We start from the raw sequence: 112201 nt of genomic DNA on the forward strand, positions 1-112201 counted from the left end.
GCTCCGTGCCGGGGCTTGTCTCCGCGCCGGGCGCCGCTCCGCGGGCCGCGGGGAGTCCCGGCCCCGGCGGCGTGTGAGGTGTTGCGGCTCCGCGGGACACCTGTGTTTGCAGCGCCGCAGGTGCGCGGCGCCGGGGCTTCCGCGGGCGGGGACGGGGCGGTTCGCTCTCCGGGAGCGCCCGGCGCGCCCGGGGCAGCGGGGCAGGGCCGGGCAGGGGAGGGGGAGGCCCGCCCAGCCCTCGCCGCCCCGCGCCCGCTGTCAGTGCGAGGCGGGCCGGGCGCCCCGGACACTCCCTCGGCCGCCGCCTCCTCCCGCCCGGCGGCGGCAGCGGCAGCAGCGCCATCCATGGGGTCCGGCGGCCGCCGCGGCGCGACGGGAGCGCTGCCGCTGCTGCTCCTGCTGCTGCCCGCGCCGGGCGGCCCCGCCGCGCTGCCCCTGCCCGGTGAGTGCCCTCAGTCCCCACTCCCTGCCCGGTGGGTGCCCTCCGTCCCTGCCCCTGCCCGGTGAGTGCCCTCAGTCCCCACTCCCTGCCCGGTGAGTGTCCCCCGCCCTTCCCCTGCCCGGTGGGTGCCCTCAGTCCCTTCCCCTGCCCGGTGAGTGCCCTCCGTCCCTGCCCCTGCCCGGTGAGTGCCCCCGCTCCCTGCCCCTGCCCGGTGAGTGCCCCCTGCCCGGTGAGTGCCCTCCGTCCCTGCCCCTGCCCGGTGAGTGCCCCCTGCCCCTGCCCGGTGAGTGTCCCCGCTCCCTTCCCCTGCCCGGTGAGTGCCCTCGGCCCCTGCCCCTGCCCGGTGAGTGCCCTCGGTCCCTGCCCCTGCCCGGTGAGTGCCCCCGCTCCCTTCCCCTGCCCGGTGAGTGTCCCCCGCCCTTCCCCTGCCCGGTGGGTGCCCTCAGTCCCTTCCCCTGCCCGGTGAGTGCCCTCAGTCCCTTCCCCTGCCCGGTGAGTGCCCCCGCTCCCTTCCCCTGCCCGGTGAGTGCCCTCCGTCCCTGCCCCTGCCCGGTGAGTGCCCCCGCTCCCTGCCCCTGCCCGGTGAGTGCCCTCCGTCCCTGCCCCTGCCCGGTGAGTGCCCCCGCTCCCTGCCCCTGCCCGGTGAGTGCCCCCGCTCCCTGCCCCTGCCCGGTGAGTGCCCCCGCTCCCTGCCCCTGCCCGGTGAGTGCCCTCAGTCCCTGCCCCTGCCCGGTGAGTGCCCTCAGTCCCTGCCTCTGCCCGGTGGGTGCCCTCGGTCCCTGCCCGGTGGGTGCTCCCCGCTCTCCCCAGCCCCGGACAGCGGCTCCCCCCTCCAGCGGGGCACCGGGCGGTCCCGGCTGTCCCCTGCAGGCCGGCGGCGAAGGGAAGGGGCGCGGGGAAAGCGGTTCCCGCTGCCCTGGGAGCGGGGAGAGCCCCGGGCAGGGGCACCTGGGCAGCGCGGTGTGAAGGGCGTGTGCTGAGGGTGAAGCTGCCTTCGCTCCCCGCGGGACGAGCCCAGGGGTTCTCCCGCCGCCCCCTCCTGCCAAGTTGAAGGCTGCGATGTTTGCTCACAGTCTCCTTCCTCCAGGGTCTCTCTTCTGCTCAGGATAGTGTCACTGCAAGGGGAAATCTCGCTCTCTGTGCCTACGGATTTTTCCTATCCCTCTTTTCCTCGCCTTCGCATGCATTAGTGATGCGGCTTCTTGTTGCGGTTCTTTACCGCACGCTGCACATCCCAGAGGGGCGGTGTAAAAATCACGCAGCTGAGCTGCCTTCCTGCCGCTGGCACGACATCTGGCTGATGTCTCTGTGTCTCGGCTTAGAGGAAAGCCCTCTCCCTGCTGCGTGTTTCCTGGGAGCCCTCTTGCCGGGGGGTGTGTGCCCCTGGCTCGGGCAGGGCAGGGGAGAGCTGGCGGTGCCGAGGGCACACAGCCAGCACGTGTGGCTGATGATCCTTTCCGCCCCCTGTCTGTTCTTCCCTACCCATCCCTTCTTTTCCCCCACCCACCTGAGTCCCAGTAGCTGGAGGCCCCTCAGCTATTGCCTGCCCCCTTCCTCAAATGACTTGTTCCTTCCATTCACTGCCTCCCCTATTTTTAAATGGTTTGCCTTCTCAGCTTTGAGAGGAAGGAGATTCTGCTGCTCTTCCCAGCTGTTTGCACCTTCTCCTTTCTTTCTGGCGGCAGTGTCTGGGGACCCCATCGCTGCTGCTGGAGCTGTGTGCACCTGAGAGCCAGGAAGGCACTGCTGCTCCAACACTGGCTCTTTGCCTTGTTTCCCGCTGCCAAACCCCATTAGGAGTTAAAACCAAGTGAACACTTTCTGCAGTTGGCAGCTGCTGCAGTACCTACAGGCATATTTTGTGATTGGGGGAAAAAAAAAAAGAGCAGGATGAATGGTATAATTGTAAACGGGAGAAGTGCTGGCTGAAATTTCCATTTGGAAAGTGATCCCCACCATAAAAAGGGACTGACTATTGAAGTAGTCACTTTCTGCTGATACTCATGCACTGCTTCTTGTTTTAGGAGGCACTTTTTGTACCTGCTTTTGCTTGGGGTGTTGCTTCTACAATTCTTCCTTTTAGCCAGTTGCTAGAAATCTTCTTGTTTGCATGCTTCAGTTTTCTTCTGCTGTGTGAAAAACTTGTGCTGATATCTTCTGCTATCTGTAACTTTTCTTCCTCTTGTGTCTACACTTCTTCATCTCCAGGACTTCTTCCTGTTGGTGTTTCCCTTTCTCTTCATTTCCTCTTCTCTGAAGTTTCCACCTGGATATTTTGCTTCAGTTTGCTGTGCTTTGAGATGGCTGGCCAGGTGATTTGGCAATGCTGCTCCCCAGATACTATTCTTGTATTTAAAAAAACTATTTTAAGATTATACATCTGTTTAATGGTAAGTCAGTCTTTTAACTTGTTGGTGGTGACTTTGAAAGTACATTTCAATCAACTCCCCTCGTTATTTTAGAAGTCATTTGGCTTCCTGCAGTTGATGCATGGATGTGATCAAGAACTCTTTTGATGACTGTTTTTTGTTAATCAGAAGGATTAACAATCTCTGAGGAATCTCTGTGAAACGATCAGCTGAATTTCACAGAAGGTCTAACCCTTAGGAGATTGTTTTGGATGCATTTATAAATGTGCACAAAAGCTTACCATGGGCTTATCGGAATTGCCTACAAATATATCTATGTGAAGGTAGAATATGACACAAATTGAAGTGCAGATGCTGTGTCTGCGTGTTCCTGACACACAAAACCACACAATATTCTTGTGGGCACCACAGAGAGGTGCTCAGCCCTGTCATCTCCCCAGGGACCTGTTCAGGAGACATGCCCTGTTCTCTCCCTGCTGACATCCCTCCTGAGCCTGCTGTCTTTTCACAGATGTGGACGAGTGTGCCCTGGGGCTGGACGACTGCCACCCAGATGCTATTTGTCAAAACACCCCCAAGCTGTACAAGTGCATGTGCAAAGTGGGTTACACTGGAGAAGGGAAGAAATGTGAAGGTAAAGGGACCAGAGCACTGTGTTCTGTCTGTGTCAGCATGGAGCATTTCTAAGAAAATAGACCTACTGAAAATAACGAAGGATGATTTTTAAATCAAAATCAGTGATGGTTTTGTCACCTGATTTACTTCTTGTTTATGAAATCAAAGGCAAACCTTGCATGGATTTTCACCTGTTCATTTCACTCAGCCTGATACTGAGTTTGTTGTTTAACCAGCAGCCTTAAAAAATATAAAGTAAAGCTGCAAGGGGGTTTCAGGGTGTTTTCTCAGTCATCAGAAACATTCAGCAAGAAATGCATTAAATACAGTGTATTTGCAAGACAATGACTATTTTGGACAGCAGTTGCTGCTCACATTTAGGCAGTCACATCCCTGTCTGTAACACTCAGGCAAGCATCCATCATACTGACTTTTGCTTTATTCCTTAGACATTGATGAATGTGACAACGACTTCAATGGGGGCTGTGTCCACGAGTGTTTCAACATTCCAGGAAATTACCGCTGCACTTGCTACGATGGCTTCATGCTGGCTCACGATGGCCACAACTGCCTGGGTGAGGAGTGTGCCCGTGGGCACTGGGACTGGGGATGGGGACACAGGGCAGTCAGGCAGTTCAGAGAGAGAATGCTGCTTGTGAGACTAAGGATTTTCAGGTACTGAGGTACCTACCATTCCAGTGTGGCTCTTTCCCCCCTCTGCAAATGAGGATAACTGGGCTGTATTTCTGTGGAGTGCTTTGGGTTTAAGTGTTCCAAATGTCGTCTGTTATCACGCTAAATGAGTTTATATGAAGGAATATGTGCTATCGTTGTCCTCTCTGTTCCAGAGTTAGCTCAGGATCAGCTGTCAGGTGTGTTTCCAGGCTTAGGGATCTTCTCTCTCAAATATATCTGCAGTGTGGGAGCTTCTCGCTCTGAGTATTCCTAAAAGGAGAGGATAATTTGGAGTGTGCAGTAGCTGTGTATGATGGAGGACACTGAAGAACAGAGGGACTAACCCTCGAGCTGGTGAAGCTGCCCTGCCTCCTGGACCCCAGCTGGGCACCCTGCGTGCCTCAGCCCTGTGTTACCTGTGCCATTTGCTTTTTCGGAGGTGGCTCTGTTTTTCTCCACTGCTGCACTCCATGGGGATGTGCCCGGACACACCTCCTCAAACAGAGGAGTCAGTCAGAGGGAACCTTGCTCTCACCACATGACTCAAGTTAGTTTGGATGGGTATTTCCCACTGGTGTGTGGGTCAGACCATCCCTAGGCTGTGCCTTCTGCTGGGACAAATCAGAAAACTCTGGAGTGTTCAGTGGGATTGTGTTGGGTTTTACCTGCTGGGAACCTGTTGTGTGCCCAGCTTTCTACAGTGTAAGTGGAGGAGAGGGTGAACTCACCGGGTTCCAAATATTTAAATAAAGTAGGGAGGGAAACAAAATATCTGCAGATACTTTTAAAACAACCGAACATCCATCTTATTCTTGCGTTTGTGTAAACACAGAGTGGAGTTCAGTTGAGGTAACCATGAGAGGCTGGATGTGAAGGAGCACACTGCCTCTGACAGTGGCACCGAAGGCGTGTGTGTATTCTCTTTGTACCTGGGGCATACTTCAGCTGAGTCGTTTGTGACCAGTGACATGACTTAGACCAAAACCTACCACCTGCTGTATCACTGGGAAGCTGCTCAGTATTGCATGGCAGACCTATAAAATAAAATAAAACAAAATGTCATTGACATACAATGAGGTTTTTACCACTGATGTGCCAATTCTGAGTTGTGATGTAAACCTTAAATAAATATTTTGGCATGCAGCAAATTGGATCACATCTTCTCTTAATCTGTTTATTTACTTTGTTCACGCCAGGGTTGCCCTCCTCTCACCCTTATTTTTGAAGATCTCGGCTGTGTGCCTGGGTTTAAGCCAAATAGACAATTACTTGTTGGAAAGAGATGATTTTTTTGAAAGCTTTCCAAGGTCTGTAAGACAGAAACATCTGCTGGAGTTCAAATCTGTAGCACTAAAGACTCGTGGTGGCTGTTTATTCATGATTGTTTGCACATTCACATCGCTGTAGAACTCTAAAATACTCAGCTTCTTTGTGATGGAGATATGTCAGCCGCTCTTTTTCTGCAGCAGGTCACATTCTTTTGCATCCAATTGGATTACTCACTGCCTTCAGTGGACATTAAATCTGTTGTAATACTATATTATGCTTCTTACTAAAAGCCCCTCTTTCTCTTTTTTTTTAAAAAAAGACAGCTGTTTTCTGCCAGAAATGCTACAATGTTAAATTAAAAACATTGTCGTATTAGCCAGGAACAATGAACAGAACAGGGAGCAAACATGATGTTACAGATGAATTTGCAAATGAGACCAGTCCTTTGCCTCAGCAAGGTTTTGTCCTTGTTTTTAAGGGACTTAAAGGACTCATCTTTGTTTTGTCCTCTTGTTTTTAAGGGACTGAGTGTTTTTTAGTTACCGTCAGAATTTCTGAAAATTAGGCTAGAAGAAGTGTTTGACAGTCATGGTTACAAAAGACCTGTGCTTATTAAGGGGTAAAACCCCAAAGAACTGGAGATTGGGATGGGCACCCTGTTGTTCAGAGGCTTAGCTAAAGTTTTTCTACTCTTTGGTTCTCTTGGTTATCTTGCAAGCAGAGTTCTTCTGCATTCTCTAGTGTTGTTGAGATTCTGAATGTTGCAAAATCAAGCTTAAAACTGCTTCCAGAACTTCTGCTCTTGTGCTTGACCGCAGTCAGTCAACACAGCAGCAGCCCTGATGATGAGTGATGGTGTCCTAGACTTGAGGGAGGAGGATGATAAATCAAACCAAGCACCAGAACAGATGGGGTGTGTGAATTCTAGCTAGGGTGAAAGTAAGGAGCAGGGGATAGACTTTTGAGCTGAATTTATTTTTAGGTTTGAATTTTTCTTGTTCCACCTTTGCTTCAGGATATGGATCTTTCTGGGAAAACACCTTTTATAGCTTGGGTGGGCTTGGAACCAAAGGGTTGTGGTCCCATTGAGCTGGACGTGCCAGAGCTGTGGAGTGGAGGTGCCGAGGCTGCTCTGCCTTAGCTGTAACCATCAGCTCTGCTGGGCTGGGTTAACTCTGCTGGCCTGGGTTGGCCAGCACTTCCCGGGAGCCCTGTGGCTGCTCAGGCAGACTGCAGACATGGGGAGAGCAGCAACACAAACGCAGTTTCCCGAGGGTGACAGCACAACAGCAACCGCAGAGACACAGCCCGGGGTGTCTCAGCTGCCTGGGTGGCTCCAGCCCGAGCTGATGTCTGTCTGTACCGCGCATCTGAGCACAGAGCTGATCTGTCTCTTCCCCCTCTCTCCCTCAGACACAGACGAGTGCATGTTCAACAACGGGGGCTGCCAGCACCTCTGTGTCAACACGGTGGGGAGCTACGAGTGCCGCTGCAAGGAGGGATTCTTCCTCAGTGACAACCAGCACACCTGCATCCACCGCTCCGAAGGTACCGCCCCGCGGCGTCTGACCGGGGAAACAGCTCTGAACCACCCTCGGAAGTGTTTTCAGGTTGATGTTTTCAAAGCTGTGAAGGGTCTCGAGGTCCTCACCGCTTTCAAAAGGAGCGGTGTGTCAGGATCTTCTAAGTGGCTTTGAAGACGCTGCATCCCTTCCTCCTCTTTGATCCCAAGTGCGTGTCTGCAGCGTCGTGCTCGTTAAAGGCTGTGCTGCCAGCGTCCTTGGTGCTCTGTTTGTGCACCTAAACTGTGTCCTAATCCAAGGAATGGCAACTAATGGAAGTTCTGGGCATTTTCACTGGCTTTAGTTGCAGGGCAATACCTGCACTACCTTCAGATACCTTTTAGATTCCCCATACAGTGTTTAGGTTTCAGCCAGGAAGATTTATTGTTTGTCAGCCCCAAAGGTATTCAAATCTCGTGCTTTGTTTTGAGTGAAACCTTTGTGAAGCGACCTTTGAGAGATCAGAGTCTTGGATATCTAATTAGACATCAGATGGAACAAAATTATTTTGGATGCCCTTAGGGGATGCTTTAAAGTGGTTGCTCAGATCAGGGAGTTGTCCATTGAACTGTACAGTGAAAATCTTAGTATGAAGTACTCAAAGCTGCAAGGCTTTCTTTAATCTATGGCTTATTGTTGGCATAACTATAAGAGGAATCCGAGCATGAATAAACAAATCTCACTTTAAAAATCCCCAAAGTGAAGAGATCAACATTTCTAGACATATATGGCCATCCGCAGATGAGGGTGCTGAGGTGGCTGTCATCTGACGGGGCTGAATTGATCTTTTGTTTGGATTGAGAATTTGTGTTCTCAGCTCCTCTGGCCCTGGGCTCGGTCCCTCGGGTGGTTCCTCAGCCCATGGCTCAGGTTGCTGCAGCAGGGGCTGGGCCAGGGGTGGGGACAGGCAGGAGGGCAGCAGTGGTGGGACAAGGCTTAGCAGGGATGTGCATCCATGGAGGAAGTCTCTAAGGACAGAAATTTGTTGCTTGAACTCCTTGTCCCGTCTGATGTCAAGAGAGGAAAACTTCCCAACTCTTTTTTCATACTGGGCTACCTTCTACTCTCTTGAACTGACAGCAGCAGCATTCCCTGTCATTAATATTTGCTTCCTTATTTCTACCTTTGGAATTCTCTCTCTTTTCTTAAAGATGCATTTAGTTTTCTCTTAACTTTTTTCCCCAAAAGGCCCTTTTTAAAATAATACCGAACATCCACCAAACATAGGTATTTTTCTTTGAAAATGAAAACAAACAGGACAAAAAAGATGGATTTTTTCCCATAAAAACTATCTACTAAAATAAGTCTTTATCAAAACCAGTCTTAAGAAAAAAACTCAGCACACTGTTTTGCCTGATATGTTTTTTTTTTCTTCTTAGTAAAACACTGAAGTGTTTGTTTTGCCTTCTTTAAAAGCCATTTTTTCAGGTTTTCATGCTGTGACTGTTTCCCTTCGACCCCCCCTTCATTACTGTAAAGTGCTGCTTGGGATTCCCCACCTTTTTTTTAACCTTCTTTTTTTTTTTTCTTTGGGTGGGCATGTCTGTTGTAAGCCAAATCTTGCTTCTTTATCTTTCCCCTCACTTTGTTCTCTGCTTTTCTGCTTGTTTCTGGGGCTTCTGTTCTTTACCTTGTGGATGCATTGCTCAGTGTTTGTACTTTATTGGTTCTGGGACCTCACAGCATTGATCAAAGCAGATTTGGGCTCCTACTGCCTAGACCATCTATTCAGTTTTGCTTCTTGTCTGTAAAATGAGGGAATATTTCCCTCCCTGTCTCCCAGCCCTGTTAAGATTCTTCATGTATTAATGCCTGAGAGACCTTCCCTGTGGTCTGCAATATTGGCCTTTAAATACACAGAAGCAGAGTGAACTGGAGTTTAAACCACAGGAACTGAAAGTGTCCTGGGAAGTTGTGTACAATCCTATCTTTTTTTCCTTGTTAGCCTGCTGGAATGAGCTGCACTTCTTCCGTGTGGGAGAACTAATTACCTTGGGAGGGTGTTAAAGTGGCTGGCAGGGCAGCCACGCATGTGCTCCTTGATTCTGGGTTCAACTTGCTCCGTGTTAGGGAAAACAAAAACTTGAAGGAAAGCAGAGTTTTTTTGTGATTAAATATGTAGTGCGTCTTTGTGGCTGCCACTGCTCTGGATGGCAAATCTTGCTGCTCTCCCTTGTGGTATTTCACAGTCATAGCTCTCTGCTTGTTGGGCTGCCTTGGTGGGAATGAAGGGGATCTGCGGGATGAAAGGGTCGACATCTGTAGGATGTGGGATCTGTGTGATGAAAGGATCTACATCTGTAGGATGTGGGATCTGCACTTTGGATCACTGTGTGTACTCTTGCACAGCGCACCATCTCAGCTGGCACTCTGGGACCTTGACTGCAGAGAACAGGGATAGCCAGAGAGCTCTTGGGGAAAGGTGTCTTTACACAAGATTGTAGAAAGCCTGATGAAAGACTAAAGCATTCCTGGAATGTCCTGTCCTGGCTGTGCTGATGCTCCTCACCGTTTTTCCATCCTCTCAGAATGTCTGGTAGCTCTTTGTACCATTGCATCCTCTCTCTCTGTACTACAGAGTGACTGCTGAACATGCCCTGAATGAATGCTCTTAGCAGACTGGGGACCTTGTCCTGACACCTTCTGTGGAAAAAAAAAGCAAAACAAAAAAACCAAAAAAAGAAAACAAAACAAAACAAGCGAGATTTAAAGCCAGATCATACATGTAAAAGATTAAATTAGCGTGACCTCATAGGGAAATACCTGCTGGCTTTTTCTGGCCGGTGACAGGAGTGCTCACATCTCAGGTTTGCTGGGTGACTTCAGGAAGGTCCAGTCATCAGAAAGGTCTCACCTGGCTCAGGATCTGTTCAGCCAAGTAGGCACTGGATTCACCTCTCTTGGCTGGGTGGGACAATCCAATGGGATCCATCCATCCATCCCAAGATATTTGTGATCCAGTAGGGCAGGGTCTCCTACAAGAGAAATTGTGTGTCTGGGAAGTGTGTGGGGAGATTTGGCCAAAATTTTCTTGGGGTTTTCTGGTTTCTGGACCAGAGTGTGCCATTGCAACAGCCCTGGAACAACGAGACCTGGGAGACTTTGTGCCCACCAAGGAGTTTGCAGCCACACAGCGTTTATGGCTGCACAGACATGTTTTTGATACAACCTTGTAAAATAGGGCTGAGAGAGATCTACCAGCTTTGGAAACAAGCAGCAGTCCCAAAGTAAATGCTGGAATGTGTGGATGTGGGCATCTCCTGTGAAACTGCCTTTTGGATCGGCTGGATTTTGGTGGGTTTGGTGGAGCACCTTGTTACACAATGGATACTTTGTTGTTAAAATGCATCCTGGTGTGGACAGCGCAGTTTTAGCTTTCTGTGAGACCTGATTGAATTCTGCTCGCTCAGAATGGAGCAATCCCAAACGGAGCATATAAACCATTTGTTTGGTGTCAGTGAACTTTACCAAAGAACCTGCTTTAACAGTTTCCCCTTTGGTAGCTAAATAGAGACAAAAGAATAACTTTGTTAAAAGAAACTAAGCTGCTAATTCTCTTAATGCTCTCTAACCCCTCTGAGCTATCAGACCAAACCATCCTGCGTGCTTAAGAACAGCACTTTCACAAAAACACCAGTGCTAATGAGGCTAATTTGTGGCCTCGTAGGTTGTCTCCTTCCTTGGCTGACACAATAATGGGTGACAGCTTTCCTGTGGGCTCCTTGGGCTGTGTCTGTGTGCTGCAGGATTTGAAGTCTCATTGTCTTGTTGGACTTGTGGAGAGTCCTCACTGTGGGAAAGGAATCAAAAAGCCAGTAGAGCAGAATAATCTGGGCTCTGCAACGTCCATTCTTTTGTTGCTTAAAGCTGTCTTAATAGAGAAAGGGTCCTGTGGCTGCTGCTCCAGGGGGCGAGAATAGCAGTGTGGAACAAGGACCTAATTGAAGTGGAGTGGAATAATGGTGAGGAGGCAACCTCTGCCTCACAATGCAAGTGGGTTTGTTTCACTTAGTAATAAGACTGAAAAAAAAAAGGCTTTGTAAGTTTAAAAAAATATGTAGGGTGTGGGATTGATCACACAATCCCCTTTCTGCAGCATGGGTCACCCTTTCTCTTCTGCTCCTGATTGTGCCCCTGCTCAGCTCCAGGGAAGTTCAGAGGAGTGGTGTGGGATGAGCCCCTGCAGCCAAAGCACGTTCCACTTGGTCTTCATAAACTGAGTGCTCTCACTGGGAAGAAAGAGCATTTTGGTGTGACTTGTCCTTTTCAAGCCAAGTGTGCCAAGGCAGAGAATCTCATGACAAAGGTGTGCCCTCTGTACACCCAAGGAGCACATTCAGATGTCTTCTCTCTCCTGGTTTTGTAGCACTGTACAGGACTCAACCAAAAATCTGTGGTGCTCTGCTAAAAGAAAACCTATTTCTTTAATTTGGTCTTATGATCCCATTGGGTAACTCATCCAGCTGCTGGGTGTTTTTGTGTTGTGTGTCTACAGACTGTATCCCCCTCGTGCCAATGGCAAAGACACTGATTGCACTGAACCATGGAGCAAGGGGAAGGAAGCTTTTCCAATAATTTTAGGAGCTATTTCTCCCTGTTTAATTGACTTTGTATTTTTGTAAAGGCCAGGAAAGACATTCTGGCACTTGAGTGCTTGCATGGACTGGCAGAGATAAAAATGACAGAATGTTTTAGGAGGTGTAGCAAAAGAAATCCAGTCATTAGTGTCACACTGGGTCTTCATTCGGTTAAAGCAGGCACTGGCACTAAATTCTGTCTATCTGGAAAGGTGTATAGAAATACAGAACACTGTGGTAATACCCAGTGAGATTATCTTGGGTGGTATGTGCTGATATCAGAAAAAAAAATTGAAAACAAAATGGTTAACAACGAAGAGAATTGAAGTACAGCATGTGTGCAGTCTGCACACTGGCATGATCTCTGCTTGGTCACTGCTGAGATATTTGTGACTCTGGGAATCTGCTTTGTAAGCCAGGAGTTGAAATTTGGATGATCCTTGTGACTGCTGTTCTAAACACTCCTGTGTCTGCTGGCTGCTCTTTTAAGCAGAGAAGTAAGAACTTAACTTTAGACTTGGACCTTGCCAGGACATTGCCACTTATAAAAGAAATGAGGAGGCTTTATGAACACCTAGAAGTATAAAGTGAGAGTGTTGGGTGAGAATGCAGGTGCTGTACAAATCTTGTGGATGTTGCTCTTTGACATTGCAGTCAAAGAACTTGGGCACAGAAAAGATCATGGAAGGAGGAACCTTGGGGCCACAGACTTTACAGGGCTGGACTTGCTGCCTTTCCTCTCTGAAGCTGAAAATTCTTGTCCCAGCCCTGCAGAGTCTTCCCAGAGCTGGAGGCTTAGTCTGTGTGTGTATTGAACTGACTTTGTTGCCTGCACACAGAGCTGCTGAGGATGCTGATGCTCTTGTTCTTTTCCTGTTTTACAGAAGGCATGAGCTGCATGAACAAAGATCATGGCTGTGCCCACATCTGCAGAGAAACACCCAAAGGAGGAGTTGCCTGTGAATGCCGACCAGGATTTGAGCTGTCCAAGAACCAGAGGAGCTGCATTTGTAGGCGACATTCTGAATATGCTTATGGTTTCCCAAAGTGAACAAACAGAGTTCTGTTCGCAGTGAAATGGGACTTGGCATGCTTTAGCTAACGTGGGATGACACGCCTGGACTGTGTGCATTTAAATTAAACCAGAATTGATGTCTTTTCTGGACCCTGTCACACAGGTCTCTTAATTGCTGTAGTGTCTGTATTTTGGGAGTTGTGCCATCATTCATAACGATGGGAGGTTCAGCTCCATGAGAGACCTGTGCAGTGTTTCACTGTCACAGAGCCCTTCAGGACGGGCACGTCAGGAAGGTGCACTGGATGCTCAGGTGGCAGTGGAATTGCACACTGTCCTTCAGTGGTGGATTCACCGTCTCTGGATGTGTTTAAGAAAAGACTAGATGTGGAACCTGGTGGTTTAGTTGAGGTTAGGATTGGGTTGGACTTGGTGATCTCAGAGGTCTCTTCCAACCTAATGATTCTGGTTCTGAAAGGTGCTGGAAGTCCTGGTGAGGGTGACCTGTGTTTCCTTCCTAGTGACATGTAACCACGGGAATGGGGGCTGCCAGCACACGTGTGATGATGCTGACAATGGGCCTGTCTGTGGATGCCACCCCAAGTACACCATGCACGTGGATGGGAAAACCTGCCTGGGTCAGTATGCAGTGGAGGGGAACAGTTTTCTGTGGGTGCTGTGGTGGTGCTCTGTGTGCATGAGTAATGCCCCTCATAACAGTATGGCTAGACAATGTCACAGAGTTCAAAATTTAAAGAACCTGATAGTACATGGGTGAGTTGGTTGGGTCCAGGCAAGTTATGCTTCCCTATGTAAGGAGCTAACTAACACTACTGCAACCTGTAATTATCACTGGTGCCCCTGAAACACGAGGCCTGTCACTAACCAAAGAAGGCTTCCTTCCCTCTAGGATATTTTAGGTTCAGTTTCTTCAGTAGTGTGAGCCAGAGAGCGTAAGCAAGGAGTATGGCTGTAAAAACTGGGACTCTGAAATCAATTAATGCATGATTTTGGCAAGGCAGTTATCCAGTAAAGAAAGCACTTCAGCTTTATAAACTCTTCAGATTTATAAACTCTTCTAGCCAGAAGAGTTTGTTGTGTGTTGATTGAAATCAAATGCTCAGGCATAACTGGCTGGTCGTTGTAATCAGCCCACAATAGATGATGACAGGGCACTCCTAACAGAAGAGTTCAGTTAGTTCTTTCATCTTGCTGCTGTTTACTACATCTGTAGCACATCTTTTGTTTTGTTAAGGATACTGAAGCAAACAAGACTTGTAAGGAGGACACAAAAGCAAGATGTTGTCATGGTTTTGACTGAAGGGTCCTCATGGTTTTTAGTGTTACTCGCTCTTTAAAAATAATTTATTTCTGCCTGGTCAGTTCTGACTATCTCTGATTCAGTGTGTGATGCAGCTGTTTGTGTGTGTGGGATGTCAGATGTGGGTTCTGGTCAGGCCACCTTTACTCACTTGCTTTTTTCATGTTCCTTACAGAGAGGGAAGAAGCTGCTGTTGAAGTTTCTGAGGGAAACACCACAGCAGCAGCTGATGTGGACAAGAGAGTGAAGCGACGGCTGCTTATGGGTAAAAGTGCTCATCCAAAATAATTCTGCTGCTTGTTGAAACCCTTTAGATTGATGAATTAGTGTGGGGCTTTCTTGATTTTTTTTTTATGGTAACTTTCAGCTCTGGGCTGAATTCTGCCCGAGATGATCCACTCTCTCTTAAGGAAATAATGTTATTCCCTGATGTTGAGACATCTAAATGAATAGCTCTGTTTTCAAAAAGAATGACAGAGAAAGAAAGAAGATTCACCCTGTCTTCCCTTGGAGGTTGGACACAGCCTGCCAATAGTGCATGTGAGATGAGAGACTGGGAGGGAATAAACCAGTAAATTCTCAAAACTTGACAATAACTAGCACATGCTTGATGCTGCAGAAAACAAGGATACAGAGAGCTAGAAAGTAAATTTCAAAAGGCAGACATTAAAAAAATGTTCTTTGCAGCTCTCTCAATCAATACATGCAATGTAAAATTGTGTTTGTCCAGCCAGTGAAAAAAGGTTGTTAAACTGACTGAGGTGGTTAGACTGATGGCAAGAGGATGAATGCCAAAGAGTGAGTTATTTCTGGTTGGTTGGATGTGAAGAACAGTTTTTTAGGAGCGTTCATTAGAAAGGTTTGGTGAAATTTAGACATGGTTTTCATAGGGGGTAATTAGAGGAACAAGCTTTGGTTGAGATGGCACCTGGGAGCACAGGCAATATGGGAAGATGAGTCAGGAGGGGTTTAAGGAAACTCATTTATCAGTGCTGAGTGTAACCATGTGTCTCATTGGTGTGAAGTGTCAGAGGATCTGCCAGGACTCAGTGTGGGCTTAAGGAAACTGACTGATAGTAACAGATTCATCATCAAGGAGTGGGGATTTGTGTTTAAGACACAAATGGAATACCCAGAATACAGCATTTTGGTTTGTAGATTTTCCACAAAATCCCGGAAATAGCCGCGGTGAGGATTTTGCCAACACATGTATTTAGCAGTTGCTGGTGTGTTCTGGGCTAAATGTTTGAATATCAGTGTGCTTGGGGCTGTGCCTTGTATCCCGTGATGTTTCCTGGCGCTGTTATGATTCCCCTGAGGAAATCCCTGGGCTCTGTCTCGTTGGCCAGAAACGTGCGCGGTGAACAACGGCGGCTGCGACCGCACCTGCAAGGACACGTCCACCGGAGTGCACTGCAGCTGCCCCGTTGGATTCACGCTCCAGTTCGATGGCAAGACGTGCAAAGGTGGGATTTGTACTCCTGGACACTCGTGCCAACAGCTGCTAGGTGTTACCAGGTCCTGTGAGATGATAATCTCCCAAGGGAGACAGCCCAGTGTGCAGAGGAGAGCCGGTGTGTGCAATCTGACCAAAGAGGGTAGAGGCTGTGCTTTCCTTCACCATGCGCAGAGAATCTCTTCTTCTCTCCCCTCCTGCTCTCCACTTCCACCTCCCGTGCCTCATTTTTCAGAGGGGTCAGGTTTGGGAGAGCTGGAAGAGCTCTGTGCTCAGGCAGAGGCCAGCACTGGCAGAGGCCAGCGGGTGCTCACAGGTGTCCACTCCAGCAGCCTGCTGTACTGCCCACGGCCAGCTGGGCATTCGGGCAGTGGGTGAGTAAACATCAGTGTGTCAACAGGGGTGTGCTTTATAAATACACACTGCTCTGAGCAGCTCTAATGAGGGCTCTGGCCAGGAGCAAAGGCACAGTTAGGTTGTACATTATATTGCTTTTCCTCTAAGTACATGTTAAGACTGTTCCACTAAGCAAAAATGATGAAATCCCCAGGCTTGATTCAATTAATATTAGATAAAGGCCTCATTCTAATGTCCCCATGAAAAGGAGGGGTTAGTCAGGAAGTCTCTTTCTGAGATTTCTGCAGGGCTTACAAAAAGGAAATGGAGAAAATGTTTAAAATACTAAAACCTGTTGGAGAGCCTTGGAGTCAAAGTGCTTCCAAACAGAACTTAGGGAATGGTGTTTTGTGAATGCATTACCCAAATGCATCTGACAGTAATACATTAAATGAGAGCAAATAACTCAGTCCTGGGGCTGAATGGGCTGGATCATTCTTAAGAGTTGGATCTGATGTTCCTTATGATTTGTGGTAATCTCACTAGATTTTGTTTCTGGGCTCTTCCAGCTGACTGGACATGACTGTTCTCTGAATCTGGCAGTGGGAGTAGGTTGAGTGCTGAAGCTCTGTGTTTATTTGCTGAATCCTTCTTTTTTTTGTTTTGTTACAGATATTGATGAATGCCAGTCCAATAATGGAGGCTGTGATCATTTCTGTAAAAACACTGTTGGCAGTTTTGATTGCAGCTGCAGAAAAGGATTCAAATTATTAACAGATGAGAAGTCCTGTCAAGGTATGTGCACTGGAGAGACAATGGTACAACACAAGTAGGACAAATCAGCGTGGCTTGGACATCTACTACAATGATGAAGTGATAATGGACTCCAGAATAATTTCCATTCCTCAGTTTGGATTTTTTTCTTCTGAAACAGCTGTTGAGTTAATACAGTTGGCTTGATGCTATTGTAGGAGATAAGTTTAATGGCACAGTGAGCTATTATCTGGAAGGGACAGAGACAGCATCATATTAAAAAGCTCTCCAAGAGGTTAATGCTTCCCCTTGCCTTAATGATCTTAAAGTAATTTACAGGGCAAATTAGGCAATGTCTCTCTCTCCATCTTAATGACTGATCCGCTGTTGCAGTGAAACTATTTTTTCTTAATGGGATATTTAGTTTCATGAGCTCATTTTATTAAAGGAAAAAGATATAATGTGATCTATGAAATTATAGGTCTGTAGACAGACTGGAATCTCTGTTTCCTAAAACATCATGGAGCATTTGCACTTGAGGATGATTTTTTTCACATGGATTTCTCCTGTGAGACCTACAAAGCACATTTACTTTGCTGTATAATGGTTAGTATGTATAGATTTAGCAATCCTATTTAAGATGCTTAAATGCACCAAAAATGTGATGATCAGAATCATCTGTGGTTGGGGAAAAGCAACAGGATGAAACAATGTCAATTCAGTCAGCCAAATGGTGAATTATGGGATTTCCTGGGCAACCAGCTGACATTAAAGGCTAATTTCAGAAAACCGAACTGACCAAGAGAAAATAATTTTCACCTAGGTTTTTTTTGTGTATTCTTATCCTTTATAAACAAGCAAAGAAGGACAATTAGTTATATGGAAAAAACCTTACTGTATAAACATCTGATTTTTAAGGTAGTTTGGGGCTTTATTTTAAGGAAATCTGTTGATGAATGTATCTTAAAGACTTTTTCCCCATCATTTCTGTTGCCTTCCCTAGACTGTTTCAAAAGTGATATCATGCTGCATGCCAAAGCCCAAGGAAAAAGGCTGATGAAAAGTGCTAGTGAACTTGATGTGAGCATTTTTTGTCTTGCCTGGCATGTAAAATGTACTAGCAGAGAAATTTTAGGTACTTTTGATGGTATAATGAATGTTCATTCTCAGAGAACACTGTGATTTTCGGCAGGCTTGAATCAGGCACTGTACATTCATAGAGATTCGTTTAGGGAGGAAAAAACAAAAGCAATACTTTCCTTTGTAGACTTCATTTCTGTGTAGAGCAATCCTAGAGAAATAAGAGTTTTGCCAGCAGTTTTCTTCTCCCATAGAAGAGAATAATTTGATTTAAATATAATTGTAAAAATGTAACAGCAGTTTTCGCTCTTGCCAAGGGAAAGCTTGTCTGGCAAACTAAGCGCTCTTTAAAAAACTGTCGTTTCATTATGTTACATGATGTGCTTCGAAAGAATCTGCTTAGCTCACATAAATCTGCACATTGCTGAGCTCTGCTGGCTCCTCAGGGCTCCCTGAGAGGTTCTGACGGCTGCCTTTAAACCTTGCAGACATCGACGAGTGCTCCTTCGAGCGGGCGTGCGACCACACGTGCGTCAACCACCCCGGCACCTTCGAGTGCACCTGCCACAGGGGCTACGCCCTCTATGGCTTCACACACTGTGCAGGTGAGTGGCAGACACACCACAGCCCCTGCGACACGCAGGGGCTCCCACAGACCTGCTCTGAGACACAGGAGAAGCAGGAGCTGGTCCTGTCTTTGCTCAGGCAATTTTGCCTTTATGCCATGCGTGCAAAAGGGACCTGTGACTGTCAGGACAAACTGTTTTGTGCTTGGATGTGAAGTCCGTAATTCAATGCAATTTTCACATGCAGAAGTCGTTGACTTCAGTGAAAAGTCCTGAAGGACAGGAAGCTCTGAATGACTCTGAAAATTACAGCTCTGCAGGTTGCTGTTGTGCACATGTCAGGTCCTACTGTGATGTAGGCTGGAATTTAGCTGATGTCGTACCACTTCACGCTGGCCAAGATTAATACTCTTAAATTTTTATGTCTTTCCTACAAAAGCAGTTCAGGGAAAGAGAAAGTTGTTCATAGTACCTCAACGTGTGACAAATTCCCAGAATTAACATGAAGAAACATCAATAACTGAGGCACTAAATCAAACTTGTTTTATATAAGCTTTAGGCAAGACCTTACTGACTCCAAAGCTTACTTTATTCTGATTAAGACCTGTTTATTTCTGAGGCAGAATGAGCACAGTTGGAGATAACAGTTCAGAAATCTCTGTGTGCCTGTCTATTATACCCTCTGCCTCTAGAAATTCTGCAAATAAGATTACAGGGCTACAATATCACTGTGTTTTATCCTGATGAACATGGGAACTTATCTGCATAAGGAATAACACTGTCATAGGCTCTACTTAGTAAAAGATGACTTCTGATTAGTTCCTCTGCATTAATTCAATTTCTTCTGGCAACCAGTGAGGAAAAGGAACTGTAATTTGGCTGTTGGCTGCTAATTGGCCTTTTCTTGTCATACCTCTGTGCAGAAGATGTTAATCCTCATGCCACAGTAAGTCCTTCATTGACTGGCAGTCACAGGCTGGTCAGGGCTGATGGAATTACTGGGAATACACCTTATGACCTCTGTGGAACAAGTCAGTAAGTGTTGGACATAAGAGGCTGGCATCCTAGGAAAATGTCAATGGCAGCCAAAGATTTGGGCTGATCTTGTGGTATTTTAGACAGCAGCACCAGCTTAAGGTGTTGCCTTCTTTCTCCATTATTCCTCTGCTGCTCATTCCTATCCCCACTGTCTTGGTTCTGTTTAAAGTGTATTTCCCCCCAAATGAGACTGGCTTTGTAATGTGTTTCACAGTGTTTTCTAACAAATTTTTACTGAGAGGGTATCTAGTCTGGGGACAGGCAGCGACAAGAACTTACTAGCATAGAGATAAGCGTGTGCGGAAGTAGGTACTCTCAGAGGCACAAACTTCATGGGGCTTTCAACAGGTTTCTTGATGGCAATTTTCTGGGTTTATGCCATAAATCTATGGGAGAGAAGTGAAGCCCTCCTCAGGGTGGATCTGAGCAGCCAAGACAGAGACCTTTGCATTCCTCTTTGTTGAAATTCATGAGATTCCTATTGACCCATTTCTCCAGGCAGTCAAGGTCCCTCTGAATAGTGCCACAACCATCTGGTGCATCAGCCACTCCTCCCAGTTTTGTCTCATCTGTGACCTTGCTGTGGGTGAACTCTTGTCCCACCATCCAGGTTTAATGAAGAGGATAAATGGTATTGGCCCCGGTGCTGACCCCTGGGACACAGCACTGCTGAATGCTGCATCCTGCATCACCAAGCAAACCAGAGGCAGCATGTGCTGTGTTGTCAGTAGTTTCTCCTCCTATTGGCATTTATTGGGTGGGACCAGGCTCCAAAATTGGATAATTGGCCAAAAGAGACCAGGGGGACACAGTGGTGATGTTTGCCTACAGAGCCAAGGTGTTCCACAGTAGCTTTGGGGGATTGGTCAGTATGAATCCTGCCCATGTTCTCTGTCTTTATTTAGAATTATTAATTAACCAGACATAGTGCAATGCAGATTTGACTTGATCTGCTTTTCTTAGAGTTAATTTGTTATCATATTGCTGAGGCTGGATATTGTTTAAGTATGAGTATTTGGTCTGCTTTGACATTTATCAAAGGATTTCCATGAAGACAAACTATTTCAAGGTGAGTGTCCAGTTGCATTCCTGAAATCTTTTCAAAACCCTGCTGAGCAGTATTTGTGTCCACATTTACCTAGTGGAGTTAGAGTGTATAGATTTGGGAAGAGCAACTTTTTAAAAGTATCTTTACCTTTCCTCTGTAGATATTAATGAATGTAGCATCAACAATGGTGGTTGCCAGCAGCTGTGTGTGAACACACTGGGAGATTATGAATGCCTGTGTCACTCCAACTACAAGCTACACTGGAATAAAAAGGACTGTGTTGGTAAGGTGTCTAATAAACACATTTCTACTCCTGATGTGTCTGACAGGCCATATGGTTACAGTCAAATTGGTCTGTCCAGTTAAGTGGTGTGAGTCATTGTTCCTGGTATTCTGCTTTAGTTTTTAGCAAGGCATGATGGTAGGGATGTTGAAACTCATAAAAACAAACAGAAAACCAACCCCAAAAACAGGAGATACTTTGAGGGATTTTGATGCTTTCTTTCCTGTGCTTTTATCTAGCTGGTTCTCCTATTTCCTTTTGTTCCTCTGCATGAGAAGGTTTGCTTATGATAAAGGAAATTACTTTTGTGGTATGATCTTCCAGTGATTTTATTTGGCTTTAATTTTCTGTCTACACAGCATATTAATTGCATGGCTGCCCTCAGGTACTGGCTACAAAAGCAGCTGCACGCTGATTTATCGGCAGGGTGAAGGTAGATGTTTTAATTCTGTGAGTGTCCGTTTTATCCTATTTAGAGACAAAAGGTGCCTTGTCTGACAGTGTGTCACCCAAGGTATTGCTGCACTGCCTTAAGAGTGGTGGGAGTGATAGATGCCTCCTGAGCTGCTCTCCAGATGTCCAGGTGTTCTCTGGTAAGTCTAACAAAGCTGAGCACGTGGTTCTGTACAGAGTGGAAGGGTGGCCAACCTCCTAACTCTCAAGAAAGCCTCAAGGAGCAGTCAATAAACAGGGATCTTTTCCTCTCTCACTGCAGATAATGAGGGGCTATATCCCTGACAGTGTCCAGGAAAGCCCCTCTTTCCTTGTCTTTTATCACCACTCTACCCTCAGATTCCCTTCTCACAGCCAGTCTCTTTTTGAAGCTGGGCAGGACAGGGAAGAATTCTCTGTGCTCCCTGGGCCATTCCTTAATTGGCCCTGAGAGGCTCTGGTGAATGGGGCAAAGGCATTCCAGCCCTGCGTGGGGTCTGAGATTTTGCCCACACAGCCCCTCCATCCCACAGGACACGGCTGCAGACTCATGGGGCTGATGCTCTTTCTCCTCCTGAATCCTTTGAATGGCTTAGGAAGAGACAAGCTCTAATGTGCAGTGTTTTATGAACAGCACTGTGTGTGGATGCCAGTCAGGAAATTTAAAATGTGTTTTACGCTGTGGGAGTCCTCAGTGTGTGCACTGTGCCTGTGTCCTTACTGTCTGTCTGTCTGTTAGGAACACAGGATGCCTACACCCTCACCTGTGGCAGGTCCTCTCAGCTTAAGAAAAAGCAGCAAAATGCAAATGCTTCCAGCTGGCTAGGTAATTTACTTTACATAGTTTGACTGATTTATTTTCATTGATAACTATGAAGCAAAGGTATTTCTGTTGGCTTTTTTTCCCCCCCTTTTATAATCTTTTTTTTTTCTTCCTCTTCCTTGTCTTTGTAGTTCGTGACTGCTGCAGAAAATTCCCCTTATGCTGCTTCATCAGCATCATTCAAACTGAGACTTAAATAAAAAGGTCAATAGTGAAATAAACACTTAGACCAGGACTTGTGTCTCCTTTTAGTCATCCAAACCTGGACAGTGCTGGCAACATACAATGTGTTTAGGTTGAGCTGTTGGACAGTAAAGTTTAGGAAGCATTTACAGCCATAGACATAAACTACTTTCTGAAATAATTTTGAGTATCTCGTTTGATTTCAGCTCACCCTTATTTGATTCACCCAAGAGTGGCTCTGGTCTTGGTCTCCTCTCTCTCTCTCTCTCTCTCTCTCTTTTTTTTTTTTTTTTTCCTAATAAAATGACACGTCATTCTAATTCTAGTTGTGAACCAGCTTCACAGCAGGAGGGTTCTGGCATCTCATTGGGTTTTCTGAGGTCATCACTTCATATCAGCATGTGTTTTGTTGTCATCATTACGGTGTGACATTAGGGTTATCTCAATTTTCACCTCCTTTATTTTAAAATAATGTGTTTCATTGTTTCTTCCTGAAGATGCTTCTGCCATCAAGATAAGCGTAACCTTTAAATTAAATGAAGGAAAATGTAGTTTGAAAAAGACTGAGATGTTTCAAGAAGGCCTGGAGCAGATGATACCAGGTATGAACATAAAAATGCAGGTGAACAGGTCAGAGCCATAGCTTTAGGTGCTTTCCAGATATGAAGTCCACCACAAGCAAAGCATAGAGGACTGAAGGCTTTCTGTCCTTCCCTGACTCCTGACCTTCGCTTCCTCCTGCTTGCCCATGACTTTTGCAACTGTTACTTCAGATCCCAGGATTTCCTTGTGGCATCCTCACAGCCTTGCTAGGAAAGCCCTTATCTTTCTTGTTGTTTGTAATACTGCTAATAGATTCTCAGTAAAATCAACCATTCTTTTAGTTAATTTGATTCCTTCCTTTTCTTTCTCTTTTTATCTTCCTCTTCTTTCCTTTCTCACCTGCTCCTTACTGTCTGATGCCTCGTTGAAGAATCTCCTGACCTTTTATGCTGACTCTATTGTCCAAGGGTTATTCCTCTTTTCTCTTGTCTTCCTTTCATACTTCAGCAGCCCCAGATGGACACAGTGAGGTCAGCTCTTCCATCTGTTCCAAAGCAGAAAGAATAGCCTGGGAATTTACAAAGTCAGCAGAAAATGAGGAGGAGTACTTTAGAAAAAAAAAAAAGAAGAAAAAAAATGGGGAAAGGATCATTAAACAATATGATGAATCAGGGTGTCTGATTGTTTGTCCTTAGCAGAGTAACAGCGAGAAACTGCACTGAATGCTCAGTGCCAAGTTACGTACTCCAGAACCAGAGCTTATTCTGGGTGTTTCCTTTATCTGACCCTTATTTCCTCATTGAAGCCATGAGAGTGGTCATGGCTCTGTGTGAGGGTGCACCAGGTGAGAGACTGGCCAAAATGTTTTCTTGCTGGCCCATGGAGGGGATGGTTTGCTCCTCTTTAACTCTTCGTGATGACACGAGCACTGGTGAATGTTCGATAACCGAGCTGGCCAAGCTTTTGCTTCCTTTGATTTCGTTCATACAGAGAGACAAAATTCAGTAATGGAGAGCTTCCACTATGTAAACCTAACCTGCAGCTCTGGCAAGAAGGTTCATGGAGCCCTCAGTAGACTGACAGCGACTAGAGAGATTTTTATCACTGCGGACTTTGAGCTTGAAACGAGCCGGAAGGAGGTGACAGGTTGGTTGGAAAATGATTCCAGGTGCGGTTTGAAGCTTCTTGCCGTTTGCTCCTTAATTCCTGTATTTTTCACTTCTGTCTGTATGCAAAATGATGACAAAAAGTATCTCCTGTTTTGAAAATTAATTTTACTGCTTCAGAAAGAATAAGAGATGGCGATAGCCCCAAAGACCAAAGAGCTGCCCGGTGTATTTGCCCTTGAGGGTTTCTTGTTCCCCAGGAGTTTGCCTTCTCAGTGATTGGAGCTGGTTGGTGTTTGGAATAGGGTGGGAATTTGTGCACTTGGAGCAGCTCTCACCCCTGGTGCCTTTCAGACACGTGTGACGTGCGCTGTGCCCGGAAGAAGACGGAGAAGCGGTTCCGTAAAACCATCCGGACCTTGCGGAAGACGGTCAGCAGGGACCAGTTCCGCCTCCGCCTCTCTGGCACGGAGCACGAGGTGGCCAGAAAGGCTCCCAAGCCTTCGGAGCCACAGCAGTCCTGTGGTGGGGGACAGCCACACCCAGGGGGCAGATGTGGTGAGTTGGGAGGAAGTTGGGAGGGAAGCTCCTGGTCTGTGCTTGGCTCAGGCCTGGGGAGCTCAGAGGGATCGTGGTGTGCTCCTTCAGCAGAGAGGAGGGCTGCAGAAATGCAGGGTGCTGTTAGTGCTGCTGAAATTCCCTCTGTGAATTTAGTGTTGGCAATTGGTGTGTCACAGAGTAGAACAAGGGCCCACTGCACCGCAGCCTGCAAAACACCCAAAGGCGGAAATCCTGGGAATAACATCAGGCACCAATGGCCTTAACATCACCAATGTTGCTTTTAAAACTACACTAATATTGAGTGTGATGCTGTGTTCCTGAGCTTTTGCACATCTCACCTCTCCCTGGTCCCGAGGAAAAGGCTGCTCAGAATTTCATGCAGTCACATTCACTCTGCTGCCTAAGCTCAGAGTCCCAGAGAATCTTCATGATGGCGTTATAAATTCATGGAGAGTTTATAGGCCATCACTGAGAAAAATCTTAATTATCATGGCACTGGAGGGCACCGCCACAATGCAGGGCATGGTAAATGCTTCCAAAGCACAAAAGTTAAGGAGAGGGGTCAGATGTTACATCTTAAGAGAGCCCTAACAACCATGACGGCTAATTCAGGCTGCATGGGGTAGGCAGCGTGTAGGTGGATTGTGAATCAGCAAGCCTTTAAAATTACTGTCACATTGAATTAGTATGTCTTCCAGCAGCAGCATTTGGCCTAAGAATAGATTTTCCAATCCAGTTTTGCTAACTCTAGAAAAACTTGGATTCGTAGAGCAGAAAAATTGTTTAAAATATCTGTGCTAACAAGCAGGGAATTACTCAGGAAATCTCGGAAAAAGCTGTAAGAGTTATTTTTTTTCCCCTTGGAACATTGCAATAAATCTGAAAAATTTTGGAAAGTTCACCAAGATATACAGGGATATTTTCAAGCTATTTTGTTGGATGCCAGAGGAAGGCTTTGAAAAAATCTGTCTCGGTCCAATTGTACAGAGCACAGTATGACTCTGAAGATATTTGTGACTTCATCTGGAAAAAACAGCTGATGAGTAAGCTAAAAATGTTGCAGGTGGAGAAGGCTGTATGATTACAATTAGAAATTGAAAAAGCAAAGAAACACGATTTTTTTAGGTATACGCAGAACCAGTTAATTGTCACATACAAGAAGCAAACCTTGCATTTCTGTGCTAGTTCAGAGAGGAAGGGGGCTTTTGGGGAATGCCTGCCTGGGAAGTTCTTTGGTGTGGTGAGCACAAGCAGCCTGCTCATGGTTAGAACAGAGTCACTGAGCATATGAAGACAAAGGTTTTGAAGAACAATTTGTAGAAGTCAGGCGTCTTCTGTTGCTGAATTGGTGCCACAGTTTGTTCTGGACACCCCAACAGGTGCAGCTGTGGGCAGTGGAATGACCCTGTGTGTCTCATGCCTTTTTTGCTCCTGTCTAACGAGGTGCCATCACTAAATGAACCTTCCTTTCTTCAGCTGAGTTATTCAGACCATCTCCTTGTGTAGATTTGCTGTGACCAAACGGGAGGTGGAACAGTTTTTCTCTTACATGGATGTCAAGTCCCACTCCTTGCACTTGTTTCCCTGCTTATTTTCTTTAAATGTATAGAAAATTATTACCTTTGAAACCTCTCTGCATCAGTTGTCAGGCTGCTGGGAGCTGGGCAGACAGCTCACTATTGCTGAGAGGACATGAAAGTACACATAGAGGCAGCGTTGTTAGGAACGCCTCATTTCCTCAGAAAAAGCTGATTGTCCCGGGCTGAATGGTGAAGGTAAGGCTGGGGGCTGCTGCTTGGACTGCCAGTCAGAAGGAGCTAAGGAACAGGCTGGGGAGAGGAGGACAGACCGGGAATGGTGTGGAGAAAGGCGAGAAGCTAGTTCAGGGATCTGTGTGGGAGAGGGTGTTTTGGTTTTTGTTCCTTTGTTTTGATCTGATTGTTTTGCAGAGCTGCTTGGGAACTTCTGGACAGGATTGAGGGGCTGCTTACCTAGACATGCTCTGGGGAGAAAGTAGCTGCACAGCAAGGGATACTGGTCAGGAGATGGATGCAGTGCAGGGGCTGGATGTGGGCTCTGGGCACCAAAGGACTTTGGCAATGGAATTTTGCTCAGTCTATCCAGAGGAGCAGGAAGCAGTGAGGAAACGAAGCAAGTCAAAGGGACTTGCAAGTCTTCTTTGATGCAGTTACTGAATGAAATTCAGCTTTTAGTTCATTGCTTTCAAATACTTGGAGTATGGCTAGGTTAGATACAGTTTTGTTTATTCAGAGTCTTGTGCTGGTGCTCTTCCTGTGATAGAATTCTCCTGACACAGCACTGCCTGAAACATTATTTATATCTGAGCAGAGGGAAAGTCAGAGGGAAAGCCCAGCTCCTGCTGACAACTTTTGCGCTGGGTAACTGACCTGCAATTGCAGCAGCAAGATAAATTTCCTTTGGTTTCACACTTCTGGCGAGGTAGTTCTGGCTCTGATTTTTCTGTCTTAACTCCTACGGTCTTGAGTGGGGCACAGTGCAGAAGAAAACTTTAGAAAGTCACCAGGAACAAATTAAATGTGCTTTTCAGGGTATTCTATAATTTTTAATATGCTGGATGCTTGCACTTGTCTGCCTGCTGCTCTTTAAACAGCTGTTGGTGGTAAAAGGGAATTCACTGCTGATTCCAAGGGATAGTGTGGTTTATTTCAATTTTGCTGTTTATTGTACAGTTCTGTTTGGGATTTTCTGATGCTTTAGAGGCTTAAATGTTGCATTTTTCTACCTTGTTACGTGTGAGTTCTGTATCTATGATGAGCCCATTCTGCACTGGCTCATGTTGGTTAATCCCATGAAGTCCTGAGTGTGGCTTCCAAGGAGCAGCCAGTGGTATGTCCGTAATCATGGATATCAGAAAACCAGATTTTCGTAGCAGAAGTGTGATTTTTCTGCATGGAAGTAGATCTTAAGGCAGCAAACATCCATTTTGGAGTGTCAGTGTGTCAAGACTGGGTGTGAACCATCTGAGAGGAGATTTCTCTTGGGGAGAATGCAGTTTCACTCATTAGCCTGGTTACAAGTGTTCCTTCTCCAGTATGAGCTCGACTTCAGAGAGATTCAACAGCCAAAGACCAACTGTTTAAATACTACCAATCCCTTTTCAGAAAGCAATTTACCAGAAACCTCAGTATTGAATGAAAATAAGTACAAAGAACAAGCAATTTAGCTGCTCTTCCACTGCTTAAAACTCTGTCATACCTTGATCACATCCCATGACCTCCAAAGTACACTTTGCCTGTTCCATTTGGTGGTGGGTTTGTTTTGGGAGTGTTTTTGGGGCTTTTTTTTTGGGTTTTTTTTTGGTTTGTTGTTTTTTGGGTTTTTTTTTGTGTTGGACACACCAATACTTTCAGAGGTGGAAGGAGGCCCTGAGAATTACCATTTCCTGAAATGGATGCAAAAAAAAAAAAAAGGACATGACAGCACGTCCTTGCTCCACAGTAGTTTCAGGTGGAATCCCCCAAAGAGCTGTCACTCCAGGGAACAGCAGGCATGAGCAGCACAGGCACTGCTCTGATGCAAGTGATGAGCAGCTTCATCTTGTGTGGGAGGTGTCAGTGCATTTTGTTGCTCAGCATTCAGCAGCCTTGTCCCCTCAGCTGAGAGGGTGCAAATAAGATAATAACATTTCATCCAAAGTGATGAGCCACATCTCGAAGGTTTGTATGTGGTATGACACTGGCATTATAAAGGTATGGGGGAGGATCTAAAAGGAAAAGCAAAGTGCTGCCTTCCTTTGCAGTTGTTATAATTAATAATTGTGTTGTGCAACTGTTGTTTTATTTTATTTTTAAAAATAATTTTTTGAAAACCCAAGAAGAAGAAATGAATTATCAAATGGGGGAAAAGGGTGCTGTTTCTCTTGCTAACCTGCTTGCCCTGAAAATCATAGATTCCAGACATAAATCCTTAGAATGGAACCATCTCATGTGACCTAAATGTGTGACCCGCTAAAACACAATAACTTGAAGGATGCCGCTTCAGAATCAATTTGCATCACTTGTTGGTGATTTTCCTTATAAAGTCAAGGCATCATTCTTAAGAAAATGGTGAATTGGTGGATCATGACCTCCTTTATGAGGTTCACCTTCTCAGCCCCTGAGATACTGCAGCGTTTGTCTATAGGAGCAAATGCTCAAAGGCTAATGTGTTGAAAAGAGGGGAAGAGCCTTTAAATGTCTTTGTAACTGTTAATCCTGGTTCCCTGTGGGCCCCTCTCTTCCCCCCCCCCTTTTCTTCTTGTTTTTGCATTAGAAAAGCTTTCACTTTTTTTTTTTTTTTTCCCCTTTAAAACAGCTGCATGAGACTCAAGAGCAGGTTTTTAATGGGTATTGAAGATAAACAAAGACAATAGCTGCAGAAATGAAGTCTACTAGAGGCAATTGGTTCTTTTGTTCATTTGGAGAAAAACAATCAAGTTTCTGAAAAAAAGAGCAAAGCCAGCCAGTGGAATTGTGATTTCACGTCATTATTTGCAAATCTTCAGATCTGGTTTTGACTGAGTATTTCCCACATGTCAGGTGGGAACGTGCAGTCTCTAGTTCTGAAAAATGAAGCTCATAAATTTCTGTACTGTTTTCTTTAGCAAATATCTGGGAAAGTTTAACATCGTAGAGGTGTTTCTTGTGGATTTTTGGTTTTTTATTAAATTTATTGTGTGTTTTTTTTTTTTTTTTTTTTTTTTTAAGAGAAAGTTCATCCTAGTTTTATGCACAGTCCTATGGAGTTCCGTGGGATGATTTCTGTGTTGAAATAGCGCCCCTGTTATTAATGTTACTGTAATTAAATCTAACACTTAGTCTATTTGTTATGCTAAATTGGACCCCTGTGAATGCTGTGAGTTTCCAAACAGCCTTTCCTCACTACCCCACCTCTGTGCTCCAGTGGGGCTGGATGAGTGGCCTGTTTGGAACTTTCCTAGGTGGAAGATGAGGAGGAACTGGGAGCAGTTTATAGGGAATGTGTTTCTGGATCGAACTGTCTGGACACTTGTACCACTGTGAAAAGCTTGATTTGATGTAGTCATGTGAAGAAACAGACACATTCATGAGTTTGAGGCGTTAAAACTTGGACATGGCGTGGAACAATTCTAATATTTGCATTCAAGATTGAGTACTTGTTAGACTGCAAATAGCAAAATCTGTATGTGGGTGTACTGACCTCTTTTCTCAAATGCACATAGAGTCAATCAAAGCCTGAAGCATTTGGTGTGTCTCAGGAGTCAGAGCTTTTTTCAGCTGGTTTTGAACCTCCTGTTAAGTGGTGCATGGTGGTAGCTAGATGGCCTTTTTATTCTTTCTGTTGTTCCCACCTCTTAGGAAAACGAGAAGGAAATACTTGACTCAAATGGTTTGCATTTAATGGAAAAGTTTTCCTTTGGCCGACGTTGAGCATGTCAGTGATGTCTGAGGAGGTTTTTTTAAGTTTACTTCCTCAATGCCAATTTTCAAATATTAGGCACTTTGCTAAATAACCCAGGAAGATTTGGATTAACTCAGCTGTATTCCACAGGGAGCCCCACAGTTTTCACATGTGGTTTCAAGGCAAGTAAGATGCAGATGGTGAAGTTGTCAAGAGAGATCTGGTGGGATAAGTTCTCAAATGCAACATTTCTACGTAAATTGTGGGTTTGATTCCAGCCCGGGGCAGGTTTCCTTTGAGCTCTGATAGATGTCTTGCTGTTCTGCTGGACTCTGAGCAAGTTTAGGAAACCTGAAGTACAGTTTTAAGACTGGAATTTTATGGTCAGTGTTTCTGTTCAAAACACAGAACAGAGACTCACCTTCTCCCAAATGCACAAAAAACCACCTCAAATTTGGCATGTGATTAAAATGAATGGAAAAAGACAAACTAAGGGGAGAGAGCAGAGAGCAGGCATTTTCTAGCAAGGCCACTCAGAGCATTGATTTCCCACAGAGCCACGGAGTTGTATGAGGGAAGGAGATTTGCTCAGGTCTTTCCATTTCTTCTAGGTTTGTGAAGTCTGTAGGCGCTTCTCAGAATCACCTTTCCTAACCCTGAATTGTCTTTCCTCGTCGTGGAATTGTAAATAGTGCTCTTTCCTTACCTTATTAGGAGTGCTGCAATGAAAGCCTGAATTCATTCATGTTTGTGGAAGTGCACAAATTGTACAGAGATGAGTGTTCTGTAGGAATGTTTATAAAATGGAGAAAGGCTTGAAAAGTGTGGGAGCAAATGAATGTGTGTCCTTATGAGGGCAGAAGTGATGTGTGGTGGAAAAAGTTTGGAGCAGGAGCTGAGACTTCCTCACAAGCTTTCATTGATAAGCTACAGAGCATTGCTTAACCTGCTGCATTTTATTTTTAAGCTAAGGAGGAACACTCAACTATTCCTCTCAGTGTATCAGCCATAAACAAAACTCTTCATCATTGATCATGACCGGTAGTTAATGCCCTGCTTGTTGTTAGTCATATATCCTGAAATGAAGCCAAGGCCAATTTAACTTCCTAACAAAACAGCTATTCACTGAGTGATTTATTGGAGCTATAAACTAAAACTAACAGTTTATTATCGTAACAGGTCTTAAAAGGACAGAATTTTTCAGCACAGCTGAACAACTGCAACAGTGTTTTGTGCCTTTCCAGAGCAGGATAATTATCAAATAGCAGCACTGAAGCCAGTTCTTTTGTGAAAAGTTTGAAAACCAGAATTTTTCAAAGATACTCATAAACATTGCTGGGTTTGCTAGATAGCACTGAGAGGTGTGTGGTTAAGTAAAATCAGTTACATTGGGTTAGTGCTGTCTGTGCACCAGACAGAATTCAGCAGTCCAGTGCACAGATAATCATTACCCAAGATCCAGTATCAGAGGAATGGCAAGAATATTTCTGCTTTGAAAGTCTTTGAGACACCATGTTTAGTTTACTGAATTTGCACAATTACTTGTTGCACTTGAGGTTTTCACACAATCCAGTAACGCTAATGGTCGTGAAATATGAATATTCAATAATCTTAAGATTAAAGTACTTACAGAAATCTGGAAGTACATTTTTGGCATCTTAGGTTCAATACTGGATTGTTTCATTTGGGAGGAGTTCAAGAGCTCTCTAGCTGGAATGAGGAGATAATCACTACAGTAATGTGTGCACTGTACAGCTGAGCAGAGAGCACTGGACAGGCTGAGTGTCCAGTGTGACCTTGCAACAAAGTGTGAAATCCGTTCCAGCTCCCAGAAGAGCTCTGAAGGCCATCAGTGTCTGCTTTACAGTGCACATTGGAGGTGTTGAGCTGTAGCTGTTGCCAGCATTAATTTCTGGAATCCTGGTTCCAGCTGTCCCAGTGAAGGAGAGCAGTTTGGCTGTGGGGCTGCGGTCTCACTAACACACCCTCATCTATAGTTTGTGTTCTTCCTCTCCTAGATCAGTGCTCCCCTGGTGAATATTCTTCTGATGGCTTCAAGCCCTGTCTGCCGTGTCCCCTTGGGACATACCAGCCTGAAGCTGGGAGAGTGTCCTGCTTTCCCTGCGGAGGAGGTCTAACAACAAGGCACAGTGGGGCATCCCTGTTTCAGGACTGTGAGACCAAAGGTGAGGCCAAGATTTGTCAGATGAACTGCGTTGATCCGAGGCAAAAGGAAGTGCTGCTGCTCGAGTGGGGCATTCAGAGAAGATTGTTTCTCCTTCTGAGGCTCAATCCTTCCAGGAATCTCATAGCTGGTTGGCCTGGCCTGGCTGCGAGGAAATTCAGTAAAGCCTCAATTCTTTCTAGAACTAAATACCAAAAGCATGGGTATCAGAAAATCACTTATATAAATCACTAGAGGACAAAGTCTTTAACAGAAAAACTACTGCTGCAAGGCAGAAATAAGAGATAGAAATGAGGTCCTGATGCAAACATTTGGTAGTGGTTTGGATTAAGAGATCTCTCTCGTTTCAGTTAAGATATGTTTATTGAGAATTACAACATATTATAACAATTTAGCAGAATCACTGAAGAATTAATATTACTGGTAGTAGTGTGATATCTAATAGTTTCCTTCAGTGTAGAATCACTGAACCTACAAATACTGTTTTGTCATACTTAGTTTTGTGAAATTGAAGTACTAAAAAACGATGTTAAAGCTCTGGATCAAGATAAGAGGAGCTGATTTCAATTTGATTTAACATAAACAAAAACAAGTCTATAAATGAGGTTCAGTTTTCAAATTGGAGTGGGGATTAAAGGAATTCTTTCTATTAACTGGAATGAAGAGCTCAGGAATTTGCATGTGGAAGAGGCCACAGGAGACGTGGAATCACAGATGCAAGAACTATTTGGAGCTTATCTGAAGCATTTGGATTGGGGTAGCATGTAGGGAAGGACTCCTGGCTGAGGTAGCTTCCAAAACTCAACAAGAATTATTTGAGAGTAAGCAGAGCTTAAAAGGAATAGAAAAAAAGGGACTGTGCAGCACAGAAAACTACATTTGATAGTAGATCTTTTCAACTTACACAAAACAGCCTGATAGACTGAAATCGTTTTGTTACCCTCATAATTTATTAATATGGTTTTATTGGTGCTTTCGCACAGAACCACTCTACAGTGTTGCATTTGGTAATTTTGAACTTGCACAAAATGACCAGATGAACTAAAATTTGCATAATTACCTCTTTTTTGTTACCCCCAGAGATTACTGATGTGATATATGGCATTTCAGATTCTGAAATGACACTATGTCTTAGACAGATGTATGAAAGCATATTCTAGTATGCTACTGCCACTTTTAAAACCATGATTATTCCATTACTGTCCAGTCCAGTGTTCTCCTGGCCATTTTTACAACACCACAACTCACCGATGTATTCGCTGCGGAACTGGGACGTACCAGCCTGAGTTTGGACAAAATTACTGCATTTCCTGCCCTGGAAACACCACTACTGATTTTGATGGGTCAACAAACGTAACACAGTGCAAAAGTAAGTACAGCAAGATGGTTTTGATGCTCGCTTACTAATAAAAAGTGTTCAGAGTGGCCCTAAGGGCAAAACGTAGCTTTGCTCCAGGGAGCTGGAGAGAAGGCAGAGGTGTTGCTCCTCCTTTGCTGCCTGCCTGCATCTCACCCCACATGGCTCACTGAGGTCTGTGAGGGACCATTTCTGCACACTGGTTCCATCATCCTTGTCAAGGTAAGTGATGACTGTGTTTTTCCCAGTTGATGCTGGGTTGCTCAGGGTCTTGCTGTTAAATCTTTTCTCTCTTGATATAAGCAGAGTTTGTGTCCTCAGCAGCCTGGTTTGTTCCCTCCTATTAAGAGGAATGGAAGCTGGCTCACAAAACCCAACAGCTCTAGTAACCATTCCTTCTTAATAACAACCTTGGAAAGAGTCAATTACAAAAGGAGCCACTGTTCTGGATTTATGGCAGCTGTGGTGTGGGAAGCTGAGGGTAAATTAAAGAGGGAGAATGGAGGGCAGAGAGGTAACTACCTCTGGAGTCCCTGTGTACACACAGACACGTGTAAACACACCTACACAGGAATGTGAGAGGCTGGCAAAGAGAACTGTGCCTGCAGCAGATGCAGAAAGGAAAGTGTGTGCGTCTGTCACCCCTGAGGATGAAGGTGACTGCAGGAGAGCTGTAGGGTGACCTCTCTTTGCCTTGTCCTGCATGCCGTGTTCCTTTTCCAGACAGGCAGTGTGGAGGGGAGCTGGGAGATTACACTGGGTATATTGAATCACCCAACTATCCTGGGGACTACCCTGCAAACACCGAGTGCACCTGGAATATCAACCCACCGCCGAAGCGCCGCATCCTGATCGTGGTCCCGGAAATATTCCTGCCCATAGAGGACGAGTGTGGAGACTACCTGGTGATGAGAAAAAGCTGTGAGTCTGAAACACCCACTGAGGCATATCCCAGTGGGCAGCACAGGGCTCTCACAGGCATTGCTATCCGCAGAAACTGAATGTAGCCTGTCTCTGCTTAAGAGCAGAAATTTCTTTAAATGGCAGCAGGAGAAGTTCTGTTTGGCAACGCTGCCCCATAGTTTTCAGTGAAACAAGGGTACAAGGCCGTGGTGTGTCAGTGAACTGAGAGAAATATTGTTAAGAAGGGGTGTAGGTGGTTCAAGCTCACCAGTCATGCACTATGCTGAGCAGTTCTAGCCTGGGTTAGGAAAGAGGAAATGCTTGCTAATCCTTACAGGTGCCTGATGTGTGGATAAACAACCTCAGTTTCTAGTATAGACACGTCCTTCAAACACTACACTGTTATTTTAGGAAAAAGGAAAATATTCCCTCACCAAGAAGTCCCTCATTGATTGCCTGCCATACACTGATGGCCTGGCCCATTTTGAGGAGTTTTCTTAACACCAGCAAGCATTTTTCTCATGGCGGTTCAACCTGTGTTCTAAGAGCTCTTTAGCACGAAGCATTGTCACACAGCTGCCTGTTGTGTGTTTGCTTTGAAAGCTTCTTCCAACTCGGTGACCACGTACGAGACCTGCCAGACCTACGAGCGCCCCATAGCTTTCACTTCCAGGTCTAAGAAACTGTGGATCCAGTTCAAGTCGAACGAAGGGAACAGCGCCAAAGGATTCCAAGTTCCTTATGTAACCTATGATGGTGAGTGGGTGTGAGCAGCTGGGCTGGTGTGGGTTCCTGCAGCTGCAGCAGTGCAGAGCTCCTCGCCCTGAGCAGCAGGGCAGCCCAGTGCTCCGAGCAGTGTCACTAGGGCTCACTTCATGTAAACCAGTAGCTGTTCCTTTTAAACCTGATTTGAGGAATTCTGCAGTCTTTTAAGTGCCACTGTGCCTTCTGAACAAAAAGCTTTGGGTTCTGGGCTCTGGCCTGCAAATTACAGGGCTCAGAGATAGAATCTGAGTTTTTTATGCACTTCTGTGCCTTTCCAATTTCTTCAGGTGGCCCCAGACAGGAATTAGGTAGAGCACAAGTGCCTGTGTTTTATCATGTTCCTGCTACCACTTGTGACCTAGAATCAGATAGCAAAATACCTATATTGGAAAGAATCTTGAGGGGAAGGATTTTCACCTCACTCTTGTTAGAATCACGAGGTGTGAAACTGGGGCTGAGCATTAGCACTTCAGCCTAAATGAACTGATATTTTATGTTCTGTTCACACTGGATTAATTGTGAGGGAGTCATCCCTGCTGTGGTCTGCAGAGTTTTATCAGCAGTGGATAAATAATTTTTCAGGGAGACTTCACTTTTTGAAGAATTTCAGGTTATGATGGACCAGGGGGATAACTTTTAAAAACCCATCCTCTTACATAATTTTTTTATTGCTTCTTCCTGTAGAAAGAAGTCAATAACAGGTTGTGGGTGGGTACAGATGGGTTCCTGCAGTTCAGCTGGTTTCAAGCAGGTTACTTGGTTACAGTATGCACTCCAGTCTTGGGTGCTTTATGATTTCCTTTGCTTTTGACAGATTGATGCTGAGTAGCTCAGCAGAGTTCACTGTTCTCATAATAAAAAGGGAAGTGTTTGGAATATTTTCTGGCTGTGCTAAAATGAGGGCCGAGTACGAGTGGCTCTTTTGAGGGCAGGGCTTCCATGTGTAACCACGGGAGGTATTGAGTATGGAAGTGAAGTGACCCTGCAAATTACTCTCTTGTGCATTCTCCACAGAGGATTACCAAGAACTGATAGAAGACATTGTTCGTGATGGCAGACTTTATGCATCTGAAAACCATCAAGAAATACTTAAGGTACATTCCTTCAACTAAACATGTTGGTTTTGATTGGAAATGATATTATTTGGTGGGAGTGAGTTGGCTGCCTGTTCTGCACCAGGTCTGTTCCCTGGTGTACCAGGCATGTGCTGCTTCAGGGAAATGGGGTGTATCAGCAGATCCTAACTGTGGAGAGCAGTGGATAGGCGACCCTTTGCTCAGGGGGACTGAAAGTGGCTCAGAACTACTAGGGAAACAAATTTATTGGGAAAGCACTTGGACCCTTTGCTCCTTGTGGCCTTTAGATTAGCAAAGACTTTTCCTCCCCGGGTGAAAGAAAGCTCTTTGTGGATTTCTCTGATCTTGTCTAGGGGACTTCCATAGGCAAGTTGGTTGCATGCCTTTATTTTGTTGGATATCAGCTCAAGCGTGTGTTTGTTTTGTGGTTTGTTTGCTGTTCTTGGATGTATGAGGAGGGAAGACATTCTGGAACTGCTAATGTGGAACACTGGTGACTTCCCAGGAGCCTGAAGTCAGCCTTGCTCTGCTGCATTTCCAAGCCCCTGAAACACTTGAAGAGTAAAATACCCATAACCTTTTTTGAGTTAGACAGGCATTAAACTTTGGTAATAATGCCCATAACTCCTCTGTTGGAAGTACTACAAAATCTGCTTCCCTTTTCCCAGGACAAGAAGCTGATAAAAGCATTGTTTGACGTGCTGGCACATCCACAGAACTACTTCAAGTACACAGCCCAAGAGTCAAGAGAGATGTTCCCAAGATCCTTCATTCGGCTGCTGCGCTCCAAAGTTTCCAGATTTTTGAGGCCTTACAAATAGTTGGCACTGTACTTAAAAGCTAAACCAGCCCTGGACATGCACAGAGGGGCTGTGGTAGGTGGGGCTGCTTTCTGTGTTTTACACACTGGCACAGACACTCCAGGGAAGCTCGCCAGCTCCGTTCTTGGCAGAGTTTGGCTTTCTCAGCTAATATAAATATTTTGGTGAACAGAGTTTTGATTCCTTTCCAGATAATACCTTTTGGGTACCAAAGGATACTTCATGGGGCCCTGAATTGGAGACTGCTCATGATTTCTCTAACTGAATGGTGCCAAGCAGAAATTCGTAGAGCTCTGCCCCGTTGCTTCATCAGCACCTCTAAAAGCTAATGAGGACAGGCAGGCTAAGTGGTGTGGTTTGGGATGAACCCTGAGCTGCCATTAATACGTGTTACCTCAACAAAGCTGGGTTCATGTTTGGTCTTGCTGAAAGGATTGCTATCTCTCTTAACATTTGCTACACAGGAAATTCAGAGCTAAGGCTGGCATAGTTTTAATTCAAAGCAGTGAGTCCAAGAACTGCACAAGGAGCAGTTTTTCTCTGACCTACATGTGGCATGAAGCAAAGGGTTGAATGTCAGCTTGAATGTTCAGGGTCTGGCTCAAGTTGTACCCATGCTAGTGACCTATTGGCTTGCATGGAGTGATACCAGAATAAACTGTGGGCACCACAGCAATGGAAAACAGGCCCTGACCCACTGGACATTCCCATTCTGGGCTGTCTGCAGCTGTTAGAACAGATTCTTTCCTAAATCCCAGTGCTGTCCCTGTGCACAGGCCTAGGACAGCAAAAGGCATCTTCCAAGTTGTGTAAAATCCTGTCCTCTGAGCACCTGCAGGTGAACACAGAAGCCTCATTTTAAATGCAGCCTTTGCATACATGATACTCTTGGTACAACACTGTTAAAGCTGAATAAGGTTCTTGTATGAGCCTCATTGTTACACTCTCTACCTTTTCTGAGCAATGACCTTGTTGAGCAGAGAAGAGATGCTTTTCCTGTCTGGCTGGACAGAAGGAGAGGTACAATGATTCAACCAGACTGGGGCCATGAAAATTGTCTATGGCAAATTGTTCCTCAGGATTCCCAGGCTCTGTGTCCTTCTCCTCAGGCTGTGTTTCCTCTTGGAGACAAGGTTATATGAAGAGGACCTGTATGGCCCTGTGTTGATCAAAATGTTCTCAATGCTGTTCTGTCCACACCTACACCTCCTCTGGCCATACGATCCATTCTGTCAGAGTAATGTACCTTGAGGACCTTCTGCCTTGAAGGGAGAGATCTACAGTCCCATCCGTTTGGAAATGGACTTGTGTCTTTTGGCCATGCCAAGGGGTGCAGTAGGCAGCAGCTCCCTCCCTGTGCCATCTTAGAACAGTGCCCACATTTCACAGGGTGGCCAGGACAAATGCTCCCTTTCCCAGGGTGTGGAGTCAGACCTGCTGGGTGTCATTGCATTGGCATGTGGCATTTAACTGCTGTGTGTGAATAATACCACACCAGCAGCGTGACAGGAAACCCTCTCCAAGAGCTGGGCTCTGAGTCTCCTCCCTGCACTGTAGGGAGTGAATGGGTGCCCCTGACTCAGCCTTGCTGTGCCACGGTGCCTGCGGGGCAAGGACACACCTCGGCCGTGGTGTGATGGGGACGGACAATGGCTTTGGCCACAGCTGGGGAGCAGATCCTCTCAGGATGGGGCTGTGGGGTGCTGTGCCCTTCTTGGTGCTGGGGAGGACTTTGCCATGGGCTGGCCAGAGGTAGGGAATGGTTTGTGCTGCTGCCAGGAGAGAGAGCTGTGGGCTCCAGCAGTGCTGGGGGATGGCTGTGGCAGGGCAGTGAGCGCCACCCTGGGAACAGGGCTGCCAGGACTGCTGCAAGAGGAGTGAGGCACAGCGAGGACTGGCAGAGCAGAGGGGAAGGAGCACGGTCCTTGTGTGTTCCGGTGGTTCATCCTGAGCAGGACCCTGCTCCCTCTGTGGGGAGAGGGGACAGGGTTATCTGGCAGCGGTGTGGCTGGGGAGGGGAAGGGCTGAGGAATGCCAAAACAGGAGGAAGGGAGGTGAGAGGCTTTTCTGCATCCGCGGTGAAGTGTGCAGTTGTGGACAGAGCCCAGGAAGGTATTTCCAGACAGTTTCCCTCTGGCTGCACTGCCCCTAGTCCCACGCTACTGGAGGCTTCCCATGCTGGATGCAGTGTGCCAGGAGCCCCAGTGAGGCACCAGCCGCCTCTGTGTGGCAGTGGAGCTCTCTGGAGTGGCCCAGGTGCTGCAGTCCTGCTCTGCTGGTGGAGCACTGTGGGGAGAGGGCCATGGTGTGCCAGCCTCTGGGCCAAGCCCAGTGCAGGGGCTTTGCTGTGGGCTGTGTGCTCGGTGCCAAGGGAGAACAGGTCAGCTCTTGCTGTGCTCCCTGCCAGGGAGACTGCAGATCTGAACAGCTCTGTGTCCCGGTGCTGAGGGACACACATGTCACTGCTTGGTTTCAACCAGGCTTCAAGGAAGCCAAAGCTGAGAAGCATCCACATGTCTCTAGTGGGTGAGGTTGGGCTGTGTTGCTCTGTGCACGAGTTGCTGATGTGCACTCCGGGTTTGTCACACTGCAGCTCCTCTCCAGTCCTGCTGTGGCAGCTCTGCACAGCTGCCTGGACCGACAGCGAGCCCAGCTTTGCTCCCCTGGCCCCATGAGCACGGGCCATTGTCATTGCTGGGAGGAGTGTGCACGGTGTGAGGCTGAGAAGAAAACCTGCCCTTTCTCAGGGAAGAATCCTCACTGTTCCACAGCCCTGTTCGTTTCCTACCTAAATAGCAAATGACTCAGAAGCACTTCTGTTACCCTTGATCTAACATTATGGATCAAAATTTCCCCTTTACTGCAGTTCCTGTGCGTGCAGTAAAAAGTGAGGAGGGAATTTTTGCCACCTTGAATGCTGGGAGAAGTGATAACTTGCAGAATGTTGTAAACACTTGGCACTGTATCTTCATAGCAATGGTAGTGGCTCTGTAGAAATTTCAGTTTCTACTCTCTGTGTGGTTGTAGGCTGATGATGTGTTTTGGCAACAAATGATTCAAAAAGTGTTTAACCTTATAAAACAAGATTTAAGTTTTGGAATAATAATTAGCGCTAACTGGATGACTCAGTGTCACCTACATGAGGTAAGCATAAGGATATTTTTGATGATTGTAAATTAATGTAAAATGTTTCAGACTTGCTCTTGGTAAGAGAAATAAACCAGTGAACTTTTAGCTGCATGAAGTTCTTGGGTAATATTTTTAGTTATCTTTCTGTGCTAAATAATAGTTTTGACAAATTTAATGGTTGTTTGACAAGGTATTGCATGTCAGATACACTTTATCCTGGGCACACCTGCTTCCCACAGCGTTGTTTCATGTAATATATTACTAGCCTGCATCTAAATGCATAAAGATACAATTCTTCACATATTTAGTGGTGGACATGATCCTGACAAGTAAAAGAGCAGAATTATCCTGGTATTAATTCTAAAAATGTCTCCTATATAATGAGCTGGAGTCAATTGGTCTGTTGTAACAAGCTGCATGAAGACAGGATAAACAACTTGAAGTAACTCCAAAGTGTTTTATGACTTTGTAGATTCATCTGATTATTTTTCCTGAAAAACAAACCAAAGCAACCCACACAAACAAAAAACCCCACCAACCCCAAACCACATTGTTTAAAATAAAAAATAATTTAAAAAAACCCCAAACCAAGGAAAACAAGGTGAAAGCCTGTGTTAAGACACAAATTCCCAGAATACTTTTAAGATTATACCACTGTGTCATTAAATTCACTGCTTAATTTCTTAGGATTAAAAAGTAGAACTAGGTCCTAGAAAATTAAAAATAAGTCAATAATTTTTAATACTGTTTTTCTGGGGATTTTTTTTTTGGTATTATGTTGAGACTGTTAGTTTTAGTCAGTCTATTACACTTTTATAAAAGTAATCCCAATGTCTTCTTAATTTATTCAATTGCCTGTTTGACCTTTAGCTTCCTTTCATCACGGTGACAAGAACTGATCTGTATTTCACTGAATGTGTCCACCAGGGTCATTTGGTGTGGTTTTGGAAGACACAACTGTGTCGTTCAGCTGTTTGCTGTGGGAAGGTGAGGCTGGTTCATGTGGCAAAGAGTAAATGACGTACAGGAATATAAAGATCCTGGAAGAGTATGGTGGCTACAGGCTGATCACAGCAGAAAAAACTGTGTTATCCAAATACTCCCCCTGATTCTGTGAGTGCTGCCAGTGCTGGATTGCAGTGATGGGCAGAGTGCTCAGATACCCCCTGGGACAGGGAATGTCGATATGAACTATCCTGGGAACTCCCAGAGCAGTGGGAGCTGAAATTCTGACTGGGAGCTTTGAGTGTTTACATAACAGCAATAATTAATAGGGGAATATGGAGAGCAAGACTTAAAGCTTATTTCAATCCAAGGAATCAGAGGAGATCTGGTGTGGGTAAGCAGGAAAGAATGACATGATAATCCTTTAGAGCAGAACGCAAGGAGTGTGGTCCACGAATATTTCTGAATTAAACAAGCTTAAATGAAAATGCTTTTTCTCTCATGCATTTAGATGACATCCTGTAAATGCAATAGATGTGGACTGAAAAACCTGTCACAACAAAAATGTAAACACTCTTCCACTCTTCATGTGGATGCTGCTCCTCTCAGTCTGTGCTTGGGGAGGCTGCTGCTGGAGGAGACAAACAAGCACCTCTTAAAGAACTTGAGCCAAACTCGGGTTTGTTTCTGGGGATCCCTGGAACAAACCCATCCCACAACACCTCTTGCTGCTGCCCATTTAATTTGAACAAATCTTTTGCTCATAGGCAGATTTTCACTCTCACTTGTGGAAGTCTGCTTTCCACAACACGTGTTCTGCTGGAAATGTAGAGAACACCTGGGAGCAGTGATGCAAACAGAGCACCTGTGGGGAAAACAGGAGCCAGAGAACTCAAGGGATGCATTGCTAAGTCACATCCCACTCAGCAGGTAAGTTCATCTAGTTCTTCTCCAAGTCAGAGCAAATTATGTATAACATTCTCATTCTGCTCTTTAAACTACTTTAAAAAATCACTTTAGGTGTTAAAAAAGAAAAGTACCCTTCTCTGTTTAAATATATGTGTGTTAGTACAGCTTTTTCTGTGATTCAGCACATTTTGAAGAGTAAGTTTTTTGAACTCCATGAAGCAAAGCCTGTTGAGTACATACTGAGAAAAAACAGGTCAGAAAAGGAGACCTTCAAGTATTTTTTCATTATTGGAGTTGTCTATAAATGCAAATTCATAAAGGAAATTCCCTCACATTGTCTAGCTGCTAAACACGATCTGATGCAACTGAAGCCCTCTTTTTTTCCACTGGGAGGTTTATTCAATAGGCAATATAGAATTCGAAATCATATGCCATGAAATCTCCTTTTTGTGACAATTCTGGGGATCAGGAAATCAAGGGATCGTAGTTTTAAGCAGAGAAAAAGCTACTTTAGAATCTGAAATATCCAGAAGTATTCACTCGAGATGCAATTTGTTGTGGAGTAGTTCTTAGTTCACATGTTGGCTGTTATGCATACTGCAAACAGCCACAAAACTCTTCTGTCCTGGACAAGTTTATGCCTGACTAGAGGAAGCCTCTGTGCCTCAGTTAAATGGAAGAGTGGCAGCTGTCACCTGTTCCAAAATGCCAGCTCACCTGGCTTCTGGAGGTGCTGCCCAGAGCAAAACCCAGCCACAGAAAGCAGCTAAGGGCAAGGGAGGTGATCATGATTTTTGTGAGGTTTAAAGTGGAAACTGAGGAAGCGTTCCAGAGGAGTGGGAGTGCAGGGTCTCTGTGTCCAGTGGATAATTCTGTATGTGACACAACCCTGCTCATGGATTTTGGGTGGCCCCAGTTTGCTGTTGCTGGTGTAAGGGGCTGTGTGGAAAAGCTGAGACCAGTTATTAAAAACAGGACGACAGAAAAGTGCTCAGGGGGCCTGTCTGGCTTACATAGCACAACTATTGTGCCCTGGCTCCCGTAGGTGCTAATTCTCTCGGCAAACTTAGGAAAATAAAACCCTGAAAAGGCTCATCCATGCTGAGAACAGCCACTTCATTCAGTGGGAGAAGGAAGCTTAGCTCTAGGAACTGAATGCTCAACACTGCAGGCATTGCTGCCTTCCCTGGGCTGTGCAGAGCACCCTGCAGCCAGTGCCTGTGGTGTGAGAGGGATGCTGGAACAAACACAGCACAAGTGCCTGGCCCAGCTCTGTGCAGGACACAAGCCCAACGTGGTCACTTGCTCTTGGAGCGGATAAAAAAGGCCACTCTACCCCAGCAGGATCTGTTTCCTCGTGCAGGACTGCTAAAGTCAAATCCAATGAAAAAGACAGTCTGGCTTAAGGATGCTCTGGAATAAATTCATGTGAGGTGCTAGAGCCTCATCCCTCCCTCAGCCACCTCTCAGGGTCTGTTCTTGCCGGGAATATCGGGAAGGGGCTCAAACAGGGGGATATTTTAGGGTTTGGGGGGCTGAGGCAGTGAGGCTGTGATGGTCTGAGGAAGATGCTGTCCCCGCTCGGGGCCGTGCCCAGGCAGCAGGGAACCATCCGCAGGGCTTCCCACGAGAGGGCAGCATGTGCCCCAGCACAGACAGAATAAACCTCAAAGGAAGCCGGAGGAAATGGGCCATGAATGTGTAAGGTCAGTTGCTGTTATTTACTCGGAGAAGAGCGAGAGGTTCTGGCACTCTGCCTGGCCCCATCACTGGTGACTCAGTTCTTTCTTACACGTGTCAATAATGGACTTCGAACATTTGTCTTTGAAGATGAAATTGTGTGTGCAGTAGTCAGCTGCTGATTTCCTACATCGTTTGGTTGCTCAGCTTGATCCCAGCTTGACTCCTGCCAGTGGCTGGGCGGATGATCCTGCAGTAAATTGTACCCAAGGTAAGGCAGAAACACCCCAGAGTGCTGTGTGCCTCATCATTCCTCTCTCCCGGGGCAGCTGCCTTCCTTTTGGGGCCCAGTGTGAGCTCCAGTGTCCTTCAGTTGCCCAGACTTGGAGGCATGTAACCAAATCACAACATGGCAAACACAACCTCTGTGTTAGGAGAGCCACATTGAAGCCCTGTTGATGATTCTGTACGTGAGCAAATATTAGCCCTGAGTATTCAGTAACATTTCTGACTAAATCTTACCCGGCAGGAGCTGCTGCAGCTCTGCATGGGCTGTGGCAGGAGGGGACAACGGGAGCTCACTTATGCTGGAGGCACTTGAGAGTCTTGACTTCATAGAATAAACACAAGGGCTCCACGGAGGTGAGAGATCCTGTGTTTGAATAACACTGTGGTGACCCTCTCTCTAATGCTGATGTAAATAATATTTTTATCTTAAATGGGTACTGTAAATATCTTGGGTTCAGATCTGGATTTATCTCCAAGTTCCAAAATAAAGGTATTTTGATGTATTCCATGAACTAAGGATTTGAGTGTTTTAAATGCCAAAAATTATATATCTTTAACTTATAGCATTCAGACCCTGAGTTCATTAAATATTAAGTCTGTTGTGAAACCAGATCAATTTCAGACTCGATGTACAAGACAAGCTACCCCCTTCTCTTCTCCTCTGAAGGAAAGGTGCAAAGCTGTCCTAGATCCAAGCTCCATAAGAAGGTGGAAATATTTGTCAAATGAAATCCTTCTATGAATACTCCTTTAACTGGTAGTGGCAGAAAGGGTTCACAGTCAGTCTTTTAAAGAGCATAGTAAGAATGTTGTTCCTAAGTGAATCCCACATTGGCATGAGTTGAAATAAGCACCTGTTCTTGGGGCTTTTGCAAAAGAGCTGGGAAATTCCAGTTTTGTTCAGCTCACTTGCTTACTGCATCACTGGAGTTTGTTATTTTTTGCCACAATCACCTGGTAAACTGGGTAAGCCACAGAGGAACCCTTCAAAAGGCAGTTCTGTTTCTGAGCTGACCTGAATTCATCCTGTTCCAGAGACAGAGCGATCTTACTTTTTTTTTTTTTTTTTTTTTTTTTTTTTTTTTTTTTTTTTTTTTGGCAAGGTTTTAAACTATGTTCTGAGATTTGTCTTCTCCAATGAGGTAAATTCCACAGAGTTTTTGAGGAGTTCCCCCTCCCTCTCCCCAAGTACTGCTATTTAGGAATCACACCACTCCAAAGCATCTGGAATGAGAAATGCCTCTGCAGCAGATTTCTACTTGGCCAGAGAGTTCTTTGGCTAGAAAGCCAGAAAAAACAGAAGGCTTTTTAAAGAGTTTGCACAACTCCTTTCAGAACTAAGAGTTCCCCCCTGTGGCAGGGAGCTTTCAGACACCTGTGCCAGCCCTAAACTTGTCACCCAACGTCAGGAAATGTAGAAGACCCTTTCTGCTGCATAAGCTGCCTGACTTTCCTGATCCTGCTCGGGCTGCCTTGGTTTGTTCTCATTCCCAACTCAAGTTTCAGCAATTGCTTCACTCCTGTCGATGTGTGCAGAGGGCAGAGCACTGAGTCTGTGGCCTCACACACTCCACAGCTTCCATCTTTTATCCTGCAGCCAGTGTGCATTTCACACTGATGAAGACATGGGGTTATGGAAAAGAAAAACTTGGATACTATCACCTTGGCTAACAGGACCCCAGTGGAAAATGATTGTGATGTATCCTTCTCCTGGTCCACCGTGGGCATCTGCTCATGGCACCGGTTGTTTCTGCGAATGATTGATTGGTTTGAGAAGAAAGTAAAAGGGAGAAAATGGCAACCAGTGTTCCATGCTTACAACAATCAAGGGGTAATTATTAAAAACTTCTTGCTGCCAAGTTTAGGTTAGGGAACTACTTTCGTGAATGCAGCTAGGCACAGATGTCATTGCGAGCACCAAGTATCCTCACTGTATCTCCACTAAATGTGGCCAGCTGCCTAATGATTAATTAGCCACACAGATGTAAAAGCAAACACAGATGTCCCAAGTATCCAAGGGAAATGTATGCCTATTGCACATGACTTTGTGTGCATACTGATATTTCATGTACTAATGAGCTACTTTTCAGCATGCTGGGAAGGAGAAATTTTGTAATTCACATTCACAAAAGCATTTAAGGAGGTTCTTAAGTGAGTTGGTGAATAGAAGTGGATTGTTGTATTGGAGTATTTAGACCAAGACTGGACTTCTTTGTATCCAGATATCACTGGCTGCTAGCATGGCTGGGCTTTGTCCCCGAGTGCTGAGCACAGCCTTTGTCCCTTAGGCAGAAGAAAGGCCAAAAATTACTAGTGGGACAAGAAAAATATGGGTGAAAACAATAGCGCATCTGTTGGAAAAAACCTGGGTTCTGTTCCTGCCCCTGCAGTGGCTGTTTCTCTGTGTCTCTAGTTAGGTGGCATTAGTCCAGTGGCTAATGACAGTGAGAGCATCCTGCAGCTCCCTGGACGTGGGGAGCCCACAATCCCTCTGTTAGGGACAGCTGGGAACTATTTCAAGTAGAAAACAGGAGCAGGCTCAGCAAGATTCTGCCTGTGGGGTGGTTGCTGTTCAGAGGGCTGGGTGCCACCTCTGGTTTTTGCAGCTTCTTGTCAAGCTCTGCTTTGTCCAGGTGCTCTGAGCCGGGTCTGGGCAGAGACACTGGATGCAGCAATTCCACAACAGCTCTAGGATGAACCAGGAAATCCAAGTCCCATTCCTTGACCCTACCTGTGATACTTTTCCCTGCAGAACCCAGCGGTGAGCCTGAGTCTCCTGTGTCTCCTGCCCTCTCCTACCCCTCAGAGCCAGCATCTCAGCCCACCAGCCCCTGCTTTTCCAGAGCTGTAGGCTCCCGGTTATTTCTTAGCAGCTCCTGCTGGACTGACACAGAACCTGATGGGAAGAAGAGCAGCGCCCTCTTCCTCCTGGCTTTCAGAGCTCACAAATCCCGAGCAGCATTCCAGCGTGTCCTGCCTTGCTCCTCCTTGCTCTCCAGATGTCAGGCTTCTGGAAAGTTAGAAAGGAGTGAGAAAACTGTGTTTGTGTAGTGTGAAGTGACTCGCCCTGGTTTAGCCTTAACAAGATCCCTCCTATATATTTAATGACCTGAATGTAAAATTTATGGCTTGGAATGGCCCAGCAGCCAAGGAAGCCTTTAGCACACAAGCTGCCTTTTGCAGGACAGGAGAAGTGAAATCCCCCGAGGTTTGGGAAGTCTGAGTGATGTAGTTATGGTTGGCACTTCGAATATATGTGTAGACTACTTCAAAACAAATATTTGAAGTTCAACTCTAACATACATCTGGGAGGGTGAGAACTAACATGTATTAATGCTCCTTTAAATTAATAATTTTGAGAATTTTACACTGAAATAATTTTGCTGTTGCACATGATAAACAGAGGTTGGTGTGGGTACATGCTGGAGAGAAACTTCACCTGCCCTCTGTGCACATCGTTTCCTCCTGGTTTGAAGAAAACCAGCCCTTCTCGTGTTTCAGCCTTTTTAAAGAAGGGAAAGGAAAGGTAAGAGCTCTTGCAAGACTTGCCATTTTAATCTCTTGTTATGACATGTGCAGCTTTTGTGTTGCTGAAACTCTCATTCACCTGTTGCCTCTGTGTATGAAGAGAACCAGACAGATAAATTCATTTCAGTCTCCCGGGGGAAGCCATGCAATGTCTGATTCCTCTCCCAGTGTCATCTCTGCCTTCGTGCTTGATGTCACCAGCTCAGGCACTGCACAGAACATGCACAGGGGAAGAGGCTGGAGTTGCACCCCGGATAAATACGGAGAGATGCCCTGGGAATTGTTGTCTCCATGAAAAGCCTGTGATGGGGCCCAGATCCCAGCCCAGGAGCTCCTTTCCTTGGTCAGCACTGGAAACACAGATGGTGAGTGTGGAGTTACTGGACAAAACGGGCAACATTTCTCAGGAATCTCAGCTTGACTCTGCTTTTGTATGTTAGAGGAATTCTCCAGCTCTATCCACAGTCTTTGTCTTGCTACAAATGGTAATTAAGTAGCTCAGTAAATCCAACATTTTTAGGAAAGACTGGTTTATAAGTCTCCAAATTATTCCAGTTATTTTCCTGCATGTGTTAGAACTGACCCTTATTAATGCACTGATGGACAGAAAGTTTATTTTAATGCATCAATATTATTGTGACTTCATTTTCTTAAGCTCTTCATGGTCTTTTATGTGGAAATGGATTCTCTAAAATTTTCTCTTTGTGCTGAGTAAATTATTCCTTTTGGACCTACTGCCTGCCTCTGTGTCTGTTAAATTATACCACTCTGTCCTTTCTTCAGAGTTTTCTGGGGCATCTCTGCATTTCTTCAGGATATGGCAACCACTAACAAATCACTTCTTTTTAGGGAAAGATGAGAAATCAAAGAAAAGGAGGGGAAGAAAAAAAAAGAAGAGCCGACCCACTTCCTGCGTTGCCTGCTGCTGCTTTCCTCTTCCCCGGGAGAGGAGACGGAACGGGGCTGTGAACCCAAGTCCGCAGCCCCTCTGCCCTCACTCTGATCAGGCTGCAGGTGTGACTGGGGACTGAGCCAGCACAAGCCGCCTGTAAATAGGGGTACAGCCATCACAGGTAAAGCAAATGGCATTTGGAAGGCAGGGCTGCTGAGGCGTGGCTGATAAGCTTATCAAGGTTGAGCATCCTCTCCTCTCCCTCCGAGGGCGCTGCCTTCCCTGTCCCCTGTCCCCAGCTGTGGTGGCAAAGGGCACTTTGGACAGGCCGGGCAAAGCACCGTGTCCCTCTGTTTGCTCTTTGCGGTGGGTTTGGGCGCCGAGGACTTTGCCGGGCCAGCAGAAAAGCTCCCGGGAAGATGCCCGGAGGAGCCAGCCCGTCCTGCAGGGCAGGGCCAGAGCCAGGCTGGAGGGGTTTTCTCCATCACAGCCCTGTGAAACCTCTTTTTGACACCGGATTTTGTACGGAGGTGCAGAGGAACATTCCGTGCTGCTCTGGAGGCAGGAAAGAGCGAGAGAAGTGGTTTTGTCCTTTGGAGCTTTTCTTGAGTAAGGGACAGTGGCTGTACACAGGCTTGACTCCGGTGAATGGATGGGAATTTTTCTGAAATGTGCTCCTATTCCCATTGTATGGGAAGGGGGAGAAATGCCACCAGCTAATCTGTTACAAACAAATGATTTAACCACTTAACCAGCTTAACCCCGGGTTTGAGCTGTCCAAACTGAGCCCCTCCTTCAGTGTGGATGCTGCATAATTTGAGATGATTCACCGCTTCTTCCCCTTTCCTCTTTCTCAGGATTAAATATCAAGAGAGGAATCAGGCTTTTATCTCATTTGTTACTCTTGAGCTTTGAGCAGATTTTCCTCGGAGCTGTTGGCATGAAGCACATTTATAACATAGAGCAGAAGTGAAATTGCAGGGCTCAGATGAAACGCTTGTGTGCTGAATGGAAACACAGGCTGCAGCCTCAGAGTGCAGTGTGAGGGGGCTTTTCATGCTCCACCTGTGCTTGCAGCTTTACTCTTCTTGAAACAAGCCAGAGCTGACTGGGCATCTGTTAATACACTGGGCAGAGTGCTGCTACTCCATGAAGCTTTTATACTAAAAATTCCTTCTTGGTTTCGGTGTCAGCCCTTTTGCTTCCTCCTTGCCTTTGGGAGAGTGTGGATGCAGTCGTATGTCTTTATTTAATCATCTGGAAAAGTGCCAAATAGCTCCCAAGGTGAAAAATAAGGTGCTTTTATCCTCCCAGCCATGGAACAATGGTCCTGTCATGTAATGAGCTGAGTCAGCATGGGGAATAAAAATTATATGCCCCTTTGGACTGTCAGCTGTGTTATCCTTCTGCAGGCTGACACATTCGCTGAGCCGGGCTGGCTCATGTGTTGTGGCCTTTATGTGAGGCTGTGAAATAATGTGCTCGGGTTTTATGGCACTCTGACTCATCATCTGATTTTTTTCCCCTCCTCTCTCCCAGGTCACATGAGAAGGGGCTGAACACACACGGTCTGTCGGTGGCTGCAGAGCTCAGATGTGTAAGACTACCCACAGAGTGTTGCTGTTCTGGAACCAGCCCTGCTCTGTGCCAGCCCCACTCCCCAGGAGCAGGAGCTGCAGGGTGTCAGTGCTGTCTTGGTGAGCAGAGAGTGAGAGCCCAGGCTCTGTTGGTGGGGGACAGCAAAGGAGAATCAGTGTCCCAGCTCTGGAAGGCAGGAAGCGTCCTAAAAGTCTGGCTTGCTTGGCATAAATCCTGGGCTAAGCTCTGCTTTTCTTGTGCTTTGCCTAGCACATCAAAGGTCTCTCTCAGTTTAAAAGGAACCAAAACCATGTGGAGTGTTTATAGATCTGTACTGTCTCTCTGAGGCAGAGCTGCCTTTTTTTCTGCACCTATTCCATGCCAGAAAATACTTGGAAAGCAGAAAGTTCAAGGAAGCACCTGCTGCCCTCACTTGCTGTTGCAGTGAAAGAAACCCAACTGTGCTATGAGTCTTGCTTGGTAAGAAAATTACCTTCTGTAACTATTGATCAGTCTTTATAATATGAAACCCTATTAAGTTTGTTAATGTGCATTAGCTCATATTGTACACTGTGATGGAAAGAGGTATAGGAATTTTACTGGAGATCTTGTTCATGCTGAAGTAAAACAAGTTAAAGGACAGCCCAGCCCCAGAAAAAAGGACTTTGCCTCTTAGAAGCCTAGAACTGCCCAAGAAGAATAAAGGATATTTCTGTACAGCCAAGGTGATGCCAGCATCCTCTAACACATCTCCCAGCTTTGTCTGGGGTCAGAGGTAACTACAGCAGGACTGACTCCAGCAACACCTGGGTCATTGGGCAAGCAGCACAAAAGCTGCAAGACTGTAGATGCTTTGCCAAGTTTTGCTCCGATGAACCATCAGTGGTTTGGGTGTTGATGATTAGTCAAATTGTGTCTTACCTGGACATTGGGTGGGTACACAAACCCTGCGTAAAACCGCATTTAAGGTGCCCCAGTTTGGCTGGGACAACTTTCGTGACAGTTTTCCTGGGCACTGGAGTGGACGGCGATATTCCAGGTTGCTGCTGGCGATGCTGTGATGAAACCAGGGGCACCCCGAGCCCGCCCCGGCCATAAAGTACCCGTGTACCAACACCCCTCAGTCTGTGCGGGGCTGCATCGCCCCAGGGCGCTGGGCAGTGTCACACTTCAGCTCCACACCCGGGGCGATCCCGCTGAGCCCGCCGGGGCTGCGGGCAGCTCTGGAAGAGCCGTGCCGGTTCTCGGGGGCTCTCCTCTGCCCCTGAGCGCTTTGAGGACAGCGGCACGCCCGCGGGCAGCCTCGCTGTGCGGACAGGCGGCCGGGAGGATGGGTTATCCCCCGGGAGCAGGCTGGGGTGCCGCGGTGTGCCCGGCCCCTCGGGCACAGGTACCTCCCCACGTCACCGGGCTCCGGCTATAAAGCGGCGGAGCGTCCGCGCATCGCCGCTGCCCGAGACGCGCATCTCCGAGCGGACAGAGCCACCGGCGGGCGGAGAGATGTTTTATTCGGGCATCCTGACGGAGCCGAGCAGGAAAGAAGTGGAGATAAGGGAAGCGGCGTCTCTCCGCCAGCAGAGGAGGATGAAGCAGGCGGTTCAGTTTATTCACAAGGATTCTGCGGATCTCCTCCCTCTGGACGGGCTGAAGAAGCTGGGCACTTCGAAAGATACTGTAAGGCTCGGTGGGGTTTGTTGGAAGGAAGCTGAAGAAGCTGGTAGGGCAGTGTCTATTCCTTTCTTCACGCTGTTTTTCTGTTAGGAGAACTTGGTTGCGTGTGGAAACTGATTGTAAAAAATGGGACTTCTGTATGTAAAAGGAAGGGAGTGGAAATATAATGGTAGTTATAATCACAGTTGTTTTCTTTTAGTAAGTACTCCTAGATATCTGACAGTCAGAATTAATAACATCTATTTTTAAGTATTTATTTATTTATTTATTTATTTATTTACTTTTGCATGAAAATGGCATTCTGTTTGCAGTAAAAAATTCCTCTCTGGGTCAGAGTAAGTTAAAATGGCTTCATACAATGCATATGTACACACATGTTGGCATGTGATCTACATAGACACACAACACACAATCATAAAGATTCAGTATAGTCACTGGTATTTCAGAATATAAAACTGTCAAGATCATGCTTCAATAAAGGCTAATGCATATATGGGGTTTTTTTAACCAAAGAGACATAATTTTAGGTTAAAAATATTTATGTATACAGCGATCTATGTGATCCTGTACTTGGTATTATTCACCATGTCTGGGGGCTGGAGAGCATCTCTAAATGCTGAACAAATGTTTCAGCTTTCTCTGCTGAGAAAGGATACTTCAATGTAACATCAAAAGTTCTGACATGAGGAGAGAAATTTAGAAAACACAGCTACCAGGGAAAGCTTTAGGTTTTTTGCCCCAGCGTTGAAAAGGTCTTGCACCTCATAAAACAATATTTGTTTTATTTCAGTGCTTGATATGGATTTTATTGGGAACCAAAGCCAATCTTTTTATTTTTAGTGTTTTGTTCTGTCAGAGCCCTCCTGCTCAGCTGGGTTAGGCTTGGCTGTGCCTGCCTGAGACAAGTGGAGTGAGCTGGCTGTTCTCTGCAGTGCACGTGGAGGTGATTTTTGGATATCCCAATTTAGATATCCCAATGTTTTGCAGTTGTAAGAGGTGAAGCTCCTGCCCAGAGAAAGGCTCAGAAGGAGCCTTTCCTGGTCACCACTGAATTGCAGCTCTCCAGCAGAGAGTTGAAATGCTTTTCAGGGAGGGATGGCATCATTATTATTATTATTATTATTATTATTATTATTATCATCAGAGTCTAAATGGTATTCTGTGGCTCTGTGACCCCCAGTGAGCGGGACTGAATCCCTGATGTGGGTTCTGCTCTGCCCAGATGAGAATCAACAGGTAGCAGGAGCCAGGGGCACTGAGCACTGAAGTCCTTTGCCCTGCACAGAGAGGACCAGGTTTTGCTCCTTGACACCTCCTTGGACACAGAAATGTCACTCGAGGTGTCCTCCCTGCTCCTGTGCCACAGCTGCAGCATCACCCTGCTGCACCCACAGCCCCAGCAAGGAGGCTCTGCATGGGGGCCTCTCCAGGGATGTGCCAAAGCTCTGGGGAGGGCCACAGCTCCCAATCCCCTCCAAAACTGGATCAAAGGTGTAATGTGGCAGAGGTGAGATGCCCATCTGGCTACTATGGCTGGGGTGAAAACCCAGCTGGTGTGGGCCACCCCACTGCAAAATTCTGCTTGTTCCCATGCCACAGTAAGGGGTGATGACACAGTGGGCACGTGTGGCCAGGGCTCCCTTGGCCACAGCCTCCTGCCCCATGGGGTGTGCAGGGGGTCCCCAAAGTGACAGCGCTGGCACATGCTCAGGCTCGTTCCCACAGCCCCAGAGACGATCCCGTGAATTTCGGAGGTGTGTCCGTGGGTGGTGTAGCAGTGAAGCAATGCTCACACAGCCAGGGTGGCAAAGGGCATTGCTGGGAGAGGACACACTGTGTGACCCCACTGCTGCGGCTGCCTGGATGTCACAAGCGTTGTCCCCAGGAGGATTGGGAGATTGTGCATCTCTGAGACTGGAGACCCTCCAAAATGTGGAGGTGGCGTGACCCCAGATTGAGATGCCCAGAGGGATGGAGCTGCACGATCAGGAGGCCCAGAGCACCAGAGGTCTTGGCCCGAGGCGTTTGCATGTCTTCCTTGTGAATAATGGTGGATTTCCTGACAAAGCAGCACGTTTCTGCGCCTGCAGCTGCGGTGACGCGTGTGGAGGGGCTTCTGACGTGCCCGGCGTTATTAACGCAGGGTTTCCCGCCGGGGTTCTCCGGCAGCCTTGGCAGCAGCAGAGACGAGGGAACAGCTCCTCAGGGATGGCGACAGGTGGTGAGAACAGATCCTGTCTGTCACTGTGGCAGCTGGCAGCCAGCTTTCCAGTTTTGGGGAGAAATCCCCGTGCTTTCGGCCGTGGTGTGAAGGGGTGCTGTGCGCAGCGAAGCAGCAGCAGGTCAGCAGGGTGGGTGTGCTGGCATCCCCTGCTCTGTGTGCCATTACTCAGCTCCTGAAGCAGCTCTCCCGGTGGTGCTGTGCACAGACAGCTTTGATAAATACTTGTTGTAACCATCCGTTTCAATGCTCTCGTCGTTTCCAGCGAATTACTCTGGCTCAGACCGAACTCCAGCTCCTCTCTCCCTTTATGTGCTCCACCTTGTCCAGTAGGAGACCAAGCTATAGCAAAGCATACACTGGATTTGGCAAATGTCAGGCTGCATGTAGAGAACAGAAATGGCTTTGTTTTGATGCCTCTTCTCTCTATTAGCCTCTTTCCTGAAGCCCAAAGAACTGGCATGAGATAGTCTTGAGCTGGGGTGTCAGCTTCCCGTCAGGGTAACCACGGCTCCCTTCCCAACCTGGACAGGGCTGGCTCTTGCAGCTCCTCCTGGTGCTCTGACACTTGGCCCTTGCCCCCAGAGCCACCAGTTCGGAGCAGCTCTGTCTGGAGCAGTCCCGCATCATTTGACAACGTGGGAAACAGAGTTATAAATAGTAACAGAAGCGGCAACTGCAACAAAAGCATTTCCCGTTTCCATCATGCCCTCAGGCCTCCCCTGGGTGCCCTGCGGCCCCAGGTTCCCATGGCTGGTGCAGCCGTGGATGGTGCACAGTTCCTGCTGTGAACGCCCCGAGCCTGGTGTGTCCTGTGTGAAATGCAAGAAGCTCTGATGCTGTGTGCACTGCCTTGCCCCGAGAGCTGGCTGCTGCCTGGGCACATGGCGGGGCAGGGGACAGCTCTGCCCCACCTCACCGCCCTAAGACACGGGCTGGCTGCACAGGATGCTGCTAGAACACGTCAATTTGGATGAAGGATGGGAACAAGAAAGAGAAATTGATTATTTTTTGGGATTAGCTCTGTCGATGCATTGAAACCCCTTTTTTCCCCCCTACTGTCTAGGTACAGAAGAGAGGGCAAGCCTCCTGAGATGGGTTTGTGGAGGAGAGGAGCTGGTGTCTTCCCTGACCTTCATTTCCTCCTGAGTGAAACTGTTGATGGGTCTTGTTATCCCAGATCTAGAAGCCAAACAGAGGGAAACCTGCCAGAGGAATGAATAGTGCAAGCTGCAGCAATGCACTTGCTTATAAATCAGAGAGGAATAAAGCTGGGCAGAATTATTCCTACTTTTGACAGTGGTAAATCAGGTCAGCAATAGTTGGTGTCTCCACTCACTCCTTTAGGTTTTCACTGTGATGTTTTAAGGGGATCATAGGTTTTTGCAGATCTTGGGGTTGGAAATGGACATATCTTATGAAAAAAAATCCTGATTTGTAGTTATATAGTGCTGATTGATACAAGGAAAACTTATTCTTTCACTGTCACAATGAAATGTAACAGTCTGTATTTTTATAAAACTTTCAAGAGTTTTTTGCAATGCAAAGGACTATTGTACCAAGTAATCTGTGTTCCCCCAAACACTGCCAGGCCCACACTGGAGGGAGAACACAGCTACCTTCCCCACTGCTGTCAGGAGGCGGTTTTCCTCTTGTCCCCCCCTCCCAGACACGTTCTGCTTGCAGTTTGCCAGCAAAAATATGCATTTGCAAATGTCCCCTGGCACATAATCCATTTACCCAGTACGTATCCATCACTTGAGTCATCTCCGTGACTAACATCCCTCACTCTGTTGCACACAAGAGTCAAGGGAAATCCAAGTTAAAGCAAACTAATTAATAGCCTGAGACAGGATGGTGCTGCAGGGAGCTTTTCCAGCCCCCTCTTGTCAGATAATTTCTGTATTGGAGCACAACACAAGGAATATTTGTTTCCCCCAGAGGCAGGATTTGCTGTGGTTTTCAGAAGGGCAAGTGTCAACAAAAGACAGTCCCATTTGTGCTGGTAACTTGTGTCTGCTGAGTGATCGATTTTTTTCCTTTTGGTGATGGATCCCATACAAGATTCCTAAAAACCAGGGCTTGAGAAAACCCATGTAGGCTACTGATTAACAATCCAGGGAGGAACTTGTAGTTAAAAAAAATATTAGGTTGGATTCGATGGTAGAAGACAGTTAAAATAGCAATGAGGAGTGTGTTGGAGATTGAGAACAGGCAGATCAGAAGAGTGTCCTGGATGATTCCATTCAGAAATATCTCTTGCCTGAGTGGGGCTGGGCACAAGGAGGTGATGTGACAGGCTGTCTTCTCGCCAGCTGGGTGAACTTCATCCATTTACTTCTACACTCCCCCATCCCTTCTTTTGTTGTTTTAAAATGATGTGAAGAATTTGTGTTCTGGCTGCGTTCCTGAGCTGCAGTCAAACATAAAGGGTGAAAAGGACATTCCATCCACTGTCAGAAAGCCCTGGCTTTGCATTTTTTCTGGAGAGGAGCACCAGAGGTGATCACAGTGCTGACTGTGCACCCACAGCTCCTGCCTCACACAAGGGAGCCCACGCTTCCAAAGTGATCTGCTTGTCCCTCTACACGAGGCACAGTACCAGTGCAGCCAGTTTGCTTGCCTTTCATCCAGTCAAGTAACACTGGTTTCTGCTGTTTGGCCTCACTGGGAAGGCAGCACAATGTCAGATCCGATTCCTCCCCGTCAGGAGTTACTGCTTACACACAGGATGTGCTCTGTAGAGGGTTGGTCAGACGCAGCACCTGCAGCCCAAAGCGGCCATGGGATTTTATTCCAAGTAGCAGAGATCAGAGCAGTGGAAAGGGGGGATGGAAGGAACTGACCTGTCCCAGTGACCACTGGTGCTGGCTGCAGCTGCCCCATCCCGTCGGTCAGGTCCAGCTCCGCTGCCCGCATTGTGCCCACAGTGGGATCTGAAGCGCCAGCGTGGCTGCAGTTATTTTAGGATGATGCCAGGTTGCATCAGACTTCTGTAAGTGGTGTTATTTAACATGCTGTGCACAAGGGTGGGCCCTGGCCAACTTGGGGAGCCATGGCCCGAGGTTTTCAAAGTTCTCCTGACTCTGATATTCCCTCGGGATGAGGAGGTCTGCTGGTTCAGATGTCTCTGCGGACACACAGCCGCGTTTAACCCGAATGCAAAAATTCAGGAATAAGCCAGTAAAAATGTCTCACCATGGAAAAATTAAAATCAGAAGGAAAGGCATTAATGGGGGTGGCAGATTAGCTGGGCAGAGAAATGAGCAGATAATCAGGCAGAGTCATTTCACCTCCAGCAGAGTGTGTGCATCCATCTGCGATGAACATTAAACATAAAAAGGCTTTTGGGAAAGAGGTTGGAGGAGGTCTTGAGAGGCAACGTGCTTCTCCCAGAGCAAATGGAAATGACAGAGAAAGAGAGAAGTGTTGGGAATTCTGGGAGAATACCTACCTGCCTCAGTCCAGGAAGGATTGGTCTCATTTAGCCACCCTTAGCAGATAAATAAAAGTATAGGGGAAAGAGGCACAGAGGGAACTTTTTGATATTTTTCATACTTAGCTGGTGAATGTCATTGGAAAGGTGATTTGTTACATCCTAACTTTTCACATCACTACAGAATTCCCTTCATCAAGAGATGAAGGCAGTTATGGGTGAAACACCAGCTTGAAAAGGCTGGACTTGTTTCGATTCCTACAGGCAATCAAACCTTGAATTTGAGTTTGGTGAAAGAAAGGCATCCCTCTGAGATCTCAAGGGTTAATAGTTTGAAAACAAAGTTCTTTTTGCAAAACAAAGTTCTTTTTAGTCAAAGACAGTTAAGCCAGAACTAGCTAGGCAGAATACCTGTAGTCTGAGAGCTGGGGATGGTGAGACTTTAGGGCCTCCCTGCTGTTTGAGCAGCACTGGCCCATGGCACCACAGGCAGTCTGGTGACACAGGCCACTGTGTGGCCTTCCTCTGACTTCACCCTGCTCTTCTGTGTTCTGTCTTAAAGCAACCACACAACATCCTGCAGAAGCGCCTGATGGAGACAAATTTATCCAAGTTCCGAGGCAGCCGAGGCAGCTGGGCTCCGAAGGGTGATCTCTCCTCACAGACCAACAAGCTGAACCAAACCAAACAGGACAGCTCAGGGAAAACAGAAGATGAAGAGCTCATAGTGGTGAGCTGCCAGGTAAGAGTCCCTCCACAGCCTTCTGTAGGGTTTTTTTTTTTTGCTGCAGATTTTATTTCCAGCAGTCTCAGGCTGTGCTCTCATTCTCCGTGTTTCCCAGTCAGGTTTGTGCTCCCATGGGACTGTCCCAGCTGTGGGGATACACTCCCTCTGCAGCTCCAGGCTGCTGTGGCAGAGATGCCCATATGGGAATCACAGAGAAAACTGGTCTTCTAGTTTTGGGTATCTTCCCTTATACATCAGGGTGGAGGGGATGGCTAAGCTGGGGCAGCATGCTGGAGTGAAATTATCCATGGCAAATCCCTGTGCTCACAGCCTGTTTCTTTTCCTCAAGTGCCATCTCTATTTCCTTTGTCCAAGGTTAATTTCACATTTCTCTTCTTTAGCCCCACACTCATTTGTATTTCCCACTCCCCACAGTATTCCCTCCTGCCTGGGGCTGCCCCATCTGCTCTCTGCAGGTGCAAATGAGCCAGAAAGAGCTCAGGACCCTCCATGCACCTGAGCGTGCAGGGGAGCAGGGATGAGCTGGCATGAGGAGAGTTCATGGGCAGCAGAGCTCCTGGACACTCTGGTCCTCATCCTGCATCCCACACATTGTTTCCCATCTCTTCTTGCTCTTGCAGTGTGCAGGGAAGGAGCTGAAGGCTGTGGTGGACACCGGCTCGCAGCACAACCTCATGTCTTCTGCCTGCCTGGACAGGCTAGGGTAAATATCCAGCTGGATTTCTGTTCTGCAGGAGCATGGCACCTGGCAGCACAGGCAGTGTCCTGGGGCTTTGCTCATGTCACTGATGGTCGTTCTAGAAGGGAGTGCTTTGAGACTGGCCAAGCCCAGACCCTGCTGTTACAACCAAATCCTGTCCCAATTTAAAGGGCAGGGAGATGGAATAGAAAACCACTGATGCCACCCTATTCACCTCTGAGGGAATCCTTCGGAGGGTTGGATGCATTTGTATTATTGTACTGCCCGCCTGTCCCTAAGTGCCCCATGGAACAGCTGAACCTTCCCCAGCCTTCTGTGTCCCCAGGGCAGGCGTGGGGCTGCAGCCCAGCTCTGCAGGCTCCGTGACAGGGCAGGGAGCAGGCTGCTGGACACGTCCCCAGACAGTGGCTGAGGCACTGCTGGCCCAGCACACAGTGTAAAGAAGCTGTGTGCATGCATGTTCTCAGAACGGGGTGTCTGATGCTGCTCCCAGTTACAGATTTCTCCTGATTAAAGGAAAAGGAAATGTATTTATGGATTCTTAGAGAGGTGACTGACAGCCATTTGCAGCAAAACTCTCTTTCATCTCTGAGGAGCAGGAATAGGCATCAGCTCACAGGATATCAGGAAGTTTTTGGCACTTTATTCCCATGGAGTCATTGCTTTTTGCAGCTAACTTGCAGTAATTATGAAAAAAAAAAAAAAGAAAATTGCACCTGCTCACTGAGCACTACTGCACAGCCCCGAATGAATGGTGCCTGTTCCCATCCTAATATTAACTACTTCTTTGCATAATTAGTTCTGAGTGACAGGAAGGTGGCTGTGCTTACTACAACCATGTCACAGTCTGTGGAGCAGCTCAGCCAAGCTCAGGACGGCCACACGATGGCATTTGGAGGGATTTCATGCTCTGGGACAGTTCCTCTGCTCCCTGTGTTTCTTCTGTGCGCCCAGTGCCGTTCTTGCAGCACTGGTCTGCTGCAGCAGCCCTGTCCTTCAAAGAGCACTGAAAAAAGAGGTCAGAGCCTGTTTCTGCTGCCCAGATCTCAGGGGATTCAGTGCCTTAAAGCAGCACTTGTGTGTCTGATGCTTAGGCTCAATTCCTCCCTTCTTTTTCAAAAAAATTCCTGTGTCTTGTCACGATGCCAGTCACTCTCTCCCCCTCACACTGAGGAAAGCAGCAGAGTAGGCTCACGGGTTGGCAGCATGAGAAATCCCCTGTGGAGCTGTAGGAGGTGCAGGAGGTGGCCAAGGAACTCATAAAATTCTGATCGATGTGTTCTTACTGATTTTTAAGGTCAGACTCCAAGAAAGCAGAAGAGGAGTTCCAGCTCCTTTCCCCTGCTACCCCTCACAGTCCTTGCACCTGTGTTAAATGGTGTGGGCAATGCTCAGTCCTGGAGCCTCTGAGGGGACTGGCCCCCAGGACAGATGGACAGGCAGACACACACACACACACTTGCACTGCTGCAATGCAGCTCAGCAGAAAGGTACCTCAAATAGCTGAAAACTGATATGGCTTTTATCCGAGAGAGAGAGACATCCATTAGGTTCTTGTTCAGTTTAAAAGAGAAACTGAAGCTAAATAATTAATTATTATTGTCAGACTGGTTCAAAGGGTGTAGATAGAAGCTGTACCTCAGGCATTTCTGACATCCTTTTTTTCTTTTCTTTGGGCTGAATGTGATTGATCTGTCCCCATTTCCTCTGAACAAACGCAGCAGCAGCACCTAGCAGACTAAAACACAGATTGGGCCACCCTGGATGTGAGCCATGTTTAGCATGGAGAAGAGGACACTCAGGGGGCACCTTGTTACTCTCTACAAATGCGTGAAAGGAGGATTGAGTGAGGTAACGAGCGACAGGACCAGAGGAAATGGTCTTAGGTTCTGCCACGCGAGGTTTATTTTGGGTATCAGGAAAAATTTCTTCGCTGAAATTTTGGTGGTCAGGCCTTGGAACAAGCTGCTTAGAGAAGTGGTGTCATCACCATGCCCAGAAGTGTTTGAAATACGTGTGAGTGTGGCATCTGGGGACACAGTTTAGTGGTGACCTTGGCAGTGCTGGGTTAACAGCTGGACCTGATGCTCTCAGAGGTCTGTTCCAGCCTCAGCCTTTCTGTGATTCCACAGGGACACACTGTCAGCTCCACTCGTGGAAGCTGGAGTGAACTGACCCTTCCTTACACCCACACTGCATTAGAAGCAATTTTGTATTCCCCAGGCCTCGAGAAATGGGAAAAGATTCCTGTGGTAAAGCCCAAGATGCAGTAGAGAGCTGCGCTGGTGCAGCCCCAGGGCTGCACTGTGGGTCATGCTGTGGTCTGATGTGCCTGTGGGCTGCTGGCTGCCTGCAGAGCACCACAGAGAGCCTGCCAGGGAAACAGCTTTCCAAAAACAGCGTGGTAAATGGGCAAGCTAAGAGCTCTTCAGGTATAAGCACCTTCCAAACACTGTTTGCTCCTTGCTGGAACAGACAAGCCATGGCCATTTGACGTTAGGAGTGTTTCCAATGCCCACAGGTTAAAGGAGCATCTCAAAGCACTCCCTGCCGAAGATGAGCTGGTTTCATTGCCAAACAAGGTGAAAGCCATTGGCCAGATCGAGTGTCTGTCCCTCACAGTGGGAGCGGTCCCCGTGGAGTGCGCTGCCCTCGTCGTGGGTGAGTGTACAACCCCCTGGTCCTCCACTCTGGGCTGGGTCTACTTCCTCTTTCCCCAGCAGGACAAACAAAGCTTTAGCAAGATGTTAAAATTAAAATAGAAGAAATTCTTGTTTGGCCCCCCAGAGGGAAGGGGTTGAAGAAGCTTGGCTTTGCCATGCTGATGGAGCCACCACTGCACCTCCCTGCAGGCACATCCACCTGCCCTCCTGCCCTCCTGTGCCCTCCTGTGCCCTCCTGCTCTCCCCTGGAGTCAGTCCCTTCATAAACAGGGTTTTGTTTAGCAGAGTAACCACAAAGGAAGGACGGAGTCACTGACAAAAAGCCCAGGAGGGCATTTTGAATGTATAAATCTGAATTGTCCTGGTTTTTTTTTTTCAGAGGACAACGACCAACCCTTTTCCTTTGGGCTGCAGACACTGAAGTCTCTGAAGGTAGGAGTTTTCCAGCAGGATGCTTACTTGTGCTGATGGTGGAGCTGGGACTACTCTAATTTGTACTTTTCCCTCTTACCTAAAGACATTTATTCTCTACAGTGTGTCATAAACATGGAGAAGCACCACCTGGTCCTGGGGCAGATGGACAGGGAAGAAATCCCGTTCGTGGGCATTGACAGTGCTGAGCCAGGAGAGCAGTAAGTAGTCTGGGGAGGTGAGCAGCTTGTGCATCCCGCAGCCTGCAGGCCGTGCCCCCTGGCAGGGCCACACGGGAGCTGCCAGACCCTTTGCTGGAGGTGAGAGAGGTCAGTGGCCCCGGCAGAAATTGTTTTTATCAGCTCATCAAATTTGGAAAGGGAGTTCCTGGATTTTTCGGCAGCCTTTGTCAGCTTTTACTGCTTTTTTTTTCTAGCAAACATTGTACATCAAAGCGGGTGTCTGACAAGACATGCACAGGGGAATGCCTTAGGAAATGTACTTTTTGGAGGTCACTAAGAAGACTCCTTGAGGCCTGCTTTGACAGTGTTCCCAAACAAATCCTTGCCTGGAAAATATTTATGAAGCAAGGCTGACAAACCCACATGAATGCTTGAGAGAGAGATCCTGTCTGGAGATAATGGTGTTGCCACTGCTCCCCGCATTACCCCAGCAGCCTTCCTGCCAGCTCTTCCTGGTGTCCCAGATTTTTCCAGCCTTATCTCCCTAAAGAAAGATAAATATGTGCTGTACCTCTTCAGTGTGTGTAGCCGTGGTGGCTGGCTCTGCAGACAAGCAGGGCGACCCCCCTCCTCCCAGGCACTGCATCTCTCTTGCTGAGTGCTGTGAATAAGGGATGTATCAGTGGTTCCTGCCTCTGACTCACGAAACCGGCGAGCACCGAGTGCCTGACAGGGGGTTTGCACTTCTCTGGCTTCGCAGGCAGCGCTTGTGGTTGCTCAGCGATGAGCAACCTAAAAACCCCTTCGCTCACTGCTCAAGAAAGTGTGTCTGGTGGATGATGTAGGTCAGCATCTTCTTTAGCTGCCTGTCGCGACCAACCTCGGGGTTTTGGGATGTCCTGCAGCCTCGTGCAGCTCAAACCTGCTGTGCTGGGAACTGCTGAGCTGGGAAGGTGCAGGGGAGAAGGGGAAGGAGCAGGGGAAGGAGCAGGGGAGAAGGGGAAGGAGAAGGAGCAGGGGAGAAGGAGAAGGGGAAGGAGCAGGGGAGAAGGGGAAGGAGAAGGGGAAGGAGCAGGGGAGAAGGAGCAAGGGAAGCAGCAGGGGAGAAGAGGAAGGAGCAGGGGAGAAGGGGAAGGAGAAGGGGAAGGAGCAGGGGAGAAGGAGCAAGGGAAGCAGCAGGGGAGAAGAGGAAGGAGCAGGGGAGAAGGGGAAGGAGCAAGGGAGAAGGAGAAGGAGCACACCTCCTTCAGCTGCTTGTACCGATGGGCATCGGGGAGCGCAGGAGGGAGGTGCGGGCTGCTGCGGGCAGTCAGGATGACAGCGAAGATGCCCCTGCTCTGTGTCCAGGTCCCCTTCCTGCCGTGTGTCCCGGACAGCTGATGGCCCCGGGTGCAGCGTGTGAGGCCAGGGAGGGACAGGTCCAGCACTGTGGCAGGACCACAGGCTGGTTTCCCTGTCTCCTTTGAAACAGAGATGAGAGAAACACAGTCTTGTTCTGTCATCAGTGATAAATTATCTCTTAGTATTGCTTTCAAGGCCAAAATATGCTGCTTTTTTTTTTTTTCTTTCTTTCTTTCTTTCTTTTTTCCTTTCCCCATGAAAAACGCCTGTTCTACTAAATGTCTTTTCCTTCCAGTTTCAGCAGTTTGGAGGCATAAAGAGAAATTGAAATGCCATCCCCACACAAGAGCTCGATATCAAAGAAATCCTGTGCAGCTGTTCCAGATGAAACAGCAACACGCTGCTTTGAAAACATTTATACCAGGCTACAGCTTGAGTAGAGCTAAATGAAATCCTGTTTGTAGCCAGTAATTTAGAGATATTGTCATGTTTATCTATGGGTTTTGAGAAACAAATGTGTGCTTATTTTCTGGACTTTTCTATATAGTGTCCTCTTTATTACAAACAGTTGGGAAAACCTTATGAATTTCTTCTGATGATAAATATACTTTTTATAGTGGCCTCGTATGAGTAATTGTACTTAGCTGTGATTAGAGGCTATCAGAATGAGATTTTTATTAATGATTTTTTCCAGGGGCTAAGCATTTATATTCACTTAATTGATATTGCCACATTCAAATGGCCATTACCAGGAAGTTACTCAGAGTAAAACAACAATGTTAATACCACCAAGGAAATATAGCTCATCCTGTTAGCATAGTATTGTTGCCATGTAATTAGGGATGCAACTGCTGGCTTGATGAGAAAGAGCAATTGCAGAATTATTAATGGGTTACAGGCTTCTCTGCAGTGGTGTGGCAGAAGCACAGGAACAGGGTTTGGGAGGGCTCCCAGGGTGATCTCCCAGCGTGGGGTTGGCACCAGCACTGGGGCTCGAAACCCTCTGAGGAGGGATCCTCTGGGCAAGTCTTGGCTGCCTTCCTATGGGGGTAGTCAGGCAAATCAATCATTTTACCGGGCCAAAAAGCAACAAACAAGCACAGAAGTGTGTTGTGTGGAAAGCAGAAAGTCCTGCCTCTCCCACCAGGACCTGTGCCTATCTCTGCCCACCCGGCACACAGCCTGAAGCCCCTGCAGCACCCATGCAGGTTATTGACCCCAGCTGCACTTCAGTGCTGCTGCCAGAAATGCCATATTTTTTATACCTGTCTACAAATTGCTTGGCTTCTTAAGTATAACCCTCAGGGGAGGTGGGAGTTTTTGCCAGGACAAGCATTTCGTTTGGTGCCACTGTCCTGGAGCAGCAGGATTGCTGCTTCCCGTGCCACCCAGTATTCCCTGGGGAAGCCTGGCCTCGCACAAACGCAGCTTTTCATGTTTTCAGAACCTAATGGGAATTGAGTGCTGTCATCAGCCGAAGAGGCATCTTTAAAATTCAGAATAGTTTCCCTGTGATGTTGTGCATCTGCTGATGGCCAGTCCTGCTGCAGCTGGACCCTTCAGGGTCCAGGAACAGGAGCTGCTCTGGTAGCTCTGACTCAGCAAAGGCGCTTTGGCCCTGGCATCAGCCTCAGGCACCGATGGCATTCCCATGTTGGAATGGTGGTGCTGGGTGAGAATCAGAAAGTTTTGTCATCTCATGGCCATTGGCAGCCAGGCTTCTGCCAGCTGATCCAGTGTGTGCCCACCTCTGCCATTCCATGCCTGCCGGAGCATCTCAGCTGGAGCTTTACATCCTGCAGTGGTTTTGAACCTCTTTTCAATATTGGGCATATCCAGCAAACCTGAACTATCTGTATTTTGAGCTATTTTCTATCTTGGTGATAAGTTTCAGTGCTTTCTCTACATACAGTATTTTATATAACATAGCTATAAATATAAAAAAATATATATATTTACAGGGTTGGGCTGCCCAGGGTAGTCCCACTGATGTGTTGTAGAAATATTTCACTGAATATGAAATATATTTGATTATTTTATATGCTATGAGTTTGGTATTTTGGTACTTTTTTCTTTCTGTGCATATTACTGTGCTAAATGTCAAATTTAATCTAAATAAAGTTACACCGTTATTGCTGTTTATTTACTTGTATGCTAGATATGATTTTTTGTTGTTGATTTCAGTGCATGATTCTGTTAAGAAAAGGGGTTTGTTTCACACTTAAGTCTGTCGGGGCTCTGCAGTGCTTTTGGAAATGCTGGTGGAAATTGCCATTGAACAGAGGGAGAGCGGAAGTTGGGATGAATTAACCAGGGCAGGCTAAATGGCACACAGCACTCGGGCTAAAAGGTGAGCACTTGGAATCCCAACCTTTGTCACCATGGCTCTGCCTCCCAAGAGAGGTATGAGATCTACGAGATCCTGCTGTTTCCAGGTTTACCCTTTGGAAAGCTGTTTTGGTGTACATGCTGGGTTTAGCTTCTAGGGCAATGCCAGTGCAGGTGGATATGAGAGTCCTCTGTAAAGTCTGGAAAGCTGGGAAAAGAAAGTGGCCAGAACATGAGACGTGAGGCATGAGTACAATAGCTCTGTGACCACAGGCAGAGGTCACGATCTTCCCTAAAGCTTTGAATCTGGGTTTAGGGACTTCCTGTCTCTGCCTGGATGGCCTTTAGGATGCTCCAGCAGTAGCTGAGCTCTGTCTTACTCACGAGAAATTATCCTTTCACCCACTCCAAGTCCCACAGCAACAACCTTTGGTGGAGTGGCAGTACTCCACACCCAGAGAAACTGGCTCTCCTCAATGCTGGGCTGGCATTTTCTCTGAGCGTGGAAAGAAACCAGGCTCCAGCAATAAAATGGAGAAAAAATGAGAAGAATCAATGTACAGGCAAATATAATGTCTCATGCTTCCTGGAGCTGCTATAGGTCTCTAGATTTATTAATTATGCTAGAGAGCAGAGTCCCAGCACAGGCAAATAGAAAATCAATGGGTGAAATTCCATCCCTCCTGCACAGTGGGGCTAGCCCTGGAGCTGGTGAGCCTTCAGAGGTGGCTCCTGTGAACAGGATAACACAGGGCAGCTGCTCTAAGAGACAGAAACTCAGTCTAGAGGGATTATAGAATAGGGAAGTAATATCAGATCTCTGTGTCAAGCGCTTGTATGGTTACAGGGGTAAATGGTACAGCTGAGTGTTGCAGAGCAGCTCTGCAAGCCCTGGGTGCTTGCCCCTGCTCCTCTCCAGCACAGGTGTGTGCCTGTGCCCCTCTGGAAACCTCTCCCTGGCATGGGTTTGCAGGAAGCCCTTGGAACCAAGGGACCTGCTGCCTCTTGGCAGGTGGTGAGGGCAGAGAAGAGGGCAATGCCTGCAGCCATGTGGGATGAGGAGGACTCAGGAGATAAAGAAACAGCTGTGAGAGGATGGTATGAGAAGCCTCTGGGGTGGGGGAGGGTTTTATTCAGCTGGTTAATGCCACGATGCTGCACACAAACATCTCAGAGGTGAGGGCAAGCACAACCCCCTTCCCAGGCAGCCTCAGGGAAAGTGAGCCAGCTGCTCCTTGGCCAAAGCACTGTTCCTTGGGCTCATGTGGTCAGCAGAGCGTGGTGGGACACAACACCTTTGTTGCCACCAAGACTATGTCTTGTCTTCATTTTGGTCGTGCCTAAAGCTGAGGCAAAGCAGTCAAAGAAGGAGACACTAAACAGAACCCTGGTGAGCCCATTGCAGAGCTTCAAAAGCTGGTGGGACATGCAGGATCTTGATGCTTGGGCCTTGCAGTTAAGATGGCCATGTGGGCAAGGCATCAGCACTTGCCGAAAATTTTAGAGACCTGGAGATCTGGTGGAGAGTGGCTGTCAGGCTCCCCACTTCATTGCAAGTGATGCACCTGAGGGCATGTGGGCAGGCAGCAGAGGAGGAGCACCCTGGGGCTGCAGCGTGGGGCTCACTCCACAACCCCAACTCCTTCTGCCACATTTGCTACTTTATTCCTTCTGGGCTGGCCCCTCTGCAGTGGAAAGTCAGAGGCTATTTCCAGGAGTAGCCCTACAGCCTTCACCCACACGCATTTTGGATCCTGCTGAGATCCACTAACATTTGTTCATCACCTCTACCAGCAGAGCAGCTGATTAGATGAGACCTGCTGGGGTGGCTCTTCACAGTTATCTCCAGGGTAATCTGTAATCTAATAGCTCTCCAGGGAGGTCCTTTTTATGGCCTTTTCTATTGCTGATGATGAAGTGATGCTCAACATGTTGTGAAAACAAATCTAATTCTTATGTCTCAGAAGAAATAACTTGATGACTTATTTCTGTATAAACATATATCTTGGGGCCGCATATCGCTGGGTTTATTTTATGGGATGAACATCAGCTGAGGTCCATCTTGCTTTATCATCTGCTGCTTAATAGATGGAGGTAAAGCGTCAGGTTTCCATTAACTGAAAGTCTGCTCCTTTTCCTAAGCTGAGATTCCTCTTTTTCGTCTTTTCCATGGGCTCTGCACTGCTGGCAGTAGCTCAGCCATGTGCTGGTCTCCTCCTCCTCTGTTACAGACCACATGGCTGGCGGAAGGCTGCAGGCTCTGGAGACGACACTGCAGGTATCAGTGACGGCTTTGCTGCAAAGGCAATTGATTTAATGATTTTGTTACTAGAGTGGTGCTGCAACCACTTCCCCGGGATGAGATTTCATCACTCCCGAAGTGGATACGAAGACAGTCGATAACCTAAAAATATCGGGAGTTTAGGAATAACAGGAAACAGCGGCAGCAGGAGAACTAGCTGGGGAGGGAAGCCGCAGGGACTTTGTCTGCACTTTTTGAGAGCAGTGGGATCGATGCCCGCGGCTCGTGGCTGCCCCCGCAGGAAGATGCGGTTCGATTCTCCAGAACAGCGCCTCGGCTCCCGCAAGGAGAAGTGGAGTAAAGTGATGTGCTCATTGAACCTAGACCCGCCCGCTATCCAGACACAGGTGGGGGATCTGCAGAACGTGGGGAGCTCCTAATGCTGTGTCAGCCCCTGGTGTCTCCACCTGTTCCCCCGCGACGGAGCCAGGGCCAGCACTGACTTACTGCTCACCACCTCACCTCTCCTTCTCAGAGACCAGGAGAAACAACCTCCTCCCTTCAGGGGAGCTGCTGCGGGTGAGGAAACCACTGCCTGACACTCTGAGGAGTCTCTGGGGTTTCATTTCTCCGGGGCTGGCCCAGCCTGCCCACACCCTGTGCTTGGCTCCGGGGCTGTGGCACTGTCCCTGTGCTCTGGCTGGCAGCAGCCCCACGGGTGACACACTGAGCCACTGCCCGGTGGCAGGTGCTCCCACCAAGGCATGGAGCACTAAGAGAGGATTGACAGGAACACTGGGGAGGGAGACCAGGACCCAGCCACCTAAAAACCCTCTCTGCTGGAAGGAGAAGGTATGCAGGGCCAAGTACCTCTGTTACCCGCATCCCAGGGATGCACAGCTGGCCTTGGAATTTTCCAGGTGTTGCCGGCTGGGAAGCATCTCAATGGCAATGCTGGCAAAGGCAGCATTAGAAAAATACTGCATAAGGGAAGGAACAATATTGAGATCTGTGACCTCAGTGAGAAAACCAATATATTTTAAAGTGTTGCTATAAATCTCAGTCCTCTGTTCCTCCACAAACAAGATCACATGGAGCAATCAGGAGAGTGATCAGGCACTTGACAGATGCAAAACATACTGAGTCATGGAGAACAGGGGCAAAGAGAAACTGTGCAACACTAGAAGGCACTGGCTATTAATCTGAAAATAAAAATGTAATAGGGAGTTAATCATCGGTCTTTCCTAGATCACAAATTAAAAAAAAAAAAATTCAAAATCCCTGGATGGAAGACAAAGCACAGGATGAATGAGTTGCAGCCCAGTGACCTGGTTTTACCCAGGCCAGTAGAGATCATGAAAAATGATCAGGGCTTTGCCACCAGCCCTTTTGATTGCTGGTGGGGCAGTAGAAAACCCATAATTGGTCAGAATGTGGCTTGGAGCTGGTGTAACAAAGAAACTGGGCCTCAACAGCGCAGTCATATGAGAATCCAGTGAAGTGGGTCTGCTGTGAGAGGTGCCCTGGGGAGGCTGTTCAGCCTTCTGGTTTGGCAGGCTTAGAGAGGAAATCTGTGGATTTTAAGCTCCTACTCACAGAGAACTTTTCTACTGAAAGCATCGTGATGCTTCTTGGTTTAGACTTCAATGGCATTTTTCAGATTGACTTTTAAGGCTAACAGAAGGGGAAATGGGCTCTTGTTCCTTCAGGAGACGACAGTGTATTTTTAAAAACAAAATATGCATGAGGAATAATTAACTTGGCATTTACAGCTTAGCATTCTCCTGGTTAAATTTGCTCCGAGACCACGTTTGTTGCAAGAAAGCTTCTGCCTGGCATTTCCTTCCTTCCTCCTGCTGCTTCTTCCTCTGCTGTGATATGAAGGTCACAATGTCCTGTTCCAATGTCCCGTTCAGTGACTTCCAATGAAGTAGTGGGTGGAGTGAAGATCCCAGGTTTAGCTGTGAGGGCTGAGACATGTCTCAGTGGGGACATCTCTTTTATGGTTGTTGTTCTAAAAGCTAGAAAGTGCCCTCTTGGTTCACCTGTACCTATACAGACAGCACCTGAGCACAGTGGCAGCTGTAAAAAGCTTCTTGCAGAAAGCTCTAGCACAGTGAATCACAGTAGCTGCACACAGGGAGTTAATAGGATGCTCTCGTTCAAAAATTGTATTAGAAGACACTGATGACAATGAGCCCACATCAGCTGCCCTCCCCACTTCCGCTCTCTGCCATCCCAAATCAAGTTAAGCCCATCTAAATGCACCTCTTACTGCTTTAGGAGAAAAATAGGTCTAGTTTCCTCCTGGGGGTCACAGGTAACTAATTCAGCAGGGGCCAGGCTCAGCAAAGGCACAGCCCTGTCCCTGGCACTGAACTGCCACATTTGCAGTGGGTCAATCCCCAAGGCCCGGCTTCAGGAGAGAAGCTCTCAGGACTCTGCTGGAAGGGATAACAGGCACCAGCCTTAAGACTGATTTGTGGGAGGGCTGAAGGTCTACATCACTATGTGCTCATGTGAAAACACAAACCTCGAGTTCCTTTGACTCTTTTAGATTCTTTTCTCTTGAGTTTTAAGCCTGAAGTGGCACATCTTTGACCAGCAAAATCAGTTACTCACCTTCCCCATAATTCCCACAATACCAAACTATAAATGTAAGTGGTGGTGGGTAAACAACTAGATCCAAAGGGCAAACACAAAACACAGACAAAACATTCAGTTGTTGTAAAGCTCAGAAGCTCTAACCAGGGGTCCAGTGTGTTAAACACAATAAAAATGGAATGGACTCAGTGTCCAGCTTTTGAGGCTGATGAATTAAAATTAGGGGAACTTGGATGAGGGCAAAATTAGGGCAACGAAAAAGAGAGGCAGAATGGCAAAAGGAAGGACATGAGGTTTTAGTAGAATTAACTGTATGCTAAAATAATTCTTAGGAGACTGGTATTAGTAACCAACTCTCCTGACAAGTCCTTTGCATGGAATATGCTGGTTACCCATCACAGCTGCATTTAGGTGTAGAAGCAGCCTGCCTGGGAGCACTGCTCAGACTGGAGTATCTCCAGGTATGTCCCACTCTTTGGGAGGAAAAGCAAGGGTGTGTATTTAGTAGAATCACCTGCATGCATTTATTGACCTCACCAGAGATCCTGGTTGCCCACCACACTAAGCGAAAGGCTGGCCCAAATGGCTTTCAAAGAAAGCTGCCCAACTCTCTCTGAAAAAAGCCCCAAATTTTAATCTTTTAATTGATGTAGCAAATCTCTTTTCTGCCCTTGAGCCGAGAAAAGTGGGTGCTCTTGTCGGGCAGAGAACAACCAGAAGCACATCTCAGAAGCACATGATGTACTGAACTCTCTGGAGACTGCTAATGATGTTTGATTAATTTTCATTATCAGTGTGAGCAAGCTTTGAGCTCTCTCTGCATCTGTCTTATTTAGAGTTGTCTTTTCTTTCTTAGTTAAATAGCAGCTTCTACAGACAGTGATCTAATTGCTCCTCAGCACCTGCTTGAAGCTGTCCAAGTTAAGGATGGACATTGTGTAATTTGCAATACACGTGATTTGGTCTTTAAGGCTCAGATCAAATAAAATGGAATAGCAAATGAGCCAGTAATTGAGTTAAATGGAAGGTACTGTGCAGGCTGATGCTGGGGTCACAGAAATGTTTGGACAACACTAACAATGGAACAAATCAAAATATGTGTGTTGTGGTCACCCAGCAGCAGGATGAACACTCCTCCAGTGGACATCCTGAGTTCAATAATCCATAGAATGCCTTCTGTCTACCAGGGCAACAGGTCTTTGCAGTAGATTTTATTCTGAGCTTTTGCTGTGCTGCAGAACTCTGCAGCCAGGGCCCAGTGAGTTCAGTTGCTGCTGGTGAGGCAAGTGCCCAGGATGGGTTATGTGCTGTCACCTATGGGCCTGTTACCATCCTCAGGTGCAGTGAAGGGAGCCCCTGTCACTTACACCTCACAAAACCTGTCCTGGGCAAGGCCATGGCCATGCCAGGACAGACAACTTCTCAGTCACAGAGCTCTTCATGTGTTGGAAAGGCGAGAACCACATCAGCATTCAGCTGCAAGCTCCTCTCAGTCAGGTAGTCCTGGAGGTGTCCTTTTGTGGGTCCTTTGATGAGTCCCTGTAAGGATCTCAGCCATTTTTTGGTTATCAGGCCTAATTTTGGATCCCTGCTAGCCAGATGAAAACATGCACCCATTGAGGCAAATACTGAGCAATTGGGAGTAGTACAGCCAATGCCACAGACTGAGCTCTGAGTCTACATATAAAAAGCTGAGAATCTGTACAGGAAAAAAAAAGAAAAAGAATATCACCCTGTACCTTGCTATAGCATTACACTGGGCAGGCAGGCAGGAAAACTTATCCTACTTTTGTCCTCTGCCACCCAGCTTCAATGCCTTTAAAACTCATCTTTGTGCTCCATATTTCTCATTTGCTCCTGCTCATTTTGCCTGAAGAACTGTTGGCTTGCCCTTATCAAGCCTCCAGTCTTTGCCCATGGAATGCCAGGAGGCACACAGCTTTTGGAGGACTAGCAGGACAAGGCTCACCCCCAAGAGAAGCAGAGTGTTTTCTCCAGAACATTAGCCCAAGCAACTGTTTGCCATCTACTACACGAAATCAGGAGTTAGTTGAAGTGCTGTTAGATATTAATTCACTTCAGCATAGGAGGAGAAGCAGCACCAATGAAGAAAAGAATGTAGTCCTGGAGCCAACCCACAAGTCATTGCTGATTACATTACCGAGGAGCAGCATGCAGCATGAATGGCAAACCAAGCTCAGCCATTCTCCCCGTGTCTGGGTGGTGGAGAGCTTAATACCTCTGCTCTGACAATCAAAACACCGCTAGTTCAAACAGCTCTTTCCTCCTTGAGAAAAGGCTTTTAGGCAATTGAAGGAAGAGGCGTTGTCTGGGCTGGAAGTCGGAGCCTGGGCGCGCTGTCAGGTGCGGTGAGGCAGGCAGGGGAAGCTGGCAGGAGCTGCTGTGCAGGGTGTTGTCATGGGAACAGAGCAAGTAGGGCAGCGCTGCTCCGCATCCTCCACACAGGCGCTGGCAGCGCGGCACAAAATCGATGCTGTTTGCGGCGCCGGCAGAGCCAGAGCCCGGGTTGTCTCCGGCAGAGAGTGAATCGGGATGAAATGCAAGGGCCAGGATCTCCCTTCGTGCCAAAGTGGTGTCACTCCTCATCTGAGCGGAGGGCTTTACACCGTGTTTGTGCACATTTTGACTGCCTGTGAACCTGGCACCATAATGGTTAATGGCAGCAGACAGAGGGCTGATCTAGGTCAGCAAGTACATCAACATGGTGGGCAAGCTCAGAATATAAAATATTGCCACAGTGTCAATATTTGTGGCCATCTGAAGTATCAGACTCACCTTGCACAATTCTGTCTCTGAATGCTGCTTATGTTCTCTGTGCAGCTCTATGTATGTGGAATTGCTGGAATTTTCTTTGTAAGAAATACTGTGTAGGATACTGTGGTTGCTAGGGACAAACAATGGTAGTGAATGATTTCCTATATAAAGAAGAACACAGAGGTTCCTGCTCTTTCAAGTATTAGGAACATGGATCTGAAAGAAAAAAGAATACTGTTAATGTTGCACCACAGAGACCAGTGTAACTAGAATTAAATGCAAAAGGTAAGAAAAATCTGACAAAGGTTGAAAATGCTAACAGAAAAAAGAGCCAAATGCAATTCATTGCCTCCAAGCTTTCATCTTGCTTTGCCCAGGTCTGCTGGCAAAGTAAAGATCTCCTAATTAAAGCAGGCATCTGCAGAGTGACTGCATTGCTGCCACTGGCCCAGGCCAGCAAGGTGCTGAGTGAACACTCCTCATTTCCTATCCACACCGAAGTGTGAATGAGGGGCCTGCAGCCAGCCAGGGCTTGCTTGATCCATGCTTTGGAAAAGTGACCAAAATAGCAGGCAAGGGAAGAAAATGGAGCCAATGCATGGAGGAGTTCCTGGTCTGTTTGCTGAGGTCATTGAAAGCCCCTCTGCTTAGCAACAAGTTTGAGGCAAGTAATGATAAACTTTGTCACAAAAACACTTGGAGTTGTATCATAAACATAATCTTGCCTTGCCTTTAACCTCTCTCTCCCTGGCTATGGTGTTTCCATGCAGGCTGCAGCAAAGATTGGAATGAAATGGCTGGCACTGGATAAAGCACATTCTGGATTCATAGTGACTTTACTTCTAGTGCTGATCCCTTTGAATATAAAACAGGAAGCATGAATGTATTAGAGTAATCCTTGTGGATTACTCTGTAATGAGGAAGAAACTGTGGTTCCTTTTTGGGCATGTTTGCCTCCGTGCTGCTAGCAAAAGCTCTCTGGGGTAGAACAAGGAGCAACAAAGTGTATGGAACAGCACTGACCTCGTCTCTCCCATGAGCAATATATGCAGGGCATCTGAGGTCTTGCTGGGTCAAGGCTGGCAGAAGCTATTTATAAGTTTAGGATTAAACAAACAAATGCAGAAGCTGTTCTTCATGCTTCAAGGGATGAAGCCAGAGTTGTGGACTTAGGGATCGTGGTTAAAGAGCTGAAGCCCCTGTCTCACCTCCAAGCTGCTGTTCCTCGTATTTGCAGCATGTGTCCTTTGCTGAAGGAAGGGACATGCAGCAGGAACTGCGCTGATAAGGGCATGACATGTGTCACAAATTGAAGCCATACACAGAACAGGGCATGCTTCCCATGTATGTGATGTGGGGACTCAGCTGCTGCAGTGTGTGAGAGCCCTGACTGACCTTGCATTAGCAGAGAGGGACCTTGAACTCTTACAGCCTGCAGAAAAGTCAGGAGTGGATTCACTGAGACAGAAAGATAAAACGAATGCGCGGCTCTTTCAGCACTTCCCTCCATTTGCTTCATATCATAAATATCAATACAGATATAGAAATACAGAGGTAAACAGTTTTCCCAGCCTGCCCTTTCTTTCCATATGCATGCATTTCTGCCGTGAAAGGCTTTATGTAACTCCTGATAGCAGATTGCAGAATAATGCCTCGGTTATGGAAGGAAGCCACGAGCTATTACATTGCATTACTGTAATGTAATGGGTCCCTGAGATGAGCCAGATTCGGAGAGCTCACTTTTATTGTAAACCTTGCACCCTATCCAGCCCACTGGCATTGATTTCTCTTTGTATTCTCCAGAGATCAAAGACCACGAGTCCAGAATAGCAGCTAGACCGGAACCGAGCCATGGGGGTTTGGCCCCAAACAGAAATACACGAGACAAAACTGTGCTGTTTATTTGAAGGGATGCAATACCAGAGACAGAACTTATTCAGATGGATGCTGATGACCAATCTCCTGAAAGGAGAATTTCTTATTAGCCTAGAGCAACTGACATTGTAATTAATCTCTTCCTATGTTTCTTTGCTAAGTAAAGGCTGCTGTGACAATAAGTGCTGCCATAATTTTAATTTTTAACTGAATGTAGGGAATAGACAAAAAAAGAATCTTTTTTAAAAAAGCATTTACTTTGTTTTTCCTCTGTGCAAATGTCACACCACTTTCATGTTGGCAATAAGTGCAGAAGTGCTGATTCAATCACTTATTTGCATAATCCCCTCAGATTTTTCTTTTATATCATTGTTGATAATGAAAAGATTTTCTCAGCTGGGAAAACAAAGGGAAGCCGGCAAGTTCTGAATGTGAATAGGCTAAAGTGACATAAAAAGATGGTAATTTGCATTATTAAAAATAATCATAATGGGGATGGTTAAATGACGGTAAATAGCATCTATCCCTACCTGCCCTGAGGAACATCCACCCCGTGACTCTTCAGCTGCCAGAGTGTGAAGCAGCCCTATGCCAATTTTTTGACACAGCACAGCAGAGTCCGGTGTAATTACCACAGAGCATAAATTACCTCAGTACTTTGGAGAGAAAAGCTTTAAAAAGACTCATATTCACATGTGAATCAGTGCAGCACAGTAAGGAGGAGCAGAGGCACAGCTTAGTGCACCGTTTGCTACAGAGACCATGTGGCTTTGGGAAGGCTCCTGCAACAGGAAAGGAAAAGCAGGACCTCGCTCTGCACATATAGTGCCTGGAAATATAAAGCTCTTTATAAACTATTTTTGTAAGATGACTGAGCAGGAAAGATGTGGCCCTGGAGCAGCTGCCCTGCTCAATGCTTACAGATACACAGCCTTGGTTCTTGTTCCCAAAAGCCTGGCTCAGGCTGTGCCCCAGTAGCTCAGGGGGATGCACCCTCTGCTCACCCCTCCATGGCTGGGGGGGACCAGGACTTCCCCCTCCCCACAGCCTCAGAGGCAGATCCTTTGAATGATTAAAGACACTGCCAGCAGCTCTTGGGGACACTTGGTGTGTGAGTATTGATAATGGAGGCAAACAGGAGAGCAACTCCAGAACTGTAAAACCCGTAATTCAGCACAGCACACTGACAGCAAAGTGCAAGGTTTAGCCTAGAGAGGCCCCTGTATAGTTACAGCCCTCAAACAAATCTTGCTGTTAAAGCAGGGTGTATGTTATTTTTAAAAAACAAACTAGATGAGAGAGCTCAGCTCCATTAACTTGAAGAGGATTGGTCCAGCAAGGAGAGAGCTAGTGCAGGGAGCAGCCTGCTGCCACTAAAGCTCAGGCTCCGCCGATAATCCAGTGAGAGCTCTCTTGAAGATGAAACACATCTTCAGCCCTTCTGTGAAGATTAGCAAGCTGGAAAGCAATTATAGTCATGGCAGTCATTTAATAATTTCCTTAAAATTAAATCTGTATACATTTTTTAGCTGTCTTTCCCCCTGTTTTTAAGCTGTAGTTTAACAGTATTGCTTCTGATACTGGTGTGCTGACAAATACATTAAAAAATGAAACAAAGCTGAAAAAAAATCGAAATGTTAAGATAGAAATTCCCGGTGTTCTTTTCTTCATAATTCATCTAGGAGCTTTGCTTACCTAATCACTTCTTATTGTTTTCTAGGGGAAGAATGGGCTCATCTTCTGGAAAAAGTAACCTTTACCTCCTGCAGCACCAAGAGGCTGTGTCTCACAAGTTCCTGTTTCTTTTTTTGGTGCTCCTGGCTTTGAGGAAGCTCCAAGACTGGGCTTGAAGGTCCCAAAGGCTGTTCCAGCCACCTAAGTAAGAGCACATTTATTACCTGTGTATCAGAACTCTCTGAATGGGTTAAAAAAATTAGTTTTTAACGCTCTCTTTTCCTACACCAAACTCTTCCAAAGGCAGCGATGCCTCTGAAACTGCATATTGTTTACTTCAGCTCAAAATGTGATCTGTGTTTTTCTAAAGATTCAGCATGTTTTTCAACTCAGCAGTCAGTCTGCCCATCGTAGACTATGGCTGTGGGTGGTGGGGAAGACACAGAGCCACCTTCACGCTTCAAAACACTTCCATTGCAGATACAGTCATTAAATAGACAAATTGTTTGGCTAAGGCTGAAACCTGATGTACGCTCATTACAGTCTGCTGGCAATTTTCCCTGAATTTTAAATAAAGGTATTTTGTGTTTCCATAGTAACTCGAGCTCCTTTCCCGAGATGTCTGATGTACTGCTGGTGTTACACAACCTATTGTATTAGGAAGGAGTGAGGAGCAGACTTGAAAAGTCTACTGAATCTAAAGGATTATGAAATTACAGCCAGTGAGTGGGGGCTGGGAAGGGAGAGGGAAAACACAGCAGCTTTTGGCCATGTATAGTTTTGCTGCTTGGGAGTTTAGACAGAGAACCATGGAATTGTAGAATGGTTTTGGTTGGAAGGGACCTTAAAGATCCTCCTAGTTCCAATGCCACTGCCAGGGGAAGGAACACCTTCCACTAGACCACAGTGCTCAGAGCTCCATCCAACGTGGCCTTGAACACCATCAAGGATGGGGCAACCACAGCATCTCTGAACAACTTGTGCCAGGCTCTCAACACCTTTACAGTAAAGAATTTATTCCTAGTATCCCATCCAAACCTACTCTTAGTCTGAAGGCATTCCCTTTGTCCTGTCACTGCCTGCTCTTGTAAAGAGTCCCTCTCCACTTTTGTGTAGGCTCCTTTTGGGTACAGGAACGGCTGCAAGAAAGACAGCATGGAAAGGAGGAGAAGGAGTAAAAGGGCTGAGTCACAGCACCTGCTGTTCCTCTGTGGAGGTGTCAGAGGAGCTGAGATGAGCCCGAGCTGTCTCCCAGCTCAAACCCTGTTCAGCAGTGACTGCTGTGCCCAGCCCTGGGTTTGGGGTTCCTGCACAAACAGGGGACACTAGTAGATTGCTTAATCTGGCAGGTCTTAGGGACCACAGCTGGAAATGCTGCTTCTCACCGAGGCTGGCTGCAAGAAGGTGAACACAGCCCTGGGTGGAAATAATTAATCACAAGACAAATGAGACAAATGAGGAGCATTGCTGGATTTTCGTGACGTCTTCTCAGAGGAACAGCTGCATGAAGATTTATGTAACCGTGTGTTCAGATGTGTGAAAACTGGATTACAGGCGCTCACACACCTCATTTAGAGTGATACTAATAATCACTTCTTACCCATTCCAATAGGGCCAAGACTGGGGGAACAGGCCAGTCAGCCCTACCTCTCTTTAAAAAAGGACATGTTGATACTGAAGTGTTACCAGAGGAAGGTAACAAGGCTCCTGAAAGGCTTGGAAAATCTGTCTGATGAGGAGTGGCAGAGGGAGATGGACAAGAAGAGGCCGAGGGGAGACCCCATCACTCTCTGCACCTGCCTGAAAGGAGGGTGCACTGAGCTGGGGGCTGGTCTCTTCTCCCTGCCTGCAGTGAGGGGACTCGAAGAAATGGCCTTGAGCCGGGACAGGGGATATTCAGATTAGACCCTAGGAAATTATTTTTTCGTCGTCAGGCACTGGAATGGGGCCCAGGGAGGTGGTGGAGTCACCATCCCTAGAGATGTCCGAGAGGTTTCTGGATCTGGCGCAGGGTGATACGGTCTAGTGGTTACGATGCTAGGTTGGTGGTTGGACTGGATGATCCTGGAAGTCTCTCCCAACCCCGATGATTTCACGATTCCAGGAACACTTTCGCGCCGGCCGGAAGCGCGCCCCGGAACCATGGTGCGGCGCCGCCGTTCCCGCGGGGACGCCGCTGCGTGCGGACGGCGCCCCACGTGAGGGCGGCGGCAGGCGGAAGTGATGGCGGCGGCGCCCCGGCGGCGGCCCGGCGGCGACAAGCGGCGGTAAAGCGGCCACAGAGCGGCGAGACCCGACATGGCGGCCCCCGGGGCGCGCCTCTGCTCGCTGCTGCTGCTGGCCGCGCTGGCGGGGCTGGGCGCCGAGGCCAAGGTGAGCAGGGCGGGGGGGGACCGGTCACGGTGGTGCTCCCGGTACCGGGCCCTCTCTCTGTCCGTCGCCCCCGCCGGGCGCTCGGTTCACGCGCGTGGTTCCGCCTTCCCGGCCGGCTGTAGGGGAAGGCCGCAGCCGGTGGTTTCTGCGGGCGCTGCCCTGTCCCGCTGGGCGGAGGAGCAGGGCCCGGCGGCGCGGCCTCGGCGCCAGCCCCGGTTCCTGCGCTCCCCTTGGGCTGGGAGCCATTGCTGCCGCTTTGCCGTGGTGCCCCGGGACACCGTCACACAGAGCTACGGCTGCAGACGGAGCTGCTGTTCCCGAGGCTGCCGGGGCTGGGGCGGGCTGGGCGCTGCCCGGCCTCAGCCGCGCTGAGTCTAGGCCCCGCTGGGTGAATACTCGGGGTGTTACCGGAGTTCTTTCTCTGTGGCGGGCAGGGAACGCACTGTCTGCTACGGTCAGAGTACCCGCGTATGGATTTTCTCCGAATACGTCTGAGTTTTCTCCTTTTTAATGGTAATTCTCTGTAGTGTGGGGTGTGCAGTAGGTGGGGTGTGTTTGCCTGCTCTCCTGAGACCCCCCTGCAGTGCTGCACCCAGCACAGGGGGGACATGGAGCTGTCGGAGCAAATCCAAGGAGGCCGTGAGAGTGATCCCAGGGCTGCGGCGCCGCTCCTGTGAGGAAAGGCTGAGGGAATTTGGTTTATTTAGTCTGGAGAAGAGGCGGCTCCGGGGTGGTCTAATCCAGTACCTGAAATCCTCCCAGTACCTGAAATCTGTAAGAGAGATGGAGAAGAACGGATTACATGGGCGTGTGGTGTCAGGACAGAGTTTTACACTGAAGAAGGGTGGGTTTAGATTGGGTATCAGGAAGAAAGCCTTTTCTGTGGGGGTGGTGAGGCACTGGCACAGGCTGCCCAGAGAAGTTGTGGATGCCCCATCCCTGGCAGTGTTCCATGCTAGCTTGGATGGGGCTTTGGGCAGCCTGTTCTAGTGGAAGGTGTCCCTGCTTGTGGCAGTGGAGTTGGAACTGGATAATCTTTAAGGTCCCTTTCAGCCCAAACCCTGCTATGGTTCCATGCAGTCAGGGTTTTCCAGCTGACCTGTGCCCACTCAGTGTTACTCTGCCTTGGCTCTTCAGTGTAAGAGTTCATTACCAGTACTTGTTCACACATTCTTTTGTAATGCCTCTACAAACTGCCTTGAACTTTAGATAAGTTCCGCGTTTATCCTTTATCTCTTACTGTTTGCTAAAATAAGCTTAGAATTCTTTCATTCCTTTTAAGATCATCGCTGTATCAGTTAAGCAGCTGTTCTCCTAAGCTGAATAGTTGAGTAATCAACATCAGCAATTTCTGCATATGTGGTTTTTCTTAGAAAGAGGAGTGAGCTTAAACTCCATTTTTTCCCTTCAAGAATGTGTTTCTGTCTCAAATAGTGATGTTACTTGACAGATTGCTCTACTCAGTAATTCTGAAGGGTTGTTCTTAACCTTGTAGGAAGTCCTGAGTAAGACTGTTCAAAGATACTTGCAAGCAATTTGTGTTAAATATTTCAAGTCTCGTGTGAAGAGTGTCTTCTGTACCCCTGGTAATATAAATGATACAATAGCTTATGATAATTTGTTCTAAGCATGTTGTTTACTTCACTTTTAGAATTCTGAGGATGTCCGGTGTAAATGCATCTGCCCTCCTTACAAGGACCATTCAGGCCATATTTACAACAAAAACGTTTCACAGAAAGACTGGTGAGTGTGTGTGGCACATGCAAAATGATAAGAAATCTTACTGGTTAAACACTTGTTTTGCAGTGAATCTCCTGTGGTGGTGCCAGGACAAAGCAGAGCATTTCCATAACTTACTGGAGCTTTTCTTTCAGAAGTACTCCAGAATTCAGCTCTAGCAAGGCACAGGGCTTAAACCCTGCAGGTTTTGCCCTGTCTTCTGTTTTGGTTTGCTTGCTTGCATGTTTAACTGTTTGTTTAAACTTGGGAGTAGTAGAAGGGAAGAAAGTGGTGTATTTGGAATCCAGTGACTTGGAATGGTATAAAGGCAAGGGAGCACAAACCTGGAACTGGGACTTGGGAGCACTGTCTTTGCTTGCTCTACTCTTGAGAACCATCCCATCATTTAGGAACTGTTGTTTCTGGAGTTTTGTGAGGTTCCAATAGATTTTGCACTGTCTAGCAACTTGGAGAGGAAAAAATGCTGGTATTAATATTTCCTGTATTCTCAGTAACAGACTTACTACTGTACTTAACCAAGATACAAGATTTCTGCAGTACTTGGGCAGTGCATTGATAAAAGCTTTCAGTCTTAGGAGCAGCAACTGCACAGATTGTACATGGCTTGTACTGATTTTTGTAGCTTGAATGCTGCATTCTCCCACAGAGGAAAATGTAGTTCTGCTTTCACATAAATGAGAAAAATAAACCCTCCACTCCCCTCCTGAGGCTGTGAGGTGGCACTCAGCAGCTGCAGCTGTGAAGAAGTACAGAGAAGACAGAAGAGTTGAGCTGGTGCCTGGCTGAGTATTTGCAGCACTGGAATTTAGCCCGGTGAAGTGTTGAATCCCAGGCTGCTGCTGTCACTTGAGGCCTTTTGTTTCACTACCTGCTGCTGACTCTGCCAACACTGAGGTAGCCAGGAGAAAGGTGAAACAGGATTCTGGTTCTGTCAGAGCTCTGTGGAGACACTGGGGGTCTGGACTCTGAATAACAACCTGAGTCAGCAGAAAGACCAACATTACGTAAGTTGTCTCACAGCAGCTGGATTTGAATGCTGTGCTGTAGAGTGCCCATAATGTGGTCAGCCACACTTTTCCACAGGGGAATGACTTATTTTTGGTAATCTTTTAAGTCAAATGCTTTTGCTGGAAGCTGAATGCTCTTTATTCACTCTCTTGCTGCTTAGAGAAACAACCCATCTGACTTCCTTTTTTTTTTCCCCAATGTCTGTACCTTGTGATGATGTGAAAAAAAAGAATTCAGTTCTTGAATGTCAAAAGAGAGGCTAATCTTCCTTCAGACAGTGAAAGGATGGAATAAGGCTCTTTTGAGAATGGTGAAGAAAGAAGTGGAATTAGTAGCTGAAATTTACTTTTGTCCATGATGTCAGTGTCAAGTGATGCATTTGTGCTGGATTCATATCCTTGGACTTGTTCTGCTAACAGCTTTAATGCTTCCACTGGAATATGAAGATACTGTGTTGAGTTAGGAAGACCTTAACACTTGTTTAGCAGCTTGTCAGTAGCTGAATTTCTCGTTTAAGTGACATAACTGTGACGTAGTGATTTATTTGTACCTGCAGCTTAGAATAACTGAACTTAAGCAGCTGAGCTTCTCCTCTCCTGCAGCAGAGTGGAACAGCTCAGCTGAAGGCAGCTCAAAACTGACTGGGCAGTTTGTGTGTTTCCTCAGTGATTGTCTCCATGTGGTGGAGCCTATGCCTGTCCCTGGACCTGATGTAGAAGCTTATTGTTTACGTTGTGAGTGCAAATATGAGGAGAGAAGCTCAGTCACAATTAAGGTAAGCAATGTAATTCTCTATGTTAAAGACTTCAGCTGTTTAGTAAATATGTCTGTTAGAGAAGTGCTATTTTTAGAGGGAAAACTATTCTAAGGCAGTAACTTTTTTTTGTAGTAGTTGTTTACAATCATGAGCAGTGACAATAGCATCAAACTTTAGCTGAAGAAGTGAACCTGAGACCCTTTATTGAAGATCTCCACTTTTGAGATCAGACTTTACACCTTGACAAAGTTCTGAGTGTTCTAAGACATTTTGTCAAGCTTTGGGCTTTATTTTGCTTATTATTTCAGAGGCCCTCTCATTACACAGCTGTATTACTTTCTTACTATAAATTTTCTTTATCCATGTTTGTTCTTACTGATGTTTTCTGTGCTCTTCACGTTCTTGTCCCCTTGGAACCACTGAGGCCTGGACTGCTGTGAATAGACTGCAGTATATCTTTTTGGTTTTTGACAACACAGACTACTTTATTTTGGGATTTTAGAAATTTGGTGTTTTGTTTTGCCTCCCTGTTTTGCTTGGTGACCGAATGCAGGTCTGTGCTAGGCAATGGGAGATCACTGGGTGATGCCCCAGATTTGTCACCTCTTTAATGGCCAGGCTGAACAGTTGTCTTGATGCAAGTGGGAGTTATAACACTGAATTGTTTTAAGGGACATAGCCTAAGATTCTTTGCAAGATCTCATTGTTTGAAGCTAAACCCTTCTAATACCATGTTGTAGTTTGTCTGTTTTCCTTTCTTTCTGGTTTTTAAATAATCTGGTAACACTACCAAAGATCAAACTTTGCCTGTACTCATTTTTGCTGCCTGTTGTGAGACTGGGGGGAAAATGTCACAATCTTTGCATAAACTGTGCTTGCATTATCCAGGTGACAATCATCATATACCTGTCCATTTTGGGCCTGCTTCTCCTGTACATGGTGTACCTTACCCTGGTGGAACCTATCCTCAAGAGGCGTCTCCTTGGACATTCACAGCTCATACAAAGTGATGAGGACATTGGGGTGAGTTCACCAGAGTCTTGGTGCACTTGGTTAGCACAAATCCCAGCTTGATTGGGATGGTTGGTTAGTAAATAATGATTTGGGGTGAGCAGCCTTTTTTGCCAGGCAGTGTAGATGCTTTTTCTGCTGGGAGAGGAGAAGAAAGCTGTGTGATGACTTCTGTGAAGCCACTCTTTTATTTTTCACTGGGCTGGAAGGTAGTAAGGTGAGAACTGCTTAAGTTTTACAGCTCTAAGATTGTTTTCACAGAGAATAAACAGTGGAAGAATGGAGGTAAGAATATACAGAAGTACAGCTTTTTAAGAGTTAATGATCCAGTCTTGCCAGTGGTCAATTTTTTGGGAAGTGCTTACTGCTTCGATTGCTCTCTACAAAAAGAAACTATGGGGGTTGCATCTTCTATTGTTCCAGTCTGAGTTTCTTGATGCTAAAACTTCAAGAAGAAATTGCTGTAATGAAACAGAATAGTGACGGATGCTGAAATAATTTCTTAGTATTACAGCCAGAAATCAAAACGTGACAGTATATTCCAACAGATCAGAAGAGCTTTTTTTGGGACAAGGGGAGTAGTCCACTAGTGACACAGTTTCCTGTCATTACTGGCCTTTCCAGCCCCTAGCACTAGGTAACAATCACATATTTTTATTATGAAATCAAGGTACATAAAGCATAGCTGATAAAAACTACTATCTAGGAAGATGCTTAATTTTGAATACTTAATTATCCCCTTAACAAGCAGAAGCATCTTTTTAAGTGCAGATGGCTGATGATTGTCCCACTGTTTCTGGACTTCCCCGTGTATCACATGTAGACACGTTTCAACTGTCTTTGTATTGACAGCATAAGATTTTTCCAGTCACCTCGAGGGGGATTTTGGGTTGAGGGTTTTTGTTGTTGTTTAGTTGTTTTTTTAGAAGGAAATTTTTGAATTATTCTTCCTCTGTGTACATTCTCATAGCAAATTGCGCAGCTCCTACTTGAATTAAGTGAACTTGTGCTGTGTGCTATATCTCAGGAAAATTTATAGCTTAGGCAAGTTATTTTAATGCCTTTGAATGTGAGTTAGTCGTCTGATTGTAGGTGGAAGAAGTGAAATAAGTCCCATGGCAGAGTTCGGGTTAGCTGCAGAATGAATTTACCTCAGAGTCTGGATCCATCTTAACCAATGTTATGTTTTGCTGTAGGTGTGCTGTGAACATAACATCATTTAAGGTCCATTATAAATTATCCCCATTATTGCCTTCCCTCTTGCAAGTTCTTGAGATATTCTTGTCACACTTCAAAAATACTACGTCCATGGATTTTGTGGCTGAATTTCAAGGCGCCTTGTTCACTCTTGTTGCCCATTGGTGCCAGTGGCAACTGATGAATGTAGTAAGCCACTTCTGTAGTCCTCTTTCTTGTTAAATTCTTTTTTTCCCTTATTGTCTACATAGAAACTGACAGTATCTAGGCTTGGAGCAGAGAATCTTGTTTGTCAGGAAGGCCAGTACCATCCTAGACTGCCCCATGTTCTCCCACCATGTGTTTTACAGTAGCAAACCATGTGTTGCTATTATGATTTTTTTCCCTGTGAATGAAGTGACCAGTCTCCTGTTAAATACCTATTCTAGATACATCCAATTGTATAACTTTTTATGATGAGCTGAGCTGATAGCTCTTTTGATCAGGGATTGTCTCTTGCTCTCTATGAGCTTTTTTTTTTAATGCTCATTGTGGCTTTGGGACTTATATCAATCATTTCAATAGGTGTCATTGATGATAATCTGTGCACAGCTGACATTGAGCTGCTCTGCAGGTCATATCACAAATAAAGGATCCATTAGTCTAAATGTCTCTTAAAAGTGTTCTGGAAAAAAAAGGAGTGTGAAATGTAGAGATAGAATAAGGCAGTTATTTTAATATAGGACATAATTATGTTATTTTTCATTATGCATTGCATATCTGATGTAGCTTTAGCAGCATGACTTTGTCCAAACACTTTAATAGCCTAATAAGGAGTTCAGATCCAGCTCTTACTGTTTACAACTTGGCTGTATTTACTAGCAGAAAATAAAGCCTTGCAGGTACTGTTAGAAAACAGAGTAAATGTTAAACAAGCACTAGGTTGTTGTTGAGCTCTGTCACTTAAACAGCTGTATTGACACTGTGCTTTCAGACAGCTCGGCACAATAGGCTTAGTTTGGTAAACATCAGAGTGTGTTGGTTTGATATAGAAGCTGTGTGTGAACATCCTGAACTGCCTGGCAGGAAATGGCCAGGAGCTGGCAGGGAACTGACCCTAATTCAGTTGTGAAATGCATTCACCACAGTGATGGGGGTGTCTGGGTCTGCTCTGGGCTGCAAATGGATGCAAGACTGTGGATCTGATCCTGCAGCTCAGCATGGTGTCTCTGGGCAGCAGGTAAATGACAGTCCAGTGAAGTGAGGTCTGTTGGGGAAATCTCTGGAAGTTCTGTGAGTGAGGAATTGAGGTTCAGTTCCAACAACTCAAAAACTCGCTTGGTCATTGTTACTGACCAGCTCGTCGGAACATCTCGTTCACCTCAAAAAAACCCCACAAAACCAACCCGACCCCCACATCCTGTGGATACAAGGACACAGAAGGCTCTCCTAGCTGGAAGCTGTGAGGAGTAACGGTGTGGTTTTTCCCTTGCAGGACCACCAGCCCTTTGCCAACGCCCACGACGTGCTGGCGCGCTCGCGGAGCCGCGCCAACGTGCTCAACAAGGTGGAGTACGCCCAGCAGCGCTGGAAGCTCCAGGTGCAGGAGCAGCGCAAGTCTGTCTTCGACCGCCACGTCGTGCTCAGCTAAGGGGGCCTCAGGGAAAAGCAGCTCCAGGCCTGTGGGCTGGTGCAAACAGCTGACAGAAGTCTTCCCCATCCTGCCGATTCACTAGAGTTTTTTCGAATGATTTGTTGTTGATTTAAAAACAAAACAAAACAAATTAAACGAGTGTTTGAACTTTGACGGAATGTACTAGAGTGGAAGCGATTTAAACAGATTAGTTAACCAAAAGCTTAAATCTTTACGTTTTCAAATGGCTTTTACTAACAAAACTGAGAAGAAAACAAACCCTAAGATACCTGGGGTTGCCACTGTGGTACATTATTTACAGTTGTGACTTTATGGTGGTTTTTAACTATATATTTCTCTCTACTGTTTATGTGGTTAAAAAGTACCTGGGAACACAGTAATTACCTACAACTCACTAATCACTTTATGTAAAGACCTTTTGTAAATATACTTGGATTTTCTGCTGATTGATGCTAGGTACTGGAAATCAAAGTCTTGCAGTGTAGTTTTGGTCTCAGAATGAAACCCTGCTGGCTGTGTTCATCATTTGGTTTCTTGCACTCGTACTTTCAAGATGCTTGTATGGCAAGTGATGTCTGCAGATTTAAGGCAAAACATAAGTGGACACTGACTCCTGGAGCTGCATATTTCAAGTACTGTGATGTAGATAAACTCAAATGCAGTGCACATTCAAGACAGTGTTGGCATTTTGTTCTATTTTGCTTTAATAGCTTAATATATTGTAGGTGTATGATAGCTCTTAAAAAAAATCTTTCCCTTTCTTTTCATGGGTAAAGTCTCAGGAGTTAGTATATGATGAAATATTTATTATAAAAATCTTCCTGCATTTGTCTGGGATTGATGGTGTAAGGCACATACTTTCTCTAGCACCTGTCATCTTGGGAGTTGGGTGTATTTTTTTATCTGTGGCTCTGTACTCATCTCTCTTCAGAGGTTACACAGTTGCTAGATGACTAACTTTCATATATCCCCTTTGGAATGTAACAATTAAAGATAAAACTGATTTTTGAAAAACGGATCTGCATTATCAGTTTGTCATCATTTTTCTCCCTCATTATGCTGCATGTGAATTCCATCTATGAAAGTACTCCTCTAAAAATGCTTCAGAGTAGAAGTATGCACTTATTCAGTAAAGAAAGGCTCATGAATTTGTTAACTGAGAGAAGTTTTTAATCCCTGATTCAGATGGAGCTGTGCATATGTAGTTGCATTACTATGTGACAGTTTTCAGTTCCAGTGTGGAAGGAGGTGGTGCATGGAAGAATACTCTGTTTCTGGGGGTGGTTTTGGCTAGTTTAGTCCATGCCTGGGGGACAGACAGATACAGAGCTTCATTTTCATGTCAGTCCTGTAGACTTCCAAAACTGAGTTGAGTGATTTAAAGCAGGTGGTGAATTGGTGGATTCACAAGATTCTTGCTTTAAATTAAAAAAAAAGTAATAAAAAAGTTGCACAAGGATTGACAGGTCAAGAAAAAGAAATTCAGGCTTGGGTTCAGTTTTTGTGTTCAACTTCATCCTGATGAGTGGGAAGTGTTCAGTTGGTGCTGTTTGGTTACTGGTTATGGCACTGATGTACTTGGGGTCCACTAAAGAAAAATGCAGCCTGTTTGTGGGATGCATGCCTTGGTTGTTGAATGTCTCCTTGTCTACCAGTCCTGGGAATTGTTCTATGTTGTGGCTGCCTGTCCTGTGAGACCTGAAGCTGGTGTGGGAAGGGGGATGTTGGATACAGCATGTGGCCCACACAGGGGCAGCAGAAGGTGAAGCTCTCTCCTTGATGGATGACAGTCACAAGAAGCAGGACTCAATGTTTGTACACCTTCTGCTGGAAAAAGTATTTCTGATCTCAGTGTCTTACAGTTTTAAGCTAAACTGGTTTGGATTTTTTTGCATGGTTATGCTTTGATTGATAGAAGGGCCAAACCGTGAGGTAGTCTCAAGTGTCAATCCTGTAAAATGTGGTAATCTTGAAGATAGGTGTCCAATTTTCTTGTACCTGTACAATTGGACTGCTATATACTGATGTGTATAACATCCATGTAAATGCAGACATTGCATTATAGATTCCATACTGTTTCTCTTCTTAAGCAAAACTTGTGTTGCTACTGTTGGCTTGCTCTTTTCAAATCTTCTCTTAAATATATGCACCTTTTATATAATGTTACACTCAACATTAAAAGAATTTTCCCAAAATTCAGGTATAATGATTAAATTTAAAGGCATTAAGCTGACTAATAATATGTGTCCTCACCTGTAGTGAAGAGAAATCCATCACAAATTTCTAAATAAATGCTGGTTTTTTTGTGTTTAAAATGAAGCTGTGGAAATTAGTTTGCTTATGCCTTGATGGTGAATATTTACCTAAATTCTAGCCAATCGTTATATTTAGGCATTAGAGTACAAAATGCCGATAAATGAAAATACTGTTTTGCATTTTCCTTACTATAATGTAGTAGTCTGCAACAGAAGGCAAACAGGAAGTGAACAAACCACATTCCTGATTACTTTTTCAGGTAATCTGGATGTGTTCAGTAGCACTTTCAAGATTTCTAGCCCTTGATGCCAAGTTTTGTTGCCATCATAGCTGTGGTGTGGGTGGAAAAGCCCAACCAGAAATGAGCAGATCTAACTGTAAGCTACTTTGCATGTTGTCAATTGACTATAAATTGCAGCAGTCATTGACTCAGTGGAACAAGCTACATAATTCAGGTAAGAGGCTTGCATGTTGCTGTATCTAGCCACAGATCTTCACTGAATATCAATGTTCTTGTAAATCACTTCTACCAGCATTTTACTAACAGTGTTTTCATAGCTTTTTAATGAATCCTGTTTAATGTGAGCTCTTATTTAATAAGGTGTTAGAAAAATGGGACATTAACTTCTTATTTTTTATATATAATTCAGATATTTTCAGGTGTTCATCACTCTTAAGACAGTACATCTTGTTTCCTTGGATTTTACTTTCATCTGAAGGTTGGTGAGTCTCTAATCTAACAGGAAAATATTCCTGACACTTGCATTTTGCACTTTGTGTAGGTGTTGAGGCTGCAGGTAACTGTTTTATGTAACATTGTTACACAGCACAAGTGTCAGGAACAAATACTGTAAGTATCTCTTCTTGAGGGGTTGTGTTGGTTTTGCTTTCTTGTTCTGGAGTGATGTTGTGCCATAAATTTTTTTTTTTTTTTTTTTTTTGCTATGTAGCAGACTTTTCTTCCTCAGTGTTTTAAAGCTGTTAGCAGCAGAAAGTTTTTAGGCAATAACCCAAGCTGTATAAGTAGAAAAGGGAAAGTTGGCTCTCTACTATTTTCATTTGATGAGGAGTGCATATTCACCTCTGAATTTTTTTGCATGTGTATTAATGTGAAGTGGATGTGTGTTCATGCTTTTAGCCTACCAGCAGAAGTACCTGTTTAGGATGCATGGAGTCCCACTCATGCCTAACAGCTATAAATGAATTCTTCACCCGTATGATTTCTGTTGTGAAATCTGTGTGCATTAGAAAAAGAGACAACTCTGCATACAGAGGCATTTTTATAGAGTATGTTGTGAGAACAGCTCCATACCAGGTAAATATTCTCTGTATAAATGTGGCAGGTATGAAGTCAATAGAAAACATTACATTATCCCTGTGTCCTGGTGAAGGATTTGTGATATGGAATTGTGATTGGAACATTTGAGGCTTTGCCAGATTTCTGTGAGGGTAGAATCCAGTAGTTTGTAGTAACCTTCTTGAATGTTCAGGTGTGGTTTCCATTTTAGTGGATGCAATAGAACCTAAGTGCTTTGGACAGCAATGTATGGATGTACAAGTGGATGGTGAGTAAGAGCATTTTTGGATCAATTCTGTGTAGGCAAGCATTGGTGGCAATCTGTAAGGATGGCTCATGGTGATTCTTTAAAAATTAACTGGTTATTGCAAATGCATTTAAAGAAGCTATTAGGTAACAGTCATTACACTGTCAGCACTTAGGCTGATGTTGAGCTGTTTGAATAATGATGTTGGGAAGGCTCTGTAATGCAGCTTGTTATAAACCCCTGCCAGAATATCTGTGTAATAAGTGTATCAGTAGATTTGAGTAGTTACACCTGCTGTAATGCTGCTCTGAGGAGAGGGGATGAGGATGGGCCAGTCTGACTTACAGCAGGTCTCCAGCAGGGCCCCAACAACTGTGTGCCATCTCCTTTGTATTACTAGGACTATGCATTTTTCCTTAATAAATTGCTTATTTCATAACCCTCTAGCAGTAGGATTGTTTTTAGTGTTTCATGTCTGTGTTTAATCTGCAGGTGAGTGGGGAAGGAATGTGAGGACCTAAGAAGATGTTAGATTTAGTAGAAATACTCTTGTCTCTCTAAACTTCTTATAAATCTTTGTATGAGTGGATGTAATACCTGCCAGAGGTGGAATTGAGATTGAGATCCATTCTCTGCACAAGTTTTCTGTTTTGTTAAGATGATATATTGAATGTAGCATCAAATGAATAGAGAGAAAAATAATTTGTCTTTGAAGGCTTTTTGGTATGAATAGGGAGTTTTGACTGGAGTTGTAGATTTAGTTTTTTTCCAGGGAGAGGAAGAGGGTGGAGGGAATGCCTCAGGTGTTGGTCTGTTTTACTTGTTGTTTGTAGACATGTAAGTTTTAGTGGATTTGGAGCATGTCAGACAAGCTAGACCCATGTGGAATACATATAGGTAGGGTCTCTTAATTTCTAAAGCTGAGGTGAAAGGAGACTGCTTGCTCTTTCCTTTAGGAAACTTTAGTGGCTTTATATTAATATCTGTTGTGTATTCATCTAATCAGTGTGACTGACTTGCACTTTCTTCTGCTGTTTAATGGGATGTTGTCTTGTTCTACCTGATCTTCCATCATTCTGAAATGTCACAAATGCATGAAAAGAATCTCTTCTTGGAAATGTCAGCAAGGGCAAGTGTTGGTAAGTCCAGGTAAGTTTTTTATACTGTTCAGTGTGAGTTGTTTAAAGTATTCTGTAATTATGTGTTTCCAGGCTAAATGCAGAACTTGATGGATGGCAAAAGCTACTGTAACCTCATCTGTGCTGAGGCTCAGCACATACAGCTGGCAAGGCCTTTCTGTGCTGACCCCCTGGTGACGTTCCACGTGTACCCAGAGACACCAAACCAGGTCCCTTTGCCCGAAGATTTGTCATTGCTTCCTTTCATGTCGGAGCATCTCATCACAGAGACCTTCTACAGTGAGCCCTGCCCCTTTCCCTACCAAATGCCCCATTCCAGTCTCCACAAAAGTGAGTACCCCTATGGGTCAGCTTTCATCAGGAAGAGGAATGAGAGGGAAAGGCAGCGTGTGAAGTGTGTCAATGAAGGCTACGCCAAGCTGAGGCACCACCTGCCCAAGGAATACTTGGAGAAAAGGCTCAGCAAGGTGGAGACCCTCCGTGCTGCTATCAAATACATCCGGTACCTGCAGTCCGTGCTGTGCTCTGACTCTGTGGTGGCAGGAAAAGGTGTCACGGAGCCGAGCCAAGCCCCTAAAGCCGCTCACAAACAAAGCCAGCTTTTGAAGACTATCTGAAGTGTTCCATAGCCAGCCAAAGGTATCCTGTCTGGGAATGGTGGTAGCCACCATGTTGATGACGTGTGTGTTCCTGGCACTTCTTAGGAGCAGATCGTGGCACACGTCACTGTCAGCCCACACGAGAGCTGTAATGTTGCAGATAGTAACTACACTTAGATATGAGAAAGACAACTGGGAAAATCTCAGCTGAATGACCTAAGTTAATTCATGAAAATCAGAGCACATTTCTAAATTTGTCACCAAGCTAAAAATGTAACACGTATATGTGTGAATTAACTGTATGTATCATCACAACCTGCATGCTTTAAAATAAAATCTTTCTACTTATGGGACTGAGATTCTTCTCATTTTCTGTAATGTTACTGGTTTTCTCTCACATACACTTTCTTAAAATATTCAGTCTAATTGCCAGTATTTCTTTTAAAATAACTTTTTAAAGGTTCCAAGGAGTGTTGTTAGATGCCAAAAGAAAGGATAATTTAGTTTAAAACGGAATAGAAAAAGTAGAGTAGGGTAGGAGCTTTCTGAAGCACAGTTACTGAACACAGGAAGAGCATAAAGTTTTGCAAGTGCTGTTCTATTGTTTTCTTATTAGTGAATATTTTAATCACATTGCAAACTTTTGACATGGTGTAATTTCTGTTGAAAACTGGATTCTTGTACGGATGTCAGTGCCCTTAAAAATTACTAGGATTGCTTACATAATACACAGTATAAAAAGTGCTGGCAAGGTTTTGGCCATCGGCATAAAAATAATGCTGCAATAGAAATTTTTTGGACTTTGACTGAGCATGGTTGAGGTCTGGAGTGGTCTTCCCCAACCTCCCAGCCTGTTCCTCTGTACTGCTGATGGTTTCAGTTCAGTGTTGTATGATAGAACTGTGTGAAGATGATGAAAAGAGTTTAGCTCAAAACCGATAAAAGTGTCTTAACATTTACTCTGTGTAAGGGAATCATTGATACTAAATAATTCTGTTGACAGCATGAGAGTTTGTAGGCTGGCTGTGCAGCAGAATGTACAAAAAAATGCTTACAGACTTCCCAAGTGATGCGTCCTTCTCCCTAACTGCAGTTATCTCACCTTGTTACATTGTTTTTATAGCAGTGAATTGAAACATGCCAAAAAAAGACTTAAGAATTCCAAGCACCGCCTCCCCCCAATAAACCACAAAACCGAAAAAAAAAATAATCAAGAAATGCCAGCTCTTTGTCTTCCTTTAAGGAGGATGTGACAATTAGGGATCTCAGCAGAGATTAACAGGTAGATTTCAGCATTATAAAATGACATATTTTTGACAAGGCACTTTGTAAGAGAGGAGCAGAATTCATTAATCCTTCTCCCTTGCTGTGAAAGGAGAAAGTTGTAAAATTATTTGACCTTGTTTTGTCTCAGCTTCAACCTTACTGTGATTATTTCAAACATGTTTATTTGTCACACCATGTGGTGGTAAGCTTTTTAAATTTTTCCTTAATCTAATCTGTAACTTTGATGCTGTTTTTTCCCTGTAGTCATAGGCAGAAGCCTAGAGGACACTGAGCTCTCTTAAAATGCCTTCCCTGCCCCTGCATGGGGAGTTGAAAACTGAGCAAATGTGTGGCAGTCAAATGGTCCTCTCTGAAGTCAGTTCCCAGTTCTGCTGGGTTTTAACCAGTAAGGTCAGGATGTCCAATCCTGAGAGCAACAGCTGTGGCAACCTCCATGGCAACTGGGAAACACTGGCAGCAAAAGGCTCCCTGTGTCCAACAGGCAAAAGGGTGAGATTTCTGCATTCAGATTAATCCAAATGGACCAGGTGTATTGTTACCAATAGCTGGTAAGTCTAAAATATTGGTGTGCCAAAGTGCTTAGAGTTGTTCAGAAAAAGCAGCAGGATTGCCTTTGTCAATGCACTGTTTTGTGTAGAAACAGGAGTCCCTACTCTGAGCTGAATGGTGTTAAAATGTGCTTTAATGTAGAAGTGATATTGCCTTTCTTTGCAAAGTATTACTGGTTCCATCTTGTTTTGGTGTGTAACAGGAGTTTGTGCAGTCGTGAAATAAGGGGATATATTGTGCTGGTTTTCTGACTTAAATATAAATTTTGCAGCAGTTAATCCACTCTTCTTGCTGGATTTGCTGTGCTGGTTTATTTGAAATTATGTATCTGGGAGTCTCCATAAAAAAAGACTTCCAGATCATATTTCTTCAATAAGAGACAAAATATAATCTCAACATGAGTGCTTAAACTGTATTTTGTAAAAAAAAATTAAGTACTTAAATTTTATAGGTTGTTGAATTTCCATGCAAATTATATCGTGTTTCTAAGCAATATTTGAAAAGGAAAAAAATTAATGGAGGCTTGTCTACTACATCTTTTGAAATTACCAGAGATAGCATCACATCATTGATCTTACTGTGACAGCCTCTGAATAGTTATCACTTGTCACATCTGAGCATCTCATTCTTTCTCGTTGCCAACCATAATCCTGCTGTTAATAAAACATGACAGGACAGCTGCAAGATCAAAATATTTCCTCTTAATAAATCACTATAAATAAATAACAGGGAAATGTAATCTAACATCAAGTTCAAAACCTGTCACGTTTACTCAGCTTGTCAACTTCAGCTGTAATTTCTGTCTCAGCCTGTAAAACACGGAAGGTTTGGCAGGGTCTGTGTACAAGAAAGCTTTAAAGGAAGAATGGTATAAGAGAAGGGAGCTGGGCGTTACAGAGGGGAAACAATTGTTGGAGGGAGGTGAAAGTTATTGTTTTCCTGGGGATTTTCACAGCATTTATAGTTTCCTTGGGTGTTGCTGCCTTTTTTCCAGGTTAGCATTTGGGTGAGTGAAGATCACTGAAGTCAGTGATGTGGGCTCATCTGGCCAATGCCAGTCGGAATATTTTGAATTCAGTGTTTTTAAACAAAAAACAAACAATGAGAATTACTGGGTTCTTGGGGTGCACTAGACAGCACTTGCTTATGTAGAAATGCCAGTACATTGTCTCTTTTCTTCCAACAGGCCGCTACCGAATCCTGCAGGCAGCAGCTTTTCCAAGTATGGCCAGTTTGGAAGGGTCCCTACCCAGGGGTCACAGGTATTGCAGTGTGAGGCCAGCTTTCTGTGAACAGTCTTCATGTTCCACTGTCATTTCCACAGTTAGCCCCTGCTGCAGGAGCTCTTTTCTTGTGTATCCTGCCTGGATCGCTGAGTCCCTCACCCCCCAGAGGTAAAATCAAGTTCCTCTTTAAGTCTGTGATTTGTTTTTTCCCCATGATATCTAATAGGATGAACCAGGCTGGTGTGTCAGATTAATAAATTAGCATCTTGAACATCATTTGAGCTTTCCCACCCCTGCACTGGCAGTTCTTTAGATGTATTAACTAAAGTTATTTGCTACCTTGGAGATTACGAAGAGCAAAGCCTGAGTAAGCCTCCTATCAAAGAAACATTCCTTTAATATTATTTGGATAAATAAAAACATCTTGCATTAGCAGTCATCTTCCATTAAATATTTCTAATGCTTTGTGACAGGGGATTATTTTCCCAGTTTTTAACTAGAACCTGTCATCAATCAGCAGCTTTGTTGTTTACTTCTCTGCTTTGCTGTTCCCTGAATCCTTCAGTGTAAACCATCTGCCCCAGCGCTCTGGAGTGCACCTACACTGTGCTCTGTGCTGCAGATGGATCTTTTCTCCTGATCCAAAGGGTTGCATTGTATTGCCAGGTCAAGAGCAAAGGGGCTGGTGCAAGTAATGCTGGCCCAGGATTCCAGCATGCTCCTGGCTCACTTCCTGTAAAGCCCAAAGCAAAGAAATCTGAGTAAAACCAGGCAGTGATGTGTTTTTCCCAAGATCAAGGAATTTATCCCAGCACAAGCAAGTTTTCTGTTTCTTCCCACACTATTTGGCCTGTGGGAGTGCTACAAAATGAGGTGGAGTGTTCCAGTTCTTAAATCTTACAAGATTTTTTTTTTTCATGACCTACAGAATCTATTTCCTTCAGGGCTGACCCATTTTCTTTTCTTTTCAGGTGCCAGTGGATCAAGCACTGCCTCCCCTCCACTGGCCCAGCATGGAGGAGACTGGGGGAATCAGGGGGCCCAGAGAACAATGTGCCTGTGCTGGCTAGAGGGGAACAGGATGGATTTTATTACCCTGGTAGAGTAAAAGAGGAGATGGAGGTGAGTGATGGCTGCTGTGTGGTGGCTGGGGGGAATGTGTAATAGGAAGCAGTCCTCACACATCCTCACACATCACCTGAGTTCAGTGTAGCCGTTTTTGGTTCAGCTGATGAGTTTAGGGAGCAGGTCACCAGGACAGCAGGTGCTTGAGCAGCCTTGTGCTGGTGCTGGGCACTGAGCCAGGCACAGCCAGCCCAAGTGCTGCTGCCAGCAGTGTAGGGGCTGCTGTTGTGTGCAGACACAGAACCAGCAACAGCACAGGAAAAGGGTTTGTGTTTTATGTACACACATCCAGCTTGAGTCAGCCACAGACCGATGGCTCAGGGTCTTTCCAGAAAGGTTAGTGAAAGCTTTAATTCATTGGTTTGTTAACACTTCAAACTTAACACAAAAAAGAGCCTGTTCTTTCTCAAGAACAGGGAAGTACCTCATCTCATGGTTGATGGAGAGCCTCTTGACAGGCCTTAACATAAGAGAAAATAAAAATTTGCAAACCTCCCCCAAGGAGCAGAGCTAGTGTTGAATGTAATGAGGAAGGGCTTGGGCATGACTGAAGAACAGGTCTGAATAGCTTCAGTGTCCCTTGTTCCTTGGCACACACATACACTTGTCTATAGCTTTTTTTCTTGGGAAAGAAAATACAGATCCTAGTGGCAGTGAATCTGAACATATGCTTCACTCATCTTGCTTTCAGGTGAGCCTCACAGAGGTTTTTGGAGCTGTCTCAGTGCTGAACTAACAGTACACACTCCTGCTGTTCAGGCTTGTTTTGCCCTAGTCATGTAGGCACAGTGTGGCCTCCAAGCAAAAGTTGCATTACCTGGTACATTATGGGCTGTTTTTCAGTGGAATTGTTGTTTTGTTCCTGGTAACAGAGTGAAAGAGGCATGTTCCTGGTAGAGTTTGCCAAACCACTTGTGTCACATGGAAGGCCTCCAGTGTGTGTGCAAAAAACAGTCAAGGATGACATCCTGGAATATGTGAATGGGATGAAGCACTCCTTGCTCCCTGGAGACAGAGTGCTGGCACCCTGGGAGCCAGACAGGGCCAGGTATGGCCCAGGGACTGTCCTCAGAGGCATTGAGACAAGGGATCCCTTACGAGGTAAGGAAAGTACTGCTCTCTTCCTCCTCTTGTTCCTCTGGCACATCAGTGAGGCTGTCAGGATAAACTTTTGTCAGGGTGGTGCTGCTGCCAATTGAAATTACAGAGCACAGATTACAGCTTAGTGTTGCTCCAAGCTCGCAGGAGCTGGTGGATATCTGTGTGTAACGTCACCAGTGTGACCCTAAGGAAGTTGTGACCCATTAAAATGTCATCATCTGTGTCCATGGGTGTAGCTGGGACAAGGCTGTGCCTGCCATGTGCAGGACTGTGGCTTTTTCATGACAGATACAAGTGAGACAACTTCCAGGAAGCATTCATCTGAGCTTAAATGCTCACATTTGTACCAAATGGTACATCTGGGGGTGATTTTATCACCCAGACGTAGGAGATTCCTACAGCGCATTCATTTTTCCTGTGTCTGACAGTCAAGCTCCACTGACTTACCAAAATACTCATCTCAGAGCAGTACTGCTAACTTTGGCAGCAACAACAAGAATTACTGTCATCGTTTTCTTGTTCATCTGATGACAAATTGGAAAGGGGGAAAGATGCTGCCAAGCCTGTTGTTTTGGTGATGGTGCCCAGGCTGCCCACTCACCTCTGTGACACTGTGGTGAGGTGTTAGGGGCAAGAGCTGATCCCACCTCTTGACAGGAGTAGAAAGTGCATAAAGCTGCGAAGCCTGATCTGTCTGTGTGCACTGCCCAGGCAGGCCAGCTGCTTAAGGCTGCTTACTTTTTCTCTTAACAGCCTCAGAAGATGAAGAAATTACAGTCCAGTTCTGGAATGACAAGCAAGTGAAGCTCCCCCGTGGTGTGGCTCTGTGGATCCCTCCCAGCCTCTGGGAGAGGATTGTGGAGACAATCTACATGCCCTTCACCCGCAGGGTGAAGCCCAGACCAAGCCAGGACACTAGCTGTTGTGTTTTTCCCTGCAGTCCTAAGCCAGCCCTGATTCCTGTTTGTGCTGTATGTAGCCTTGCCAAGCACTGCTTGCTCTGCTCTCCCTGCTGGCCACATTCCCACCACCCCTGTGCTGGTGGTATCTGCTGTCCATCAGCCTGGCTAAGGTGCATCTGCTGCTGCCATCCCTGTGCTGCTGCCTGGTGGCCTCTGCCCTCCAGGTCTCTGGCCTTTCAGGACAAAGCTGAAGAGTCCAGCAGCGAGCCCTCTCCACGCCTTCTAGCACTGAAAGGCACAAAACAAGGAGAAGCTGCAGCTGTGGCAACATCTTCTCCCTCTTCTGATTCAGAGTGGAGCCTGAGGCCATCCCTCACTAAGGGTACTGTGGAGGACAGTGCTGTTAACACAGGCTCCAGCTGCCTTGGAAAGAATTCTGCAAGACCTGAGGGGATATACAGGAAAAGAATCCACCACAAGTTCCATTCCAGTAATTCAGGTATCTTCAAATAACTCCACAGGGAAGCAAGTGTCAGAGGGAACAAACCCAAGTCTTCTGGGCAGGGCAGTTACTTTGCCTGCAGGTTATTGGTATTAATACTTTAAATCTTCATATCAGACTGATACAATTCTTCCCCCTCCCCGATGTTTCTGCTGTCTCATCTGGCTCTGCTTTTGGCAACTCATCCCATGGAAAACTACCAGAACAAATAATTTCATTTGGAAGCACAGATATCCCTCTCTGTTTCCTGTCATTTTCCTATGCCTTTTATGATGTTAACATCTTCATTAACCTGCATAGCTCATCCATTCAGAATAACCTGAAAGAATTCCTTTCAGGTTTAAAGTGCATATTTCTCTCTTCTGAAATGAATGTTTCTCCATTTCAGTTTTAGTTTCACTCTTAGATGCAATTTTACTCCTTCCCAGGACCTGGAAGTTGTAGCAGCACATGTACAAAGGGCCAGCTGGAATCCAAAGCCATCTCCACTGGGGACACATCCAGTGTGGCCCCAGCTCAGCAGAGTGCAATGTTTGAAACCACTGAACAGACTCCCAGAGGGCAACTCACACTGAAGGAAATCCTAGGAGACCAAGACTTTGAGCCATCATTGAAGGTAATCTGTGTTAATACTGTAGTTATGTAAGCAGGAGGTTTGTTTGAATGGAAAACATATTCTTGTAAATGGTTTGGAACCTGGCAGGAAAAATACATTGTTTGTAACTTAACTGCTTCCTAAAGCCATCCACCAGTTTTGTGATAGATAGGAAAGTTCTCCACTAATGAAACTAAAACAAAAATCCCCAAGCCTTAAGAAAGGGCTGAAGCCACTTGGTAAAATGGAAACAATTGTCAGTAACCATGTGAGCATTCAATAATGGAGATTTCAGTTCAGAAACCTGCTAAGTGCCCATTGACATCTACCTAGTGAAGTCCTATGTTAAATCCATGGAAGGGTGCTGAGCTCTGCCAATCAAGTGGTGAGAGTCACAATTTATGTCTCAGAGATAAAAGCAGATTCTCTGGTAAACAGTCTTTGCAATCAGTTTAAACAGCAGATCTCTGCTGTGAAGCTGGGGGATACAGAGTAAGCAAACTGTGTCACAGCTAGGAACAACACTAATACCCTGGGTTTTAGGCCTGGTTTCCCTCGTGCTTTAGAAAAACTTGAAAAAAAAAATCAGAACATGAATGCTAAAAAAAGCAAACGCAAAAATGAGGAAGAAAACAACTTACTCGAGGAAGAAGGGGAAGATGAAAGAGAATGTCAGGATTCTGACAGAATCAGTGCTCTGCACAAGAGGAGAAACAGTGCTCTGCACAAACACTTTAGGGTACAATTAATAAATTATATACACAAAATCAAATGATAGCTTCTCTGTACTTTCATGCTCTTGCTAGCTGACTACAAAGTAAAACTTGAAATGTTCTAAACTTGCATGTTTAGAGATGAATCCATTAATAACATGTCTTGGTGAACAGAAAATACACAGGAATACATCTTGTATTCTCACAATTGTACTCATTATTTTAAGCAGATGCCAACTTAGAAACCGTATGGTTCCCACTTTCTATTCCATTTTATTGTCTAAATAATCATAGTTACATAACCACACACCTTTGCAATTGATTTCCTAGGAATTTTCAGGCCAGTATGGAGCTCCAGGCTGCATGCTCTATGTTAGCAGTGTCAGAGTTGTGCACTGAAGTGACATGAGTTGCCTTTCGGTAAAACTAATAAAGAAAACAGAATTGTTTCATTCTAGCCTCAAAGCAGCAGCATGAATCACAGTTGTGGATGCAATGTGATAATACAGGGTATAATGACAGAATTTTGTTCCAGTAAAATAGCCCTTGGTGAATTTAAACCCGGAAGATCCATTGCTACGCTGAGATAGCTGAAGCAATTTTATCACATAATACAGGCTGCATCAGAAATGGCTTGCAGCAAACAAGGAGAGTTAAAGGACAGGCTTCCCAAAGGTACTCTCTGAGGGGCTGATGTCCCCTCACTGCAGTCAACAAGATCCTCCTGACTTCTGAAGTAGAAAAGTTTTTAATCAAAGCCTAACAGCTTCTGAAATTCCTTTGGTCTTGCTGTCCAATTGTGTGTTTCAGCAGTGAAGTTTGTACTAGCACAGAAAAGTTATTAAAGTTATTATTAAAGTTATGTGAGGCAGAGGTACTACTGCCAGCAAAGCAGCAGTTAACAAAGACACTGATGCTTTATTTAGACCAGACTTCTGAGGGATTTGTTTTCTGTCCTCCAGGAAGAAGGCTCTGCAGCATTAGAAAAACAGGGATATAAAGCAGTATCAGATGAAAAATGTAAAGTGACTTGTGTTGAAGATGACAAACCTGATGTTATAGACCCTGTCAGAGCTCACTTGCAACAAAGCAGAGACACACGATCAACCAGAATTCAGTACATGTGCAGCTGATCAAGTTCAGGGGCTGAAATTTCAGGTAAACTTCTTTATCAGTGTTTATATTTTTTTAAAGAAATCAAGTTCTGATTTAGGTGCTGTCTCAGTAGATTATCTTTATGGATGACCATATAATTTTAATAAGTGAGGAACTCTACTTTTGCCCACATCAAACTTGAGCATCCTCATTCTTTATTCCAAAGTGCTACCATAAATTCCTAACTATTTGGACGTGACTTTACAATTCTGGAGAGATCAAATCAACTAGTATGAGCACTAAAACCAGAACAGATGCACAGCAAGAGTCCAATAAACCTCCCATTTGTCTACAGTTCTCTGGAGTGAGGCACATAAATTCAGCAAAGCAGTTTCTGTTTGTAGAAAGCCAGGAGGAATGGAGAAACAATACAAGTTGACAGCTGAAAGAATTTTTTGGGGGATTGAAGCAAAAGCAAAAGTAGCCAGAGGCTAAAGGACCTGCTACTGTAGATACAAACAACAAAATTATTAGCATTCAAGCCACTGATCTTTATATTCTAATTAAAAAGAACTGAAACCTTAATCCTATCAGCTACAAAAAAAATGAGAGATTTGTATAGATCACATCACTAATTCTAAACATGGAATCTGTTCCTTTGGGAAAGTTAAGCATCCAGGGAGTTTTGTTAGTGGGACTGCTCATGTTTAAAGCATATGAATTTGGCCATAAGCTGCATTGTGCAGTTGATCAGCAGTAACTTGGGTAATTTAGGGCACCCCACCAGCCCTCAGAAAAGGATTTTAGTGTGGTCTGCGAAGCCTACAAAGAGACAGAACTTGAGTCAACAGCTCATGTGCCTAGACTGAGCACCTGACACGTATTTCAGCAGGTTTCTGAGTTGGGGTTCTAGGTAGTGAATTTCATTTGCATTTCATTTCTTTACCAGACTAGCAAAAGTACAGTGAGGAGAGTGGCTTGTGAGCCAGCTGCTCTAAAATCAGTGCCAGCCTACAGAAGCTAATGTACACCCACACTCATACCACATGGATCATGCTCTCTCTGGTCAACACCGTGACACAGGGATTCTCTCTGGGGATAATGCAAAAGAAGCTGTCATCACAAAGGCTTGATCAAGTCTTTTATTCCACTGATTGTATCTTTAATTGTTTAGAGCAGAAGAATCTGGAATTATACAGTCACATAATTGGATTTAAAAGGCACACAATGTACAAATATTTATAAAAATCAGTGTACAAAGTGGGCTGCATATAATTGCATTAAGTAGAAAACAAATATACAGGCCATAAAAATGGAGTCCCAAAGAGGAAGCTACTATTAAAGTGCTAACAAGAAAAAGATATTTATAGCTCGTTACGTGCATTAAAAAGAGCCTCATGTTTTATTTCTGCTATTGCCAGGAAACCAATATCACAGAACAAAAGTTACATCAATAGTTTGTCCTGCATTGACATTTACTACGTGGGTTTGTTCCACCATGTCTTCTGAGATTGCTGTGACAGAATAGGTGCCAGGAGAAACTTCAATGTAGAAGTCTTTGGAAGGTCTTCTGGGCTTTAAGAAAAAAATAAAAAAGAAGAAATCCAAACTATGTAATTGGTTAGTTATCTTAGATTACCCTCCCCCCCCAAAAAAAATTGTATTTGGGTAAAAAAATTACATTTCAGCTGCTATATAAATGTACTAAGATTTTTCTAAATCTGTAGAAAGCAGTGCTAACAAAACTGTAAAATGTTTCTGTCAGTAAAAAAATTTAGCAAGTGTCATACTCAAAGTATTTCAGATAATGTTTTAATCAGTGGAAGTAATCACTGTGCTGTAACTTACGTCTTAAAAAACTGAAATTTACCAGCCTAGACAGTTGGTATTCCCAGGGAATTCCCATTCCCTATACCAAGGGTGCTGTCACCAATTTATACTGTGCTACAGATTCAGTGTTTCTCGTCTTTTGTGGCTTTGAAGTTCCTCACATTGATTTGCTGAGGTGTTAAGCTTTGAAAAATAGAAACAGTTTTCTTCTCCTCAAGGAACAGGAGTCTTCAGAGAGCCTGTGGGAGGGCCAAGTGCAAGAATGCCACAAGCTGATTTCTAATTAATTGTGCAAGTCTCTGTATGCCCATTTGACTGCCTATACATATACTGTGAGTGGATACATATATTGTATGTGTATATCACATACATATATTGTGGCTGTGAATTTCTTAGTCTTCTGTGCCATCAAGGTCTCCAGATCTGTCACAATTTTTAACCAGCTTGATTCAAAGTGATAAAAGAAATGCTAGCAAATACCTCCACTTAAAACCAAAGTATTCTATACACTTACACTTTGCTGGGAAGTTTGAGCTTTGTTGCGTTTTCTGGAACCTTCAGTCCTCTGGAAAGGAAAAGGTCGTTATTTTCTAAGGATGAGCACGCAAGGCAAATCCAGGCCAAGGGAGGGGATGCTTGAGGTGCATGAGCTCTTCCCCTCCACAAAAGGACAGATAGGACACTGACTGGTGCCACAAGAAGTGACTCTGCCTTCCCCCAACCCAGCACAGGCTTGGATCAGTCCAGGTGTTTTTATGTCCTTAAGGTCAACCTACATACATGAGTGTGAGTGTCACAGACATCAGGTGGATAACAAAGGCCCCACAGCAAGGGGAGGAATAACCTTTCATCAAAACCAGAAGTACCTACTTACCTTTTCCTCTGTGGAATGAGTCCTTCTTTCTGCTGCCTTGCCATGGTACTTGCAGAAGTGTTGGATTTCATTCTCTTTGCACTTGTTGATTGCCATAGCACCATAGTACCTCTGGACAGCAACAGAAACAGAAAATATCATGTGGGAGGGATCAAACCATACTTGCAGCTACTGCAGCTTTACAACTGAAAGTAGAACTTCACAGATACTGATGCTGTGTACTAACTGGCCAGTTTGTTCTCTGTGAGGGTGAAAACAATGCCTGTATCTCCAAAGGCCACCTCTGCCTTCTGGTACAGGACTATCACACAGGGCTGATTTTAGATGCCTCTTTCCTGACACAATATGTGAGGCAGGGACTCTAACACCTCAGAACTGAATTCATGAGGATGTCAGAAGGAAATGCCTGCCTGATCAGGCTGGTCAAGAAAAGCCCTGGTGGAAGAAGGCATAATTTATGGGTCCTTAAGAGGACATGTATGCAAGCCAGGTGCTCTGCAACCCAGTCAGTGAGGATGGGTTCTGCAGGGCATGTGCAGCAGCAGTGCTCTAAAAGCAGAATATGTTAATACTGAAAAATGTATCAGTAAAGAAGCTGAAGTGTCTTCAAGACCGATACCATTTTCACAGCACTTTTGAGAGTGCGTTTAAGACCACAGCAGCCTTCTTATGGTTCCACTGCAGACGTTCTGGCATCTTCCCCACTGCAAATTAAACTCTTGAGTACAGTTCTGCTGCCATCTGTTGTCACCAGAGAGCTCCTCCCAAGGTTACCTTTTTGATCACAGGGACCAAAAAGATCCAAAGTACCTCTTATTTCACTGATGTTTTTCTTGTCCCTGAGTGTCAAGACTAAATGTAACAAAAATAAGGCAAATAATTCTTATTTCCAAATCTACTGCTGTGTTATTCCTTGACCTTAAGCACAAATCAACAGATCTAGTTGTTTGTATTGCAGTTTTTGTGAAGCTACAAAATATATCAAATGCTCTGACCTAGTGCATGATGCTTCACAGAGCATCTCTTTTACCTGATAGCGCAGAGCAAAGAAATTAAATCCAACTTTTGGTGAGGAACAGGAAAATTTTGAGCCCTTATAACCCCAAACATCTCATCTTGAACTACAGTTGTTTGCATTCAAGTGCCTAAATGGCTGTGTTCAGCTGTAGATTTTTATTTGCACTTTGTAAACTTTATCCATGAACTTATGGGTCTGACAATTCCCCCCTTTTATGACTCTTCTTCTCTACAGAAATGACTGATGCAGTACTGTTTTGGCATAAATGTGGGAGTCATCCACTGCTTGTTCCAACTTTAATACTCTTAACAGGGCACAAGATAGACCCAAAGAATAATTTAGGTTGGAAAACACCCTTAGGATCATAGAGTCCAACTGTAAACTTAGCACTGCCAAGTCACTGATAAGGATGAGTCTCACTACTCTTTGTTTCATCTTGTGTAAAACTTTATTCTGCCCCAGTTGTTTTAGGATTAACTGGTTACTGTGTACGTAGTGCTTTGAAATTATAAAGGAGTTGCTTAAGAGCTAATCACTTGGTGTGCTGAAGTACTGTTTTCTCTAATTTAATTGCAGACTCAGGCTGTGTATTAGCCCTGCAGGCAGTGGGCTCCCTGCTGTGTTAGGATTACAGATTCCAAAGGGCACTAACTGCAGTGGAATTCTCGGTAGCTGGGCTGCAGGGCTGTGCTCACAAGGATGGGCTGGCTGAGGCTGGCTCCTAGTATGCCCACCCAGCAGAGCAGTGACACCTGATCATTGACACCAGCCAGAGCCAGCACCAGAACAGTGAGCTGTGCGTCTGTACACCAAACCTCTCAACTTCTGCTCATCACAAAGAACTGAGCCCATGCTCCTCACCCAGGAGCAACATCCCAAATCCAGTTTGACCTGGTTTTGTCTGGGATAGAGCAAGTTCTCCCCCTAGCAGCTGGCACAGTGCTGTGTTTTGGATTTAGCTTGAGCACAGTGTCAATAACAAATGGTGGTTTTGGTTATTGTTGACTGGTGCTCACCCTAAGTCAAGGACTATTCTTGTCTCTGCCAGTGGAGAGGTGCACAAAAAGCTGGTGGGGAGCACGGCTGTGACAGCTGATCCAAACTAGCCAAATGAAAATTCCATACCATAGAATGTCATGTATATAAACAGGGAGAGTTGTCTGAGGGGCTGACTGCTGTTTGGGGACTGGCTGGGCATTGGTCACTCAGTGGTGAACAACTGTATTGTGCGTTACTTGTTCTTCCTGGGTTTTATTTCTCTCCCATTTTCATCACAATTACTACTGTTGTTATCATTGGCACTATCGTATTTTACTTTGTTTCAATTAATAAACTGTTTTTATCTCAACCCGCGAGTTTTATTTTCTCCAGATTCTTCTCCCCATCCTGCCAGGGGAAGTGGGCAGGGAGGGAGTGAGCTGTATGGTGTTTGGTTGCTAGTGGGGTTAAATCACAACAGCAACACTGTGTATGGGGCGGGGTTTAACTCTAAATTCAAAACAAATGCAGCACACAAAGCAGCTTTTCACTCGAGATTCCAACTCTCCCTTATTTCCACCCCCTGGAACAGGATGTCGGCCAGCATGAGTAGCTCGCGTTCCCCTGACAACTACACAATGTTACCATGTCATAAGGCCATTTCCCGTCTGAGATACTTTGGAGCACTGCAAACATTCCATACTTTGTGACACAATGTATTTTGTTGTGTCACCTGACATTTCTGTTTCTCTAAACGTACTTCCTTTCCGCTAAGAAATGGAGAAACCTGCTGAAATCTGTGCCGGGCTCCTGCTACTGTCTCTGGGAAATGCGGACCGTGGTGTTCATATCAGCCCAGGTGGTACCGGCTCAGCCGCTCAGACAGCAGCGCTGAGATGTGTGTCCCCTGCCACAGGATGCTGAATGCCCCAAATGTCCTCATCTCGGCCGGCACCACAGGCTCACTGGCTGAACCCTCGCCGTAGAGCCAGCAAACCTGAAGCCTAATTTTTGCAGTAAAAGTAGTGAGGCTTCTGGCAGGCACACCATGAGCATTCCCCTTTGTACGGGTCCGGGGCTGACCCCTCACCTCGCATTCCTTTGAGATTCCTTTCATCAGCTTCTTAATCGAAGCGAACGCTGCACTGAGGCGTTCCCGGTCTTCGTCCTGCAAGGAGAGACATTCGCGGTCACTCAGGGTGCCGCCGGCCGCTCAGAGCCGGAGGCTGGCGGGGCGCTGAGCCGCAGAGCCCTCGGGGCACCTGGCGGGGCGGGGGGGCTCGGCGCGGCGGCGTGTCCCGGCGGGCCCGCGGCCCGTGCGGAGATGGATGTCGGCGCATCTCTGTATATCTCCAGGTCTCTCTCCGTATCTGTCTCTGTGTCCGCGGGTGCGCGCACCGCGCTGGCCGGGAGCGCGCCCGCCGCGCGCCGCTGCGCGCGCTCCAGCACATGGCGCGCCAGCCCCGCCGTGCCCCCCGCCTCCATCCCGCCGCCGCCGCACTGCGCAGGCGCCGCCCCCCGCCCCGCCCTCAGCCCGCTCCGCCCCCAGCCCGCCCCGGCCCCGCCCTCACCCCGCCCCGCCCCCAGCCCGCCCCGCCCTCAGCCCGCCCCGCCCTCAGCCCGCCCCGCCCCGCCCTCAGCCCGCCCCGCCCCGCCCTCAGCCCGCCCCGCCCCGCCCTCAGCCCGCCCCGCCCCCAGCCCGCCCCGCCCTCAGCCCGCCCCGCCCTCAGCCCGCCCCGCCCTCAGCCCGCCCCCAGCCCGCCCCGCCCCGCCCTCAGCCCGCCCCGCCCTCAGCCCGCCCCGCCCTCAGCCCGCCCCGCCCTCAGCCCGCCCCGCCCTCAGCCCGCCCCGCCCGGGGGCACCGGGGCAGCTCCCGCCGGGACGCGGCCCCGCGGACGGCTCGGGCGGCTTTGTTCGTCCCGTACGCCCCGCCCTGCGGTAACACAGGAGAGGCGCGTCCGGACAGGCTTTCCCCGAAAGGGTCAGTGAGGTGCCCCCGGGTGCTCCCCGGACGTCGCCGCTGTGCGAACGGGGAAGAGCCCACAGAAGACGGAGGTGCCGGGCCCCGCCGTGCCCCATGGGCTCTAGTGGGAAGCGGTGCTGCCCGCTGCTTTTTTGTTAAAGTTTTGCGGTGCGAACTGTCATCGGCAGTAGGTGGCGATGGCCGGCCGAGTGAGGCGTGTGGGTGACGGGCAGGGCTGCACACTCCGCTCCCCGAAGGAAAGCTCATTCCCGTGGGCCGGGAGAGAACCCTCGCAGACCCCCTCCGAGCGGGATGTGCCGAACGAGCCGGTTCTCTCCGTGCCAGCCGGGGCTGTCCCGGCAGGGCCAGGCCGCCGCTCGGGGTTACCCGTGGCCGTGGGAAGTGGCCGTGGCTATGTGGGAGCAGAGCCGCTTTGAGCCTTCGCTAGCCTCGTGTGCGCTGAGGTGACAGCAGTAAGGGAAAATAAGCACAAAACCGTTCTTTGAGTCCCATATGGCCAATGTTAACGTGGAGGCCCCGATCCTTCGAGTCCTTCATTCTTGTCGAGAGCTTTTCTAGCTGTAATCTCTTTGACAAGCAAGAAAAATAATCCTCTCCTAGTTTACGTTTTATTGTCATCTCCCAGTTGCTTAAGCAGAGCAACATCCAGCCCCCACAGCAAACAAGCCTTTTCACAGGCTGCTTGTTCATTAAGGCATTGAAAGCCCCCATTCAGTGTTCAAATCCAGCTTAATTTTAAGTTTGGTCTCCCGTACTCAAAAGAAAATTTAGGCAAGTTGCTGGAGTGCTTGAGGTCTAGGGAACTGAATACAATGTAAAGGGGGGAGAAAAATAATATTTGATAAAAGCAATGTTAATGTGTTTGATGTGGCGGAGAAGCAGCCAGAACAGACTGCTTCCTGCTTCATTGGAAGTTGAACATCTTTGTTTGCATCATGCAGTGGTCTCCTGGAGAGGTGAGTGGGTTTGCTATGTTGCTGCTCTTGTGAAATAGACTTGGAAAGGTCTCCTATGTCGTTTCCATAACACAGAGAGAAAACTATGTTCATTTTTTATTCCTGCTAGGTATTTGTAGCAACAACTTGTTGTTGAGGAGATAAATTATTCCTGTTGTGTTGAAATTTAAACTCCCACCATTTTTTGATGTTTGGTGACACAGTACTCCTTTTGCAGCTGAGTAAATACATCTGTCCCAAGAAGGTTGACAGCTGAAATAGCTTTTGCTTTGAAACACACATTCACATCAGAGTCCAGATGAGAGCTACCCCTATTTCCTGTACATTCATTCTTTTGAAATATAATGGAGGTTTGTGAAATGCTGGGCATTTCCAGCAGATTCCTCATTGTGTGGGATGATGGATCAGAATATCTGGAGACAATGTATTTCATTTTGCTGGTGAGGTGGCAAAAGCCAGGAATAGTTTATCCTGAGCGCTTGGTTTTGGGCTCAGGGAAGTATCCTTGAGTAGGAAAACTTGTAAGCATTTGCCTGATGGTGAACACTATTTTGCTTTCATTTCAGTCAAAGCAAAGAAAGCCAGCAAGTGCTTAACAGTTCCAGAAATGTGTAGTGCTGGTGTTCATATTTCAAATTGCAGAATACACGTTTTAGTTTTAGTTTTTTTTTAAATGCTCTTTAGTTTTCTTCTGTACCTGATATAATTTGGTTAATCTATTGTAAGGTGACTTGTTTTATCAATGTCTACATAATACTTCAAGATCTAGGAGCAGTCTCTGTATTTTGCAGTACTCAGGGTCCTGCTAAGAGCTGGCATCCTGCCTCTTCTGTATCATTTTATACCAAACGTTTTGGGTGGGTTTCTTATCTACCAAACCCCCAGAAGGCGTGGACACGTGTGCCAGGGTGGTGGCCCGCACAATGCTGTTGGTTGGCTGCGTAGACAAAATGCCATGCAGGGACTCTCTTCACCCCTGACCCGCACGATGCCCCGGGGGCCCTGGCCGGGCAGTGCCAGCGAGCGGGGCCCCTAGGGCTCCGCTGCCGGGGCACAGAGCATTCCCCACGGCTGCCGGGAGCTGCTCCCGGGGGATGGATCGGAACCAAGGTAGCCGGCACGAAGCTCGGAGCACGCCGCTGCCTCCCTCGCCCTCCGCAGGTGCTGTTAGTGCGAGCTCCCCGCGGAGCTCGGCAAGGCCCCGGAGCTCCGGCGGGCAGCTCCCCGGTGGGAGCCGTCTGCCCCGCGCCTGGCGCAGGAAGCGCCTCCCGCACTCCTCCTTCCTTCCGCTCTGCCCCGCAAGCGGCTCCGCGCCGGGAGGAGCCCGGCGCTCGTAGTGTTTTAAATAAAAACCCAAGCGGGATCGCCCCTCCGGGGGAGAGAGAGGAGGAAGGTTGTCAGTCGGGGGGCTCCGTCCTCCGCCCCCTCCTCCTGTGCCCATCGCATCTCCCCGCGGACCAGCCGGCCCTGCCCGGCCGCTCCTCTCCCTCCCGCCTGTCCGGGACCCGGGTTTGGGGCTGGGGGGTGTGCGGCACCCACCCCTCCCGGGGGCCGGGGCCGAGCGCTGCCGGCGGGAGCGGTGGCTCGGCAGCCCGGGGCTGCAGCCCGGGCCGGGCTGCGCTGCGCCGGGGGAGCGAGTTTCTTTGTTGGCTGCCGGGTGACTGGTTCCCATTAATCTCCCGCACTGGTCGTGGCCGTCTCCACTTCCTGCCTTTGCATACTTCTCTCTCCCTCGATCTGAGTCCCTTCCCACCCCCTTCCCTCCCCCCCTTTCTTTCCCTCTTCGCAGCTTCTCCAAAAAAGCTACAACCGCCCGGGCTGCGGGACGGGGGCTGCAGGCGGCCGGCGGAGGGAGCGCATCCCTGCGCCCTCGGTAAGGACCGGGGAGCCGCGCTGCCGGGCGGTGGTCGCCTCCGGGGACCCGGGCAGGGGAGCGGGACTGGGGGGAGAAGCGATCGCTCGTGCTCCAGGTGGCCGTCCCTGCGCCCGTGAGCCTCCGGAGAGCGGGGCGGGCCGGGGATGCGCGGCGGGCGGCGGGGGCTCGGCGGCGCTGCGGGTTCCTGGACCGCGGAGCCCCCGCGGCAGCGGAGCCGTCCGGAGCCGGTGCGGGCTGGATTCGCCATCCTTGCGGGACCCTGCCCTGCCCCGGGGGATCGCAGATGGGCGGGGGGTCCTTGCGCACGGGCGGAGCGGGGGCTTGGTGCTCCCGCACTGGTGCCACCGCCGTGCCTCGCGGGACGCTGCGTTTTGTGTGGGTGGCGAGGAAAGAGGCACCGCGGAGGGACAGAGCCCATGGGGGGACAGAGCCCGCGGAGGGACAGAGCCTGCGGGACCACTTCGGCCGGACCGGGGTAACTCCATCCCGGCCGGGGAGCCGGCGCGCAGAGCGTGGGGCTCTGAGCCGGGGAGACGGGGAGCTGCGGCGCTTCCCTTCCAGTGCCCACTGGTATCGTTGGTCCAGCCGGCTGCGGTGTTTGCGTGCGTGCTGAAAAGTGTAGAGGAGCCACCTGGACTCCGGCGGAAGACTTTAGGATCCCAGGACAGATTTGGCTGAAGAGCTAAGGGAGTTCTGCAGCAGTTCACTTGGTGGGAAAATCAGATGTCCTGCTCTTGGCTTGGTCCCAAATGTTTGCGTTACTAAGGTCACTGCAATCAAAGAGTAGCGGTTACATATGAGTTCTTCTTGTGTTTACTCCAGTGTTATCGCGCAAATGTACTTCGAATTTAGTAGTCAAGCTGAATGAAGCTGGGTGCATAGTGTTACTGCATGGAGTATGTCAGTAGTAGTGTTTTCTACTACTACCCTGAGCTGTCTTGGGGAATAGGTTTTCTTTCATTTTTATGTTGGCTAGTCAGGCTTAACTTCAGACCCACATTAAATAATCCCATAAAATTGGAGTGATCAAAACCCATAGAAGATGTAGGATGAAATTGTTAGTTATAGTCTGGTTTTTGATTATAGGATGAATTAAAGTGAGGTTCATTTGTCTTTAAGACTTTAGAATGTTTTGTTAATACATGATTCATTTATAGTTGGTGGATGAAAATTTCCACATAGTGTAAGGGTAAGCTAACAGGGTGAAGATAGGCGTATCATGCATTTTTGGTGAGGTTTGAGGAAATAATTTATGTTTTAGGAGCACCAAAATTTAACTTCCGTTGTGGTGATCAGGTTATGCAGGTGACATAGTGGAAATCTGTTACCAGGCTGACATATAAGAGTAAGGTTTGTGGGTTTGACCATTGATTTCCCTCTTTCTATAAGATTAGTTATTTAAAATAAAATTGCAACACATTTATAGCAATGGTGATGACTTTATCAAGTTACTCAGGAGTATAGTGAAGCACCTTTTAAAATTAGCTACAGTCTGTCCCCACTTAAGAGTGACTAGACTGACATGGAACTGATATCTTGCTTCTGGGGTGGAAGTAGTTTCCTCAAGAATTTGGAATGAGGAAAGGGGCTTTTGGGAAGAGTTAACAGGGATGGTGGTGCTGGGCCTCACTGGGGCATGGAGACTGCCCTGCTCCTAAAAGGATGTAGCATATATTCTCCTCTGTGTGCAGAAATAAGAGAGCCCTGCCTGGCCTGGCTTTCTGCTGCTCCCTTCAGGGTGCTGAACTGCTCCATCCAGCTTGTCACTGCCCTTCCTGGCTCAGGGCAGGGGGAGAGGTCCCTGCTGTCCTCTCCTACCCCTGCAGCGTGTTTGTGCTGTGGCTGCCAGAATGCGCTCTGAGAAGCTCAGGATCAAGCATTGCTCTTTCCCTTTAAGCAAGTGCCTTAATGTACACTGTAGCTCTTTAAGGAGTGTGTGACCCCTTATTTTTG

At 46.4% G+C, this 112201-nt stretch overlaps 6 protein-coding genes across 8 annotated transcripts; 5 read left to right on the top strand and 1 right to left on the bottom strand.

Annotated features, from left to right (window-relative positions):
• The first annotated feature begins 345 nt into the window (after window positions 1–345).
• SCUBE2 (signal peptide, CUB domain and EGF like domain containing 2) lies at window positions 346–37871 on the top strand. Its single transcript, XM_066320484.1, has 22 exons — window positions 346–442; window positions 3305–3445; window positions 3876–4001; window positions 6784–6918; window positions 12394–12519; window positions 13046–13162; window positions 14021–14110; window positions 15195–15311; window positions 16310–16432; window positions 17959–18075; window positions 20283–20405; window positions 20882–20998; window positions 21577–21663; window positions 22341–22445; window positions 23377–23532; window positions 23847–24050; window positions 31472–31639; window positions 32846–33007; window positions 33719–33916; window positions 34502–34654; window positions 35678–35757; window positions 36408–37871. The coding sequence occupies exons 1-22, from the start codon at window positions 346–348 to the stop codon at window positions 36558–36560; spliced, it is 2895 nt and encodes a 964-aa protein (XP_066176581.1). The 3' UTR covers window positions 36561–37871.
• A 13118-nt stretch (window positions 37872–50989) lies between these two features.
• On the top strand, window positions 50990–64001 carry NRIP3 (nuclear receptor interacting protein 3). 2 transcript variants are annotated; one of them, XM_066320773.1, is made up of 7 exons: window positions 50990–51183; window positions 57400–57579; window positions 58206–58288; window positions 60807–60946; window positions 61328–61380; window positions 61483–61580; window positions 63178–64001. In XM_066320773.1, the coding sequence occupies exons 1-7, from the start codon at window positions 51010–51012 to the stop codon at window positions 63197–63199; spliced, it is 750 nt and encodes a 249-aa protein (XP_066176870.1). In that variant the 5' UTR covers window positions 50990–51009; the 3' UTR covers window positions 63200–64001. The 2 variants fall into 2 exon arrangements, with proteins under 2 accessions (XP_066176870.1, XP_066176871.1); XM_066320774.1 differs by lacking the exon at window positions 63178–64001 and adding an exon at window positions 62889–62943.
• Window positions 64002–78564: 14563 nt separating this feature from the next.
• Window positions 78565–87117, top strand: TMEM9B (TMEM9 domain family member B). Of its 2 annotated transcripts, none has more exons than XM_066320777.1 (5): window positions 78565–78753; window positions 80405–80496; window positions 82168–82276; window positions 83147–83281; window positions 85941–87117. In XM_066320777.1, the coding sequence occupies exons 1-5, from the start codon at window positions 78679–78681 to the stop codon at window positions 86094–86096; spliced, it is 567 nt and encodes a 188-aa protein (XP_066176874.1). In that variant the 5' UTR covers window positions 78565–78678; the 3' UTR covers window positions 86097–87117. The 2 variants fall into 2 exon arrangements, with proteins under 2 accessions (XP_066176874.1, XP_066176875.1); XM_066320778.1 differs by lacking the exon at window positions 78565–78753 and adding an exon at window positions 78888–79266.
• A 95-nt stretch (window positions 87118–87212) lies between these two features.
• ASCL3 (achaete-scute family bHLH transcription factor 3) lies at window positions 87213–91996 on the top strand. The gene has a single exon (XM_066320779.1). It carries the CDS (start codon window positions 91116–91118, stop codon window positions 91653–91655), a length of 540 nt encoding a protein of 179 aa, XP_066176876.1. The 5' UTR covers window positions 87213–91115; the 3' UTR covers window positions 91656–91996.
• Window positions 91997–94674: 2678 nt separating this feature from the next.
• C6H11orf16 (chromosome 6 C11orf16 homolog) lies at window positions 94675–101178 on the top strand. Its single transcript, XM_066320491.1, is given in 8 exon segments — window positions 94675–94867; window positions 95671–95821; window positions 96697–96925; window positions 97679–98326; window positions 98758–98945; window positions 100600–100733; window positions 100735–100795; window positions 101137–101178. Coding segments are annotated over 8 exon segments (1623 nt in total). The 5' UTR covers window positions 94675–94697.
• Window positions 101179–101856: 678 nt separating this feature from the next.
• AKIP1 (A-kinase interacting protein 1) lies at window positions 101857–106921 on the bottom strand. Its single transcript, XM_066320780.1, has 5 exons — window positions 106693–106921; window positions 106523–106600; window positions 103437–103547; window positions 103077–103127; window positions 101857–102307 (listed from the first exon to the last, which is right to left on the bottom strand). Exons 1-5 carry the CDS (start codon window positions 106915–106917, stop codon window positions 102164–102166), a joined length of 609 nt encoding a protein of 202 aa, XP_066176877.1. The 5' UTR covers window positions 106918–106921; the 3' UTR covers window positions 101857–102163.
• Window positions 106922–112201: the final 5280 nt, after the last annotated feature.

This window comes from Sylvia atricapilla, chromosome 6 (genome assembly GCF_009819655.1).
Source record: "Sylvia atricapilla isolate bSylAtr1 chromosome 6, bSylAtr1.pri, whole genome shotgun sequence".
NCBI classification, from domain to species: Eukaryota; Metazoa; Chordata; class Aves; order Passeriformes; family Sylviidae; genus Sylvia; species Sylvia atricapilla.

Coding starts and splice junctions, on each gene's coding strand:
- AKIP1 (XM_066320780.1), bottom strand. CDS start 106,917: ATGGAGGCGGGGGGCACGGCGGGGCTGGCGCGCCATGTGCTGGAGCGC. Junction 103,548..106,522: donor GAATCTCAAAGGAATGCGAG/GTGAGGGGTCAG, acceptor GTTGCTGTCCAG/AGGTACTATGGTGCTATGGC. Junction 103,128..103,436: donor CTCATTCCACAGAGGAAAAG/GTAAGTAGGTAC, acceptor TTTCCTTTCCAG/AGGACTGAAGGTTCCAGAAA.
- TMEM9B (XM_066320777.1), top strand. CDS start 78,679: ATGGCGGCCCCCGGGGCGCGCCTCTGCTCGCTGCTGCTGCTGGCCGCG. Junction 78,754..80,404: donor GGCTGGGCGCCGAGGCCAAG/GTGAGCAGGGCG, acceptor CTTCACTTTTAG/AATTCTGAGGATGTCCGGTG. Junction 83,282..85,940: donor AAAGTGATGAGGACATTGGG/GTGAGTTCACCA, acceptor TTTCCCTTGCAG/GACCACCAGCCCTTTGCCAA.
- ASCL3 (XM_066320779.1), top strand. CDS start 91,116: ATGCAGAACTTGATGGATGGCAAAAGCTACTGTAACCTCATCTGTGCT.
- SCUBE2 (XM_066320484.1), top strand. CDS start 346: ATGGGGTCCGGCGGCCGCCGCGGCGCGACGGGAGCGCTGCCGCTGCTG. Junction 14,111..15,194: donor GAAGCGACGGCTGCTTATGG/GTAAAAGTGCTC, acceptor CTCGTTGGCCAG/AAACGTGCGCGGTGAACAAC. Junction 18,076..20,282: donor TGGCTTCACACACTGTGCAG/GTGAGTGGCAGA, acceptor TTTCCTCTGTAG/ATATTAATGAATGTAGCATC.
- NRIP3 (XM_066320774.1), top strand. CDS start 51,010: ATGTTTTATTCGGGCATCCTGACGGAGCCGAGCAGGAAAGAAGTGGAG. Junction 61,381..61,482: donor AGACACTGAAGTCTCTGAAG/GTAGGAGTTTTC, acceptor TATTCTCTACAG/TGTGTCATAAACATGGAGAA. Junction 61,581..62,888: donor AGTGCTGAGCCAGGAGAGCA/GTAAGTAGTCTG, acceptor CTCTGTGTCCAG/GTCCCCTTCCTGCCGTGTGT.